Source organism: Equus quagga, chromosome 3 (assembly GCF_021613505.1).
Source record: "Equus quagga isolate Etosha38 chromosome 3, UCLA_HA_Equagga_1.0, whole genome shotgun sequence".
Classification (NCBI taxonomy): Eukaryota; Metazoa; Chordata; class Mammalia; order Perissodactyla; family Equidae; genus Equus; species Equus quagga.
In genome coordinates this window covers 68479500-68623678 of record NC_060269.1, presented here as the reverse complement: position 1 = coordinate 68623678, position 144179 = coordinate 68479500, and the positions used below count along the sequence as shown (strand labels likewise).

General features: G+C 45.5%; 2 protein-coding genes across 15 annotated transcripts; one reads left to right on the top strand and one right to left on the bottom strand.

The window, feature by feature from the left end:
• Positions 1 to 25454: 25454 nt before the first annotated feature.
• On the top strand, positions 25455 to 55224 carry RHOBTB2 (Rho related BTB domain containing 2). 13 transcript variants are annotated; one of them, XM_046657617.1, is made up of 12 exons: positions 29249 to 32261; positions 35545 to 35639; positions 38937 to 39203; positions 40464 to 40665; positions 41358 to 41461; positions 41952 to 42137; positions 42795 to 43816; positions 44117 to 44235; positions 46401 to 46551; positions 50093 to 50181; positions 50947 to 51052; positions 52281 to 55224. In XM_046657617.1, the coding sequence occupies exons 3-12, from the start codon at positions 39193 to 39195 to the stop codon at positions 52496 to 52498; spliced, it is 2208 nt and encodes a 735-aa protein (XP_046513573.1). In that variant the 5' UTR covers positions 29249 to 32261; positions 35545 to 35639; positions 38937 to 39192; the 3' UTR covers positions 52499 to 55224. The 13 variants fall into 13 exon arrangements, with proteins under 13 accessions (XP_046513580.1, XP_046513567.1, XP_046513575.1 ...); XM_046657614.1 differs by having other exon boundaries at positions 32208 to 32261; positions 35118 to 35639; XM_046657616.1 differs by lacking the exon at positions 29249 to 32261 and adding an exon at positions 32274 to 35303.
• A 6888-nt stretch (positions 55225 to 62112) lies between these two features.
• LOC124237505 (tumor necrosis factor receptor superfamily member 10A-like) lies at positions 62113 to 112385 on the bottom strand. Of its 2 annotated transcripts, XM_046657212.1 has the most exons (10): positions 112129 to 112385; positions 99864 to 99951; positions 71981 to 72094; positions 71092 to 71203; positions 70002 to 70075; positions 69813 to 69920; positions 69207 to 69238; positions 68601 to 68783; positions 66026 to 66101; positions 62113 to 64628 (listed from the first exon to the last, which is right to left on the bottom strand). In XM_046657212.1, the coding sequence occupies exons 1-10, from the start codon at positions 112303 to 112305 to the stop codon at positions 64315 to 64317; spliced, it is 1278 nt and encodes a 425-aa protein (XP_046513168.1). In that variant the 5' UTR covers positions 112306 to 112385; the 3' UTR covers positions 62113 to 64314. The 2 variants fall into 2 exon arrangements, with proteins under 2 accessions (XP_046513168.1, XP_046513166.1); XM_046657210.1 differs by having other exon boundaries at positions 69813 to 70075.
• Positions 112386 to 144179: the final 31794 nt, after the last annotated feature.

Below are 144179 nucleotides of genomic sequence, written 5' to 3'. Positions count from 1 at the left end.
TTGGGCCACCATGCCCATTCTGATGACAGTGATAGCTTCCGTTGAGTGAGCATGGACCAGGCCCTGAGCAGTGGGTGAGCATGTAACCAGCACCATCTCACTTAATCCTCCCCATAGCCCTGTGACCGGGCATTATTATCTCTATTTTTTGGTCACAGCTTGGTGTCACACAGTTAGGAAACAGAAGAACCAGATCCCAGCCCAGATCTGCCTGAATCCAAAGCCCGTGTTCTCGTTTCCCTCACTAGGATATCCTGGACCCCTTACATTTCCCAGCTTCAGTCCGAAGCCCTGTTGACATGAATGTCCCTTTGTTGCAACAAGCTCTCTCTCTCATTCACAGTTCACTCAAACTGCAATGGTCACAGGACATTTTGGATCCTTCCTCTTTGACACTTTCTCCATGTCTTATCCTCTTCATTAATTTATGCAGTTGACAGACATTACTGGGGTCCTCACCAGGCCACTTACTGCATACCTCTGAGGATGCATCAACCCGTGCCACTATATCAATGTGCAATTAGAAAAAAAAAGGGGTCTAAACTGGGTCTGGAGACAACTTTAGTTGGTCCTTTCCGGGAAAGGTGACTAGAGTAGCTGCCAATTTGCTTTAAACATCCAGTGGGTCCAGCTGTGTGCAAAGAAGTATTCCAAGCCCTGGGGATTTCCTCTAGGATAAGACACAATGTTTGCCTCCACACTGAAAAGGGAAAGACAAGCATTTACTGAACCAATGGTGAACCCAGGCAGCCAGTGATAAGAGGTATAATAACACAGACCAAATGCTAGGGGCACTGGAAGGAAATGAGACCAGAATTGAGGAAGACTTCACAGCGGAGAGGGATTTGCAGAGTCTCAGAGGCTGCTTACCCTGACCTCATCCTTTTTCCCTTGGGGGGGACTAGACCTCAGGCATCCAATCTTTCCAGCCTGCCTGAGCCCCGAGCTCTACACCTGATTGTTTCCCTGCGGAATCTCCTTAGATCAGCTGCCCCCACACCTCACACCAGCCCCTGGCTCAGTGCTCCAGGTGGAGCCTCCAGAGTGCCTCTCCAACAAGTCCCTGCCAGATCAATCCCTGATCAATCCCCCCTGGGTGGCGTCTGGCTTGAGGGTTGCATGCTGTAGCGCTGCTGGTGGGGGAGTGAAGGCAGCCAAGTCACTAAGGCTGAAACTGCCGACAGCAGGTGCGCACAGGGAGCGCCAGAGGCCTGGTCCGCATTTCAAAGTGTTCGTGGATGTCAGCCAAGGAATAAAGAGCAGGTGGGATGAGGCCAGGTTCTTGCTCTTCACCTGGAAAGTCGTTTGAGACAAAAGAGGAAAAATGAAGGTGGGCCTCCTGGGCCTTCTTACCTTCCTTTTCTCCTGAGTCTAGACTAGGATGCCTACCTGGGGAGGGGGCTTTGTAAGGAAAGTACTGGCTAAGATCAAAGTGGCTCCTTTTGAGAACTCAGGTGGACTGTCTTATTTCATGTGTGACGTCATTATGTCCAAAGCAGCCCCAGGTGTGTGCAGGTGGAAGGGTTGGGGGAAGCCTCAACCTCCATGGCTCTGGAGGGGGGACGGACCAAGCCACCCAGTGGCAGGATTCTGCCCAGCGTAAGCCCGGCTCCCAGTCGGGGGATGACTGGGCCCCTGCTGGGCACCTGGGGAACTGCAGGGACCCATCAGCAAAATGTTCAAGCACAGGTCCTGCGGGCCTTGCTGGGGCCATTGCAGAAGGGTCAAGGGTGGATTTGGAGCGGTGGTCTTCAACCTGTGCTCTTTGGAGGTGCTTGAGGAACTTTCGGGGGTGGGGGGTAGGGAAGCTCCAACCACAAGTATTGATCTGTTTTCTAGATTAGGGCTTTGCTTAGGAGAATTATATATATATATTTTTGGGGGTGGGGGGTGGGGAATGATTCTGCCAGTAAATATGCAAGAACTCACTGGATTAATTGATATTAACTTACTTCTAATGAGCCTTTGCCATCTGCTCGTCTACATTCCCTACATGTATCATCCCTTTTTATCCTCACAGATACTTCATGAGGTTTGGAGTGATATCCCCATTTTTCAGACAAGGAAACTGAGGCACAGAGAGTATGAGACCTTGCCCAAGGCACTCAGCTAGTAAATGGTGGGCTGGACTTGGGGCCAGCCGTGCGGACTCTAGGTGTCTGCTCTTTCTCTCCACGTGCTCCTGAGCCATCCTCTCCACCTCTGAGCCATGGGATTTGGTGTTTCTGCATGTTTATCAGATGACCCTAGGCGGCATTGTGAATATGGCTGAGTTTGACTTCATTGCCTAGCCTCCCTCTGCCAAGCCCTGTGTCCCACTTTCAAGGTCCCCTCCGGGTCAGGGACCTCCCTTGTTGATCCTGTGGGAGAGGAGGAAAGGGACCTTCCTGAAAGGCCGGCCTGGGCCCAGCCCGCTTGCACATGTAGCCTGGATATTTTTGGATATGGGTGAGAGGGAAAGGCTTCTGAAATGAGTGGCTTTAGGGGGATGTCCTCGTTGGCCAAGGAAGGGGCACTCTCACATGGGGGCCCAACGCTGATGGCCCCTTCTCAGGACAGAGCACCACTGTGGGGAGCCCATTCTCACGCTTGAGAAATAACATTCCCCAACAATCAGGCTCCCCCTCTTCCCTGCCTCTGGGGCTCCTCTGGCTTACTCCCCTCTCCGTTCCGGGGACTCTGCTCTCCCCTGCCTTGGGAATGCCCGCCACCCTCCTTTCCCCTGCTTCCAAATCTGACCTGTCTTTATTGCTCACCTCATGCCTATTTCCTTCTTCAAGCTTTCCTCAAGCGGTCCTCAGGGCCCACAACACTTATGCTGATACGTTATTATTTGACTTTCCACCTACGTAAGTCTTGCCTTCTCAAGCAGGCTGCATATTTCTTGATAGCAGCTACCACGTCTTGCTATTGGCAGGAGTCCTTGGGAAAACCTCCTTTTGAGGGGCTTGGGCTCCCCAGGAAATGCCTCTTGGTAATGAGGCTGTCTTCCTTTGGTCACAAGATTATCTACTAAATTAGTGGAGCCTACAGGCCTTGCATTATAAATAGGTGACATCATGGCTTCCCCCAGGGGGCCCCTGAAGGAAGTTCTTCTCTGCAGGACAGCTAGTTGCCACACCCACTGGAGCCCTCACAGATGACTGCGTTGAGAGCACGGGGTGGCCTGGAAGGATGCCAGCCTCTCCACCAGCAGTGACATTGTGCCCTTCCCTGCAATGTGAAGAACTAGAGCTCCTCGCTGTCCTCCGGGATAAGACAGGAGGCAGCATTACAACTTGCCTTTTGACCTGTGCCTATCTGGTGAACACATCGTGTCTCTCATATCACATCATTGCATGATGTCCTATCGTATCCTATCTCCCTGTGGAGAGCCCATGGCATTAGTTCCACCATTGGAGTTAGGAGATTAGTTTCAACCAGACCAAAGAGACTTTTACTTCTTCACTTATTGCATTTCAGCACGGAGCGCTCACTTCGTAGGCCCTCAGTAAATATTTGTTGAGGAATGAATGGACAGACGGGAGCTTCTGGAAAGCTCATGTCTTTTGCTCTGTTGAGTCAGGCCACTTCACTCCAGCTGCTGCTCAGTGTGGTTATACCATCATCGCAATGTTGGAATGTACTGACGATACATACCAGAATTTGTATTCTGTTTGGTTTTTTCCCTGGCCAGCCAGAGCACTGCTATCTGCATAAGCGTGCAGGACTGTGCTCCTGAAAAAGGGGCACACTTTGTGCATTGGATCCAATTGTACCTGCTGACGTAGAAGGGCTTATCTAAGTGCATGCTACCTAATAATTGTTTCCCTTTGGGTTGGTCCTTGATATGTGACTGCTAAAGGATAATCTTCAAAAAAGGTAAAATCAGCACTCTCATGCAGACATAAAGTGAGCACGTTAAAATTTTTACTTAACTCGTTATTAATGAGGGATCTGGTAAGATCTTAGAACCAGTTCAAAGGGCAATCTAAAGAACAGACACATTGATAGATCAGGAGTATTTTTGAGTTAATTTTATGCTTACAGAGAAGTTACAAAAATAGTACAGAGAATATCCTGTACACCCTGCACCCAGCTTCACCTTAAAGTTAACTAACGTCTTGCACGACCATAGGACAATTATCAAAACTAGGAAATTAGCCTTGGTACGATACTATTAATTAAACTACAGAATTTACTGGGATTTCCTGAGTTTTCCACTAAGCCCTTTTTCTGATCCAGGATCCAGTCCAGGATCCCACATCGTGTTTAGTTGTCGTGCCTCCTTAGTTAGTGCCAGTCTGTTCCAGCTCCTCAGTGCTATAGACTGAATGTTTGTCTCCCTTCCCAAAGTCATATGTTGAAACCTAACCCTAACGTATTTGGAGGTGGGACCTGTGGGAGGCGATTAGGTCGTAAGGGCAAAGCCCTCGTGAATGGGATTAATGCCTTTATAAAAAGACCCCGGAGAGCTCCCTTACCCACTTCAACCATGTGAGGACACAGCAAGAAGGAGCGAATTATGAAGCAGGAAGCCGCTCTCACCAGACACCCAATCTGCCAGCACCCTGATCTTGGACCTCCAGCCTCCAGAGCTGTGAGAAATAAACGTCTGCTGATTGTGAGCCACCCAGTCTGAGGGCTTCTGTTATAGCAGCCTGAACAGACGAAGACACTCGGTTTTTCCTTCTCTTCCATGACTTTGACATTTTTGAAACATACGAGTCAGACACTTTGGAGAGTGCTTTCTCATGAGTGGACTGAGGTCGTGCGTTATTGGGAAGGGTACCGCAGGGTGACCCACCCTTCACAGTGCGTCAGATCAGGGGCTGTATGATGTTGACCTATTACTGGTGATATTGACCTTGATCGCTTGGTTAAGGTGCTGTCTGCCAGGATTCTCTACTGTAAACTCACTACTTTTCTTTTTGCAATTACTAAATATTTAGGAGGAAATACTTCGAGACTATGCAAATATCCTGTTTCTGCTTAAGTTTTGCTGTGGGTTGTTTTTAAACTCATCCTTGCATTAGGCTTTATAAGTCTGATTACTTCTGACAGTCAGCGCCAGCCCTGCTGGGCTGCTCCGCTGAGAAAGTGCACTTGCTGCTCTTTCCTTTTGTCCACTGCCCGCAGGCACAAAGAAGTCATGCTGTTCCCTGCAGGGGTGTTGTGTGGGTGTCCACCCCTCGCCAAAGACATGAGGATGCTCCAAAGGCCTAGGAAAAAGGCAGCTGGAAATATAATATAGGAAATGTGATAGGGATGTGGAAAGAACTTTAAATACGAAGATAAGCTAAAGAAGTTAGTCTTTGCAACCTGGATAAGTGAAGGCTGGGAGGAGGAGGGTATGAGAAGGTAAACACGAGCTTGTTTAGTGTTTCCTTAAAATGCTGGCAAACTGAGACACCGTGTGGAGTAAGGAGAGCTTGAAGCTCAAAGGAGCTCATTTCAAAAGTTAAAGCAAGGAAGCTTGACTCTATACCATGGATTTTGTTACTCAAGAGGATACAAACCTGAAATATATAAGTGCTCTGAGGCTATGGATACACTTCTGGATGGGCCCCAGAGTAGGGGAGGCCAACATCACACAAACCTGGTGGCTCCAACAGCTAGTGGGGCATAGTAAACATGTGTGGCTTGGATGGCCCCAGGGTCCAAGCCAGAGCAGCAGTCCCCAGGCTTCCATACAAAGATGATTGGGACCCTGCTAGGCTTCCAGGTTTGTGAATCCATTGTCACCCCCCAGAACCGCTTAGGGGAGGCATCAGGGCCACCAACACGTGCTTCCTTGATCTCTGCCCTGTTTGTATCCTGCCGTAGCAAATTCTCCCTTCATCCCCCACCCCAGGCACAATCTCATCCAACCACATCTTGGGACCATTTTTCATCTTTGTAGAGCAGAATTAAATTAAGGATTCTCCTAGCAAGAAAACAATTCAATCTCAGGATCAGATTCAATCCAGAATTCTGGCCCATGTTGTTAGCTACTGCTGTCCCTGAACTCTTCAGGTCTTAGGTACTTGTCTGCACTGACCACCAAGAGCTCTTGGTCCATCTCAGCTCTGCTTTGACCCGTGGTTCCCTCACACCTGGAAAGCAACGTCAGGTCCTGGTCCCCTGACTTTTGGCCTGTTTGTGACCATGGACACCAAGACTCAATGGTCTTTGTTTTTGTCCTCCTTCACGGGGTTTTGTGAGACATCATTGAGGTGATTTTTACAAAGTGCTAAAAGGTGGGGTGGGGGAAAGGGGGTAGACAGTAGGAACTCCCCCAGTTTCACACGTGCCTTTGGAAGTTGTCTGAAGAGTTCAGCTTTAAGTGTGTTTCTTCAGCCTTCCCAACAAATTGGTAAGTTAGCTACTGCGCTCACGGGATTTCCTTTCTGCTTACCCGAGTTAGAAGGACTTTATTTTCTGCAGCTGAACCTGACAGATGCAGGTCCAAGAGAGAAATGACCAATAGTGTAAAGAAAGGGATATAATCATAGACAAAAAGGTATTTTTAAAATTACGAGTAACATGTATAACACTGTGGTAATCAATTTGAAAACAGTGATAAAACTGATAGCTTTTCAGAACATATAAAGTATTCGACTTTACAAAAAATAAAAAACACAAACAGAAAAATAACAATGAAAACATTGAAAATGTTATCAAGGAATTACCTTCTGGACATGTACTAGACCCTGGTAATTTTATAAGAAAATGATTTCTAAAGTAGCAGGATATTTTATTTAACATTAACTGATGCATTTTTTAATTAAATGTAACTCCTGGTGTCTCCTACTTGCCCACTGGCTCAGTGTCCATCCTTCACTCCAAGGCATTCACCGCTTTATGACCAGAGCAGAGAGAGTGGAGCAAGAAAGTCATTGCTCAGCTTTGAGTTGCAAAGCAGGTTTTACCTTATTGGAGACACAGAACCTGACTGACTTGATTTTCAAGAGCCAAATTTTTGAAAAATAAGATATGTTTATTTTATTTTGTATTAAAAAAAAACTTTGACTTTACGAATCAATGGCCATAGATGAAACCAAGGAGGACATAGAGTTTGTGATCACAAAAGGACAGTTTTCTCACCCCAAAATGAATGAGAGCAACTAACTGGCAGGAAGAAAGGAGATTTGAAGGTGATACTGATAGACATCCAACGAGAAGTCTCTGAAGAGGGCTCAGCACCTACTCTCTTCTGGTTGAAACCGAAGGGCAGGGTGAGAGAAACCTTGGGTGGTTTCAAAGGAGTCCCAGAGCAGAGACCCATAGGCTGGCTTTCTATGGCCCTGCAAGCCTTGGAGGACATGAAACAAGGGTGGTAAAATCAAAATGGTTGAGTAGATCTTCTAGGTGAATAGCAGCCTTACTTGCTCCCTACATCCTGGGCAGCTGAGGGAAAGCAGCCAAGCCCTAGGGGCCCTTAGTATTGAGTAGTGAGTAGGCAGATAGACAATCTTGGGGAGTCCTGTCATCAGAACAAGGATGTGCAGTGTTCATGGGCTCACTGCCAACCTGATGCTAGAACTGGGCTGGGAGTGTCTGCAGCAAATGCCATCACATGGCAACAGGAACGAAAGACAGGAGGTGGCACCAGCACCAAGTAACTCACCTCATGCTAGAAAGATGAGTAAGCCTCCTAGAATTCGGATCACCATGGGGAAGAGAGAGGAAGGAGGGAAGAATATTGAACTGATTTCAGCTTATACTCTGAATTGATGTGTTTCGATACAAAAGTGGCTAAAATTTATGAGTAAGTTTTCTCTCAGCAGCAGAAATGGGCTGTCTTGAACTAAGTGTCTGTTACGGAGAAATGAAGACAGTTACATATCTGTATCTCTGAACCCGTGTGAAATTCATACCTGCTACAAAAACATAATGGGTGCAGATATTGCTCATGTTGTAAAAAAGTTAACCATTAGAGAAATATATAGGAAGTTTCACAGTACATTTTACAAAGCTAGCACAAGTGTGATAGCAAAACCTAAGAAACTCCAAAAGAGAGTAATTACCAACATTTCTTATGAATAAGAAAGCAAAAATCCTAAATATCTAGCAAGTCAAATCTAGCAATGTGACAAAAGAATGGTTGACTGTAAAAAGTTGGCTTTCTCCCAGGAATGTAGGGATGATTAAATATTAATAAATCTATTAATGTAATTATCCCTTTAAAATGATTATCTCGATTCCAAAAAAAACCATTTGATAATTTCCAATGTCCATTCTTAATATTAAAAACATATTTTTATGGAAGGATATACCTTGTTCATGGATAGGGAGATTTAATATTGCCAAGATGTCAACGGTGCCCAAAGTAGTCTACAGATTCAATGCAATCCCTATCAAAATCCCAATGATGTTTTTTGCAAAAACAGAAGAATCTGTCCTAAAATTCACATAGAATCTCAAGGTACCCTGAATAGCCAAAACAATCTTGAAAAAGAAGAACAAAGTTGGAGTACTCATGCTTCCCGATTTCAAAAGTTACTATACAGCTGCAGTAATCAAAACAGTATGGTACTGGTATAAAGACAGATACATAGACCAATAGAATAGAAGAGACCCCAGGAATAAACCCTTGCATGGATGGTCAAATGATTTTCAACAAGGGTACTCAGACCATTGAGTAGGGAAAGAGCCATCTTTTCAACAAATGGTGCTGAGAGAACTGGATATCCACAGGCAAAAGAATAAAGTTGGACGTTTATCTAACACCATATACAAAAAGCAACTAAAAATGGATCAAAGACCTAAATGTAAGAGCTAAAACTATAAAACTCTTAGAATAAAACATAGGGACAATTCTTCATGATAATGGATTTGGCAATGATTTCTTAGATATGACACCAAAGACACAGGCAACTATTGAAAACATAGACAAATTGGACTTCCTGAAAATGAAAAACTTTTGTACATCAAAGGACACTATCAACAGAATAAAAAGATAACTCACAGAGTGGGAGGAAATATTTGCAAATCACATATCTGATAAGGGATAATATCCAGAAAATACAAAGTACTCCTAAAACTCAACAGCAGCAAAAATCAAACAACCCAAATCAAAAATGAGCAAAGAACTTGAATAAGCATTTCTCCAAAGAAGAGATATAAATGACCAATAAACACATGAAAAGATGCTCAACGTCACTAATTCAGTAGAGAAATGCAAATCGAAACTACAGTAAGATACCACCTCACACCCATTAGGACGGCTACTGTCAAAAACAAAAACAAAAACAAAAACCCAGCAAATAAGAAGTGTTAGTGAGGATGTGGAGAAATGGGAACCCTAGTGCACTGCTAGTGGGAATGTAAAATATGCACCCCTGATGGAAAACAGTATGGGGGTTCCTAAAAAAATTAAAAATAGAATTACCATAAGATCCAATAATTCCACTTCTGGATATATACTCAAAAGAATAGAAAGCAGGACCTTAAAGAGATGTTCATAGCAGCATTATTCACAACAGCCAAAAGGTAGAAGCAACCCAAATGTTCATCAAGAGATGAATGGATGGAGAAAATGCGATATACATTATAATATATTATATGATAGAATATTATTCAGCCTTAAAAAGGAAGGAAATTCTGACACATGCTACAGCATGGATGCACTTTGAAAACATGGCTAAGTGAAACTTAGTGAACTTTGACCCAGACTAAGTGAAATAAACCAACTGCAAAAGAGAAAATACTGTATGATTCCACCCATACGAAGTACTTAGAGTAACTAGTCAAATTCATTGAGACAGAGAGTAGAATGGTGTTTGCCAAGGGCTGAGGGGAAGGGAGATTGGGGAGTTAGTGTTTAATAGATAGAGAGTTTCAGTTTGGCAAGATGAAAAATGTTCTGGAGATCAATGGTTGCACAACAATGTGAATGTACTTAATGCCACAAACCGTACATTTAAAAATGGTTAAAATGGTAAATTTTATAATGTATGTATTTTACCACAATTTAAATAAATACATATAAAAAAATTAAAACTCAACAAAAAACCACATCTAAGTCAACTTAAAATAGGAAGCATGGGGCTGGCCCCGTGGCCAAGTGGTTAAGTTGGTGCGCTCCACTTCAGTGGCCCAGGGTTTCACTGGTTTGGATCCTGGGCACGGACATGGCATCGCTTGTCAGGCCACACTGAGGCAGCGTCCCACATGCCACAACTAGAAGGACCCACAACTAAAATATACAACTATGTACTGGGGGGCTTTGGGGAGAAAAAGCAGGAAAAAAAAAAAAAAAAGAAGATTGGCAACAGTTGTTAGCTGAGGTGCCAATCTTTTAAAAAAAAATAGGAAGCTTTTTCTAAATGAATTAAATAAGATCTACATTAAGTCATAGACACATATGGAGAAAATTATAAAAATATAATATTAAAGAAGTCTTGACTTAAAAAAACTGAGTCAATGGAGAAATATCTATATATCTAGTTGGGATAATTTAAAAATTTTAAAATATCAATCATCTTTAAATGAATCTATAGGTATAAAGTAATTCCAATACAAATTTTTGAGATAAAACATTATGGTCTGTCACAAGAAAACAGCTCAATGAAACAGAATTAAAAGTTCAGGAATAAATCCAAGTATGAGTGAATATTTAATATATGATAAAATTGGGATGTAAATTGGGGAAGTACAGAGGTTAGAACAATTGACTATTCACATAAAAATTAATTCTAGACAGTTCAAATAGTTAAAAGTAAAATAAAAAACTATTAAAGAATGAGAAAAATGATATAAAGTATTTACATAATACTGGGAGAGGGAAAGACCTTACTAAGATTAAAACAAAGAAAGAAACAAAAAACAAAATATTGATGTCTCCTAAGAGACAAAAATTAGAAATTTTTGAATGCCAAGACACAAGCATAAAATTATTAAATGCCAATAAACAGATAAAAGTCAAGAACAAACTAGGAAATAATATTTACAACAGATGACAAAAGACTAATATTCTTAATATACAAAGAGTTGTTATAAATCAATATAAAAAGAGTATCATTCCACTGAAAAATGAGTAAAGTTTATGAATAAATAATGCTAAAAAAAGAAGAAATAAAAAGATGGCTAAAACAATGTTCCAGCTCACTAACAATGAAAGAACACAAATTGAAACTAGGTACATTTTGATACATAATGCACATCAAAAGCCTTAAAAATGTTTATACAGTTTAACCCAGCAATTCTACTGGGAAGTTACCTTAAGGAAATGTCGGCATATTTTCAGTATTATTTAAAATAGTAGTAATTTTGAAACCGTATGTCTAACAAGAGGGAATTAAACTTGTTAAATTAACAAATTGTTAAATTAACTTGTTAAATTAAAGTAATTTAAAACTACTTTTTAAAATGATAGTATTTTATACAAGGGAAACTATTGCTAAAATGTAGAAAATACACCACTAAAAATTATGTAAAAAATACTAAGTGTCATAGAAAGATGTACACGATTGTAGCAGTCAGGGTCCCAAGAGGAACTTGATGGCACACTCAAGTTAGGATAAATTGAGGAGTGGTTAATAAAGGGATTACTTACAAAGGTAAGGGTGGTATGTTAGGGGAAACACAGGGATGGTGCAATAATCTGGGGCTAGGAATAGCAAACTGCCAGCTAAATGTAGACCTCAAGGGGTGCAAGGAGGGCAGGGCGGGGATGAGGGTGAGATGAGTGAGGTACCTAGGATGCAATATTTGAGGACACATTCACCCTCGGGTTGTGCAAACGAGAGTGAGTGCATCCTCACATTTTTGTACCCTAGGCACCTCCCTGGACCCATCCCAGTCTTAGCCCTGGGGGAGAAAGCTATTAAAGGAGCCTGAAAGGAGGAACTTGCAGAGAAGGCTGTCTAGAGAGGCGTAGTGACCTTTAATAGGGGACCAGAGGCAACCCAAGGGGACCCCACAGGCAGGATGCCTGAGATAAATATCCTGTCCTCAATCTCCTCCGTTCTCTTACCTCCTGCAGGGCTTCCTCTCACCAGACCCGTCTGGAAGCCAGAGGGCAAGGTTGCTCCACAGTCAGCCTCCAGGACAGACAGCAGCACAGAAAAAGACAGAGGGGATCCGAGGGGCACAGAGATACCCACAGAGCAACCCAGAGTTAAGCAAAACGAGCAGGGTCCACAGCATTCTCTCTGACCTCATGCCCACGTTCACCCGGACGTCATAGTGGCATACCTGGGGTGTGATAGTACATTATGGTTGATTTTTAAATAGTTTTTGCTTTTATGTATTTGTGAAATGTAATAGAATGAATGTCATTAAAAGAAAAGAAGAATTCCAAAAATCATATAGAGGTTATGGCCTTAAGAAGATGAAGTAAAAAGCCTGGGTGAAAAAAAGTCACGAGTGATGAGTGGTTATTCTGGGGGGCAAGAGTTGTAGTTTTGTTTTTCTGTTTGCGTCTTAATCTTTTTCTTTCTTTCAAAATATTCTAAAGTGAACATATGTTTTGCTCTCATAAATCCAGGGGATATTCAATAAGTAGATTGTACATAGTAGATATTCAATATGCAGATATTCAGTAAGTAGAGGGAGGAGAACAGATAGCATGAGATGGAGAGGAGAGAGAACAAACTAGAATCTCCCTGAATGGCCACACTGCCCTTCATGTGAGCTGACATTCCCAGCCCATCTATATTTCTCTGCAGATTCCATTCAAATATGTAAAATTATGTTATGATTTTTTCAAGCTCCTTTTGCTCTAAAATTCCTTTTAGAGAAGAAATACAATTCTTATCGGTACAGACCTCACAGCCTGCAGTAATAGTCATGAGATAAGGCAGGCAAACATATGGCTTCCCTAAGTACATACAGACATAGGGAGGAGCGGGGAGAGTCACTCCCGCAGGCGTGGGCGTCACCGCTGCCTTCTCAGGGGCTGCTCCAGCCTCCACCACATGCCGTCCTCCATGCCTCCTCGTCGAGGCCACCTCTTCACTCCCTGACGACTTTGAAACCCAGCTCACTATCTTCTCTACTTGGGTCTCCACATCCTCTAGGTGAATTCATCATTCACAAGTCTGAGCGATTCAACATGATGGCTTCTTGGTTCCTCAGCTATCTCACCCCCCAAGAGCCTTCCCTCCCTCCTGTCTTCACCACCTGCTCCCCAGGGCACAGCTTGAAGCTTGCCACCTCCCCAACTGCTCGCCTTCTACAGTCTGAAACCCACATCCCTTTCCAGCCTCCCCTTTCTAGCTGTCCCACTCATTCACTTCCTCCTGCTACAACTGCGTCTTGACCTCATGAAGCCTGGCAGTCTCATACACTGATTGTTTTCTCCTACAATCATGTCCTCCTTTCAACCCAGACTCCTCAATCTATGATTTCTACCACCAACTGAGCTCTCTTTTACCTTTGCCTGGATGTCTTACCACAGGGAGTGGCCGACAGAACTCCAGCCTCGAGAAATCCAACTTCTTGCCTTATCTGTCCTTAAACCAGGCTGCAAGGAGAAAGCACACGACTCCACAGATGATTGTTGCAAACTTGGGATGGTCTTTCCCTTCAGTTGGATCCTCAAGGTTGCACTATCTGATCTGCAACTTTCTAATCCCTTCCTCCTTTCCCATTCTTCACAGTAATAATTTCAAACCTTCCCTACCCTCAGCAAACCTCCCTACCTCTCTTTCAACTTTGCTATTTTACAGAAAAGATAAAAGCTAGGAGACAAGAACTACCTGAATTCCTCAACCTTCTCCCAGCACAATGGGAAAGGCATCTCTCCCTGGATCCGAGGCTCACCTCTCCTTCCGCACCCAGTCCTCTCCCTCTCACCCTCACTCAGTCCATGAGTTGTTTCCTTCCTTTCCTGTATCTTTAATCCCTCCCTTTCAACTTGGTTCTTCCTACCAGAACTTAAATATGCTTATGTCTCTTCCATCTTTAGAGGATTTCTCTGTAGTGGATGCCACGGTGCATAACCCGGAGGCCCCCTTCTGGACCGAGGCATCCATTCTCCCAGCTGCCAGGAGAGGTAGCTGCAGACAGCTCACAGCTCAATCCCCCTATGGGAATTGCCAAAGGGAGCTGCCTTGCCCATGGTGACACCCACTCTCAAAGGCAGGCCACATGCTATGACTGGTTGGCACTGGGGTATTTTAAGGGTACCCAGGATTTGTTTTAAGCAGGTGTGGTAAAGCACACAGACATGAAAATGACTGTCATGGAGGAAGAAGTCTATACTCACAGATCCCTAGAAACAGGAGGCATGGCAGGCCATGCAGGGCCACTGGGGAAGCACTAGGTGGGTCAGGGGGCAGAGACAGAAGGGAAAATGTGGGTGAGAACCTTTATTATGGTTTCTATGGGAAAGGACGGCAGTGTAAGCAGGTTTAGGATTGGCTGGTTTGAATAATTTCATAGGCTCTGGGCCACAGGGGCTGTTCCCAGTTGTCTGGGGCCTGCCCCAAGGGGATTAGGGCAGGGGGTTAGTGGCCCTGAGTATAAGAGTCAAAATAGGAGGCAGTCGGGGGCACGGCCTCTCGACTGGTTGCTCTGCAGATGGAAGTCATGCTCACAGGGGAGTCGCTTTCTATCTGTAGGAATTAGCTAGCCCTGGGAGGGGCAGTCTCTCTAGGACGAGCAGGGATCCATATGTCAAAACATCAGAAAATACAGACATTAAAAACCATGACTGATACGTGAGGTAACGGCCCAACCCCCTTTGCCTTGATGTGAAACAACTCTGAAGGCCACCCCAGCCCCACAGCTGCCAGGAGCTCTGCTGAGGCCTGTGTCCCTGCGTCACTGTCCAACTTCTCCCTCGGCGGGCTCGTGCTGCCCCCACCTCCCCCGGCAAACTTCCTGGTGCACACCTCCATCTCAGCCTGTTTCCCAGGGAGCTGACTGAAGACACTCTCTCACCCCCACGCCCCCACCAACTGTCACCCCAACTCTCTCCTTTCCTCCACACCGGACTTCCCGGAAGAGCAGCCTCTGCTTGCGGTCTCTACTTCCACAAACCCACTGGCCCTCCTTTGGCTCAGCCGTTCCCAGACTTTAGCGTGAGTCAGCACCACACGGAGGGCTTGGTAAAATGTAGGCTGCAGGACTCCACCTCCAGAGCTTCTGTCTGAGCTGAGGCCCAACAATCTGCTTCTCTAACATGCTCCTATGTCAGAGAGCCCCCTGCTTTAGCAGCCCCGCAGTTCTGTCAGGAGGAAGTCTACACTTCCTCACAGGCCCTTCCTGATGTGGTGTCCCTTTACCCCGTCAGCCTCATCCCTCATCATGCCTTTCTGAATCTGTCATCCAGCTGCTCTGTGACAGTTGTGGTTTGTGATGGAGACATGCTCTCCCTCCTGCCCCTGGGCCTTTGCACACATTTTGTTTGCTCTGTCAGTGCTTCCTCGACACCCCTCACTTCCTTCCCCTGTCTGGTTAGCCCCTTTTCAACTTCCTGTCTTTTCTCAAGTCACCTCTTCAGGGAAGTCTTGATCCTCCACCGCCCCCTTCATCGGCAGCCCTTACTAAATTATCACTGAGTGAATGGAAAAATGGATACTGGGGAGGCAACTCTCTTTGATCACAGAAACCCCTCCTGTCGGCTGAGGCAGAGATGGCAAAGGCAGAGGGAGAGGCCACTGTAGGGCGTGCTGGGCGCACGGCTCCCGGGGACAGTGGGGAAGAGGCTGCGTCTGCAGAGGAGGGGTGCACGGTGGATTTTCTCCTCTCCCTTGTGCTCCACCCTCAGCGGACAGACAGCAGAGGCAACCTCCTTGGCCGACAGTCTTGTCCTGCTCTCCTCAGCCCTGCAGCCCACCGCCTCTCCCTACCCTCCCACACCCCACCACCTGGGTGGGATGAAACCCACCCTGTGCACCAGCTCCCCCAGGGGAGTCTCCTCCCCACGCTGGGGCTTCCAGCCAGCTCCGGGGGGGCATGTGATCGCTTTGGTATGCATGACCAGCTCCCCGGAGTGATGCTGTGAGGGGTGACCTTGACGTCCAGAGCAGAACCAGCTTCACTCCAGTTTGCTGATGTGCCGCTGGGCTTGCAGGGAGGGGAGGCGGGGGCAGGGGCAGGCTTGCCTTTTCTCTGCAGTTATTTGGCCCCAATTTTCAAGCCCAGGTTATATAATACCTGAGGAGAACTACGCTCCCCGGCACCCACACCTTTTCCCTTTCTGTGGAGCATTTCACAGGCTCAGCTGCTTCCCAGAGAAGGTCTATTTTGGGAGCTGTTTTCATTTGACCTATATTAAGCACAGTCACAAGGCACAGGCAAGTTGTGGGGTGCAGGGTGGCCTGCTTGCTCTTTGCATTTTTTAGTGTCACGGGTGAGCAAGCCAGACAAACTGGTGCCACAGCTTGGGAGCTGCACCTCCGGTGCCCGTAGGCCTCGCCAGGCGACGGGCCACAGAGGCTCTAGGCCTCCAGAGTCTGCCCGGAGCAGCGCAGGCCCAGCCACCTTCCCCTTTCACACTTCTGATTTGCCCCCCGTGAGGCCCGGCTGAAAGACAAAGCCGTAGTCACTGCAGCACTGGCTAGCGAGAAATTTAGGTTCCCTGCAGGCCTGGAGTCCCCCAGGCCGGGCCAGCACGAGCCCAGCCTGTGAGCAGCTGTTAGCAGAGTGGTTACTGGCCAGGAGCCCCTTCACGGAATTCTTCCCGCGTTAATAATTAAATCCCACGACCAGCAGGGGGCGAGGAAGGGCTGCCGGGAGCCATCGGGCCCGGGTACTGAGCACAAACAGGTCGCCCCCCGCCCCCCTCCGCCGAGTGCCCACCACTTGGAGGGCCCGTGGATAAAACGGCAACAGAAACGACTGACCCACTAAGCACCCCATTTGCCCCTCGTCAATGGGGGTAGCTCCTGGATCACCATGTTCTCCCTTGAGTGTCTTCTTATTGTCTCCTTAGGAGCACAGGTCCCATTCCAGGGTCTAAACCTCTCCCCATGCCGCTGACCCCAAACCTACATCCCGGAGCCTCCTCTTTCCTGAGAGTCAAGCCCATGTCTCCAAACAGTGTCCCACTGACACACCACGCTTCAAAGCAGAGCGGCACGCCACCTTCCCACTCAAATCGCCCCTCCCCCAGGACGCTGCGCTCTGCTGGCCATCCACGTGCCCCACACTCTTTCACCTTAGAAGGCAGAATGGATACTGACGGGGACTTCTCTAGCCGGCTGGGGAGATGCTGACGAGTTGTCCCCTCAGAACTGCCGGAAAAGAGTCCTGGCTTTGTACTGTGGAGGAGACAGAGGGGTTTCTGCTCCCATCCCTTGTAATCCCAGGGCTCCCCTCAAGATGCTGAGTTTGTCGTGCACACCAAAGTAATCACATGGCTCCCCCCAGAGCCGGCCAGAGTGCCTGGGGTTGTGGGGAGGTGACTCTGCTGCGAGAGTTGGTCCTGGCCTTGGTGAGGAGGGGAGGGGTGGAGAGAGCAGATGGCTGCGGCAGCTGAGTAGAGCTGGACAAGGGTGTGTGAGCCACATGCAGAAGTGAGAGGAAATTTAAAAATTTAAAAACTTGAGTTTGGCCTTGAGGAGTGGAAAACCAAGGATAGAGGAGAGAATGGGGAGTGCATTCTAGGCAGGAACAGAGCCCTGAGAAGGAGCAGAGGTGGGTAAGGCAAAGCGGGTCCATCACACTGTCCATGGGTCCTCTCCCAGTCCAGCAGAGGGTGGGTCAGGAGAACAGGAGGAACCGGCTGGAGGAGGCTTGGATGCCACGCACCCTTCCAGCTGAGGGGCTCCTGTCCTCTTCTCTTCCCATCCCTCCCAGCATGGCAAGGCCTACACCCCTCCCCCCCACCCCTGCAAAGGACTCCTGAGTAGTGGAAGCTGTAAGATGCTTTCTGCAGGCTGAGGCTGAGACAGCCAGGGCTGGAGGCGGCCTGGTGGGCGTCCCAGTCTGTGAACAACTGTCTCCCAGGACGCCGGGCAGGAAATGTCTGTGTGAAGCCTGCCGTCCGTCTGCAGGGGCAGGAATGCTGGGGAGGTGGGGAAGCCAGGACAAAAGGAGCAAAGGGAAGGACCACAGAAGCAGAGCCAAATAGAGGCAGTGAGGGATTTGGGAAGAAAAATCCACCTTGCTTCATCAAGGAGTAAAGAAAAGGCAATATCATTTTCTGCCCAATGAAATACCAAAAGGAAAAATAATGGAAAAACAGAGACAGCAATCCCAACAGAGGGGATATTGTCATTTTCAGTTGGAGTAAATGTCAGAAGCGTTGTTTATGTTGATATGGCATAATCAGGAGAACGCTTTTTTTTAAAAATGATAATATGCATATCAAGATGCAAGCTCCCACTATTTGACTCAATTTTCCCCCTTACTGCTAATTTAGAAATGTTCTAATGAAGAACAAAATGCTCCTTGTCCACTGACCACCTGCTACACAAAGGCAGGAAAATGACTTTCACCCCAGAATTCCAGCGCTTTCACTTTGCTAGAACATGGTGGGTGTTCAGTCAACCTTTGTTGAAAGAATAAATTTGCAAAGAAAGAAGTGCCTTGACAATTGCAGGCTAACTCTGGAGAGGTGGTTGATTCCATCAGGGGACACCCATTGACAGTAATACTAGGCAACTGTTAGAGAAGTGTGAATAAGAAAATAGCTACAACAGATATTTAGGGACAATTTGGGAAATAGGGTAGTAGATGATATTGGAGAATTTTTGTTAATTTACTCGTGTGATGATGGTTTTGTGGTTATGTAGGAGAATGTTCTTTGAGCAAATGCCATGTTAAAGTATTTAGAAGTAAAATGTCATGATGTCTACAATTTATTTTGAAAAGCTTTGGCCAAAAAAAAAAAGCGTATAGGAAAAATGTTAACAATTGTTAAGTTTAGGTAATGGGAAGATATGTGTTTATTGCACTATTTTCTTTTCAATTTTTTTGTATGTTTGCAAATATCTACAATAAAAAGTTAAAAAATATAGTGTATACCATACATGAGGCTAGAAAAAAGAAAACTGTAATGTCTTCTAAGATTGATAAATTAAAAAAGCAAAAAATGTATAAAGAGTGTATAACATGGAAATAGAAGAGCTGAAAATAATTGCCACTCTGATGTTGAAACCATGCAAGGTACCTTTTACTTAACTTCTTGTTGTGTTTTCTTATCTTTGAAAAGCACATTTAAAAGCTATCTACAATAAGTAATTCACTGCTTACCTTCCTATATGCTTTACATATTGTCAGGACATATGCGTATATATGTATGCATATCTTTATTAGAGTCTTTTATGCACCAATTGGTTAACACATCTAGTTGGAACTTGTGTTTCAACTTGAGTTACATTACAGCGTCTTTTATCACTGACCTCTGGCATGCAATATAACAATCCAAATACTGTTTGTACATTAAGCAAAACATCCACTCAAATTTATTGCTTTAGTGACGTTTTACAATTGAAAGAAAAGACCTGGCAAAATATTTCCTTCCTTTTTTCTTCCTTCCTTCCTTTGAAATTAATTGATTTGTTTTATTTTGGTAAATAATTACCTTTTGTGCTTCTCATCCCGCCTCCCCCATTCCCCATCAAAAGGTATTACATACTAATTTTTAAAATCTGGAAAATATTAAAATATACAAAAAGAAAATTTTAAGACCCTTAATTTCAACAGTTAGAAATAGCCAGTTTACATTTTGTGATTTTTTTCCATCTTTTTTCTCATGTGTGAATTTTTCATTATAAATTGAGATCATACAGATGAACAGCCATGTATGCTGAGTGGTATGTGTGTGTGCCATACACACTCCATCTTATGGACATACCAGTGCTTATTTAAAACTGCCCCTGTTGTAGGGCACTCAGTGCTGTAGACTGAATGTTTGTCTTCCCTCAAAGTTCCAAGGTTGAACCCTAACCCCCAGTGTGATGGCATCAGGAGGTGGGGCCTTTGGGAGGTGATTAGGTCGTGAGCAGGAGCCCTCATGATAGGATTAGTGCCCTTACAAAGAGACCCTGGAGAGCTCCCTGCTCCCTTTCACCAGGTGAGGACACAGCGAGAAGATGCTGTCTATAAACCAGGAAGTGGGCTCTCACCAGATGCTGAATATACTGGCACCTGGATCTCGTACTTCCCAGCCTCTGGTACTGTGACAAATATTTTTCTGTCACTTACAGGCCATCCAGTTTACAGTATTCTGTTATAGCAGCCCAAATGGACTATGACACTTAATTTAATATTTTTTCTTCATTTTCCCCCCTCTATCACTAGTGTTATAAAAATCTTATACATAACTCTTTTCCTCACTTCTGATTATTTCCTTAGATTTTGTCCTTAGGATTTTCTTGGATCAAAGTATATGTATTCTTTTGAGCCTTTTAATATATATGTAGGAGAGGGGAAAAAAACTTTTTCTCTACTCTCTTAGGTTTACTGACTGGGGCCTGTGAATTAAACTGACAAAAGATGGATCAACAGAGGAAAAAGTTTATTCAGATACACATGACAGACAACAAATGAAGTAGCTAGATCATTAAATGGTTAAAGTTAAAGGCTTATATACTTAGTAGGAAAAAGGCAGGGAGGAGAAAAAGGCTTCTATGGGAAGGATAAATAGGTTTCTTTAGGAAAGACGAATAGATTTTCAGAACAAAGGAGAGATAAGAAAGTGTGTGATGATGTTTGTGTATACAGGTATGAGTGATTTCCGGCTCCTTCAGGGCCCTGCAAATCCCCCAGAGAAGGGATCTGAGGTAGGTTTTATTTGATCTATTCTGGGAATGGATCCTCCCTGAAGAAAGGGTTTATGGTAGACTTATTTCCCAGAAATTGTTGCTTTCGGTCAGATGAGAGAAGCTCTGAAAAGGCTTCTTTCTGCATCTGTTGAATCTCAAACGTCTTCAGCTTAAAATAATCTTTATCCCAACTCTGGGCTTCTGAGTGGGCCCTCACATATTTTGTCTGATAATTTTCCAGAAATGTTTTACTAATTTATACCTCCACCAAGCAGAGGGGGTTGTGTATTCTCATTTTGAAAATTCCTTACTGATTTGATCGATTAAAAATTGATCTAATTTTTACTTTGTAAAAATAACTAAGTGAACAACTAGAAGGACCCACAACTAGAATATACATCTATGTACTGGGGGATTTGGGGAGAAAAAGCAGGGGAAAAAAAAGATTGGCAACATTGTTAGCTCAGGTGCCAATCTTTTAGAAAAAAACCAAACGAAGTGAGATTGAGCCTTTTAAAAAAAATTGTTTACATATTTATTTCCTTTTTTAGTGAATTATATTTTCATGTTCTTTGCCTATTTTTATTTGCTAAAAAAATTTACTAGTAAATTAAAATCCTTCAGATTTTAAGTGCTAAATTGTTACATTAGAATATTTATGAGGACAAACTGAAAAAATTGTGACAAGAGAAGTAAGAGTTCATTTAATTGTCAAATTCCTTAATAATTCTGAAAGCACAGAAGGGTCAGTTTATTGAAGGAGGACGATTTTGATTGTTACTCTCAGTGAAAATGTGAACCAATATCCAATACCAAGTTTTCTTAAAAAACAAACTCTGTGGATATTTAAAATTAGAGCTCTAAATCCCAAGGACGCTAATCTTCTAACAGCCTTGTGCGACGTCCCAAATACTTTAGAAATCCCAAATTACAACTTTGTGCTTCAACTTGATTACACTAAGTGCACCTCACCCCACAGCTATGACCCCAAACCAATATTTTCTAATTTGCTACATCTCCTATATTTAACTTTCCTCTTCAGCCACAGCCAATTAAAAGAAAACACTAAATTGCTCTGCAGGACGCCACTCCCTCTTTCATGTGTGACACGTCATCTGAGATTAAAGCAAAAGAACTTGTTTACACCTTTTCCAATGTTAAATCACCTACAGATTTTCCTCTGAGACTTACAAATGTGTTTTCCAGAATTCTACAGCAGTATATATAAAAGGTTGGCTTGTCAGATTAAATTTTTCCCTTCCAGTCTCATTTCCTACTGTAAAAGTCACTTGTCAGGGCCTGGCCCAGTGCCTGCCGTGACTAGTTCAATAACCGTTTGTTGACTGTAGTTGATTTAACCACCGGTGCAAGTGAAATGGCTCTTTAACTCTGGTTGTGTTGACAATTCTTTGTAAACTCATGCTGAATTTTATTGCTGACCAAAAGCAAGAGAGCTGTGGGCTAGTCTGGCGGAGTGATCTGAGCTCACCCCGTGCCCGCCCCACCCACACCTCACTCTTCCTGCTTCCCTGGAGGCTTGAGATGTTCTCCCCACTAGGGTAGGCCCTCGAGATTGTTCCAAGCATGCCGGTTTGAGAGCAGAGTCTTTGCCCACAGACTCATTTGAATAAGCTGCGCGCCCCTGCCAGTTCACCATTGCAGCTGCTGCAGGCCCCTCCCCGGGTTTGGGGGTGGGCAGAGGGAGGGGACAGAAGGTAGAGACCGTCCCAGCTCCTTCCTCCACTTACCTGCCCCTGAAATGGCTCCCTCTGCTCTCCAGGGGTTGCAGAATGAGCAGGAGGCCCGCTCTGGCCAGCATGCTCTCACAAGAATCTGCCAGCTTCTCCCGAGGAGTTCAGGGCCTGAGCTTGGCCCCGAGTCCAGTCAGCTGAGCTCCAGCTGGGCTGCCAAGGCACCTTGCTGCTCAGACCAGGCAGCCCGACATCTGGACCAGTACCCTCATGCGCAGCTGGCCCCTTGGCCCACTCCCCAACCCCAGGCCTCCCCACTGGGATCTCAAAGGCTCCAGTCTATAAATGGTGTTGTCTGTCGCTGCAGAGGCTAACCCCGGGCCCTGCCCAGGCATTTCTGCAGCTGAACTAGAAGAGAGTAGCCACCTGTTCTTCTCTGGCTCTATCCTCTGACCAGTCCACCTAAACCTACCTGCAGGAAAACGCAGAGGCTACTGGTTTGGGGCCATCATCCCTGTTTCTATCCTGCAGGCCAAGGGAGGCCCTGGGCACGATGGCAATGCCTGTTTTGGAACTTCTGCCCCAGTCTCCTGGTCTTTCCATCTATTAGTGGGGGGCTCTGCTCCACTGTCTCCTTCCCTTCCCTTCCCTTTCCTAACTGAAAAAGTTAGAAATATTTTTTCTATATTAAAAGATACAAATTTTAAAATATATATTAATATATAAAATATTTTTTCATTAACTGAAAAATGTTAGTTCCAGAATATATATATAACTTGCACAAATCACTGATGATAAGAAAATGACTGTGTCCAAAAAATGGGCAGAGGACATGAACGGGTACCTCACAGAGGAAGAAACACAAAGGCACCGAAACATGTGAAGACTCCCACTCAGCCTTGTTAGAGACCAGAGAAACAGAGCATTACCACCCAGGTACCATTGCACACCTAACAGAGAGGCTGGAGCGTAAGTCTGAAACACCCAGTGGAGGTGAGAATGTGCACCAGCTGGAACTTGTCTACACTGCCGGCTTCAGAGCCACGTGGGAAGACACTGAGGTGCGATGTTGTCCAGTTGAGCATGCACATGCCCTGCAAGTCAGCAATGCCAGTTCCACGCATTTACCCATGAGAAATACTTGAGCATGTGCACTTGAAGGCAAGCTCAAGAATATTCCAAGAAGCAGCTTTCATAAGAGCAAAGAGCTGGACAGCAGAATACTATGCTTTAGCCCTAAATACCCGGCAGTGAAGACAGAGGAACCATGGCTCCCCACGTCGGTGTGGCTGTACCTCAGCAACATGAAGCTGAGAAAGGCAGGTCCAACAAGACGACGTGCATGAAGTATCACACCATTTCTCAAAGTGTAGAAACAAGCAAGCCCAAACAGTGTATTACTTAGGGAAGCCCACCCAAAATGATATAAAATACCTTCAGTCATGCAGGAAATGACAAACACAAAGGGCAGCGTAGGGGTCCCTCTGTGGAGAGGTCAGGGGGGAGAGGGAGTCCCACAAGAGGGGCTTCAAGTGTGCCATGTGTTGGCCGTGTTCTACTTTGTAAGTTGAGTAAGGGGTTCACAGCTGTTTGGATTCTTATTGTTTTATCAGTTGGGTGCATGTAATATTTTAATGTACCGTATAGTGCCTCATGTGAAGATAGTGGGGACTGTAGAAGGAGGTGTTCGGCCACCCGGAACCTGTCAGTGGAACTCCTTTAATTTGCACTCGGACAATCTGACTCGGGATTCCAAATTATTAAACCTACCTGGTCAGGATGTATAGTGGTCTTATTAAAGGTGATTTTAAGTTGAAAACAATCCCTGAGGATAATAATTGGTGTGGGTATCACGGCTCAGGCTCACTGCTTTATCCCCGCCTGTTACTCCCCCACATCTTAGAGGAGAAGGGGAGCTGAGTGCTGGACACGCAGACCGGGGAGCAGGGCATTGCCAGGCCTCTGGGCGACCTCTTCACTGACCCACTGTCCTGGCCTGGCTGATGGTTCCTCTCACGGAAGTCACTCTTTGGGGCTCCACGACACGCTGCAGGCTGTTTCCCGAATCCACTGAGGATGTCCCCTGGCCCTGACCCGTTCGTGCACTTCCAGGGGTCAGCCTGTCAGAATGGCACAGAGCCCTTTACTTCCCGGGAGAGGAGCTGGAAGGGGCAGGTGAGACTGTGAGTCCTTGAGTGCTGGGCAGCTGAGGGAGATCAGACATCACGGGCAGTCTGGGGGCAGGGAATGGGGAAGCAAATCACCTTCTGGAGGAGTGAAGGCAAGGGGGACACAGAGAACCAGGGGGCCACTGAGAGCTATGGAGGCACGCATCAGAGACCCACAAGAGCTGAGTGGGAAGCTTTCCTTTTTCACGGAGGAGGCCCCCGATGGGGAGAAGTCGGGGCGATGGCAGACCTGAATGAGTCCAGGTCTTCAATTCCCAGCCCAGTGCACGGTCATGACAACCCGCCCTTTCCTTCTCCGCAATCCCACCCAGAGCCAGCCCCTCACATAATATCCAAAGTGGGGAGATAACAGGGTTCCTGTCATTGGGAGGGATACGTAAGCCCCATCAACTGAGGAAGGGGCTGTCATTCTTAGCATTCAAATTGGGGGCTATCAAAACTTTAAGACTCACAAAAGGGAAGACTGAGGTCAGAAATTCATTCCAAGAAGCACAGTGGCCAGTCTAGGTTTCAAACTCAGTCACTGAATCTTCTCGAGTTTCCTGGCTGGCCAGCCAGGTATGTCTGACCACCGCAAGCCATCACTTTCCCTGTTTATTGTCTCCCTGTGTGCAGGTGAGCGGAAGCAGGAAGAAAGCCTTCCTGTCTAGCAGCTGCACACCCAGCCTCACTTCTCCAGCCTGGCTTCCCTCTCCACAACTCCATACAGCCTCCAGCTCAGGGCGCCCAAATCAACCACCTGTGGGGGTAAAGCAACAGTGCTGTTCCCTGGCTCCCGGCCGGGCTCCCAGGATGTGCGTCAGAAAAAGCCAATGAGTGAAATTCCAAAGCAATGTGAGTCACCGAGGAGGAGGAGAGGCCAGGACAGAAGTCGGAATGAGAGCCTGAGGACAAACCAAAGGCAGGGCCCCAGGGCCAGGGTCTGGGCCGAGATACCAAGAATGCTCACCTGTTCAAAGATGGGAATGGGACCTCCTGCCCGGGTGGCTTATCTCTGGGCTCTGCGCAGCCCTAGATGGGGAGGGAACTAACCAGGAGCCCAGCCCTCTGGCCCCACCCCTGGATATGGTAACCATGTCCCTCACCTGGCTCCCCATAGGCTGGGCTTGGGCTCTCAGCCCTTAAAGTCCATGTATTGTTTCCTCACACATTCCCTCCCACTGACCTGGCCCAGGACACTACTCTCGGACAGGGAATGGTGACAGGCCAGCTGGGCCCCAGAGGAGAGGCAGCAGGTAAGTCTACGACTCACACCCCACCAGTCCGAGACCACCCCTGGGCTCTTTCTCTGAGCCTAGGTGCTCCCCTGTCTTCACCTGGTCCCTCCCAGCACTCAGGAGGATGTGCGGGTCTCAGAATGCAGTCTCCTCGGAAGGTGGGAGATGTGAAGGCAGCACCAGGGGTGGGTGGGGTAAGGAATCACGTGTCTTACCCATCCAGGTATAGTAGCCCCTCAACTGTGGCCCAGCAACCCGAGGCAGCCAGTCTCAGGGCAGGCAGTGGGGGGTTCCACCTGCAATGGGAGAACCCGGAGGGAGTGTCTAAGGGGCCACGAGTCAGCGGCAGGCCTGGGTTCCCCTCTCCTTGTGAACCTGGCCAGGAGGGAAGGGGAGGCAGTGGAGCAAGCGGCTGACCAGGCATGTCTCTCTAACAGCCCGGTTCATCCCTGTCAATCAAAGGCACCCCTGGCCAGGACGGAGCCAGGGCAGCCTGTGACTCTGTGGCTGCCTAGGCCCTCTCGCCTGCTCTGTCTTCTGTCCCTCCCCAACCTGCAGGGCCACTGCCAATTCCAGCGATGCCTCCACGAGGCCAGTTATCCTGTGCTTGGCCTCTCCTGCCTGCTCACCCTGGCCTCTGTGCAGCCCCTGAACAGCTCCTCTCACTCTTGGAGCTCCCCAACCCCTCAGGCAGTAGGATGCATTTCTCCAAACAGGAACTGAGCAGCATCCTTAGCCCTAATTCTCACCCTCTCAACTTGGTGCCTCTTTCTAGTCCCACCTGGCCAAGGACTCTCAGGCTTGCACTGGGAATTCCTTCCAGGGCAGCAGAGACCCTGGGCCAGCCTGCGGTCACTTCCTGCAGAGGAGTAGCTGAGCGAAGGAGCTCCTTTGTTCTAGGCAGGGACCAGGCTGAGGCTAAGGCTTCTTGGGACCTGAGGGTGTCCCTTCTAGGCTGCGGCCACTCAGACAAGGGGCCAAGGCTGAGAGGTGGGTGGCTGTGGGCATTAGCAAAGGTGGAGATGGGTACAGCCCACAAGTGTCAGCCTATCTAAGAGGGGCTGTGTGAAGTGACCATTTAAGGATCTAGCTGACCATGTTCACAGTTAACCTTTGCCCAGGGCTCTAAGCTACATTAATTTTACGTCTTCTACCTGTCTCCCCATCTCTAGGGCATATTTCCTCATCCCCAGCTGTTGAGACCTGTCAGATCCTCCGTTGACATATATATATATATATATATATATATATGCCCCATCAGTTGAGTCAAAATCCTGTGCCTTGAGGCATGAAAACATTTCCACATTCTTGGCTCCCTGTGGGGCAAGGATTGCTGGGCTGGGTGTGGGCTGGGAGAGGGGTTTGAGGCAAGTCTTAGCTAGTCCGTTCCTGCTTCTCTGCTTTCTGTCTCCCTACGGCCACGGAGCTCCTGTTGACTCTCTCCGATGGCAGAAAACAACATTGTATGATAACATCACACAGTCAGAAATTCAAAAGTGGGGGAGGTCATCCAATGGAACCGCGTGGTTTCACGAATGAGGAAATAGAAGCCGAGAGATAAAGTCCGGTGCAGCGGCCACAGCACTGGGCCTGACATGGCCACACACTCCCTGTGTGACTGTGCATGGCCATTTTCCACTCTGACCCTCAGATTTCTCACCTGTAAGATAAAGAGGGTTATTTTTGTATGAATTAAGAACAACATGTTAATGCTCTAAAGTCAGGGCGTGAGGTTGTAAGGGACTCAGGGGCTGTGTGGTCTCCCCTGAGATGTTCTGAGCCAGCTGCTGGGTTAGAATCCTTGCTCTGTCCCTCCCGCTTTGCGACCCTGGCAAGCCACAGCACTTCTTGAAGCTTCCATTTCCTCATCCATCAAATGAGGATAATTGTAGTGTTTCCTCAGAGGATTGTTTTGAAGTTTAAGTGTAGTAGTACATGTAGCCCAATACTGGGCATGTAGTAAACTCTTGATAAATTATTGCTATTATTAAAATTAAGGCTCCCTGATGACAGGGATGGAGTCGTTATCATTTTATGATCCTCACAAGCTCTGGCACAGTGTCCGGCACTAGTAGGAGCCTCAGATGCGTGTGATAAGTGAAAGAAAGGATAAATGAGCGAATGAGCAAACAAGTCTCACTTTTCTCCAGATGCAGGATGAGTGATGTGACTTGGGTTGCATGGGCAGGTCATGTGCCTTCAGTCTGGAGGGCTGTTGGTGGCCCACACCACCTCTGCCCACAAAATGGCCACTGCGTGGGCCCTGGGGAGGCAGTGTGCGCTCAGGACTCTGACCTAAACCTCCCAGCACCGTGGCTCCCAGTCCTCTGTTCTGCATGGGTAAAATGGTGGTTGGAAGGGACATAAGCCGAGGTCTGCTGGAGCCAGTCTGCTGCCCCAAGGTCTCCCTGCTGGGGTGTGAAGATGGCAGGACGTAAGTCCCCTCTTTACACTGCCTCTGGCTTGAGGAGATTCCTCTCAGAGAGCAAAAGAAAAACAAGGTGGCAGGGGTGGGAGGGGTGGACTTTCGAGCATGTGGTGAGGCCCAGACTACGAGGCTAAGTTGAGGCATACCTTCCAGTGGCCTTAGAGGGCCCTGAACTGTGTTTCCAAGGGCGCAGCGGCAGCACCCTGCTGCCCCTGCCACCCGGCTGGCTGAGGTCCTGCCCCACAGGCTGTCGAGTGGGCTGACCTGTGAAGCTTTCCCCTCGGTGTCCCGGTGTCAGCTGCCCTGTGGTCTGGCCTGCCTCCCTTCTCCTCATCTCACCTCCAGCCTTGCCCCAGAGCCCAGTGAGCGGGTAATGACCACATCCTGCAGAGCGATGCTTTGGCTGAGACAGGGCGCATTGGAATCTCCACGAAGCTGGGTCCCCTTCTCAGACATTTAAAAACCATGCCCCTGGGAAGGGCTGCAATTTCCCTGGGGTAACTGGCTGCTAAGTGGCTGGTCAGAGCCTGAGAGAGGGCTGTTGGGTCCAGAGAAGGCCAGAGAAATACAGCTGCCCGGTTGGTCGCTCAGAACAGGGATGGCCCTGTTTTCTGGAGCTCAGGCACTGGAGGGCTAGGCACGGATGAAGCAAGCTGGTAGCCAGATCACTGGCCCGGGAGCCGAGATCTTGACGCTGTCTGGAGTAGCCAGGAGGGGTGAGTTGAGGGTCAGGGTGGGGAGAAGGCCTGGCATCGGCCACAATTGGGGCAGAGCTGAACTGTCACTACCCCAGGACACTTCTGGCCAGCACTCCCTGGCTCCCTGGCTGCCTGCCTTGAGGACCATCCATGGCCAGGAGGGTCCCTCGTGTCCTGGCTGTTTGCCAATCCGCTCAGTTAACACACTGTCCTATCTTTGACCAAACTGGAGCCACGTGTGTATATGTTTATGGAAATCTCTGCGCAGGAGGTGGGGGAAGGGAGAGGAGAGAATAGGGAGACAAAGGAAAGAGAGAAGGGGAAGAAAGGAAGCGGGCTTGTTGAGGTGATGGAGGGGGTCCTTGTCCCATCCAGACTTTGTGGGGAACATGGAGTCAGGGGAGCTGGGGAACTCTCTTCCTCTGGTTATAAAAGAAAAGGGCCAGAGACTCTTCAGATATCATCCAGGTCAACCTGATTTCACCGGGGACCCCGAGGGGCGGGAACGCGGACTCTACTCCAGGACCTTCGCACCACTCTCTCTCTCTGTTGTTGGAGTCCAAGGACCAAGAGGAGGGCTTGGCGCTGGGGCGAAGGGTGCAGGGTGGCTCTGCAGTGGCTGTTCTGGAGCCCTGCAAGAGGAGCCCAGGGCGCAGGTGAGGACCAGGTCCCTTCCTGGATTGCCCCTGACAATCCTTTACCCTGGGTCACAAGCAGCTACAGCCCCAAACTCATATCTGGTTACAGACATGCAGCAGTGCGCAAGGCGGATCCAGGTTCAGGCTGGGCTGACCTCGACGAGAACACTGAACCTCCAAGTGTTCACTCAACAAGCCCTGCCTGCCGGTGGGGCAGCCTCAGCCAAACCAGCCTCACTGCAGGGCCACTACTCTCTTAGAATGCCCCGTTCCTGCCGCGCACTCCTTTATCTGGAGCAGTGAACAGTAATGCACACTCACAGAGGACCACTTCTGAGGTCAACAAAACCCTTCTGGTCCCTAACATCAACTATTGTCCCTGTGAGCTCTAGCAGAAACTAACTACCAAGGGAGAAAAATGGGTCAGAAGAGAGGAGACTGGACACACACCTCCCCTGCCCTCTCTCCCAGCCTCCTCCCTGCCCTCCTAGAACACCGCAGCCACATGAGGACCTGTGGGGAACAATTGGGGCTTTTTATAATCTTGATTTGTTAACAGTTCAGGCTATTTTTTTTTCCATGCTGCAAGAGATGCCAATGCCTCATGAAAAAGTTGTGGAAAAAAACATGTCTATTTTGGGGTGATCAGCCTCCTCAGAGCTTCTCGCTTGCGGCTTTGCAGAACTGCAGGAACAGGCCTGCCCTCTCTCAGGAGCTCCACAGCTTGTTTGAAGGACAGGATCTTGGGCCTGGACACATTGGCTGAGGGATGCATTTTTGACCCCTTCTTGTCACTTTTCTGCCTATAAAACAGGGCAGAAGTAACACCATCTAGCTGCTTTCTGCTGCAGGCCTGCCTGATGGTAGCTTCTGGTGCACTGTCCTGAGAAGTCAGCGTCCCAGGAGACTCAGGGTGTATCGTGCATTTCCCCCATGGCATCAGTGGTGGTGGTACTTTAAAGACCTAGGCCAAGAAATGCTCAAGTTTCTCTGCTGGACAAGGAGCTGCTTCAAAGCTGCAGCATATGTTTCATGGAGGCCTCAGTCAGCTGTGGCTTCCTGGGAGGAAGGCCAGGACAGAGGGGCTGGGGCGAGTGGGCCGAGGGGCTGGCATGCTTGGATCTCTGACAGCTGGGGCTGGCTGTAGCCTGCTTAGACCAGACCGGCAGTGGGCTCTTCAGTTCTGCTCTGAGCAGCCCGGCCAGCCCCACGGTGCTGAGGCTGTAGGAAGGCTGCGGGGGCTGGCCGGACTTTGAGGATCCCCAGCAGAATTCTCACTCAGGTTCCTTTCACTGCCTCACCTGGTTTCTTCATTCCCTCAGGAGACCCACCCGGCACCAGGGCCAAGGGGGGCAGGGGACTTTTTGAGCCTGGTGTGTTAGGCTGTCAGAATTCCAGCTCCCTAGCCTTGCCCCATGCCCTCTGGGCTGTCTGCTCGCCATAGGTGGCCCAGGTGGCATAGGCACAAATGGGAGTAGGGTCCCCCTTTACACAGGGGCACAAACCACAGGTCTGTGATAGGGAGAAGCAGAAGTGGAGGAAGAGTTAGAAGGATCACACAGTCTCTGATCTCACTCCTGGAAGGGGCCGTGAGAAGATCATCTAGTCACCCCCTGTCTTCAGGCAAGTAATATTGTTATCGCCAATGGCAGACCAGAGAGATTAAGCTCCTTGCCCAAAGTCACACAGCCAGTTCTTGGTGGAGGGGAGGCCAGCAAGGTCGGCACCAACTAGTGCAATGGCTGTTTCTTTTCACTCTGGGCTCTTAGGGCCACGGTTGCCCATATCCCTGCCCACACCTGGCTCAGGGGCCTCTTCTTCCCTTGGCTTCCTTCTGCCTTGTCACAATCTGCCCCTGGGGGGTCGTCACAAAGATGCTCTTCCATTCCCCTTTAATGACACAGTGCCAACTGCTTCCAAAGGTGCCCAGCTGGCCTCTCCAATCCCTTCCTTGATCATTCCCAATCTCTCCAGAAATTCTAGAGTTTTCTTTGGCTGAACTGGTCCCAAGATTGTGACAGACCATTGACGGAAGCTAAAGGTGGGGACAATTGCAGAATTAGACTCTCTTACCATGTGCCTAATCCCTCCCTCCTGCCCCCAAATGCCTCCTTCTTCCATTCTCAGCCTTGGTGGCCACGAGCTGGTATTTTGCTGAGTCCCAGTTTGGGTCAGGAGCTGCTCCAGTGAAAAGGATGACCGATAAAATACAGGCTTTCCATGCTAGGAACCCATTTCAGACGTCAGTGCTGGAATGCATCTTGGAAGTCACCTGACCCAACCCTTGAAGATGAGAAGGCTGGGTCCCAGGGAGGAGAAGGAATTGTCCACGGTCACACAGCTGCATGAGGATGGAATCCAGGCCTCCTGATGGACAACAGACCGCTCTTTCCAAATTACCAAACCAGTTCAGAAAGTGCAGATGCCTATAGCATGGGATGAACCCTGACCCTGGTTCTTGCCTCCTGGGTAGCCCCTTGACCCCCTGGGGTGACCTCTGTCTTGGTCCCCAGGCTGGGTGTCTCAGCCTACTGGCCTGGACACTAGGAGCCATGCTCTTGCCCTGAGTAGGACTCTCCGTTTGGGCTGACCGACCTGGTGGTGCCTCTCTGGGTCCGGGTAACTCACACTGTGCTCATTCCTTCCCCCGCTGTCTTTCCCTGCTCTGCCTCATTCACTTCCATCCAGCTCAACCAGGAGCCCCAAGGGAGCACAGAGCAATGGCAGTCGGAAGGAAAGGCCGGTACGACCTGTGGAAGACCTCTCTGGACAGCACGTGAGTAGCCACTGGGTGGTGTCAACTCCCTCCCACCTCCAGTTCTCCTCCCCAAACATTCATTTATCCATCAAGCATTTACTGAGTGCCTGTTGAGCGCTTGTTGCCAGACCAGCACAAAGGATACTCTTTTGAATAAGCACAGTCCCTTCCCTAAAAAGTTCTCAATATGGAGAGGGAGAGAGACACCCAGTGATAGAGCAGTGTGGTTGGTATTATTAGGGAAGAGCAGAGGCAGGGCAGAGAACCCAGATTTTGTAGGGGGTATTCATGGAAGGCTTCCTGGAGGAAATGACATGTAGGGTGAAACTTGAAGGATGAGTAAGCACTATCCAGGTGAAGTGGGTGGTAAAAGGAGCAGTGTTCAGGTTGAGAGAACTGCTTTAGTAAGGCCCGGAAGGGTCCTGCCTCCTTGTGGAGACCTGGAGGTGCCCCCTGAGCCCTGGGCAAGGAGGTTGAGAGACTTCAGGCTTACCAGATTCACCTCCTCCACCCTGCTGGGGCTCTGCATCTTGAGATGCCTCTGCCTTTGCTCTTGGCTGCTTCTGAACTTTGCCCCAAGTGCAGGCTGGCAATGCCGTGTGTCCCAGACTCTGCACGCTGCAGGGGAGAGGGGCAGAGCTCACGTTACAAGCCCTGTTGGGTAGGCTTTGCAGAGGCTCGGGTGTTCCAGGACAGGGGTGGAGAGAAGAGAGGTTCGTAGCCTGCAAATAGTCAAAGGGCTGGAGCTGCCTGTGAAGCAGATGGACCGTGCAGGTTGGAGGAGGGCTCAGTGAGAGGGGTCTGCACAGCTGGCCGGCACTGGGGAGGGGCCACGTGGAGAGGAGGGTTTGGAGTTCTGGCTGAGAGCCTGCTGCACGGGCGCCTTCCTGAGGACCAGGAAGGAGAGCTCTCTCGCCAGACTAGGTCCCCTGCTCAGGGACTTCAGGAAAAAGGCGGCACACGATGCCCTTGAGGAGGGTGGCCATGGGGATAGATGGAAGGAGTGCCTTTGGGGACAGGTTCAAGAGGTTTATGTCACTGGGAAGGAGGAGTCACAAGAAGGCTTTGGTAAGGGAAGAAATGTTGGGGGAAGCAGGAGACCACAGTGGAACCGGGAATACCTCAGGCTGCAGCCAGGCATTGCCCTCCCGGGGCGAGTAAGCCAGGCTGTGGCAGGGCATTGCCCAGGCCCATCTGCGGAAGGGCAGTGAGAAGCCCAGCTGGCCAGTGATGTGGGGGAATCAGCAGCCGGTTCTGAGCTGCTCCAAAGAACCACACCAGTGGTTCCACGCTGAGGGAACTGGGCAGATGGGGTTGGGGTGTGGGTGTGTGTGCGCGTGCATGTATAATAGAAGAAAGAAGGAGGCAGAGAGAGAAAGAGGCTAGGAGTCTTTCTGGAAAAACTTCCCACCAGGCCTGACTTGAGAAGTAATCTGAAGCAAGGAAACTAGATTCCCCAGGCTTGGGGTGGGAGGGGTGCAAGGTGAGGGAGAGTGGGGAGCTGCCTGTGCTGAGATGCTGCTGATGGCTAGAGCTGGGGACTGGGACAGAGCCCACCCAGACTGGGCTGCTGACATCTCTTTGGTTGCTGGCGAGGAACCTGGCCTCAGGGGATGGCCCTGTTTTCTGGAGCTCAGGCACTGGAGGGCTAGGCACGGATGAAGCAAGCTGGTAGCCAGATCACTGGCCCAGGAGCCGAGATCTTGAGGCTGTCTGGAGTAGCCAGGAGGGGTGAGTTGAGGGTCAGGGTGGGGAGAAGGCCTGGCATCGGCCACAACTGGGGCAGAGATGGAGGGCAGAGCTTGGTGGTGATCTGTGTTTCGTGTCGAGAATCTTCAGTTGTACTGGGAGGAAAGAGCTGGATCCCAGTCACTGAGCTGGGAGTGAGAAACACCAGGGCCTTGTAGACTGGCTTGAGGGAGAGGTCTGCACAGGCTCCCAGACAGCCCAGGGCTGGGCAGTGAGGGATGCAGGCTGACTCTTTCTCCAAGCAGGGAAAGGACCTGGGCCCCAAAGCTGCAGGCCTGGTAGCCTCACAACTCTGGGTGGAGCTCAGTTCTGTTTTCCTGCTCTATGCTGCCCTGGAGCTGTGCCTGCTGCCAGGACCTGTGAAGGTTGGCGCTCTGGAGCTGGGTGTGGGGAACAGGGTGCTGGTGGGAGAGACCCTGTCCCCTGGTGGCCCTGGTGGCCCCTGTGCAGAGAGCTCATACTGGGCTTTCCTTTGATGCAGTGAGCTCTGGCACACAGAGGATGGGGTGAGGCTCTTCAATGCCAAAAAATGTGGGAAGAACACACCTGTACACGGTTTAGTTTCTTTGCTAAGCATGTATTCAAACCAATACCTTGTTTTACGGACAGAGGGGCCTCCCCAGAAGTGTGAAGTAAGTAGGACCCTCAGTCATCCCTAACCTCTTCTCCAGCTCTAGGCAGATTCAGAAGGAGGCGCTTACTGAACGTGGACCAGGCCAGAACCCGTGTTTATCACAAACACCTTGATGGGCAACTTCCAACTACACACAATCACACATGGGAAGCATGCTTCAGACCACACAAAATTCACTTTTTATTGGCCTTTTTTTGGCAATGGATTTCTCTTTCTAATCATATTTTGCATAAACTAGTGTTAAAGTGGATTTGCATCCTCAGAGCACAAGCTGGAGGTGTGATGGAGAGTGCTAGGTGGAAGGCATGTCAGTCTGGGCTTTAAACACTGTCTAGAAGTAACAGACAAGACGGATAAAACCAGACTGAGCTGACTATTGTAATTACTAGCAGTCAAGATCATCAAAGTCTAACCAGCCTTGAACATGGAAACTTCCTTTGAGGACCACTCATATTACAGATGTCATACCTTACAACTTCCCTATTTTACAGAGGAGTAAACTGAGGCAGAGAGCCCCAAGGTGCCTTAGGTACCGTCTCCTGGGCTAGTGTCTTCACAGCATTTCTCTCAGAGGTCAGAAGATATCGGTGAACTCAAAGTGGCAATAAGATGGGGGTGGGATGGAAGCGCAGACTGCCGGAGAAGAGTGGCAGAGAGAAGGCCTGGATGGTTAACAGGTACAGTGGTACAGGGACCCATTGTGAAACTCATTCAGGGCCAAGGCAGTTGGAGGCATAGGCTGTAGCCACAGGGGGTGGTGATGGTGGGAGGAAGGCCCTCAAGTGCCAGGATAACTCCTGAGCCGGCAGAGGGCTTGTATGGAAACGGTGTCTTCCTCTCCTTCTGGGCAGGTGGTGGAGGCCTGGGTTTAAGGGGCATGGAAAAAATGTTCCCTCCCCTAACTCGCATTCCTTCCAGGGCTGACCCAGGATACCTCTCAGAGTTCTTTCTCAGCCTCCCGGAGGAAAGGGGAAAACCTCGTGGGAGTCCAGTGAGGTTTCGCGCCTCCCCAGGTAGAGCGCCGCCGCCAGGTTCTGGGGGTGAGCCGAGACCCTCCCCGCTGCGTCTGCCGGGAGGGGCAGGGGAGGGGGAGGGAGGGAGCGAGCGGCGCCGGGGGCGGGGCCGGGGCGGGCCGCCGGGGCGCCCAATCCCCTTCTTTCCCCGCCCCTTCTCCGTCCCCCGACCCCTTTCCACCAACCGAGCGCCGCGGTGGGCGGTGCCTGTCGCAGCAGCCGGCCTGGACGCGATCTTGCCCCCCTTCCTTTTTTTCCTCTGTTTTTCCGTTTTTTTCCCTTTCTTTTTTTTGTGAATGAAAAAAGGAGGTCGCGAGCGGTCTCCTGGACTGCAGCGCGAGGCGTCTTGGCGGCCGCGCCTTCGAGCGGCCCGGCGCGGAGCAGCGTCGGCCTCGCCCCTCTCCTCCGCTCCCGGGCGCCGCCTCCCGCCGCGAGCCGGAGGACCGGCGGCGGGGGCGCGGCCCGGCCGCCCGAGGTCGGAGCGGCGGCGCGCAGCCGCCTCCATGACGCTGGGCGCCTGGGGCGCGCGGCGATGCTGATCCGGAAGAGGCAGAGGCTGCAGAGCCGCGCGCGGCCGCTCCCGGCCCGCCGTCCGGCCGGGGCTGCTTTGTCAGAGTTTCTGAGCTGACGCGACCCGGGTCCGGAGCGTGTAGCGGCAGCGGCGGCAGCGGCGGGGCGGCGCCGGCATCGTCCTAACTTGCACGCACGGAGTGACCCTAGACATTTCACTAAAATGAGCGTGCTTAGCAGGAAGAGATGTGTTCCTTACACTAGAAATTACCCCGTCACATGTAGAGGTGTAAGTAAATGATTAATTTCTATTATGGCCGGGTTGCAAACAGCCTCTGGAAACGCGCCGCTTCTCCTGCGCTCTCCGGGCCCTGTCTTCGCCCCTCCTGACATCCCCTCGGCTCTCGCTCGTCCCTTGGCTGTAGCTTAGGCTGCTGGGCTCTCGGGGGCGGGGGACTAACCTTTTCCGGGTTTTTCTAGGGAAAGGAAGATGACTTGATGGCCTTGGCGTCTCGCAGCCTTTCCCCTTCCCCGTTTTTTAATTTTAATTTTTGTCTTGTGTGTGTGCAGAGCAGCGTGTCGGGAAAAAAGGTCCAGAGTGGTGGAAATGTTTCTCTTAAAACCCAGTGGAATCTGGGTGCTTTGCTCGTCGTTTCGGAGATCTTTCTTTCAATCCAACTCCACTGCAGTCTGTACATCTGAGTTCTGGCAAACTACTGGGAGAAGAAATCCTTAGCGTTGTTTGTCGATGTTTCCGCATTTTAGGTTTGAGAAGGCTTATTCGGTATTCAGGCTTCTAGTTTTTGTTAATATGACCGTTCAAGATCCCCTTGGGCCTTGCTGTTCATTGGCTCTGCAGGGGAATTCATCTCCCTGCCTTTCACCATATTACAATGTCAGCCACCCCTTGGGAGCCTCCTTTAAAGCCGAGGCCACCCTCTCTTCTCTTCTCTTCCCGATTCTCCCTTCTCTTCCCAACCCAGCCTCCTTGATTTTTGCCTTCATTTTCAGGATATTCCTCCCTTTTGCATTTTGTAAGATGCAGGATGTGGGATATTGGTTGCTAGGAGACAAGCCAGGCTCCCGGGGAGATTCTGTCGTTTCCTTGACAACCAGACTAGGGCAGCTACAGATGAACAAGCCTCCTATCAGCTGTGGGAGGGAAGGGGGGGTTTTTCTGGGCTCTGCAAAGAGTGTGTGTAGGGTTGTGGGAGGTGGGAGTGGGAGCCCAGGAGGGTTGTAGCTAATCTGAGTACACCTTGCATTTTGGCCTGGCCTGAGCGCACAGCTGGGAGAGCAGTGAGCAGGATGCTGTTTTTGGAGAGGGGCACAGGGACCATGGGATGGGGTGGGGAGGGAGCTCCAGGCAACTCTGGGATCATTGAGGGCGTGCAGTGATTTGGGGTTGTGATATCCAGGGCAGGGTGGCAAGGAAGCCATAGTTTATGGAGGTTAGTCAGGAGGCTCAGAAGGAATGGAGATGAGGTAATTGTGCGGAAAAGTCTAGAGTCATTGAAGGAGAATGCCAGAGGGAGAGGGTAGGTTAAGAATCTCATTGGGTGGGTCGTATACATTAGCAATCATACAATAAAGTAACAATATTCTAGAGCAAAAATGACATTAGTTGGCATTGGCATGCTATCTTTTGTACAGGATCCTCAATTAAGACAGGCCTGATTGAACTAGGAGTTCTGCTGGCTTAACTGAGCCAGTCTGTATCTTAAGAAAGAGAGAACTTACACATGGAGATATGTAATCTAGCATTATATAATAATACCACATTACATAAGAAGACAGATACCTCCTTTCAGCCCAGGCTCTCTTGCCACAAATTCACCAAGCTTTAGGATACCTTCTTCCAAAGCTCTCATACCCATTTTCCAGAAGGGCAGACTGATGCCTAGAGAAGTGAAGTGATTTGCCCTTTCCTAAATATGACAATGAAGTTTGCCAGTTAGGCAGTTGGGACAGGGGTGGAGTGGGTGGGAATGATGAAAATAGGGAGGAAGTCGAAGTACAAGCAGAGGAGGCAAGCAGGGGCAGCTGGGGAATGGATGGGGAGGGGCGCTCAGCCTGGCAGCAGCCAGCAGGTCTGCTGTCTAAACTCTCATCAGTGCTTGGCGCTGTCCTACTTGTTGGTTGGCCATCCCCTACTTAACCCTAGAGGTACGTAAGGTGTGCGTGAGTGTTTTAGTCATAAACTCGCTGATCTTGGACCGGCACTGCTCTGCTGGTGTTCTGGCAGCCTCCTTGCCATCAAGATACTCCTGGATTTAAGAACTGATGCCCCTCCTTTGTGCCTCCTCATCCCCCTTCTGCCTATACAGCTACATGCTTCTAGAATCTAAATTTGAGAAAGAAGTTCTATTGGCTGGTGCGTTTTTCTTTCTCCTACAGCTGTACGTATTTGTATTTGGCGTCCTATCTGTTTTGTTCTTCAATCGATAAAACAGAAACCACAACCCAGATGATTCCTCCCAGTGCCAACCCATCCTCTCAGCTGCCTGACTTGAGACTAGGGACTGTCCAAGTAGGGATCCCAGTTGGTCCTCAGCTCAGGAGAGAGAGCAGGGAGGAGGCAAGATGGTGGTTAGAAAAACCGTTGCTGGCTGGGGAGGACGAGGAGGGGTGGAGGAGGGAGAAGGAATGGTGCGGACTGTTGCCCTGGAGACGGGGATGGGGACCTGCCTGGAGACCCCTTGTGGTTTAGAGTCCTGATCCTGTAAACTTCCAAGAAGAAGGAGGCTCTTGGCTCATTGAAAAGTCCTTGCTGTACTTTTTGCTTAGGTTGCCGAGACGTATCCACTCGCGCAAATCCCAGTTGCCACTGTTACTTGGATATTTCAGCTCTGCATTCCTGCATGCTGGCATCCAGTCACAGCCCGGCAGGAATGGAGCAGCTCTCTTGCTGCTGGTGGCCTGGCTCTTGGGCTGGATGGCTCAGCAGTGAGGGCGTCTGGGCAGCCTCCAGGACTCCTCTGAGCGCAGCCTTCCTTGGCCTAGGAAGGATTCTTCCAGGTTGCTCCAGCCCCCAGCTGACTTCATGCACACTGGGTATGTGAGCAAGGGCAGGCCAAAGACCCTGGCAAAACCCAGCTCCCCAATAGTGCTTGCCCTACACTTACTCACCCCCCCACCCCCAACCCTTCCAGGAGGGTGGATGCCAGCTGGGAGGCTGCCAGCGAAAGTCCCCTCAAGCCTCCTGGTGACAGCTTTTTGAACACTGATGTGACATTTTGACTGCAGAAGGGCCTTCTGTTTGTTAATTTGAGCCATCCTTCTCTGTGGGTGGACAAACCACTCCCTCTCTGCCCAACACAGAAGGAAACTGAGGCAAGCATTTACCCAGAAATCCAGGCCTGTTTTTGACCCTCTGCTTGCCCCAGAAACCCTATTACCTGGGCAGTCAATTTAGCAAGCATCCTTCCAGGAGTGTCAGGTGTCTTGGGCTTCCAGCTTGAGAACTCTCCTCCCTAGGAATGGGAAGTGCAGAAGGTCCCATCCTGACTGGATGCAGGATGCTTGGAGGGCAGGCTTGGGTAGGCGATGGGAGGGCCCACTGGCCATGGAGTGTATTATCCCAGGCCCGTAGTTACCCCCACTTCCATCTTAGAGCTGGACCTGCAGCTGAGTGAACCACACAGGTCACATGAGAGGGGAGGCCCGTGGGCCGCTCAGGTGCACCCAGAGGCCTCCCCAGATCAGAGAGACTGGGAGGAGAAAGTTTGGTATCTCCGTAAAGGGGAGTCGGAGCTAGGGCTTGGAAATCCACAAGCAGAGAGGGAGAGAGGCAAAGGTGGAGGCCAGGAATGCTGCACCCAGCTCTAAGTCCATTAAACTTTAAAGTGGCTCTGCCCTCAGGCATGCTGGGAAGGGTGGGGACCTGGTCCCGACTCTGCTTCTCTCAGCTGTTTGTTGTTCTGCTGCCACAGCCCTGCTGGTGGGAGGAGGAGAGCGGAGGAGAAGTGAGCTTCCCAGGCAGATTCTTCTCTTTCTGGGAGAGTGGGGACAGGCCCTGGGCAGGCTCCGCCTTGGGACCTCTCACAGCCCTCCCCCGTTTGGAAGCCCAGTTGGAGGATGGTGGCAACAGGAGGGGCACGAGCGGCTCATCCCGTGGGACTGCCCCTCTCAGCCTGAATGGGCTCCCGCCTCCTCGGCCCCTGCAGAGCTGTTGCCCAGAAAGCTACTCCCTTCTCCTCCTCTCCGCTCCACGGCTTGAAGAGGGGGCAGCCCTGGCTGAGGAGAGCTGCTGGCCCTGGCCCTCAGGGAGCTGGTGTGCGAAACTGTCTTGACTGCTTCTCTCCTCTCCGTCAGGTCCCAATTAATGGATTCTGACATGGATTATGAAAGGCCAAACGTAGAGACCATCAAGTGCGTTGTGGTGGGGGACAACGCCGTGGGCAAGACCAGGCTCATCCGTGCCCGGGCCTGCAATGCGACCCTCACCCAGTACCAGCTGCTTGCCACCCACGTGCCCACAGTTTGGGCCATCGACCAGTATCGGGTGTGCCAGGAGGTAAGGTTGCAAGGCCTCCTGGCTGGGGGTCCACGCTGTGCATCTGGGCTTCTTCCCAAGCTGTAGCTCAGTGTCTCCAAGTAGGGCCTGTGCTGAGCTCACGGACCCTCCCCTGGTGTGGGATGGGGGCAGCTGAAGAGGAAGGAGCCCCTGGAGAGAGGTCAAAGAGGAGCCCACCGCGGGGGAGTGGTCTTTGCCCATTTGTGGTTTGCATGGCTGAGCTGGTACCTTGGACCCCAGCTTTGCCTGGGGCACGGCATCTTGTGCAGTTACAGCCCCCAGTAATGGGAAGAACTGAGGGGGCTCTTTGGAGAGAAGAGAGCTGAGAGGAGGAAAGAAGCTGCCAGCTAATACCGAAAGATCAGAGGCTCGTAAACATGCGATTTGCAGGGGAAGCTAGAACAAGGGCAGGCTCCCTAAGAGATCCCTTCCACGCCTGTAACAGTCTGCCCTCTTAGGGTCTCGTCTTCTGGCCAGCAGGGAGGCTGCCTTGTTATTGAGTCTGCAGAGATGGCACCTGGATAAAAGTGGTGTGCAGGGTAGAGAGGTCCTAGCCCTGTCCCTCTACCCCCTTGCTGCCTGGGAACTGGGGTGGGGGGGCGGTGAGCTGGCACCACCCTGAGCTGATATGCAGAGACCCTAACAACTGCTGCCTTGATTCCCATGCCTCCCTGCCTCCCTGCCCCACCCAGGTGCTGGAACGCTCCCGAGACGTGGTAGATGACGTCAGCGTCTCCCTTCGCCTCTGGGACACCTTTGGAGACCACCACAAAGACCGTCGCTTTGCTTATGGGAGGTAGGGAAGGCCTCTGGCTGCCTCAGGGAGCCAAGCAATGGAGCAGCTCAGAAATATAAACTGGGAGGAAATAGCAACAGCAGAGCCTCGCAGGGGCGGCGGCCAGGGCCGGGGAAGGAGCCTGTCTGGGGGCAAGAGGCCTGGGTAGAGTCCTAGCCCTGCCGCCTGCTAGCTCTGTGACTTTGAGCGATTAGGAGAACTGTTCTGAGATGGTTTTTCTGAGCCATGACATGGTAAAAATGGCAATTTCTAACTCACAGGGTAACTATGAGGTCAAAATGAGAGTCTTTGAAGCTCTAAAATGCTAAATTAGACATAAATTAGGGGTACTATTATTGTACGTTTTATGTAAGCTCAAGTGAGCAGGTCCATAGGACAGATGTGGGATTGTTTCTACGGGTAGGGGTGGGGAGGCATGTTCTCCCTCATTTCAGGGCCAGGTAACCTGCCGCTGCTTTCTCTGCCCATAACCTCACTCTCCCACCCCCAGATCCGATGTGGTGGTTCTTTGCTTCTCCATTGCCAACCCCAATTCCCTCCACCATGTCAAGACCATGTGGTACCCAGAAATCAAGCACTTCTGCCCCCGAGCACCTGTCATCTTGGTGGGCTGCCAGCTGGACCTGCGCTACGCGGACCTGGAGGCTGTCAATAGGGCCAGGCGACCCTTGGCTAGGTAGGGGATGCTGGTGCCTAGGGAGGGGAAGGAGGAAGACAGAGGGAGGGGTGCATCTCCATGGCTCCCTGTCAGCCCTGAGGGAATCCACTGAGCCTTACATCTCTCCCTCCATTTGAAGCAAGCTCATGTAGAGAGCCAACAGAAGTGCTCATTCTTTCATTCACTCGTCCATCCCATCCATTCATTCATTTATCTATTACACACTGTGTGGAAAATACTGGGCTAAGCATCATGAGGAGAGAAGGAGAACAGGAGGTAGTCTGCGTGAAAGGGCTTATAATATTGCTGAGAGATGAACTGAATACGTGAACATGTTAAAAACCAATGTGGAACATGGCGTGCTAATTGTTAGAGAGGTAGTTAGTGCTACCACTTCTTTGAGCTAGGGAGATCACCAGGGCCTGGCATAGATATGGAAGGCTCCTGGAAGAAGAGGGGATTGGAGGTGGGCCCTGAGGACTGGTAGGATTTGGCCAGGCAGAGGAGGAAAGGCAGAGATCAGTGGAAATGAGCAGAACAGGAGTGAGGCCAGGGCCACAGATGCTGAGCAGAGACCTTCCCACCAGGTGCAGAAAGACAGGCTCTGGAGAGCTGCTTTTCCCCACCCTTACAGTCCGCCATCAACATGAGTTTGGTTTCCCTTCAACCCACCAGGCCCATCAAGCCCAATGAGATCCTTCCTCCGGAAAAGGGTCGGGAGGTGGCCAAGGAGCTGGGCATCCCTTACTATGAGACCAGTGTGGTGGCCAAGTTCGGCATCAAGGACGTCTTTGACAACGCCATCCGGGCGGCGCTCATCTCCCGCCGGCACCTGCAGTTCTGGAAGTCCCACCTCCGCAATGTGCAGCGGCCTCTGCTGCAGGCGCCCTTCCTGCCTCCTAAGCCACCTCCTCCCATCATCGTGGTGCCCGACCCCCCCTCCAGCAGTGAGGAGTGCCCCGCCCACCTCCTGGAGGACCCGCTGTGCGCGGATGTCATCCTGGTGCTGCAGGAGCGGGTGCGCATCTTTGCCCACAAGATCTACCTCTCCACCTCCTCCTCCAAGTTCTACGACCTGTTCCTCATGGACCTGAGTGAGGGGGAGCTGGGGGGCCCCTCGGGGCCAGGGGGCCCCCGCCCAGAGGACCACCGGGGTCACCCTGATCAACACCACCACCATCACCACCACCACCACCATGGCCGGGACTTCCTGCTTCGGGCAGCCAGCTTTGATGTGTGTGAGAGCGTGGAGGAGGGTGGGGGATCTGGTCCTGCTGGGCTTCGGGCCTCAACCAGCGACGGGATCTTACGGGGCAATGGAACAGGGTACCTGCCGGGGAGGGGTCGAGTGCTGTCTTCCTGGAGCCGAGCTTTTGTGAGCATCCAGGAAGAGATGGCAGAAGATCCACTGACCTACAAATCCCGGCTGATGGTGGTGGTAAAAATGGACAACTCCATCCAGCCGGGGCCCTTCCGGGCCGTTCTCAAGTACCTGTACACAGGGGAGCTGGATGAGAAGGAGCGGGACCTCATGCACATTGCCCACATTGCTGAGCTGCTCGAGGTCTTTGATCTGCGCATGATGGTGGCCAACATTCTCAACAATGAGGCCTTTATGAACCAGGAGATCACCAAGGCCTTCCACGTCCGCCGGACGAACCGGGTTAAGGAGTGCTTGGCAAAAGGCACCTTCTCAGGTATGGAATGTGCTTAGGAACTCACGGCCAGGAGGCAGGGGAGTTCCCTCCAAGCAGCCCTCTGAGGAGTCCGGGTTGGTTTGATTAGCATTCTGAGTCATCTCAGCTGCTGTGTGTCCTGGAGATGTGGTAGTTGTGCTCCTGAAGCCTTGTGCCCCAAGCCTGCGAGCTGGTCGCACAGCGCTCCAAAGCTTGTGGCTCAGAAGGAGGCAGCTTGTCTGGGCACACTGTCGCCCCTTGGGGTTGGGTGTCTCACATTCTTTCACCACATCCTCATGTGGTGCCTCTTCTCCTGGACAGATGTGACCTTCATCCTGGATGATGGCACCATCAGTGCCCACAAGCCCCTGTTGATTTCCAGCTGTGACTGGATGGCTGCCATGTTTGGGGGACCGTTTGTGGAGAGTTCTACCAGGGAGGTAAGGCTCGGATGAGAATGGGTGGGAAGGGGAGAGAGACTCAGATCCTTTGCATCTGAGGCACTGTCATTTGGTGATACTTTTCTCAGCACTGACTGTGTGCTAACCGCTGAGTGACAGGCCCAAGAGAAGTTTGAGATGGTTCCCATAGCTAAGGATTTTACAGTATGTCAGGACAGGGAATTGTAGTAACATCTTAACTTTATAGTTTAGAAAGTGCTTTCAACCCATTATCTCATATCGTCTCACACATGCCTCTTATACATAGCATAGCGTTCCCACTTTATACACAAGGAAGCTGATGGCCTGAGAAGTTCAGTCACTTGGGTCAAGCTGTGTAAGTAGAAAGGAGAGGTTGGGACTTGAACTCAAGACTTCTGATTCCTTGGCTCTATACATTGTAGCTTGCTTTCTCTCTGACACATGTGAAACAACTAGAAAAAATTCAGTGTGTCCCAAACTGAATCCATCACTGTTTTAAAAAGTAGATTTTATTGTTATTGAGGTATGGTGAAGCCAACAGATGAGGAGAAAACAGCCATTGAAAAGGTAGATTGTTATACTCACAGATCTCAACAGGAGGGGCATGCACAGCACGGAGGGCTGCACCAGGGCTGGTCAGGAGGCAGGGGGAGGAAGGGGAGAATGTGGACAGGAGCCTCTGCTGTGCTTTCCACGGGAAGCAGGCAAGGCAGGGCAGGCAGGTTTAGGATTGGCTGGTTTCCATAACTTTAACGCGCTCTGGGGCATAGGGTCTGTCCCGAGTCGTTGGCTGCTTGGCCCTGGGGTGATGGGGGCAGGGGGATAGTGGCCTGGAGTGTGCCAGCTGATAAAGGAGGTGGTTGTGAGTGTGGGTTCTGGATTGGTTGGTTGGCATATGAAAGGTGTGCTCTCAGGAGAGTCCTTTTCTATCTCTAGGAATTGGCTACCCTGGGAGGGGCAGTCTCTCCAGAGTCAGCAAGGCCCCCTATTTCAGAGCATCAGAACACAGACAATAGAAGACAAGCTTCGTGTAATCGCCTTTCCCTCTCATCAGGGCCACTCTGATTCACTTGTTCTCTCACTGCTTCTGCTACTTTCCCAGGCGCTGGGACTGGAAAGGCAGAGTTGGAAGGGGCCTATCAACGTATCCCTTAGAAATAGTCTCTTAAGTCTGTTCTCTCCTTTGCATTCTTCCAGCCAAGCAAGGAGCCCAGGCCATGGGCCTTGCTGTCCTCCATCTTTGACTGACTGTAATATTGATTGTCTATCACTCAGCCTTGTAGTTAACAAGCTACTACTTTGTGCAGCTGCTGAAAGTTCGGAGTGCCCACACGCAGTTTTCCCAGCTGGTCTGTGATTTCTTTTGAAGGTGGGGACTAGGTCTTTTACTTCTACCAAGTAGCCCCCTCAGCGCTGGTCACTTAGTAAGTGCTCACCAAACACTCAGCGGAAACTTGGCTAAGGACAATGCAGCATAGTGTCCTTGACGCAGAATAGGAGTTTCCTAAGACTTCTGGGGAGGAAGTCCTTGTAGAAGGCTAAGTGGGGGGTTGAGGTTTGAGTCAGTCTCTGATCCTTGAAGCTGAGTGGGATTTGGATATGCAGAGTGTGAGACGAGGCGCTCTGCAAAGCCCCAGGGGCCTGCCCGCCCTCGGTTCTCCTCAGCACCATGGAAGCCAGCTTGAGAGCCCAGGCGATTCCCAGGGCAGCTGGGAGACTTGTGTCTGATGAGAGCAGTTTTGCTGCTGCGCTGCTCCGAAGACATCCCCGAGGCCCGAAGCAGCAGCTTCGAGCACCTGGCTTTGCTCCCTCCATATCCCAGTTGCACTGCTCCCTGCAGGGCCGGCAGGGCCCGGGGTGTAGGCTTAGGTGACTAGAAGGGCCCCTCAAGCATCCTCCAAGCCGGAATGGCTTCGGGAGGATGCCAGTGAGATCCAGGTCCTCTAAAAAGCTATCAGAGCGCTGCTCGCTGGGGCTGTCAGCAGACGGGCTCCGCACAGGTTGTTGCTCTGGGAAGCAGGCCTTTAGGGGGCTTCTGAGCAGGTGTAGGGGCAGCCTGGGGGTGGCTCCCTGTCTGAGGGAGACCAGCGATGTGGGCCAGGGCCTTTTCAGTTTCTCCGAACTGAGTGACTCTCCCTAAAGCTGGGCCTCACCGCAGCCTGCTCTGTTCCTTCCCACCGCAGGTTGTGTTTCCTTACACAAGCAAGAGCTGCATGAGGGCGGTGCTGGAGTACCTCTACACGGGCATGTTCACCTCCAGCCCCGACCTGGATGACATGAAGCTCATCATCCTGGCCAACCGCCTCTGCCTGCCGCACTTGGTTGCCCTCACCGGTAACTAACCAGAGCGCTCAGGGACCTCCTGGGAGAAGGCAGGGAAACCTCAGGAGTCATTATTTCTCCTCTCATCTGTCTCCTCCTAGGGGACAGGCTGCTAGCACCAAGGGAATGCGTTTACAAAAAGTGAACTATATCGGTGTGTATTGGGGTTTGGGTGGGGACATAGACGTAAAGAAGCGTGTGTGAGAGAGACGCTTGATGGGTCATGTTATAGGCTCTCTCCAGAGGTGATTTCAGCCCCACAAAGTGCTCTCCAATCGATGATAGCACGTGGTGTTCCTATTAGCTTGACCTCACTCAGGCCAGCTTAAGAAGTTGAGAGTGGAGCACACTTCCACCTTCCCACCCTTTGGCTCCTCCTCCTCCTCCTCCTCCCCCTCCCCCCCCCCCTTCCCCTCCTCCTCCTCCCCCTCCTCCTTTCCTTTTCTCTCTCCTTCTTCTTTTTCTTTTCCTCCTCCTTCTCTTCCACCTTCACTTACTCTTTCTTCTTCCAAAAACAGACAACAAACATTGACCTGCCACTCCTAATTCCTCTAAAAGATTGTCAGAGCTGGAGCTCAGCTTTTAGAATGAACCAACCCCAGAGGCCCTGGGGGTGGAGCAGGGACTGAGGCAATAGGGAGACCAAGTGAGGGGCTGGACAAGAGAAATGACTGTCCAGATGCAGGGAGTCTGGGGCCAGCGATGCAGGCAGACAGATGGCTCCTGTTGATGTTGGAATTGGCATTTGCTTTGTTGGTGTTAGCATTGGTACCTGTACTGGTATTGATATCAGGGTTAATATTCTTGGGCAGGTCAGGAGGCAGAGAGCAGGGCCTCAAGATGTTGAGTTGAAGTTCAGGGAAGGACCCTGGGTCAGAGCTGCTGGGCCCTGGGCAGATGGGCAAGATTAGGACTGAGATACAAAGGAAGCAGCAATGCCATGGTGAGAAATGAGTTATAAGGTGGGACTTGGTCATAGGAAGAAGGCAGAAATTGTTGATCAGAACTGGAGTACCAGGAGCTGAGCCTGGAGAGGGAGTCCAGGGGCCCCAGCTGGGGACATCAAGGGCTTTAGGGTAGGGGGAGCCAGAGAGAGGCTTCCAAAGATGACAGCTGAAACAGTGTGTCATCCACGGCTGTCCAGGGAGGGTGGTGTGGTTTTCCCAGGGCACATAAAACTGTGCAACTCTTGGACCAAGTAATTCAACTTTAGAAAGACTATCTCCAAAGAAATGACCCAAAGGAAAAAATTGTATATAGATGCTTCTCCAAGTTTGTTTCATCATGGCAGGCAATCAGAAACAAGTCATATATGCACGACTGGTTATGCACACATAGTAGCCACTAAAATTTCACAAGGTAGCCAATAAAAATGTTAAGCTGTCCTGCTGCATGGAAAAGCTTACAGAAGATGATTTTGAATGACTTTTCCTATGACATGGCCATACATGCTAGAAAACATACACAAATTTGTTGTGTACGTGCTTTGTCAAGGATCAGTGGAAAATGCCAAGCAGGGTCTAACTGGTGATGCTTTGTGTTCTGTGAGACGTGCTTCCTATGAAGCTATTAATTCCAACTTAAAACTTTTTCATTGTTTTATTTATTATTGTTAAATATAACACACGTACATGACACATAGGTTTAGCTTAATGAATTATTAGAAATCAAAATGACCTATATCAGGAGCTCCAACCTTGCCGGCCACGACAAAGCCCTGCACCTGTCCCTCCCAATCACAATCTTTCCTCCCCTAGAGTAACTGCCCTGCTTGTTGCTCTTTTTCAGGCACTTTTTCTGGCCTCATTTCCTTGTTCTTCTTCATAGTTTTATCACCCAAGTGTGCATCCTTAAGCACCATAGCATGGATTTATTTTTTATGTATCTTTTAAGTTTCTTATAATCTATAGGTACCTTGTCCATTGAAAAAAATTTTTTTCCTTGCAATTTATTCGTTGGGAAAGATCCACTAATGTCCAGAAAGTCTAGATTTTTGCTGCTCGCATTTCCAGAGTGGCTGTCTCTCCCGTGGCCTGGTGGTGGGCCCTGGCGGCCAGGCCAGAGTCACAGGCAGCGCTCTCTCGGGGAGACCGCTCCTCAGGTTGCGTCTCTCCCATCAAGAAGCATAGATTGTCTGCTTTTGTCTCTTTTTGTGATGTCAGCAGCCCTTGAGCATCGTTGCCTGAGCCATTACTTTATAAGGGGAGGTGGAGTGGCAATATTCCGATTCCGTCGTTCCCTCTGTGTTTATCTGTCGGAATGCTTCTAGAAAGAGGGAAGCTTCCCCTCACCTCCTGTTGGGTTACCCAGTGGTACAGTTCATTTAGGAAAGGCAGGTGTATGCTTCATTTTTTTCTTTCATTTACCAATTTTCAAGATAAATTTGCTTCCTGTCATCCTTTGAGGATGACCAATTAGTTTTAAAAATTTTTTGAAGTATTATCATGTGTTGGGTATTATTAAGTATTCTTCTGAACTGCTAGATTTGAGCATACTTGGTTGGTTTCAGTGAGCTGCAGTCATGCTGACTGAAGCTCAGACGCTGCTGCGCTGTCACCCGGGAGGCGTCTCTGCAGGTCGGCCCCACAGTTGTTGAGCTTCCTGCTCATCTGGAATGATGAGATGTTCCAGGTTCATCTTGTACATTTCCTGCCCCAGACCTGGAATCAGCTATTTCTCTAAGAAGGCCTGGTTTCTTAGAGTTGGAAATGGTATTTCAAGGCTACAGTGTGTGCCTTTGGGATGCTCATTGCTACTGGGATATTGTTTCCATGGACTGAGCTGGGAAATATATTTCTATTTTTAAAGATAAAATACCTTACGAGTTTATACTGATACAGTTAAAATTCAGGACTAAGAGTGTTCACTTCTTCAATATAAACATTTCAACATAAAATGCAAGGTTAGTATAAAGTTTGCTGCAAAATTTAAATTCATACAAACAACTAGGGTTTGTTTTGTTTTGTTTTTTGCTGAGGAAGATTAGCCCTGAGCTAACATCTGTACCCATCTTCCTCTATTTTATATGTGGGTCGCCACTGCAGCATGGCTGACAAATGGTCTAGGTCCACACCCAGGATCCGAACCTGTGAACCCAGCCTGCCAAAGCAGAGTGCGCTGAACTTAACCACTAGGCCATGGGGCTGGCCCCACAAATAACTAGGTTTAATCTGTAGATCTAATTTGTAGTTCTCAGTAAACTGTAGACTTCATACCCTCTCCCATTGGTATGCATGGCTCATTCCACTGGGGGCTTTCACCCTACAGATATCAGACTATTTGGTCCAATGTGTGTAGCTTGAAAAATCCTCTTGGATGATTCTAATATCCTCCTTCACTTCCCATCCCACCCCACTGGGAAAGTCTTGCTCTAATCCCAGTTTCCTCACTGGTGGGAGCAGACTTAAATTGCTTGTGGCCTTTCTTGGCCCATTGGGACTTGCCCTGGGTCCTGATCTTTCTTTGCCCTGCATCGGCCCCTGCCAGAGGGTGTATGTGAGTGCATGTCCACTCATGTGGTTCTTTAGCTGATTCCTGGCTGTGTGTGTCACAGAGCAGTACACAGTGACTGGGCTGATGGAAGCAACTCAGATGATGGTGGACATTGACGGGGATGTCCTTGTGTTCCTGGAGCTGGCTCAGGTATGACGGCAGGGGAAGGAATCTCTCTAACATTCCCAACTTTGGGTTCTGTCTGTGCATTGGCAGAGAATGGGCAGGGCCGGAGGTGGGGGGAGGAAGGGAACCTGTTTGGGCAGAGCCCATCCATCCTCCATGCCAGGGGACATACCCTGATGTGCCAAGAGGAGGGGCTGTGGTGGGGGAGGGGACTGAAACTTCAGGCACCAATCTGTTGCGGAGGGAGCCCCTGCCTCCAGGGTAGATGTGGTGGCTGCCTGCCTGAGGTCATCTAAGGGACACTGAGGACTCTCCATCTAAAATCAACTTTCACCTCCTGATTCTCAAATAAGCAAAATCTCCCAGCCTAGCCCCCTCAAGTGCCAGAAATTCTACCACTAAACATGAGTTTATGAAGTGAAAGCAGAGCAGATTTGAGGCTTGCTCACACACCTGGGCGAGTCAGCGCCCTAAGCCTGATTGTCAACACCTGAGTGCAGACTGCTTTGGCCCCTGACGGAGAGAAGGACTGAGGAGGGTGGACATGGCAGGAAGCCACCACTGGGGGCGAGGGGGTCTCTTTGGATCCCAGGGCAGGACAGAGGAGAGGTGGTGGTGGTGTCAAGGAGCATGTCAGATGCCGTCTCCTCAGTTTTGTGTGGGCTCACCTCTTGATGACTGCAGGGCCTTTGCCCACCTGCCCCAAAGCTTCAGGTCTGAGGTGACTGTAGGTGTCTATGCAGACCCGCCCCAGGGTCCCAGCACAGACGCTCTTCTGTCTGTCCCCAGTTCCACTGTGCGTACCAGTTGGCGGACTGGTGTCTCCACCACATCTGCACCAACTACAACAACGTATGCCGGAAGTTCCCCCGAGACATGAAGGCCATGTCCCCAGGTGAGCGTCCCCCGAGACATGAAGCCCATGTCCCCAGGTGAGCGTCCCCCGAGACATGAAGGCCATGTCCCCAGGTAAGCGTCCCCCGAGACACGAAGGCCATGTCCCCAGGTGTGCATTCCCATAGGACCTGTTCCTCCTCCCTCACGCTGCAGGGGCCTTAACTTGGGTCCAAATCGCCACTTGACCCCAGAGCACCTGGAGGCTGCCTGAGATCCTTGGGCTTAACTTGACCTTGTAGGTGGGGAGCAGCCTGCAGAGGTGCATGCAGCCAAGCGGAGGGGGCCCAGGAAAGCGCTGGCCCGGAGGGCAGGGCTGCTGGGGGCCTCAGGCAACTCACTACCTCCCTGGGCCTGTTTCTCACAGGTACAAAGAGCGTGCTGGGCTAGAGTTGGTATTTTTCAGATTTTTTGGACAGGACTCCACAATAAGAAATACATTTTATATTGTGAGCCAGTACAGATACTGAAAAATATATAAATTGTTTTTAATGCTGCTCATGAGCTGCTACATTGATTTCAAAGCCTAGGAAAGGGCACAAGACACGGCGTGGACAGCACAGGTCCACATCTCCTCAGAGGTCCCTGCGGCCTGTCTCTGCGCCCCTAATGACTCGGGCCCTGGGGCCAGGCAGGAACTGACTGCAAGGGCTCCAGGGGGAGGTGTCGCTGCCCCCCAGTTCCCGCTACTTGGTTCTGCAGGTCTTCACCGGGGGCTCCCCTCTGCCGGACCCTCCTCCCTGCCACCAAGTGTCGCTGCGCCCCACCAGGGCGCTCGCCCCGCTCTCTCCTTGTTACCCTTCTGGTGTTTTCCTTCTAAAGCAAAGCTCCAATCGCCTCACGCCTCTGATTTCCAACCCTCCGTGGCCCACACGCCTTCCAGCATAGGAGCAGAGCCCTCAGCTAGCATGCCCTCCTGTAGCCTGTGCCCGCTCCCCGGAGCAGGAGCCCTGCTCTCACCCGCGCCCCTCCCGCATCCTCCATCTCCGCCCGCGGGGGTCCTCCCTGTGCTAGAAGCTCGGCCCAGGCACCACTGCCTCCGGCGGCCAACGGCCCCTCCTTCGCCGGGCAGTTGACCTGTCGGGCGCTCTGCAGCTCGAGGCGGGGCATCTGAAGGCAGGGCCCGGGCCGCACTGAAGGCCCTGCAGGTCCCCGGACGCCCTCCGCGTCCCACTGCTCTCTGGCCCCTTCTGCCCTCCTTCTAACCAAGCCTGCTGCGTTCTCTCCAGAAAACCAGGAGTATTTTGAGAAGCACCGGTGGCCGCCCGTCTGGTACCTGAAGGAGGAAGATCACTACCAGAGGGCGCGGAAGGAGCGGGAGAAGGAGGACTATCTGCACCTGAAGCGGCAACCCAAGCGGCGGTGGCTGTTCTGGAACAGTCCTTCCTCGCCATCCTCATCGGCGGCCTCCTCGTCGTCCCCGTCTTCCTCCTCGGCCGTGGTCTGAGATGCTGCCACCCTCTTCTGACCCTGCTGCTGTCGTCCCCACTTGCCCTTGCCCCTCTGCTCTTCTGCATCGCCCCCTCCACCCTCCAGGGACAAGGGGACCCACATAACCGGGACCCTGAGGGCGGAGCTGTTCTCACCAGCCAACACAGCGCAGCAAGAGAGGACGGGCCTTGTGGATCAGGACAGGGACTCCCTGCACAGGTCCCCAACCCAAAGCAGGGCAGGTGACAGCAGCTGGGAGGTGGGGAGCAGGGAAAGAGCTGAGAGTTCTGGCATCTTGTCTCTGGGTTGGAGAACCCTAGAGTCGAAGGGAAAACTCTCCCAGCCATGAGGCTGAGTGTCTTGGTCTGTGGAGGCGGCCTCCTCCCACTGAGCCACGGTGTGCACGCAGGGAAGGTCCTGTCCCTATTGCCACTGATTTTCCACTGATGGACTTGATGGTTGCAAATGTTTTGTGGGCATTTCCATACGGAGTCTACTCAGATCCTCACTGGAGAAGTCAGGGTAGAAATTAAGCCTTCAGAGCCCAACTCAAGGCTTCCACATCCTGGGCTGTAGCTCCCAGATGCCACAAGTGGGAGGCTTGCACGCTGCCAGCCTCCCTCTCAGGGCTGTCGGCAGCCAGGCCTGGTACAGGGTGGCGGAGGTGGTTGGGAGCTCTGGCCTATCAGGAGTGCCTCCTGGTGCCATGAGGAAGTTCTCCCTCCTCCCTCCTTCACCGCTCAGATGTGGAGATGGGTACCAAAGGAGGCAGCCGGAACGGGGGAGAGAGAAGAGGGGGTGAGGGGGTCTGGGCACAGCAATCCCATGCTCCTCTGGGCTCTTCCCCTCGCCTCTGGTTAGCACGGCTTCTTATGGAGTGGGGTAAAACTAGCAAAAAATCCTAAACAACGACAAACAATCACCACCAATGAAAACACTCTAGCCTCTATTCCCTCGAAGAAAGGAAAACAGAAGACCCTGTATAGCTTACATCTTTATAAAGCTAAAGAGGAGACCCGTGTTGATGAGATAAAGGTTTAGGTTGTAGAATTGATTCCAGTGCCTGTCAGGAAAGAACCTGTCACCTGCTGTGGCTGAGATTGCCCTGGCCCTGCTGGCTGGCTCTGCGGGGCAGCACCCATCCCATGCCTTCAGCATGAAGGATTGAGGTTTCAGGGGGCAGGGAAGGGGTGGTCTCAGGGCTCCAACATGGCATTGGACCCTTGTTTTTGCCCATGATGAGAAACAGATTATCCTCTTCACCTTCAGAGGGTGACTCCACAGGATGTGAATGTGTTGGGGGTGGGGGGTTGGGGTAGGAGTCAAAGGTCAGGTAAAAGGGCACTGACTTGGAGACTAGGAGTCCCTGTAATGAAGGATCACAGGGCATGACTTTCCTTAGTGCTGGTTTAGGATAGGTAAAAGGGAAAGAGAAAAAGGGAGACTAAAGCAGGAGCAAAACCAAGATCAGCTTGTGGGGAAAAGCTGGGCCATGCCGACCCTTCCTGTTTTCTAGCCCTGCTCCATATTGCTCCCCCCACACCCTTCTTAGACCGGGAAGAGTCTCTCTGATAAGGGGTGGAGCCAGCGAGACAGCTCCTGGGCTCACCTCACCTCAGAAAGATGCTTTAAGAAGAGGGTCTGGCTTTAGGTCCCACGGCCCTGGGATGGGCTCCACCACCAAGAGTCTGGCTTTAGGTTTGGGATAGAGCAAACCCAGAAACAGAGGAAACCTGTGCAACATTTTTGTGGTGCCAAGACTTAGAGGTTTGACGTCACGTCTTTGTCAAGAGGAGGAGCAGGAGGTGGCAGGTCTAGAGTGACTATGACCACTGTTGTCCGAGCCCCAGACTTCTCCAAGGCTATGGCTGCCTCCCCTCCAAGTCCTCCTGCAGGGTGGCTGGCTGGGAAGCCAGACGTGTGCTGCCCTCTACTGACTGGTCAGCCTCCCTTTCACTGAGCCTGCAGGCTGTAGCTTCTGGGTGAAGCTGAGGAGCCAATGGGCAGGGGCAGGAGGCTGAGGACCCGAGGGGAGGACCCAAGGGGAAGACTGCTCTGGGAAGAGGGACAGGGGTGGGGCCACGGGGCCTCCCAGGGACTCTGGGTAAGAGGGAGAGCCGAGGCCTAAAGAGCAAAAGGAGGGGAAATGGGTCTCCAGGAGCTTGCAGGGCTGAGCCATCTGACCCACTGATGAGAATGCAGTGGGGAGAGAAAGTGAAGGTGGCCCAGGAGGTGCAGGAAGCCCACAGGAGAGGGGCCACAGAATGACCCCAGCAACTAGGGTGGACTCACCCCTCAGGGACCCACCACCCCCTTCCCAAATGCTGTGTCAGAGCCAGCCTGCACCACACTAGAGCCCAGCAGGCCCAGGTGCAACCCAGAGACACCACCTGGGGAGGCTGTGGGGGAGCCAGGCCAAGACTAGTGTCCCTCTCCCAGGGGGAAGGGCAGGGAGGTGAAGGAGGGGCAAGATGCTGAATTCCAGTTCCTCAGGAACCTGGCACTTGGAGATCCAGAGTCAGCAGGAAACCCACCCATGCAGGGCAAGCCTGGAGGCACAGAGGGGAGAAGGGAAGGAGCAAGTCCCACAGCAAGAATACACACCCTTGCACTTGTGTCACTCGGAGCTGCTTCAGAGGAGAATGGGGGGATGGGGGAGAAAAAACCCACACCTCTTTTTATATAAGGTTTCATATTTAATTTGGTCATGAGTTCATAAATACATGAGTATTTTGTACCTAACGGCCTTCCTCGTAGTCTTTGATATTTCCAACAAGCTCTTCAAAGGTGGGACCTTCCAGTGGAGAGAAGCATGAAAGGATCCCCAACCATTAATGCAATACTTATTAAATGCCTACCGTGTGCTATTTGGCTGGATAAAAGACAGTTTTCTTGAGAAAGAAGAACAAAGTTGGAGGCATCATGTTCCCTGATTTCAAATTATATTACAAAGCTATAGTAATGAAAACAGTATGGTATTAACATAAAAACAGACACATAGATCAATGGAATAGAATAGCCCAGAGATATACCCATGCATATATGATCAATTAATTTATGACAAAGGAACCAAGAATATACAATGGGGAAAGGACAGTCTCTTCAATAAATGGTCTTGGGAAAACTGGACCATCTTACACAATACACAGAAATTAGCTCAAAATGGATTAATGTAAGACCTGAAACCCTTGAACTCATAGGAGAAAACATAGGCAGTAAATTCCTTGATATATGTGTTGGCGATGATTTTTTGAATCCGACACCAAAAGCAAAAATAAGTGGTACTACGTTACACTAAAAAGCTTCTGCAAAGAAAAGGAAACCATCAACAAAATGAAAAGGCAACCTACTGAATGGGAGAAGCTATTTGCAAGTCATGTCTCACAAGGGGCTAATATCCAAAATATAGACGGCCCCTGACTTAGGATGGTTCAACTTAGAATTTTTCTACTTTATGACGGTGTGAAAGCGATACACATTCAGTACACACCGTACTTGGAAGTTTGAACTTCGCTCTTTGCCCGGGCTGGCGCTTTGGGGGACAGTCCTGTCTTGTGATGCTGGGCAGCGGCAGCTGCAGCTGCCAGTCAGCCCCGCAATCACGAGGGTGAACAACCGATACACTGACAGCCACCCTGTCCCCACACAGCCATCCTGCTCGTCACCCTCAGCGCAGAGTTCAGTACGTCACAGGAGACGTTCAGCACGGTCTCATAGACGAGGCTTTGTGTTAGAGGCCTCTGCCCAACTGTGGGCTGAGGTAAGAGTCCTGAGCACGTGTGAGGTAGGCTGGGCTACGCTGCGATGGTCGCTAGGTTAGGTCTATTACGTGCATTGTCGACTTAATGATATTTTCAACTTCCGATGGATTTATCAGGATGTAACCCCATTCTAAGTCGAGGAAGGTCTGTATGAAAAGAACTTACAGAACTCAATAGCAAAAAACCAAATAATCCAATTAAAAAATGGGCAGAAGACCTAAATAGACATTTTTCCAAAGAACGCAACAGCTACATGAAAAGATCCTCAATATCATTAATCATCAGGGAAATGTGAATCAAAACGCAATGAGATAGCACCTTATACCTGTTAGAATGGCTACTGTCAAAAACACCAGGTTTCGGTTCAAGATGGCAATGTAGGAGGATCCTAAACTCACCTCCTGCCACAGACACACTGAATTTATGGCTATATATGGAACAATTTCCTCTGAAAAAAACCTAAAAACTGGTGGAGTGACTCCTTCACATCGAGTAAACAAGAGAGAAACCGCATTGAAGCAGGTAGGAAAGGCTGAGACGCAATCCCACCCCTGGTGCAGTGACCCACAATGGCGAGGGAACTCAAAACCCTGAGTTTCTCCCTGAGGAGTGAAGTGTTAGTACTCCATATTGGGCACCTCAGCTTTTAAGACCAGCACCCGAGAGATGAGCCCTCAAAACATCTGGCTTTGAAGACCAATGGGACTCCTGCCCACGAGACCCACAGGATGGTGGCAAACTGAGAAACATCTCTTAAAAGGCCCATGTGCAGACTCACCCACCCCAAGGCACAGCACAGAAGCAGCCCTTTGAAGAGTGCCCAGGCTTTGTGTGAAAGACTCATTTCCTAAGTTTAAAGCATTGGTCTAATGGGCAAGAGATTCTCTCCAGGGATGGAGGCTAGGGGGGCACCATCTTCCTGCTCTCCAGTAGGCATCATCTTTTTCTCCCCTTTTTTTCTTTTTCTTCTATTTTTTCTTTTTCTCATCCTTTTTTTTCCTTTTTTGGTGAGTGCCATCTTCATGCTCTCCCTTTGCTGTGCTCCAGAATGCCAGTATCTTCCAGAGGGTAGCTTCTACACACATCTGGTGACCCAGTTTTTGTGGCTGCCACCCAGGGGATGCCCCTTGATTGCCTGGCCATGAAGGCCAGGGGGCTTGTGTTCTTGGGTCCCATGGGGCTGTAAAAATCAGAGAAACAGTTCTTGGCAGACTGTCACTCCCAGGGCACTGCACAGAGAGAAAACTGAGGCACAGCCCTAGTTTTTATCAGAAAGAGGCCTATCTGCTTGTCCAGGAGCTTTGGCCTGAGGAGCAGGCTGGTTTGGCACACTTACAGGGGCTTTGGAGGGGCTCTCCGAGAATGGAGGCCAGGGTCACCATCTTTGTGCTTTTCCCTTGCCTCACTAGAGCTCCCTAGTATCTCTCAGAATGAAGCTTGTACACTTGTCTGGAGCCCTGATTTTTGAGAATGCTGCCCAGGGGACATCTCCAGATCACCTGGCTCTGGGGTCAGCGGGGTTTACACTTGCAGTCCCACAGGACTGTATATATCTGTATCCTTTAAAAGCTGTTTCCTGAGGTTCTGTCTTCCAATCAGCCTGAATCTAGGTGCTTACTGTAATCCAGCTAGTGGGACACTGACTGGTCTTGGCACACCCTAATCTACTGGGAGCTGTTAAACATAAAATAGGCTGCTTGGACAAGCACAAAGATTTGAGAGATGACCAAGAGTCAGGGCAGGGTTGAACAATAATGTTCATCATCTACACAAGGCCAACTCTTCAAGACTGGGAGAAGTGGTTGTTTCATCTAACATGTAGAAACCAACAGAGAGTGAAGCAAAATGAAAAAACAAAGGAATATCTTCCAAATGAAAGAACAAAATAAAACCTCAGAAAAAACCTTAATGAAACAGAGATAAGCAATTTAACTGATAAAAAGTTCAAAGTAATGGTTATAAAGATGCTTACTGAACTCAGGAGAAGCATGAAGACAGTGAGAGCTTCAACAAATAGATAGAAAATATGACAAAGTTCCAAACAGAAGTCACAGAGCTGAAGAATACAGTAACTGAACTGAAAAATACACTAGAGGGGCTCAACATCAGGCTAGATGAAGCAGAAAAAAGGATCAGTGAACTCAAAGACAAGGCAGAGGACCTCACCCAATCAGAGCAGCAAAAAGAAAAAAGAATGAAAAATAGTGAAGATAGCTTAAGGGACTTATGGGACATCAATTGGGCCAACATTCACAGTATAGGAGTCCCAGAAGGAGAAGAGAGAAAGGGGCAGAAAACTTATTTGAAGAAGTAATGGCTGAAAACTTCCCTAACCTAGAGAAAGAAACAGACATCCAGATCCAGGAATCCCAGAGAGTTCCAAACAAGATGAATCCAATGAGACCCACATCAAGCCACATTATAATTAAAATGTTAAAAGTCAAAGACAAGGAGAGAATCTTAAAAGCAGCAAGAGTAAAAACGACTTGTTACCTACAAGGGAACCCCCATATGACTATTTTTCAGCAGAAACTTTGCAGGCCAGAAGGGAGTGGTATGATATATTCAAAGTGCTAAAAGAAAAAAATTCCAACCAAGGATACCCTACCTGGCAAAGTCATCATTCAGAATTGAAGGAGAGATAAAGAGCTTTCTAGACAAGCAAAAGCTAAAGGATTTCATCTCTAGTAAACCAGATAGTAATAATAAATAATTATTTAAAAACTATAAAAATAAAAATAACTGTAACTACAATAATTACTTAAGGGATACACACGATAAAAACATGTAAAATCTGACATCAAAAACATAAAATATGAGAGAGGAGAGTAAAAGTATAGAGCTTTAGAAAGCATTCAAACTTAAGTTATTATTAACTTAAAAAAGAATGTTATAAATATAACTTGTTATATGTAAGCCTCATGGTAACCACAAAGCAAAAACCTATAGTAGACACACAAAAGTTAATGAGAAAGGAATCTAAGCATACCATTAAAGAAAGTCATCAAACCACAAAGAAAGCAGGAGAAGAAGAAAGGAACAGAGGAACTACAAAACAGCCAGAAAACAATTTAAAAAATGGCAATAATTTCATACCTATCAATAATTACTTCAAATGTAAATGGACTAAATTCTCCAATGAAAAGACATACAATGACTGAATGGATAAAAAAACAGGAATCATCTATATGCTGCCTACAAGAGACTCACTTCAGATGTAACAACATATACAGACTAAAACTGAAGGCATGGAAAAAGATATCCCATGCAAATAGAAATCAAAAGAAAGCAAGGTAGCTGTACTTATATCAGACAAAATAGACTTTAAAACAAAGACTGTAATAAGAGACAAAGAAGGGCATTACATAATGATAAAGGAGTCAGTCCAACAAGAGGATATAACATTTGTAAATATTTATACACTTAACATAGGAGCACCTAGGGGCCAGCCTGGTGGTGAAGCAGTTAAGTGCGCACATTCTGCTTCGGTGGCCCGGGGTTTGCCACTTAGGATCCCAGGTGCGGACATGGCACCGCATGGCAAGCCATACTGTGGTAGCTGTTCCACATATAAAGTAGAAGAAGATGGGTATAGATGTTGGCTCAGGGCCAGTCTTCCTCAGAAAAAGGAGGAGGATTGGCAGATGTTAGCTCAGGGCTAATCTTCCTCGGGAAAAAGAAAATAGGAGCACCTAAATATATAAAGCAAATATTAACAGACCTAAAGGGAGAAATTAGACAGCAATACACTAATAGTAGGGGACTTTACTACCCCGTTTACATCAATGGGCAGATCATCTAGACAGAAAATCAATAAGGAAATGCTGGCTTTCAATGACACATTAGACCAGATGGACTTAACAGATATATACAGAAATTCCATCCAAAAGCAACAAAATACATATTCTTCTCACATGCACATGGAACGTTCTCCAGTATAGATCATATGTTAGGCAACAAAACAAGTCTTAACAAATTTAAGAAGACTGAAGTCATATCAAACATCTTTTCCAACCACAATGGTATGAAATTAGAAATAAATTACAAAAAGAAAATGGAAAATTTACAAATATGTGGAGACTAAACAACATGCTACTGAACAACCAATGGATCAATGAAGAAATAAAAAAATGAAATAAAAAATACACTGAGATAAATGAAAATGGAAATACAATATAGCAAAACTTATGGGATGCAGGAAAAGTAGTTCTAAGAGGGAAGTTCATAGCAATAAATGCCTACCTCAAGAAACAAGAAAAATCTCAAATAAAAAACCTAACTTTACACCTCAAGGAACTAGAAAAAGAAGAATAACTGAAGCCTGAAGTTATCAGAAAGCAGGAAATAATAAAGATCAACGCAGAAATAAATGAAATAGAGACTAAAAATATAATAAAAAAGATCAACAAAACCAATAGTTGGTTCTCTGAGAAGATAAGCAAAATTGAAAACCTTTAGTTAAACTCACCAAGAAAAAAAGAGGGCTCAAATAAGTAAAATCATAAATGAAAGAGGAGACGTTACAACTGATACCACAGAAATACAAAGGATCATAAGAGACTACCACGAACAATTATACACCAACAAATTGGACACCCCAGAAGAAATGGCTAAATTCCTAGAAACATACAACCTTCCAGAACTGAATCATGAAGGAATAGAAAATTTGAACAGACTGATTACTAATAAGGGATTGAATCAGTAATTTAAAAACTCACTACAAACAAAAGTCTAGGACCAGACAGCTTCACTAGTGAATTCTATCAAACATTCAAAGAAGAATTAATACCAACTCTTCTCAAACTCTTCCAAAAAACAGAAGAAGGAAGCTTCCAAAAACAAAAATTAACTCCAAAAGTCTTGAATGTAAGACCTGAAACCATGAAATTCCTAAAAGAAAACAGAGGTGGTAAGCTCCTTGACATTGCTCTTGGTGATGATTTTTTGGATTTGACACCAAAAGCAGAGGCAACAAAAGCAAAAATAAACAAGTGGGACTACATCAAAGTCAAAAGCTTCTGCACAACAAAGGGAACCATCAACAAAATGAAAAGACAACCTACTGAATGGAAGAAAATATTGGCAAATAATACAGCTGATAATAGGTTAATATATATATAATATATGTTATATATTATACATCCAAAATATATAAAGAACTCACCCTTAAATAAATAACTCACAAATAAATAAACTCATGCCTAAATGAAGAACTCATACAACTTAATAGCAAAAAAACCCAAAAAACCCAATCCAATTAAAAAATGGGCAGAGGATCTGAATAGACATTTTCCTAACGAAGGCATACAGATGGCCAACAGGTACACGAAGAGACCCTCAGCATCACTGATCCTCAGGGAAATGCAAATCAAAACCACAATGAGATATCACCTCACACCTGTTAGAATGGCTATTATCAAAAAGAAGATAACAAGCATTGGTGAGGATGTGGAGAAAAGGGAATCTTTGTGCACTATTGGTGGGAATGTAAGTTGGTGCAACCACTATGAACACAGTATGGAGATGCCTCAAAAAATTAAAAATAGAACTACCATATGATCCAGCAATTCTACTTCTGGGTATTTATCCAAAGAAAACGAAAACACTAACTCAAAAAGATATCGGCACTCCCATGTCCATGTTCATTGCAGCATTACTCGCAACAGCTGAGATATGGAAGCAACCTAAGTGTCTATCAACGGATGAATGGATATGGAAAATGCTGTGTACACACACTCGAATATTATTCAGCCACGAAAAAGAATGAAATCTTGCCATTTGCAACAACAAGGAAGGACCTTCAGGGTATTGTGCTAAGTGAAATGTGACAGAGAAAGAGAAATGCTGTGTGACCTCACTTATATGTGGAATCTAAAACAAACAAACTCAGCTCACAGATACAGAGAACAGACTGGTGGTTGCCAGAGGTAGGGGGTAGGGGTGGGAGAAATGGGTGAAGGGGGTCAAAGGCAAAAATAAAAATGAATAAATACTGTGCATTACTGAGCAGGAGCAGCAATAATAACAAGGAACACCGAGTGTGAAGGAATAGATCAAATATTCAAATAAAGAAACAAATTTTAACAGAAACTGGAATATATTTAAAATTAAACAACAGTAAGACATATAAAGGAAAAATAAATAAAACAAACAAAAAAATAACTTCATGCTCTCATGAGGCTTACCTTAAATGAACACAGGTGACAAGCACTGACATGGCTAACACTTTAGATGGGCACTCAAGTTCTCTGAGAAAGGGACCACTGAATCTCGACTGGCAAAAACTCAAGGCTCCACCCAAAGCTATAAGGCCAGAGTGGCCCGCACTGAGGGAACAGCTAAGGCAGGAAATACCTGTCTTTCGGGAAAGCAAGTGGGAGAGGGATGTAAGCCCTAAGGCCGTGGAGGCTGTGCCCCCACCCAGCTCCACTAGAACACCAGCACCCTGAGCGTGCCTAAAAGTTCAGGCAATTCCAGTTGCAGCCAGCCACGCTAGTCTTGGAACAAGACAACACACAAAACTTTGAGATGAAAAAGACCAAAAACCCTGAGAATTTCTACCTCCACAACTTTATCTTGTCATGACTGGAATACTACAGCGATAGTTATGGTGGAAGGAGGGCTCAAGTGGTTACAAAGTATTTTAAAAAGTAAGAGAAAGTGATACAAGAACAAAACTCCAAAATATCAGCCATTTTAGGCCCAATTCTCAGTGTCTAAGAATTAGTATTTACGTGTTAAGTCAGATGCTTATGGCAGCACTAAGCTCCTCAGATGGGGAACCTGTACCCTGAACAGGCAGTCTTGGGCCTCAGATTCACAGACCAAGAAGTGAGAGGAGATCCAGTGCTGAGTCAGCAGATATTTAGCACAACCCATGAGCACGCAGCAGACCCCAGGAGCAGACCCCATTCTCTCCCTTGAGCCCAGACAGGGCTGAGGGTGCACTAACGTGACCTGAAATGGTACCTGACATAGAACCTATTGCCCCCTCAGATCCAACCCATCTCCCAGCCTCCCCCCGGCACCTGGCACCCACAGACGAGGAGCAGGAGGCCATGCACGGCTGCCCAGTGCAGACACCCAGACACGGGGTGGCACGCGATACCACTTCTCCCCTCTTTGCTCGCTCGCAAACATGTGCCTGTAAATAACATAGATATTCACACACCTATGAAACTGCCAGGTTGAAAAGAGTGGGGTCTTTAGAAGTTGCCGGTCATCTAATCCTGGACAACAAGCTCAAAGTGTGTATGAGGGAGAACTGGAACCCACCAGTGCCCCCCACAGACATGGGGTTTTCAATCCTCCCCTTTGTATTTCTACTCATCTTATGGTCACCTGCTCCCATTCAGGTAACCCATGTAATCAACTTAGTAAGTACCGCTCTAAAAGGGTTTCCGTGCTCATATAAATATATACAAAAATATAAAAATACAAAAATGCCACATAAAATAGACATAAATAAATGCATACACATGAACACGACTGCATCTTACAACATAACAAATACAAGTAAAAAGCACAGTTCTCTTAGGATAAAAAGTGGCATTAACCGAAAAAGAATGATATCCTAAAACAACTGCTCTCAGTATGTATATGAACAGACAACTACACTCTGCATAGAATCTCATTAGACGTGGCATTTCCACAGGTTGCTTATTACACCAAACATTTCATAAAAATTATTCCACCTGGGGCCAGCCCTGTAGCATAGTGGTTAAGTTAGCGTGCTCCACTTCAGTGGTCCGGGGTTCATGAGTTTGGATCCCAGGTGCAGACCTACACACAGCCATCAAGCCATGCTGTGGTGGCATTCCACATACGAAATAGAGGAAGATTGGCACAGATGTTAGCTCAGGGCCTATCTTCCGCACCAAAAAATAAATAAGTAAAAAAATTCTTCCACCTACTTTGAAAAAGTGCTAGAACATTCCAAGAGCTCTATGCTTTCGGATGGTAGAGTTTCTTCAAGTATTGGTCAAGAACTAGGCATGTGTCCAATCGTGTCTTTTCCAGGAGAGAAGGTAAACTAGGGAACCTCTAGTTTCCTAAAGAGATTCTTTGATACTCAGGACACAGCAGAGCCTGCCCCATCTTCCTCATAGACATACTTTCCGGAGGCCAACAGGTGGTCCTGAATTGTCTCCTTCGCATATTTTTCCCCGAGTGTTTCCAAGGCATCCAGCAGGGTGTTGACAGAGGCACTCCGCCCTGTTTTCTTGAGCCAGATCGTCAGCATTGCATACAAGGCATCCTGATGGCTCGTGATTTCAGCTTCCGTCACATCGATCTCATTTTGTGTGAGACCCAACTGCCGCATCAAGCGTTTCCATGACTTAAAGGGCACAATTCTTGGAAAGTAATCAAAGAACAGCTGCAGGCCTAGGTGGGGAAAGCACAGGGACAGTCAGGTGAGCTGGGCCGCCTGCAGAAAGGGCAGAGGACCCTCAGTCAGGCCCAGACCTAATGGAACCTGGTGGAACCTTGTGCGCTCCCCCTGCTCTGAGCCTGCTGCTCTGCCTCCCTTACCTGCTTCCCATCAGCAAAGGATCAGGCCACGCTGCCTGGGCCCCACCTGGGCCCAAGTCACTGCGGGGAGTCAAGGTCAACAGAGAATCCTGCCCTAAGGGAGGCTGAGAGCCCACCTGGGAGGGGAGACGGATGTCATGGAGGGAGAAAGCAGTATGTGGCGTGAGACAGACCGGGTGCAACAGGTCCTCAGAGGAGGGAACCCGCTCAGGCTGTGCCCATCAAGCAAGGGACGTCCCAGGGCTGCCACACCTGCCCCTGTGGAGGCAGCAAGGTCTCTGGCTTTACACCCGGCCTGGGCTCCGTCACTGACACTGTGGCAGAGCGAGATGAGGACAGACAGACTCTGAGCCAGAATTTAACCTGTGAGATGGAGCAGACACCACTCATCTCGTGGGACCGTACTACAGTGCACACCACCACCCACAGGTATATAAGGCAAGCCAGGCTACTTGTTTAAATGTTGATAATAGCTGCATTGAAGAAAATAAAAAGAAACAGGTGATATTAATTTTAATAATACAGTCATGCGCTGCATAATGACTTTTCAGTCAGTGATGGACCACATATACGACAGTGGTACTACCATAACATTAGTACCATATAGCCTAGGTGTGTAGTAGGCTGTGCCATCCAGGTTTGTGTAAGTGTACTCTATGATGTTTGCACAATGGCAAAATCACCTATTTCTCACACAATGCATTTCTCAGAATGTATCCCAATCGTTAAGTGACGCATGACTGTATATGGTACTAACTCGATAGCTACAAAATATTATCATTTAACATGCAATCAATAAGCAAAAAATTACCAATGGGATATTTTATATTCCTATTTTGTGCTAAGATTTGAAATCTGGTTTGTAGTTTACAATTACAGCTCATCAAATTTGGCCTAGCCACAGGTCAGGTGCTCGGAGCCTCCCGAGGCCAGTGGGTGCCCTGCTGGTCAGCTTAGCCCCTTAGGAAGCCCTCAGTGTAGGGGAACCTGGCACTGAACAACAAAGGAGAACAGAGTATGGTGGAGGAGGGAGAGACAGGGAGGTGCTAGCAGATGTTGTTGGGGACAGAGGGGTGCAGTGAGGGGAGAAGAGGTGGGAGAGCCTCCTCTTAAGGGTCCCGATGGCCCAGTGACAATCAGCATAGGCCCCCTGTGTCCAGCATCCCCTGCTCTGTACTTCCCTAACAGCTAAGACACAGCAGGAAGGATACTGACCCTCTTCCCTCCACTGCCCCGAATAAAACACTCACTTTCAGTGGGGTCTGCACCGTTGGCTGGAACCAGCAGCCTCCTTCTCATCTGAGACCCTTCAGCTCCTGCAGGTCCCTGTGAAATACAGTGGAGACTGCCCTCGGGTCGAGACAAGAGTCCTAGATCTCAGACCTGAGCCTGACAACCAGCCAGCCGTGTGGCCTGGGGCAGCCACCTCGCCTCCCAGGTCTCCATGGAAATGGAGAGGAACCTCCCACTCCGTGCAGCTCTCAGGCTGCGTGTGCTTGTGTGCTCACGGAGGCCCACCCTACCTGCATAATGCCCACTTCTCAAGTGTCGTTCCAGCTCTGACAACTGTATACACCCAAGTAACCATCACCCAATCAAGACATGGAACATTCTCTCCACCCCACACAGTTCCCTTCTGCCCCGTGCAGTCCATCCCCACCCACCCCATCAAAAGAGTCAGCCCACCACAGGCTTTTATGTGACTCAAAGGAAGAAGATAGATGGGGGCACTTTGGAAAATCAAAAGTAAAGGTTTATTCCATTAATGCAAAGATAGTTTCAGCAATAACAGTGTACTATTTAAATAGTCTAAATAAGAGAATGAAAGCATTAGATAGTCTCCATGGAGTATGGAAAGGTATTTTGTAAAATTAAATATGAATTCTGATTTTTTAAAAACACCTCAAAATAGGATAAGATCCTATTTTGCATCCATAGTGCACTCATAATGATAAGATTTTCTATATGAAACCAAGAGTCAACATCATTCCTAAGGAAATATTGGAGGCCTTCCCAATGAAATCAAATCAAGACGAAAACACCTGCCTTCTCTCAGCATCTCTGAACATTTGTTCTCTAAGTCCTGGGCCATGCAGCAAGACGGGAAACACAAATGAGGCACGACCCGAGGAAGCGGGCAGAAACAGTCACTATTTTAGATGTGATTATATATTTTTAAAAAGCTCTATGGTGTAAACTGCAATATTTAAAAAAGAATGTATGTCTTGCTAAACAATAAATTAAAAAATAGAATTATAAGAGGATCCAACCGATAAGACAACAAAACACATAAGGTACAAAGAAACAGCTTTGACAGGAAACAGGAGTAATTTATCTGAAGAAAAACACAAATCTTAACTGAGTCATAATAAAACCCTTGACTTGAAATGCTATCTTCTTTGATAAGAAAAATATTTAATATTGACAAGATCTCAATTCTTCCTAGATTAATTTATGAATTTAAGATGATATAAAAAAATTCCAATGATTTTTTTGGGGTGGAGGAAATCTTATAAAATAATTCTAAATTTTATCTGGGTAAAAATAAATTTTGAAAAAGGAAAGAAGAGTTATTTGCTCTCCCAGATATTAAGACATATTAGAAAGTTTCATTTGGTGGGATATTGTACACAGATGGTATTTGCATAAAGATTTAAGCCAAGAACCACAAACAATTATGTCTCGTGGTTATGTGAAATGAAAAGAGCCAGGGGCTGAGAGCCAGGGGCAAGAGCAGGAGTCGGTCACTGCCCACTGAGAACCTTTCTGTACCACTGACAGTTTCTCACTGTGGATATGTATTAACCACATTGAAAAAAAGTGAAAAGTGATCAATCCGGATGAAGGGATTATTGGCCTTTTTTGTTTGTTTCCTTTTATACTTTCTCTTTATTTAAAAAGAATGTAATATAGATGCAGAAAAGGAACAGAAAGGAGCACTCTAATTACAAACAGGATCATTGTCAATGCAAACATTTCACAAGTGATAATGGAGGGACCAGAAGCAGAGAGATGTGTGAGCATCAGCCGCTAAACGGAGTTGGAGGAGGGAGGGGGTGAGTCAGAATTCAGGGGGCACCTCACGACATACCATATCACAAAATAAATCCCATTTAGATGATATTTCTATGTGATAAAAATCGTTATTAAAGAAAAAACCTCTGTAAGAAATGAGAGAATTTCATCCTATCTTATACTGGGGGAAATGACTTTTCAAGCTTATGAGGAATGAAAAATTAAACGTTTCTACAGATTTACTACTCAATGTCACATCGAAACTGATGAGCTGATATGAACCAAACTGGATATGTGTGTGTGTGTGTGCATGCATCCAGCAAAAACTACTTCTACACATTAACCTAGAAATCCTACTTCTTCTAAGAAGCCACAATACAAATATGATCAGATATCTGGACTAAGAATTTTTTTACATGTTCAATGTAATAATAATCTTGAAATAAACTTGAAATTCTTAGTGATATGAGGAGTGGCTTAAAATTAAGTAACACACAGTGGAGCACTATGTAGCTGTCATGATTCAACAATCATAGAAGCGCCTGCTCTATGGCTCTTATTCTAGACTCTGGGGATACAGTGAGAACTGGACAGATAGGAAGACCCACACAGGCCACAGGGCTGACACTCTACCATATCCGGGTGGCGGGCTCCTGCACACGCAGCCTCCTCCTCTTCTGGGCCCAGATCTCCCTCCATCACCACTTCCCATGGACAGGAGACCTGACCAGTGCCAGCCTTTCCCTGTTCCTACCACGGTCCTGGGCAAGCAGAAGGGCCAGGGCGCCACATGGCCCATCACCCACTCACCAGCAGACGCTCTGCTTCCCCTGGGGACTGTGCGCTGACACCTGTCGGCTCTGCCTGCTCCTCGCCTTCCAGTTCCTGCTCAGAAACCAGGGTGGACGATGACTCTCTGTTGTTCAGGGTCTCGTTGTAGGCGTTGTCCAGAGCCTCAGGTCTTCTTGGGGGACAGGAGCGCAGGAAAAAGACCTTGGGAAGGCAAAGAGCTGCCTCAGGGGTCCTCACCCACAGCCCCCTGCAGGGCCCCAGGGGACACGGCAGGCTCTCCCCCATCCCCTCCCACGCTGTCCCCCAGGCTGGCCCAGGCTCAGCACATCCAGGACTCGAGGGTCGGCACCCCTGCCTGACGCCCCCGATGCCCAGGGGCAGGGCCATGGGGTGAGGGCGTCTCACAAGCAGCAGGAAGGACAGGACTCGGCACTGCCAACAGGCCTGGGGGCTGCTCACAACGGGCCACTTGACCTCTTACGGTCAGCCCAGGCCCCCAGGCCACTTTAAGAGCCAGGGGCAGCAGTACAGGACAATGGGGACCACATCCACCCAGGGCTTGCTGTGGGCGGGAAGAGGTTCCAGAGGGCCTGATGCGGCCAGATCCTGGAGAAACCAGCTTACTCTGTTTATGCAGTTGGCGGCCACTTCACAACCTAGAAGAGAAGGGGCATCCGCCTTAGCCATGGAGAGGCCTCTTTGCAGCGCCTCCCTGTCCATGGACAGTGCAGGGGCAGGGTGTGGGCTGGGGGCTCAGACACCAAACAAGGAGCCCCGGGCCTGGTGACAGGAGGGGGCCATTCCAACCCCAGGCACCCTGGGGGACGGGGAAATAAAAATAAACACATATAGATCTCTGTTGGGTTCTGCTCTGACCAAAGCTGTGCAGACCCCTGACCCTCTCCTCTTGAGTCCAGGCACCCAGTCGAGGAGCGGACCGCCCCTCTGCCCTGGCCGGGGCCCGAAGGCATGAAGAACTGGCTCTGCCCCCCTGGACTTATCTAGGGACAGGAGGTGACCGTCAGCCCCAAGAAGAGGGCACTGATGTGATCTCGGCCCTCGTGAGGTGCAGGTGAGGTGGGAGATGGAGGGAGATGACAGGAACAAGATCAGAGCGAGACCAGAAAGACCAGGGGGTTCGGGAGTTGGAGGGGAGGGCCCTTCTGTCGGGAGAAACAAAGCGGGGAGTGAGGGAGGCAGAGAGCGTCAGCGCCTCCCCGCCCACCTCACCTTGAAGGATGCGCCTCCGGCAAAGATACACAGTCAGCCCCAGCAGCAGGACAGCCACAGCCACAGCCACAGCCCCGACTACAATCCCGATCACCGGCCATGGATTGCCTGAGGAGCGAGAGGGAGTAGTGGGTAGCCCCACGGTCACTGGCTCTCCAGGAACCGGGGCCTCCCCACTGGCCTGGGTACCTGATCCTTGGTGGACACACTTGAGGTCACTCCAGGGGGTACAGGGACTGGCCTCAACCATCCCATCAGGGCACCTGGGCACAGACACAGAAAGGACATGGAGGGGATCGGTGAGGGAGAGCTGGCAAGAGGAGGAGAAAGAGGGCACAACCTCCCGCCCAATGTCCCTAAGAGTGGAGGAAGAGCGGCCTTCTCCTGTCTGCAGGCCCTGGGCCCCTCACTCCCCTGCTGGGTGCCAGAGGATCTGAGCATGCGCACTTCAGCCCCTGGGGCCCCTGCTGAGTGTTCAGAGCTGCACCTGCAGGGGCTGCGCCTTCTCTGCAAGCTGAGCTTCCCTGGCTGCGGGTGGAGCCCTGCATGAGGGGGCATCTCACCCAGGTCAAGGGTCAGAAGCCCTTTAGGCGCCAGCTGAGCCTCATCCTCCATCAACCTTTAATACAAGGAACGTCTTGTCCTCCCCGTGCTGACTATTCCTACCAATCGTGGCCAACACCGGGGTCAGAGAACAGGAAATTACTGCTGGACCCTGAATCCCAGTAACGGGGAAACGCACGTCTCACTGGGGTGACAGGGGCCTGGGCCAGGCAGGCTGAGTTGGCTCAGGGCTTTGTGGGAACCGGGAAGGAGCCACAGGCTAGGTGTCATGGGGGCTCAGCTGTGGTCACATTCGTGTTCACGGGCCCCGCCTGCATAAAAATAATATTAAAAATCACACTTGACGACGCAATTGTTGTAAAGAAGAAGACAAGCCCAGCTGCACTCCACTCAGTTTTCCCTTGTGATTCAGAAGAAACTAAACCTTTTCTGGGGCCACTGAGAGCATCACGGGCCCTACATAGTGGCCCACTGTGCCCCGTGGAAAACTTTACCCGGCCGCAGGGCAAACACGTTGTGAGATCAGGGAAGGGGACACTGCAGGGGCCAGGGTGGGGGCACGCTGATGGATGACGAGCGCCGCTGCAGGCTCAGAAGACCCCACAGGCACAGGGAACCCTGGGGAGGCAGAGGGGCTGCATGGACGAGGACAGAGAGAGGGTGGGGGAACCTGTGTCTTCTGTGGGCTGGGAGCCTCGGCGGCTCCTCGTCTCACCTGCTGCGGCAGGTCTGGCAGACCTCGGGGAAATCTTCTCCGTGGAAAGTGCCACGTTTGCACCGACACTGTGTGTCCTCAGTTCTGGTGCAGTCAGCTATTCGTTCTTCATCTGATGACAAAGGACACGGTTTTGGGGATGTGTTTCCCTCATGTGTCCCTCAACACTTCTTCACCGCCCCACTCCCTCCCGCTCAGCTCCACTCGGTTCACTGCAGCTTTGAGGGTCAGTGGCTGCAGCACACATGTGGGGTACTTAAAGGACAGCCACCATCCACCTGTCACCAACACCCAGAGGTGTAAAAAAAAGGACACGATTCATTATTTAAAGCATCAGGATAGGGAGAAAAATTTTAGCTCACTGGGTCAGTAGGAAGGGCGGGGTATAACCTGAGGGACTGTGGATGGAGAGGAACCCTGGGTGACTCACCAAAACCTAGCCCTGCTGGAGAGGCAGACGGGCCTTAGGCTGTGAAGGCTGAGAGAGGCTGAGCACCTGCCATGGGCACCGACTGCAGGGCCAAGAGGAGCCTGGCCCAGGACCAGACCCACGCCACAGCTCAAATCTAGCCCTTCTCCTGGGCCAGGCTGTTTCTTGTGCTCTAACTACACAGCTCCCTCCATCAAGGGACACTTATTTTCCCACCACTTTCATCTGATGGTTTAAAAGATTTCCCTACCACGTGGCATGCACTGTAAAAATAATTTCTATTCTTATTTTATTGACCTAAGTCATAATCATGCAGCCTGCATGCATCATTAAGACCAAGATGGATTGGATTAAGATGAAGAGCAAGAAGGGTTGGAATCCAGGTGTCCTGACGCCATGTGGGCTGCAATGCCCACCTCATCACCCTTGCACTTGGCGTGGGGTCTCCATGTTCTGTACCTGATTTACATGTAGAGCACGGTAAGCAGGAAGAGAACAGATTCTTGTGACTGGTATAATCCACTCCATCTGTGCATGGTGTACAACTTCTACTGTCTTCTGAAACATGGTATCCTGGGAAGGGAGAGAAAATCTGGTAGGTGAATCCTTATAGGATTCCCAGGGGCTGGCAGTGGTGATTGGGGGACCCCTCTTTCGGCCATCAGTGGAATCCTAACAGGGAAATCCACTCTCTCGGGCTTTGGCCAGTTCATCAATTCTGCATCTACCATACACCCTTGACCAGCATTGTAACAGAAATATATTAAAAGCCAACATGAAATTCAAATACTACAGACGTCACCTTAAAAGAGCAGAAGGAAACAGGTCAAATTTATTTTAACCAATATATTCAAAATAATATCACTTAAACATGTAATAAATTTAAAACATTCAAATATTTTACACTATTTTTTCAGAGTATGTCTTAGAATCCACGGACTCTTTCTCCCTCACAGCACTCACAATTCAGAGTAGCCATATTTCAGGTGCTCAAAACTCTCACAGGCCTAGTGACTACTGTATTGGACAGTGCCACCCAGGTCCCTGGAAAGTCACAGAAGAAAGTCCTAATCTCTGTCCTCAGTGAGCTCCAAGTCAGTGGAAGACACAAACAACAATCAGGGACAAGCCTTCAGTTAAAGTTCCCGCCACCTGCCATGGCAGGAAAATGGGAGGAAAAATGGGTCCCCTATGTAAACAGTCAAAGAATGATCCAAAGAAAGGGGCTTGTGCCCTGTGTGCAGAGGAGTTCTCCAGCCACTGCACTGTGCTCAGTAAGCAGTCGCTCCCCGTTTCCCCCGCCCCGCCCCCGAGAACTACTCACCTATGTCCTGTAGCTCAGAACTAGCCTAGTCTCGACAACCCTACAAGGGAATCATGATTGTCTTTGGCGCATTTCACTGAGCATAATGTTTTTGAGGCTCAGGCGTGCTGCTGCATGTATCAGAATTTCAGTCATTGCAGGAGCTCTCCCTTCCCGGAGCCCATGTCCCGAGGCTAGACTGGCACCTCCAGGACTGCTCCTTCAGGTGACCTCGCTCTCCCCTGAAGGATCAACCTCTCCTTCTCTATATTCATTTTTTCTTTTATCGTAGTAAAATATACGTAACATAAAATTTGCCATTTTACCACTTTTAAGTGTACAATTCAGTGGTATTAACTATATTCTTTGTACAACCACCACCACTATCTATTTGCAAAGATTTTTTCACCCTAAACAGAAACTCTGTACTCATTAAGCAATCACTCCCCGTTTCCCCTTCCCCCTCAGCCCCTGGTAACCGCTCATGTGTTTTCTGTATCTCAGAATTAGTCTAGTCTAGATATCCCTATGAGGGAATCACGCAATGATTGTGTTTGGCTTATTGAGCACAATGTTTTTGAGGTTCATCCATGTTGGAGCATGTATCAGAATTTCAGTCCTTTTTAAAGGCTGAATAATGCCCCATTGCACGTACATAACACATTTTGTTTATCCATTCATCCATCGATGCACCTGTGGGTTGCTTCCACTTCTCAGCTATGGTGAATAGTTCCGTGAAATTGGGTGTGCAAATATCAGTTTGAGACCTTGCTTTCAATTCTTTTGGATATATACCCAGAAGTGGGATTGCTGGATCATACGGTATTTTAATTTTTTAATTTTTTGAGGAGCCTCAATACTGTTTTCCATAAGGGTCGTACTACTTTACAATCTCATCAACAGTGCACAAGGGTTCCAATTTCTCCAGATCCCCACCAACACTTGTTATTTTTTGTATTGTTGATAGTAGCCATCATAATGGGTGTGAGGTGATATCTCATTGTGGTTCTGATTTGCACATCTCTTATGATTAGTGATAGTGAGCATCTTTTCATATGCTTGTTGGTCATTTGCATATCTTCTGTGGAGAAAGGTCTATTCAAGTCCTTTGCCCACTTTTTAATTGGGTTGTTTGTCTTTTTGATATTGAGGGGTAGGACTGATTTATATATTCTGGATATTAAACCCTTATCAGTTATTTGACTCACAAGTATTTTCTCACACTCTGTGGGTTGCCTTTTCATTTAGTTGATTGAGTCCTTTGATGCACGGTTTTAAATTTTGATGTAGTTTGATTTATCCATTTTTTTCTTTTGTTGCTATGCTTCTCATGTCATATTAAAAAACCATTGCCAAATCCAAAGTCATCAAGAAATGTCCCTGGGTCTGGGCCGGTGGTGCAGCGGTTAAGTTCGCATGTTCTGCTTCGGTGGCCCGGGGTTTGCTGGTTCAGATCCCGGTGCAGACATGGCACCACTTGGCGCGGCATGCTGTGGTAGGCATCCCACATATAAAGTAGAGGAAGATGGGCACGGATTTTAGCTCAGGGCCAGTCTTCCTCAACGAAAAGAGGAGGATTGGCAGCAGTTAGCTCAGGGCTAATATTCCTCGGGGGGAAAACAAAAAAGAAATGTCCCTATGTTTTCTTCTAAGAGTTTTAAAGTTATATCTCTTTTATTTTGGTCTTTGATTCATTTTGAGTTAATTTTTTATGTGATGTAAGGTAAGGGCCCAACTTCATTCTTTGCATGTTGGATATCCAGTTTCTTCAGTGCTATTTGTTGAAGAGACTACTCCTTCCCCATTGAATGGTCTTGGCACCCACATCAAAAATCAGTTAACATAGACATGAGGGCTTATTTCTATCAATCCATAGGTCTGTATGTGTAATCCTTATGCCAGGATCACACTGTTTGGATTACTGTACTTTTGTCATAGCTTGGATATCAGGTGTGAGTCCTTCAACTTTGTTTTTCTTTTTCAACATTACTTTGGCTATTCTGGGTCCCTCTTAACTCCATATGAATTTGAAGATGGGTTCTTCTGTTTCTGAAGTTACACTGTTGGAATTTCGAGAGGGACTGCATTGAATCTGCATATTGTTTCAGTTAATACCGTCATCTTAACAACACTGTCTTCCAACCCATGAACATGGAAAGTCTTCCTGTTTATTTATGTCTCTTTGCACTTTTTTCAGCAATGTTTTGTAGTTTTCAATGTAAAAGTCTTGTGCCTCCTTGTTACATTTATTCTTAAATAGTTTATTCTTTTTGATGCCATTCCATATGGAATTGTTTTAATTTCCTTTTGGGATTGTTCATTGCTAGCATATAGAAATATAAGTGATTTTCATGTGTTGATGTTACTAGTTCTAGCAGGTTAGAATTCATTTGTTAGTTCTAATAGAGTTTTTTTGCACGTGGATCCTTTACATTTTTTACATATAAGATCACGTGATCCACAAGAAGTGATACTTCTACTTCTTCCTTTCCCATTTGGATTCCTTTTATTACTTTTTCTTGCCTAATTGCTCTGGCTAGAACTTCCAATACTATGTCAAATAGAAGTGGTGAAATTGGGCATCTGGTCTTGTTCCTGATCTTACAGGAAAAGCGTTCAGTCTTCACTACTGAGTATGTTGGCTACGGTTTTTCATAGACAATCTTTATCATGTTGAGAAAAGTTCCTTCTAGTCCTAGTTTATTGAGTATTTTTATCACGAAAGTGTATTGGATTTTGTCAGATGATTTTCCTGCATCAATCAAGATGATCATGTGGCTTTCCCCCTTCATTCGATTAATGTCATGTATTACATTGATTGATTTTCATATATTGACACACTGTTGCATTCCTGAGATAAATCCCCTAGGGTATGCTGCGTAGTCCTTTTAATATGCTGAATTCAGAGCTGGCCCCTTGGCCGAGTGTTAAGTTCATGTGCTCCACTTTGGTTCGGATCCTGGGCACGGACCCGCACATCACTCATCAAGCCATGCTGTGGCGGCATCCCTCATAGAAGAACTAGAAAGACTGACAACTAGGATATACGACTACGTACTGGGGCTTTGGGAGGAAAAAAAAGAGGAAGATTGGCAACAGATGTTAGCTCAGGGCCAATCGCTCCTCACCAAAACAAACAAACAAACAAACCAAGCTCAAGTTGAGTTGTAAAAGAAGAGTATTAAAAAAATATGCTTAATTAAGTTTGCTAGTATTTTTTTGATGATTTCTTTGCATTTATATTCATAAAGGTATACTGATCTGTGGTTTTCTTTTCTTCTGGCATCATTGTCTGGCTTTGGTGTCAGGGGAATGCTAGCCTCATAGAATGAGTTAGGTTCTGTTCCCTTCTCTTCAACATTTTTGGAAGAGTTTGAGAAGGACTGGTGTTAATTCATTCAAAAATATTTCATAGAAGTTCACAGTGGAGCCTTCTGGTCCTGGGCTTTTCTTTGCTGAGAGGTTTCTGATTGCTAATTAAAGCTCCTTACTTGCTATAGGTCTTCTTGAGACAGTTTTGGTAGTTTGTTTTTCTAGGAATTTGTCCATATCATCTAGGTCATCCAATTTGTTGATGTATAGTTGTTCAAAGGATTCTGTTACAACCTTAATATTTCTGTAAAGTCAGTAGTAATGTCCCCTCTTTCCTTTCTAATTTGAATATTCTTAGTCAATACAGCTAAAGTTTGTCAATGTTGTTGATCTTTTCAAAGAATCTTCTTTTGGTTTTGTGGATTTTTCTCTATTTTTCTATTCACCATTTCATTTATGTCTGCTCTAATCTTTATTTTTTTCATGCTTCAGTTGACTTTGTTCTGGTTTGTTCTTCTTTTTCTATTTCCTCAAACTGTTTTGTTACATTATTTATTTGAGGTCTTTTCTCTTGTTTTAATGGAGGCCTTTGCAGTTATAAATTTCCCTGAGTACTGCTTTCACTGCATCCCATATGGAGTTGTGTTCTTGTTTTCATTTGTCGGAAGCTATTTTCTAATTTCCCTGTGATTTCTCCTGGACCTACTGGTTGTTTAAGAGTGTTGCTTCATTTCCACACACTGTGAGTTTTCCAGTGTTCTTTCTGTCATTGATTTCAAACTACATTCCATTTTGGTCAATGAAGAAACTCTGTATGATTTCAGTCTTTGAAAAGTTACTGAGGTTTGTTTTGTGGCCTAATATATGGTCTATCCTGGAGAATGTTCCACGTCCACCTGGGAAAAGCATGTATTCTCTGATGTTGTTGGGTGGAACATTCTGTATGTGTCTTTTAAATCTAATGGATTTTTTTTGAGCGTTGCTCAAGCCCTCTAATTCCTTTTGATCTTCTCTCTGGATGTTCTAGGCATTTCTGAAAAGGGGTATTGTAGTCTCCAACTACTATTATTGAACTATTTCTCTCTTCAATTCTGTCCATTTTTGCTTCATATTTTGGGGGCTCTGTTGTTAATATGCTTGTAATTACTATATCATCTAGATGGTTCAAAACTTTTATCAGAATAATGTTCTTGTGTCTCTTTTAAAACTATTGTGATTTAAAATCCATTTGGTTTGTTCATAATGTAGCCACCTCGGATCTTTTTTGGTTACTACTTGCATACAATATCTTTTTCCATCCTTTTACTTTCAACCTCTTTGTGACTTTGTGTCACTAGAGGGGTTAAATGGTAAATTTGTGCATGCAGAATAAACAAAATCAGTGAACACGTAGATAAGTCTATGGAATCACCCAATCTGAGGGGCAGAAACAAACAAGTTTTCTAAATTTGATAACAGATTTGCCCGTGTATCCAAAAAGCTCAATGAACTCCAAGGAGGATAAATGTAAAGAGATCCACCCAGACACACAGTCAAATGGACAAAAAGCCACACACAGACAGAGAAGCTTGGGAGCAGCAGGTGACATACGACTCATCACCTGCAGAGGATCTCAGTGAGGCTATCAGCCAATTTCTCATTAGAAACCACAGAGGTAGGAGGCAGCGGATGACACATTTACAGCACCGAAAGAACATTATCTGTCAACCAAGAAGCTCTATATCCAGCAAAACTATCTTCAAGGATGAAGAAGAAATTAAGACATTCCCAGATAAATAAAAGCTAACAGAGTTGGTTACTAGTAGACATGCCCTATAAAAAAGTAAACAGGGTCCTTCAGTTTGAAATGAAATGACAGATAGTAGCTCAAAGTCACATGACAACACAGACACTGGATACAGAAATAAAATACTGCAAAAGGTAACTACACAGATAAATATAAATGCCAGTATGTCTTAGTCTATTCAGTGCATGGAGACAGACAGAGAGAGAGAGAAAACAAGCAAGCCGTTCTTATCAGGGCACCAACCCCATCATGAATGCCCTGCTTTCATGACATCATCTAACCCTAACCATCTCCCAAAGGCCCATCTCCAAATACCATACACTGGGGATTAGGGCTTCAACAGATGAATTTTGGGGGAACATAATTCAGACCATGGCACAGTTTTATAGTACTTTTGCTTTGTCATTCCTCTTTTTTTTCAGATATTATTTAATGGGCAAAGGCATAAAACAATAGTAATAGATCTGTCTCAATGATCACACAATGTACAAATATGTGACCTATGACAGCAACAATATAAAGGGAGAGAGATGGAGGTAAAGGAGGACAGTGTTTGGATACCATTAAAATTATGTTGGTATTATTCATTCAAACTAGGTTGCTCAAGTTTAAGATGGTATTCATAATGTCCAAGGTAACTGTGATGTATAATTTTATGTATCAACTTGGCTAGGCCATGGTACCCAGATATTTGGTCCAACATGGCTGGATGTTGCTGTGAAGATATTTTCTTAGATGTAATTAACATTTAAATTAGTAGACTTTGAGTCTAATTTGAGTAAATCAGTTTATACCAAATCGAGTGGGTGGGCCTTATCCAATCAGTTGAAGGTCTTAACAAAAAGGACTGAGTTTCCTGGAAGAAGAGGGAATTCTGCCAGTAGCCTGCCTTTGGACGCAAACCGCAACGTCAATTTTCCCCTGAGTCTCCAGCCTGGGTTTTGGACTTGCCAGCTTCTACAACCACAGGAGGAATTCTTGAAAACAAATCTCCATCTCTCTATTGGTTCTGTTTCTCTGGAGAATACTGACTAAAACAGATTTTGGTACTGAGAGTGATTCTAGAGAAACAGAAAGTTAAGGATGGGTTTTCTGGGGTTTCTGGGATTGGTTCTTTGATCTAATTAGGCTTAAAGGCACTGATGACTCATTTCCTGTAGTAAAGAGTGCACTGACGGTCCACGGCTTGATGTGGCAATAGAGATATGCAAAATACTCACCACTGTATACTCCTAATCCAATACGTATAAGGGACAAGGTTCCGGTCAACCATTTATATGATACCTTTGAATTTATTTTTAAATTGTGGCAAAAAATATATGACTTTCAATTTGCTATCTTCATTTTTAAGTGTATATTTCAATAATGTTAAGTGTATTCATATTGTGTACAACAGATCTCTAGAACTTTCCACCTTACAAAACTGAAACTCTATTTTCATTAAGACTAATTCCCCCTCCCAGCCCTTGGCAATCATCTTCCTATCTTCTGTTTCTATGATTTTCAGTACTTTAAATATTTATATGAGTGGGATCACACAGTATACATCCTTTCATGACTGGCTTATTTTGCTTAGCATAATGCCTTTGAGGTTCAACTATGTCATAGCATGTGACAAGATTTCCTTCTTTTTCAAGGCTTCATAATATTCCACTGTATCTATATAACACATTCGCTTTATCCATTCATCTGTTGATGGACAGCTGAGCTGCTCCCACCTCTTGCTATTGTGGATAAAGCCGCTGTGAACAGGAGTGAACAAATACCTGTTCGAGACCCTGCTTTCAATTCTGTGGGATATACACCCAGAGGTGGAATTGCTGGATCGTATAGTAATTCTGTTTTAATTTTTTTGAGTAACCTCCATACTGCTTTCCACAATGGCTGCATCATTCTACATTCCGACCAACAGTGCTCGAGGGTTCCAATCTTTCTGCATCCTCACCAACACTTGCTATTTCCTGTTCTTTTGGTAGTGGCCATCCTAATGAGTGTGCGTTGATATCTCATTGTGGTTTTGATTTGTGTTTCTCTTATGATTAGTGATGTTGAATATGTTTTCTTACGTTTGTCGGCCATTTGTATACCTTCTGTGGAGAACTGTCTATTCAAGTCCTTTGCCCACTTTTAATCAGGTTATCTTTGTTGTTGTTGTTGAGCTGTAGCACTTCCTTATATTCTCTGGATATTAACCCCTTATCAGATATATAACTTACAAATATTTTCCCTCATTCAGTAGGTTGCATTTTCACTCTGTTGATTGTTTCCTTTGATGCTCACTTTTAGAGTTTACCATTTGTCTGTTTTTGCTTTTGTTTCCTACTACCTTTGAACTTTTCTGTAAAACTAATGAACAAAGTGAGACTGGCTGCCTGCTCCTAATTTTGCTGGACAGAATGGGGACAGGAAACAATGAGCTCAGAGATCTGAATTCCCAGCTCAAGCACCGCATCAATGGCCCGAAAGCTTCTGTGTGCGCCCCAAAAGAGACTCCTTTCCTGCGCTGCAGAGCTGAGGTCGCTGGAAATCAACCCAGCACCCAGCGGCTGACCCACAATGCCAACTGTGCACCGTACTCCAGAAGAGCTGCTTGACTTTTTCAACTTAGAATCCGGGGATATTTGTGGGAGTGGTTACTAAGGTTATGGAATAATGGTAGAAGGAATATAAAGTTGGATCAGGCCAAATTTATTGACATGGGTCCACTATACAGAGATTCTGCATTAAAGCTGGAGTTTGGGGAGTTATAAAGGGCTCTAATTGATTGGCTGCTTGGCTGAAACATGAACTAAAAGGAGGCTCACAGTAAATGAATCTGAAATGCTGGACCTGCCTGGGGATACTGTGGACGAAGGGATTCAAAGGCTGAGAGAGACTGGAATTTCAGACTAGGTTTGACATTTAAGACCTGCTCACCCACTCTGGGCTGGCCCAGAGGCGGCACCTTTCACTGTGATTCTGGGAAATAACTTTGCGTGGGGAAATAAACTTATGAAGGACCCCCACAATCCTTGAAGAGCTCTGTGATTACTCGTCTCGGCAGGCCAGAAAGCACCATGGGAACTGCTGCCACTGAATTGGGAAAACTAAATGTGATGGGGGTAATTAGGTCCCAGGTGGCAGGAACCAAGTGGCGGAACTCAATCAACAAAGGCAAGGTGGGCATGGTCACTGAAGGGACGGCAGACTCAAAGCAGGAATCCGAATGGTCTGATTCACAGAGACCTAGGGCACTGGTGAGCTGATCTTGGTGTTCCTGAAACTGAAATAGATGGAAAGTCTACACATTTGTACTCGATACACACAAGTAGAAAAGTTCTAGGGCAAGTGAACAAAAGTCCAACTTGAATCATAAAAACAGAGTCATGGCCCCTCAACCAATTCCTAAACTTTAGCAAGTTTACAGACCGAGACCCCCTGAATGCAGGGCGATCTGAGTACTCTCTGAGGAAAAACCCTAGGACGCTGCCAAAAGCATACACTGGTGATCATTCTCCCAGCCTTCCCCAAACAGACTTTTACCAGAGTGACTGCACACTGAGGAAGAGGAAACAGTCAGACCTTTCAGACACTGCTGGGCCCTGGCTCTGAACTGACTGCTTCCGGGAGATCCAAAGCAGCCCTGTGATCGATGGGTCAGAACAGGGGCTTATGAAGGTCAGATGAATGACACAGTTTTAGCTCAGGTCCATCTCATGGGGGTCCAGGGGATCCCCAAACACATCATGTCATGATTTCCCCGGTCCTGAATGCATAATTGGAAGACACATACTCAGCAACTGGCAGTTGCCCCACATTAGTTCTCTAAGATATAGAATGAGGGCTATTAGGTGGGAAAGACCAGGTGGAAGCTACTAGAACTGCCTCTACCTAGGAAAACAGTAAAGCAAAAGCAATACTGCTTTCTTGGAGGGAGCGCAGAGATTAGTGCCACCATCAAGGACTTGAAGGATGCAGGGGTGGGATTCCCACCACATACCCATTCAACTCGCCTGTCTGGCCTGTGCAGGAGACGGACGGGATCTTGGAGAATGCCAGCGGATTATCAGAAGCTTAACCATTGCAGCTGCAGTGTGGTTTCATTGCTTGAGCAAATTAGCACATCCTCTAGCACCTGGCATGCAGCTATCAAGCTCCACATCGGTTGGTAAACGCCACTAGCCGGCAAGGCCAGCCATACACCTTCACTGTCCTACATCAGGGGTACGTCAACTCTCCAGCCCCAGGTCATAATTTAGTTCACAGGGATCTTGATTGCCCTTCCCTTCTACAAGGTATCACACGGGTTCATGACATTGATGACATTATGCTCATTGGACCTAACAAGCAAGAAATAGTAAGTACTGTAGACTTATTCGTGAGATATTTGCATGTCAGAGGGTGGGAAATAAATCTGACAAAAATGCAGAGAACTTCTACCTCACTGACATGTCTAGGGGCCCAGTGTTTGTGGGGCATGTTGAGATATCCTTTCTAAGATAAAGGATAAGTTGTTGCATCTGGCTCCTCCGACAACCATGGAAGAGCCGCAATGCCCAGTGTGCCTCTTTGGGTCTTAGAGGCAACAGATTCCCCATTTTGATGTGTTATTCTGGCCCATTTACTGAATGATCCATAAAGCTGCTAGTTTTGAGTGATGCCTAGAACAAGACTAAGCAGTGGGTTCATGCTGCTCTGCCATTTGGGACATGTGACCCGGCAGATCCAGTGGTGCCTGAAGTGCCAGCGGCAGATGGGGTGCTGTTTGGAGCCATTGGCAGGCCCCTATAGGTGAAGCTCAGTGCAGGTTCTCAGGATTTTGGAGCAAAACTCTGCCGTCCTCTGTGGCTAACTACTCTCCTTTTGAGAAACAGCTTTTGGCCTGCAACTGGGTCTGAGTAGATACTGAATGGTTACCCACACGCCACCAAGTTACCAGGTGACCTCAGCTGTGCATCACATACTGAGTGTTATCTGACTCACCACGCCATAAAGTTGGGCATGCAAAGTAGCACCCCATTATTAAACGGAAATGGTATATATGAGATTGGGCTGGAGCAGGCCCTGGAGGCACAAACAAGTTACATGAAGAAGTGGCCCAAATGCCCATTGTCCCCACCCCTGGTACATTACCTTCTCTCTTCCAGCTTGTTCCTACAGCCTCATGGGTATTTCCCTAATCAGTTGGCAGGGAAAGAGGAAACCAGGGCCTGGATTACAGGTGATTCTGCAGGATACAAGGCACCACCCAGAAGTGGAGAGCTTCAGCGTGACAGCCCCTTTCTGGGACATCGTTGGACAGCAGTGAAGGGGAATCTTGCCAGGGACAGAACTTCTGGTTATGCATTTTGCTTGGAAGAGGAAATGGCAGACGTGTGACTATATACGGACTCAAGGGCTGTGGCCAATGGTTTGGCTGAAGGGTCAGGGACTTGAAAGGACGGTGATTGGAAAAGTGGTGACAAGAAAGTCTGGGGAAGAGGTCTGTGGATAGACCTCTCTGCAACAGGCAAATAATGTGAAGACATTTGTGTCCCATGTCAATGCTCACCCAAGAGTGACCTCAGTGAGGAGGATTTTAATAGTCAAGAGGAGAGGATGACCTGTTCTGTGGATACCAGCCAGCCCCTTTCCCCAGCCACCCCTGTCATTGCCCAATAGGCTCATGAACAAAGTGGCACAGGTGGCAAGGATGGAAGTTATGCATGGGCCGAGCAACATCACTTCCACATGCAAAGGCTGACCTGGCTATGTCCACTGCTGAGTGCTCAGTCTGCCAGCATCAGAGACAAACTCTGAGCCCCTGATATGGCATCATTCCCCAGTGTGATGTCAGCCACCTGGTGGCAGGCTGATGACACTGGATCACTTCCATCACAGAAGGGGCAACATTTTGTTCTTACTGCGATAGACACTCTGGATATGGATTTACCCTCCCTGCATGCAATGCTTCTGCCAAAACTACCATGCATGGCTTCCAGAATGCCTTATCCACTGCTGTGGTGTGCCACACGCCGTCGCTCTGATCAAGGAGCTCACTTGGCAGTAAATGAAGTGCAGCAATGGGCCCATGCTCAAAAAATCCCCTGGTCTACCATGTTCTCCACCATCCTGAATCAGCTGGCTTGACAGAACGGTGGAATGGCCTCCTGAAGACTCAGTTACAATGCCAGCCAGGTGGCAACATCTTGTAGGACTGGGCCAAGGTTCTCCAGGAGACTATATATGCTCTGAATCAGCATCCAATATATGGTATTGTTTCATTAATAGTCAGGATTGATGGGTCCAGAAACCAAAGGAGAGGGAGAGGCACCACTCACTATTACCCCTAACTATCTGCTAGTAAAAGTTTTGCTTCTTGTCCCACAACATTATGCTCTGCTGGCCTAGAGGTCTTAGTTCCAGAGGGAGGAACACCTCCACCAGAAGACACAACAATGATTCCACTTAACCGCAAGTTAAGATTGCCGCCCATCTCTCGTCAAGATGGCGGCATAAGCAGACTCTGAACTCATCTCCTCCCACGAACACAACCAGGTTACAACAATTTTTGGAAGAATTACCCTGGAGAGAAAACTGAAAACTGGATAAAAAGAACCCCCACAACAAGGGACAGTCCTGACAAAGGCAGAAGAGGCAGTAATTACTGCTGGAGAGGAAAAATGCCACCTTTGGGAGCAGCGGAGCTTCTCAGCTGGCCAGGCAGGAGCCACCCTACGGTATGCAGCCCTCCCTGGAGGACTGAGGTCCTGAGCAGGGGCCGATACTGCTAGAAGCATCCTTCAGACTCGGCCCAACTGAGACGGGGGGGGGGTCTTACTGTCAGGCTTTGCTGGCTATTAACTGCAGAGAGGACACCCCAGACAAGCTATTGGCTGAAAGCCAAAAAGACCTGGGTCTTAAAGGGCCCATGCACAAACTCACTCATTGCAGCAACCTAAAACCACCAGAGAGAAGGCTGACAGTCCTTTGGTGAAATGAGACTCACCTGGTGGGCCCTGGAGGCAACTTGGTGAGAAGAGGGACGGCTCCGGAGACTGAGACATTGGTGGGGGCCATTGTTCTGACCTGGTCCAGGTGTGCTGACACAGACCCCGGTGGGCAATATTGAGGTTTCTCCCTGGGCCCGTTAGCCCAGGGGTCTGCCATGCCCACTAGAGCACAGATTTAATCCAGTTCAGCCAGGGCAGGCAACCCACCCTAGGGACTGGCCCCACCTAAAGCAAGCCCTCAGGCTACTTTTCAGGCTGCATTGACTGGCTGCCTTGATCCTCTACAGGCAGGCAAGGGTGTCTGCCTCTGTGAGGCAGGGCCTGTGTGAGGACCAGGTGAACTGTGGGGGGCATCGGTGAAGGGGTGGGGGCCTCTGCAGTGCAGCAGCAGGGTGCACTCCAGGGGGTTGAGAAGTGTGCACGGACCAGGACTGTGTTGATAGTGTGTGTGGTCCTGTGGGGGATGAGGCTTATCAGCTGCAGAAGACCTGTGCTTCACAAACAGCCATAAAAAGGATCAGCCCCACCTTCCAAAGCCTGAAACAATTGAGTGCTCCCATGCCTAGGGCCAGCCCCACTCCTAAGAAAACTGACAACAGCCTTGTAGGCCTGAGGCCTATCACAACCGTAAGCCCCTGAGCCTAGAAACCAGCTACACTGGGTACCAACCCAATTAAGAGGACAACTGCAATAAGAGTGTGCTGATAGACTTTGTAGCCACCAGTGCTGAGACTCCCCAAACTGGACTTACAAACAGCTGGCCAGGGAAGGAAAGACTAGACTCCCTGGGTACCTGCAGTGCAAGCAACCCTGCCACAGCAAAAGGACACAAGTAACCCACAAAGGGGTCACTCCTGGATCTTCTGGACTGGTGACAAGAGGGAAGCACATTGCTGGGTCTCATAAGGCATCTCATACATAAGGCCACTTCTCCAAGATCAGGAGACATAGCGGACTCAACTAATACACAGAAATAAGCACAGAGAAAGAGCCATAATGAGGAAACAAAGGAATACTTTCCAAGCAAGGGAACAGGACAAAACCCCAGAAAAAGGACTAAATGAAACAGAAACAAGCGACCTACTCAACAAAGAGCTCAAACAAAATATCATGAAGATGCTCACAGATATTGGGAGAAGAATGGATGAACACAGTGGGCACATCAGCAAAGAACTGGAAGATATAAAAAAAAAACCAATCAGAAATGAACAATACAATACCGGAAATGAGAAATTCATTAGAGGGACTCAATAGCAGAGTAGAGGATGCACAAGAACGGATCAGCGAGCTAGATGAAAGACTAGAGGAATCACCCAAGGAGAACAGAAAAAAGAAAAAAGAATTAGACAGAATGAGAACAGTCTAAGGGAACTCTGGGACAATATCAAGCATGCTAACATTCGGATTATAGGTGTCCCAGAAGGAGAGGAGAGAGACAAAGGGGAAGAAAATTTATTTGTAGAAATAAAAGAAAATTTTCCTAATCTGAAGAAGGAAACAGACATCCAAGTTCAGGAAGCACAGAGAGCTCCAAACAAGATTAAGCCCAAAGAGGCCCAGACCAAGACATATCGTAATTAAAATGTCCAAAGTTAAAGATAAAGAGAGAATCCTAAAAGCAGCAAGAGAAAGGCCACAAGTGACATATAAAGGGAAGTCCATCAGGCTATCAGCGGACTTCTCAGCCGAGACCCTACAGGTGAGAAGAGAATGGCATGACGTATTTAAAGTGCTAAAAGGAAAAAACCTACAGCCAAGAATACTCTATTCATCAAGGCTGTCATTCAGATTGGAAGGAGAGATAAAGAGCTTCCCAGACAAGCAAAAATTAAAGGAGTGTATCACCAAGAAACCAGTTCTACAAGAAATGCTGAAGGGACTTATTTAAGTGGGAATGCAATGGCCACAAATAGAGATAAAAAAAAATTACTATCAAAAAAACAAAACAACAATAACAAAAAAAAACAGGCAATAAAATCACTTGTAAGGTAAAAATATAGTAAAGGTAGCAGATTAACTACCTGTGAAGATAATATGAAGGTTAAAAGACAAATGTACTAAAATCACCTATTTCAATAAGAGGTTAATGGATAGACACACACTAAACAAGAGACTATATATGATTTGAAAAACATAAAATGTGGGAGGAGGGGAGTGAAAAAGTAGAGCTTTTAGAAAGAGGTCAAGCTAAAGAGTCTATCAACTCGATATAGACTGTTATATACATGGAATATTAAATAAGATCCTCATGGTAATCACAAATCAGAAACCTATAACAAGCAAGAAAAAAGTAAGACAAAAAAAATCAAACATATTACTAAAGATAGCCATCAAACCACAAAGGAAGAGAGCAAGAGAAAAAGAAAGGAACTGAGAAGAACTACTAAAATACCCAGAAAAAAAAGTAACAAAATGGCAATAAATACATATTTATCAATAGCTACTCTAAATGTCAATGGACTAAATGCTCTAATCAAATGCCACAGGCTGGCCAACTGAATAAAAAAAAAAAGACCCATGTATATGCTGCATACAAGAGACACACTTCAGACCTAAAGACACTCACAAACTGAAAGTGAAAGGATGGAAAAAGATAATCCATGCAAATGGCAAAGAAAAGAAAGTGAGGGTAGCAATACTTATATCAGACAAAATAGACTTTAAAACAAAAACTGTAAGGAGACAAAGACGGGCACTACATAATGATAAAGGGTACAATCCAACAAGAGGATATAACACTTGTAAATGTCTATGCGCCCAACATAGGAGCACCTAAATATATAAAGCAATTATTAACAGACATAAAAGGAGAAATAGACAGTAACACAATAATAATAGGGGACTTTAACACTCCACTTACACCAATGGATAGATCAACCAAACAGAAGATCAATAAGGAAACACTGGCCTTAAATGACACATTAGACCAGATGCACTTAGTAGATATATACAGAACATTCCATCCAACAACCACAGAATACACATTCTTTTCAAATGAACATGGAACATTCTCCAGGACTGATCACATATTAGGCCACAAAACAAGTCTCAATAAATCTAAGAAGAATGAAATAATACCATGCGTCTTTTCTGATCACAAAGGTATGAAACTAGAAATCAACTACAGGAAGAAAACCAGAAAAGCCACAAAAATGTGGAGATTAAACAAAATGCTACTGAAGAACGATTGGGTCAACAAAGAAATCAAAGGAGAAATCAAAAGATTCCTGGAGACAAATGAAAATGAAAATACAACATGCCAAAATCTGTGGGATACAGCAAAAGTGGTTCTAAGAGGGAAGTTTATAGCAATTCAGGCCTACCTCAACAAAGAAGAAAAATCCCAAATAGACCATCTAAAAGTGCATCTAAAGGTACTAGGAAAAGAACAACAAACAAAGCCCAAAATCAGCAGAAGGAAGGAAATAATAAAAATCAGAGCAGAAATAAATGAAATAGAGACTAAAAAAACAATAGAAAAAGTAAATGAAACCAAGAGCTGATTCTTTGAAAAGATAAACAAAATTGACAAACTCTTAGCTAGACTCACCGAGAAAAAAAGAGAGAAGCCTCAAACATAAAATCAGAAATGAAAGAGGAGAGATTATAATGGACACCTCAGAAATACAAAAGATAATAAGAGAATACTATGAAAAGCTATACACCAACAAATTGGGTAATCTAGAAGAAACGGATAAATCCTTAGAAACATACGACCTTTCAAAACTGGACTAAGGAGAAGCAGAGAATTTGAATAGACCAATCACCAGTAAGGAGACTGAAAGAGCAATCAAAAACCTCCCAAAAAATAAAATCCAGGACCAGATGGCTTCCTTGGTGAATTGTACCAAACATTTAAAGAAGACTTGATACCTAGCCTTCCCAAACTCTTCCAAAAAATTGAAGAGGAGGGGAAGCTTCCTAACTCATTCTACGAAGCCAACATTATCCTGATACCAAAACCAGACAAGGACAACACAACAAAAGAAAATTACAGGCCAATATCACTGATGAACATCAATGCAAAAATCCTCAACAAAATACTAGCAAATCAAATATAACAATATATTAAAAAGATCATACATCATGATCAAGTGGGTTTCATTCCAGGGATGTAGGGATGGGTCAACATCCACAAATCTATCAACATGATACACCACATTTACAAAATGAAGAATAAAAATCACATGATCATCTCAATAGATGCAGGGAAAGCATTTGACAAGATACAGCATCCATTTATAATAAAAACTCTAAATAAAATGGGAATAGAAGGAAAATACTCCAACATAATAAAGGCCGTATATGACAAACCCACAGCCAATATCATTCTCAATGGAGAAAAACTGAAAGCCATCCCTTTAAGAACAGGAACCAAACAAGGATGCCCACTGTCACCACTCTTTTTTAACATAGTATTGGAAGTCCTAGCCAGAGCAATCAGGCAAGAAAAAGAAATAAAAGGGATCCATATTGGAAAAGAAGTGAAACTGCCACTCTTTGCGGACGACATGATTTTATATGTAGAAAACCCTAAAGAATCCACCAAAAAACTTTTAGAAACAATAAAAGAATACAGTCAAGTCACGGGATACAAAATCAACATACAAAAATCGGTTGCGTTTCTATACACTAACAACGAAGTAGCAGAAAGAGAAATTAAGAATACAATCCCAGGTGGGTGGAGCAAAATGGCGGAGTGAGCTGACCCGGGATTCTCTCCCCTCCAAAATACAACAAAAGATTGGAAGAACTGAATTTCAGAGAATAAACATAATGCCAGCTCGTTAGAGACCTACAATACCAAGAAGGCGGAGATCATAACCTTGCTTACACCTTCGGAGGTGCCGGAACGGTAGGAGAGAACATCGCTCCCTCCCCTAGAGTCTGCGATCACTGCGGCGCGGGTCGGGAAGGAGCGGGGGAGGGGCCGCGCGACCGGGGATCATCCAGGACTCCTGCCGCTGATTCAGTGGAGACCCGCTGACGGGGGAAAGCTTCCGTCTGCGGGGACCCTATAAATCAAGGGCCTTGGGAGACCAGAGAACAGAACTGATCTGAATCCAGATCGGTGCGTGTGAGTAACAGCCCCCTCTCCCCCCCGCCCCCGCAAAGTGCACTGGGTGCCGCCATCTTGCCCGAAGTCGGAGAGCTCAGAACATGCGGCTCTTGACCACCATCTAGTGGCGACAGGCTGTAACTGCAACCAAATTCTACCACCATGCGAAAAAACTGCTCCTCTAACATCCAGCTATTTATAAAAGCCCCAGGCCAGAAGGAAAACAATAAAAACATAGAATTAAGTCCTGAGGACTTGGAATTAGGTAAACTAAGTGATAATGAATTCAGAGCAGCTATAATCAAAAAACTCAATGAGGTAGAGAGAAAGATAGAGAAACAAGCCGAGTTCTGGAGTTACTTCACAAAAGAGATTGAAATCATAAAGAAGAATCAAACAGAATTACTTGAGATGAAAAACACAATGGACCAGATAAAACAGAATATGGATTCCCTGAATGCCCGTGTAGACAACATAGAGGAGAAAATTAGCATAATTGAGGACAGACAGGCTGAATGGCGCCAGACAGAGGAAGAAAGAGAACTAAGAATTAAAAAAAATGAGGAAAATCTCCGAGAGATAATGGATTCAATGAGGAGTAAGAACATAAGGATCATAGGAATTCCCAAGAATATGGAAAAGGAAAATGGAGCAGAAAGTGTGCTTAACGAAATTATTGAAGAGAACTTCCCAAATCTAGGGATCAACGGAGAAATGTGTGTAGAGGAGGGTTTCAGATCTCCTAGATTTGTCAATGTAAAAAGACCCACCGCACGGCACATAATAGTAAAGGTGGCAAATAGGAATGATAAGGAGAGAATACTCAGGGAAGTAAGGAAAAAAAAGAGAATAACCTATAAAGGAGCCCCTATCAGACTGTCAGCGGATTTCTCTACAGAAACCCTACAAGCTAGGAGAGAATGGAGTGATATATTCAAAGCTTTAAAGGATAAAAACCTTCAGCCAAGAATACTCTATCCAGCAAGAATTTCCTTCAGATATGAGGGAGAAATTAAATCTTTTCCAGACAAACAAAAGCTAAGGGAATTTGTAACTAAAAGCCCTCCATTACAAGAAATCCTCAAGAAGGCTCTCATACTTGAAAAAAGAAAAAAGGGAGAAAGGGGACACAATCCACAGACTAGGGAGACCGATGGATAGAACCAGAACAGGATAGCAAATATTCAACTATAGCATTAGGGTAAAGGTAAGGAAACTACCAAAACAAGGATGATCTTAGCACTCTAACTACAAATTAATAAGACGAGTTGGAATAAAAAAGGAAAATAATTATTTAGGAGGGGAAGAGCAAAGGGTCTAAATCAGTATTGGTCAAGTAGGTAAGAAACCACCAGAGAATAGACTATATTATACACGAGATTCTAAATACAAACTTCAAGGTAGACACTAAAACAAAGTACAGAACAGAGTCACAAATCATAGATAAGGAAAAATCTAAGAAACCCAGCATAAGAAATTGCAGTATTAAATGGGTAGTCTAAAGCACACAGGAAAAGAAACACAGGAAAACAAGATAATGAGCGACAAATTGACAGCATTAAGTCCACATGCATCAATAATCACTCTCAATGTGAACGGATTGAACTCTCCAATAAAAAGACACAGAGTGGCAAAATGGATTAAAGAACACGATCCAACAATTTGTTGCCTCCGGGAAACACACCTCAGCCCCAAGGACAAACACAGACTCAGAGTGAAGGGGTGGAGGACAATACTTCAAGCAAATAGCAAGGAAAAAAAGGCAGGTGTTGCAATTCTCATATCAGACCAAGTGGATTTCAAAATAAGACAGGTAAAGAGAGACACAGAGGGACAATATATAATGATCAAAGGGACACTTCATCAAGAAGAAATAACGCTTATAAATATCTATGCACCCAACAGAGGAGCACCAAGATTCATAAAGCAACTATTAACAGACCTAAAGGAAGATGTTAAAAACAACACAATAATAGTAGGGGACCTCAACACCCCACTCACATCAATGGACAGATCATCCAGACAGAAAATCAACAAGGAAATAGTGCAGCTGAATGAAAAACTAAAACAATTGGACTTAATAGACATATATAGATCACTCCACCCTGAAAGAGCTGAATACACATTCTTCTCAAGTGCACATGGAACATTCTCTAGGATAGACCATATGTTGGGAAACAAGGCAAGCCTCTACAAATTTTAAAAAATTGGAATAATAACAAGCATCTTCTCAGATCATAGTGCTATAAGGCTAGAAATTAATTACAAGAAAAAAGCTGAGAAAGGCACAAAGATGTGGAGACTAAACAACACACTACTGAACAAGCAATGGATCATTGAAGAAATTAAAGAAGAAATAAAAAAATACCTGGAAACAAATGAAAATGATAGCATGCCATACCAACTCATATGGGATACAGCAAAAGCTGTATTAAGAGGAAAATTCATCGCAATACAGGCACATGTTAACAAACAAGAAAAATCCCAAATAAGCAACCTTAAAGCACACCTAACTGAACTAGAGAAAAAAGAACAAATGAAGCCCAAAGTCAGCAGAAGGAGAGAAATAATAAAAATCAGAGCAGAAATAAATACTATTGAAATGAAAAAGGCAGTAGAAAGGATCAATGAGACAAAGAGCTGGTTTTTTGAGAAGATAAATAAAATTGACAAACCACTAGCCAGACTTACAAAGAAAAAAAGGGAGAAAGCTCAAACAAACAAAATCAGAAATGAGCGAGGAGAAATAACAACAGACTCTGCAGAAATACAACAGATTATAAGAGAATGCTACAAAAAACTATATGCCAACAGAATGGATAACCTAGAGGAAATGGATAAATTCTTGGACTCCTACAATCTCCCAAAGCTCACTCAAGAAGAGGCAGACAATTTGAACAGACCAATCACAAGGAAAGAGATTGAAACAGCAATCAAAAACATCCCAAAGAATAAAACCCCAGGACCAGATGGCTTTCCTGGGGAATTCTACCAAACTTTCAGAGAGGATTTAATACCTATCCTTTTCAAGCTATTCCAAAAAATTAGGGAAGATGGAACACTTTCTAACACATTCTATGAGGCCAACATCACACTGATACCAAAGCCTGACAAGGACACCACGAAAAAAGAGAACTACAGGCCAATATCACTGATGAACATAGATGCAAAAATTCTAAACAAAATTTTGGCAACCAGAATTCAGCAATTCATCAAAAGAATCATACATCAGGATCAGGTGGGATTCATACCAGGGACACAGGGATGGGTCAACATCCGCAAATCAATCAACGTGATACACCACGTCAACAAACTGAGGGATAAAAACCACATGATCATCTCACTAGATGCAGAGAAGGCATTTGACAAGATCCAACAGCCATTTATGATAAAAACTCTGAACAAAATGGGCATAGAAGGAAACTACCTCAACATAATAAAGGCCATATATGACAAACCCATAGCCAACATCATACTCAATGGGCAAAAACTGCACGCCATCCCCCTGAAAACAGGAACGAGACAAGGATGCCCTCTATCACCACTCTTATTTAACATAGTACTGGAGGTCCTGGCCAGAGCAATCAGGCAAGAAAAAGGAATAAAAGGAATCCAAATAGGGAGGGAATAAGTGAAACTCTCACTGTTTGCAGATGACATGATGTTATATATAGAAACCCCCAAAGAATCCATTGGAAAACTGTTAGAAGTAATCAACAACTACAGCAAAGTTGCAGGGCATAAAATCAATTTGCATAAATCCGTAGCATTTCTATACTCCAGTAATGAACCAACAGAAAAAGAACTCAAGAATACAATACCATTCACAATCGCAACAAAAAGAATAAAATACCTTGGGGTAAATTTAACTAAGGAAGTGAAGGACCTATATAATGAAAATTACAAGGCCTTTCTGAGAGAATTGGATGACGACATAAGGAGATGGAAAGACATTCCATGTACACGGATTGGAAGAATAAACATAGTTAAAATGTCTATTCTACCTAAAGCAATCTACAGATTCAACGCCATCCCAATCAGAATCCCAATGACATTCTTTACAGAATTAGAACAAAGAATCCTAAAATTCATATGGGGCAACAAAGGACCCCGAATTTCTAAAGCAATCCTGAGAAAAAAGAACAAAACGGGAGGCATCACAATCCCTGACTTCAAAACATACTACAAAGCTACAGTAATCAAAACAGCATGGTACTGGTACAAAAACAGGTGCACAGATCAATGGAACAGAATTGAAAGCCCAGAAATAAAACCACACATATATGGACAGCTTATCTTCGACAAAGGAGCTGAGGGCATACAATGGAGAAAAGAAAGTCTTTTCAACAAATGGTGCTGGGAAAACTGGAAAGCCACATGTAAAAGAATGAAAATTGACCATTCTTTTTCACCATTCACCAAAATAAACTCAAAACGGATTAAAGACCTAAAGGTGAGACCTGAAACAATAAGGCTTCTGGAAGAAAACGTAGGCAGTACACTCTTTGACATCAGTATTAAAAGGATCTTTTCAGACACCATGCCTTCTCAGAGAAGGGAAACAATAGAAAGAATAAACAAATGGGACTTCATCAGAGATTAAAGAGCTTCTTCAAGGCAAATGAAAACAGGAATGAAACAAAAAAACAACCCACTAACTGGGAAAAAATATTTGCAAGTCATATATCTGACAAAGGCTTAATATCCTGAATATATAAAGAACTCTCGCAACTCAACCACAAAACATCAAACAACCCAATCAAAAAATGGGCTGGAGACATGAACAGACATTTCTCCAAAGAAGATATACTGATGGCCAATAGGCACATGAAAAGATGCTCATCATCGCTGATCATCAGGGAAATGCAAATCAAAACTACACTAAGATATCACCTTACACCCGTTAGAATGACAAAAATATCTAAAACTAATAGCAACAAATGTTGGAGAGGTTGCGGAGAAAAAGGAACCCTCATACACTGCTGGTGGGAATGCAAACTGGTGCAGCCACTATGGAAAACAGTATGGAGATTCCTCAAAAAACTAAAAATAGAACTACCATACGATCCAGTCATCCCACTACTGGGTATTTATCCAAAGAGCCTGAAGTCAGCAATCCCAAAAGTCCTGTGCACCCCAATGTTTATTGCAGCACTGTTTACAATAGCCAAGACGTGGAAGCAACCTAAGTGTCCAGCAACAGACGAATGGATAAAGAAGATGTGGTACATATATACAATGGAATACTACTCAGCTGCAAAACAGAACAAAATCATTCCATTTGCAATAACATGGATGGACCTTGAGAGAATTATGTTAAGTGAAATAAGCCAGCGAGAGAAAGATAATCTGTGTATGACTCCACTCACATGAGGAATTTAAAACTATGGACCAAGAACAGTTTAGTGGATACCAGGGGAAAGGTGGGGTGGGGGGTGGGCACAAAGGGTGAAGTGGTGCACCTACAACATGACTGACAAACATTAATGTACAATTGAAATTTCACAAGATTGTAACCTATAACTCAATAAAAAAAATTTTTAAAAAAAACAAAAACAAAACAAACAAAAAACAACAACAACAACAACAACAAAGAATACAATCCCATTTACAACTGCAACAAAAAGAATAAAATATCTAGGAATAAATTTAACCAAAGAGGTGAAAGATCTGTACACCAAAAACTATAAAATGTTGTTGCAAGAAATCGAAGAAGACACAAAGAAATGGAAGGATATTCCGTGCTCTTGGATTGGAAGAATTAACATTGTTAAAATGTCCATACTTCCTAAAGCAATCTATAGATTCCATGCAATCCCTATCAAAGTTCCAACCACATTTTTCACAGAAAGACAGCAACGAATCCTAAAATTTATATGGAACAACAAAAGACCCCGAATAGCCAAAGGATTCCTGAGAAAAAAGATCAAAGCTGGAGGTATCACACTCCCTGACTTCAAAATGTCCTACAAAGCCATAGTAACCAAAACAGCACGGTGCTGGCACAAAAACAGACACACAGATCAATGGAACAGAATTAAGAGCCCAGAAATAAACCCACACACTTATCGACAGCTAATATTCGACAAGGGAGCCAAGAGCAGAGCATACCATGGAGAAAGGAGAGTCTCTTCAATAAATGGTGTTGGGAAAACTGGACAGCCACATGCAAAAGAATGAAAGTAGACCATTCCCTTATACCATGCACAAAAACCAACTCAAAATGGATTAAAGACTTGAATGTAAGACCCAAAACCATGAAACTTCTAGAAGAAAACATAGACAGCATGCTCTTTGACATTGGTCTTAGCAGCATATTTTCAAGTCCCATGTCTGACCAGGCAAGGGAAACAAAAGAAAAAAAGGAACAAATCAGACTACATCAAACTAAAAAGCTTCTGCACAGCAAAGGAAACCATCAACAAAACGAAAAGACAACCTAACAATTGGGAGAAGATATTTGCAAACCACATATCAGATAAGGGGTTAATATCCAAAATATACAAAGAACTCACACAGCTCAACAACAAAAAAGCCAACAACCCAATTAAAAAATGGACAAAAGATCTGAACAGAGATTTCTCCAAAGAAGATATCCACATGGCCAACAGGCATATGAAAAGATGCTCAACATCATTAGCTATCAGGGAAATGCAAATCAAAACTACAATGAGGTATCACCTCACTCCGATCAGAACAGCTATAATTAACAAGACAGGAAACAACGAATGTTGGAGAGGATGTGGAGAGATGGGAACCCTTGTACACTGCTGGTGGGAGTGCAAACTCGTGCAGCCACTATGGAAAGCAGTATGGAGATTCCTCAGAAAATTAAGAATAGATCTACCATATGATCCAGCTATCCCACTGCTGGGTATTTATCCAAAGAACTTGAAAATGCAAAGGCATAAAGATACTTGCACCCCTATGTTCATTGCAGCATTATACACAATAGCCAAGACTTGGAAGCAACCTAGGTGCCCATCAAAGGACGAATGGATAAAGAAGACGTGGTATTTATACACAATGGAATACTACTCAGCCATAAGAAAGGATGAAATCCGGGCATTTGTAACACCATGGATGGACCTTGAGGGTATTATGCTGAGTGAAATAAGTCAGAGGGAGAAAGTCAAATACCATATGATCTCACTCATAAGTAGAAGATAAAAACAATGAGAAACAAACACATAGCAACGCAGAATGGATTGGTGGTTACCATGGGGGATGGGGGGGGAGGGCAAAAGGGGTGATTAGGCTCACATGTGAGGGGATGGACTATAATTAGTTTTTGGTGGTGAACATGATGTAATCTACACAGAATTCGAAATATATTATGATGTACATCCGAAAGCTATATAATGTTATAATCCAATTTTACTACAATTAAAAATAAATTAAATTAAAAAAAAAAGACTGCCACCCAGCCACTTTGAGCTCCTCATGCCTCTGAGTTAACAAGCAAAGAAGAAGTTACTGTGCTGACTGGGGCGAGTGACCCTGCTTACCAAGGAGAAGCTGGAGGAGTACTACACAGTGGAGGTAAGGAAGATCATGTCTGGAATACAGGAGATCCCTCAGGGTGTTTCTTGTATTGCTGTGCCTGTGATTAAAGTCAATGGAAATCGATAACAACTCAATTCAGGCAGGCCTCCTAATGACTCAGACCCTTCAAGAATGAAGGTTTGGGTCACCCTATCACACATAGAGTCATGATTAGCTGAGGTGCTTGCTGAGGGCAGGGGAAATGGAATGGGTAGTGGAGGAAGGGAGTTATAAATACCAGCTATGACTGTGTGGCCAGTTACAGAAACAAGGACTGTGACTGTTATGAACATTTCATCTTTACTATGTTTGGCATATTTTTTGTATGCCTACATGTTAAGCAAATATCTTTGTTTTCTTCCCTCTCTTATCCTATTATCATATAACACAAGACGTATTGACTTTGTATCACAGTATTTAAGTATTGTTAACTTACATCACAGTATTTAAGTTAGCGGACATCAAGGCCAAGAGTAAACATCACCCAAGGACACTGGGTCCTCTTCTGGGGAAAGGGTTAGTGTGTTCTCAGATGTGTGCAGCAGTTTATCACATTAGACAGAACGATGAGCTTCTTACTGTCTTTATTTGGAGATCAAGTATGGTCGAAAAGATTTGAAAATCTAAAATTCTGTACTTGTCAGGGTTCTTGAGAAAGAGAACCAGTAGAGAGAGAGAAAGAGTGTATATAGAAAGAGATTTTTATTTTAACGAATTGGTTCACACAATTGTGGAGGTGAGCAAATTCAAACTCTGTGGAGTCAGCCAGGAGGGAAGAGTTGCAGGCTGAGTCTGAAGGCAGTCAGCTGGCAGAACTCCCTTTTCCTCCAGGGAAGTCAGTCTTTTTCTATGCAGACCTTCAGATGATGAGATGGGGCCCATTCACATTAAGGAGGCTAATAAGCTTCACTCAAAGTCTACTGATTTAAATGTTAATCTCACCCAAAAAAAATACTTTCACAGAAACATACAGAAAACTGACCAACTATCTGGGTACCACGACCTAACCAAGCTGACAGGTGAAATCAACCATCACAAGTCCACGCCTTGTCAGCTTGGCGCCCATACACATCGCCGTAAGTTCTATGTTAATGGGCACACTATGTACAAAGTTGTGATCTACAACAATACGGAGTAGCAGAGATGGAGATGCATAGGGGAACAGTGTTGGGATTCCACTGAAATTAGGTCAGGATTATAAAAACTAGGTTTCTATCAGCTTAAGATGCTAACTGGAATCTCCAAAGTAACCACTAAGCGAAGTAAAAAATACACAGAAAAGGAAAGAAGAAAGGAATCCAAATGGTATTGCAGAAAGTTAACTAAACAGAAAAAAAGGCAGTAATGGAGGAATTGAGGAGCAAAACACATAGACAGAAAGAAAGCAAGTACCTAAAGGTCAGAAGGAAGTCTCACCTTATCAGTAATCCTGTTAACTATAAATAGCTTAAACTCTCCAGTTAAAAGGCAGACATTGCAGAACAGGGAGAAATGACAAAAAAACATAATCCTTCTATACGCTGTCAATGAGCCTCCAGATTTATTTTTATCAATATTGAAAGACATTCTAAAAAATCTACTTACACAAACCTTACTTAATAATGAATTATCATGATGGTAGTTGATATCAATGATAACAATGTGATTATGTAACAATGGTGCTGGGGCAACTAAGAAGACTACTGGAAAATAAAGTGTCTTTCTTACTCTCTTCATACAAGAAAATACCATCTGAGCGAATCAGTGACTTAATTATAAAATAGGAAACCGAGGGGTGTACTTCAGTCATGCCTGAAAGGCCCTCCACCTGGCCCATTCTCGCCCCCTTTCAGTCCAAGAGTGTGCGCTTGAAACGCAAATCCGATCCCAGCAGTCCTCTGCCTGTAACGTTTCCAAGATGTCCCTCGCTCACAAAATGAATCCTGTGCTCCCTGTGTGGTCTGCCCCAGCTGTCCCTCTCACCTCTTCACCCTCCACTCACCCCAGCTGCCCCCTAGCTTCGCTCAAACAAGCCCCGCCCAGGGGCGACAGTTTCCTATTGGTCTCCTGGGGGTCCTCTCAGGAGCACCTACCTGGCTCTCTGCTCTGGGAGGCCTCACCAGCCCCGCCTCTGTCCCACCCATCACTCAGTTATCCTCACGGTTCCTAGCACGCCTCTCTGACTGTCACGTTCGTCCTCTGGGGACCATCCCAGAAGGTGGGCTCCAAGGGCAGGGGCCTCTTGCCCTCCACTGGCACGGTGCCTGGCACACAGAGGACATCCAGTAAACCCCTGGGGAATGAAGACCCAGGAAGTGCAGGAATAGAAGACTGAAGGGCATGGAGGCAGGCTGGGTAAAGCGTTAGAGATCAGTCTTGGAAAGTACCTGCTGGACACTTGGTGGACATCTGTGGGGCCGCTAACTGCTGGTGAACTCTCTCCTGCCGGATGATCACGGCTGAGGCAGCTGGGCCCTGTGGGGACAAAGCAGAGACGGGCATGAGCGGCTTCCAGACCCTCACCCTCCCAGGATCTGTTTCACATTCTCTTCACTCCACCTCCCATACTAAACAGAACTTCCACCTTTCTTCCAGCTCTAAACTCCCAAATATTCTTTTGTACCTATGTTTGTCCTTTCATGATTCGGGACTAGCCAAGTAACATACACTTGAAAAACTCTTCTTTATCCTTTTCTCATTATAAAAGAAAACATGTTTATTCCAGAAAATATGAGCAAGTTAAGTTTTTATAAGAATACAAAAACCACATGTGGTTTCTCAAAAACCACATGTGTATTCTCAACTAGAAATAGCATCCACTAATATTTTGTCTTACTTAGTTCCACTATATCACCATATGTGTAAGGACTCACTCTCCCTCTCCCGCTTACACACACACACATAAAATTTACAAATGAGAGTCATACAATATGCAAGCTTTGAAAAAAATCAGGATGCAGAATCAAACATTAAATAATGAATTTCTGGTTTAAAAAGGTACCGCAGACATCTACACCAATGGAACAGAAGAGACGGCCCAGAAATAAACTGTTGCATATACGTTCAAATGATTTTTGACAAAGGGTACCAAAACCACTTCCCCAGTGGGAAAGGAAAATCTTTTCAACAAACAATCCTGGGAAAACTGAATATCTATATGCAAAAAAAAATAAATAAACTTGGACCCTTATTTCATATAATATACAAAAGCTAACCTTAAATGTGTCAAAGATCTAAACATAAGAATGAAAACTATAAAACTCTTAGAAGAGAACATAGGGGTAGTTCTTCACGACTGTGGGTTTGACAAGGATTTTTTGGATATGACACCAAAAGCACAGGTAACATAAGAAAAAAATAGACAAATTGGGCTATATCAAAATTTTAAAACTCCTATACATCAAAGAAAAGAATCAACAGAGTGAAAGGGCAACCCACAGAATGGGAAAAATATTTGCAAATCATATACCTGATCAGGGGTTAATATCCAGAATATATAAAGAACTCCTGTGCACAAGAATAAGCAACCTGATTTAAAAATGGGCAAAATGGGGGGCCAGCTCCGTGGCCGAGGGGTAAGTTCGCGCACTCTGCTGCAGCGGCCCAGGGTTCGGATCCTGGGCACGGACATGGCACCACTCATCAGGCCATGTTGAGGCGGCATCCCACATGCCACAACTAGAAGAACCCACAACTAAAATATACAACCATGCAGTACTGGGGGGATTTGGGGAGAAAAGAAAAAATAAAAAAGATTGGCAACAGTTGTTAGCTCAGGTGCCAATCTTTAAAAAAAAGAAAAATGGGTAAAAGATTTGACTAGACATTTTTCCAAAGAAGATATACAAATGACCAATGAGCACATGCAAAGATGCTCAACATCCCTAATCATTAGGGAAATGCAAATCAAAACCACAATGAGATACCACTGCACACCCATTAGGATGGCCACTATTTAAAAAAAAAGGCAAGGAAGAAACTGAGAAAATACAAGTGTTGGCAAAGACGTGGATAAATTGGAAAACTTGTGCACCATTGGTGGGAATGTAAAATGATGCAGCCCCTATGGAAAAAGTTTCCACAAAATTTGAGGGTTTCTCAAAAAATTAAAAATAGAATTACTATATGATTTAGCAATTCCATCTCTGGGTACATATCCAAAAGAATTAAAAGCAGGGTCTCAAAGGGAGATACGCAAATGCACATTCATGCAGCATTATTCACAATAGTCAAAAGGTGGAAGCAACTCAAATGTCCATCGATAGGTGAATGGTGAACAAAATATGGTATTTATACAACAGAATACCATTCAGCCTCAAAAAAGGACGGAAATTCTCACCATGTCACAACATAGATGAACTTTCAAGACATTATGCACAGTGAAGTCAGTCAGTCATAAAAAGACAAACACATAGGATTCCACTTATATGAAGTACGTAGAGTAGTCAAATTCATAGAAATAGGAAGTAGAATGTTCCTTGCCAGGGACTGGGGGGAGACAGAAATAAAGTGTTATTGTTTGATGAGTAAAGGTTTCAGTTTGAAAAGAAAAAGAAAGTTCTGTGGGTGGATGGTGGTGGTGGTTGCACAGCAATGTGAATGTACTTAACGCCACTGAACGCCATACCTAAAGACTTAAATGGCAAATTTCATGTCATGCACATTTTACTACAAATTTAAAATTTTTTAAAAAGTGTTTACTGTAATCCCTACAGCAATTGCATATAAATATTGTATATATTATAGATAAAAAGCCAATACACAATTAAAATGAAGTTCTAAAATATACTCAATTAACATTGAGTTAAGAAGGAACAGAGAAGAAATGGAGTGCACAAACAAAAGAAATCATAAAATTGCAGAACCATTTCAACCATAAATTACATTACCTGTAAATCCATGAAACACTTCAACTCAATGGTAGAAACGGTTAGAATGGATGAAAAGACAAAACTCAACTGCATAGTATTAAAAATGCAATTTAAAAGCAAGACACAGATACACTGCAAGCAAAGGGATGGAAAAAGATATACCACGCAGACAGTTAGAAAACTCTGTGACCATCTTCCTATCAGACAAAGGTAATTTAAGACAAATGATAACACCACAGATAAAGAGGGGCCTTTTGTAGTGTTAAAAGGGTTAATTCACCAGAGTCATGATAATCATAAATGTGTATGTGCCCAACAACAAAGCTTCAAAACACATGAAGCAAAAATTGAAAGACCTAAAAGGAAATTATAAGACCCTTCCCTCAGCAACTGATAGAACAATTAGACAAAAACATCAGTAAAGTCATCAAAGATTTGAGCACTGTCAACCACCTCGACTTAATGGACATTCACAGAGCAGACATGCAACGTCTACTGAAGACTCATTCTCTTCTGTGAACACGTACGTTCACCAAGATAGACCACATTCCGGGCTGTAAAACAAGTTCAAATACATTTAAAAGGAGTGAAATCATATCACGTATGTTCTCTGATCTCAATAATAATAAACTGGAAATCAATAATGACACCCAGAAAGACTTCCAATGCAATTAAAACCACATCAAAATACCACCTCACACTCATTAGGATGGTTACTATCAAAAAAGAAAGAAAAAAAGGAGAGAAAGAAAAGTGTTGGTGAGGATGTGGAGAAATTAGAAGCCTTGTGCACTGCTGATGGCAATGTAAAACGATGCAGCTGCTATGGAAAACACTCTGGTGATTTCTCAAAAAATTAAAAATAGGATTACCATATGATTCAGCAATTCCACTTCTGGGTATATAAACAAAAGAAGTGAAAGCATGCACTCAAAGATATTTGTACACCCATGTTCACAGCAGCATTATTCACAACAGGCAAAGGTGGAAGTGACTGAAGTGTCTTCTGATGAATGAATGGATAAACAAAATGTAGTATATCCATACAATGGAATATTATTCACCTTAAAAAAGAAGGAAATTTTGACACATGCTACAAGATGGATGAGCCTGGAGGACATTATGCTAAGTGAAATATGCCAATCAAAAAAGACAAATACTATAGGACCTGGAGTAGTCAAATTCAAAGAGAGGGAAAGTAGAATGTAGGTTGCTAGGCTGTGGGTGGAGGGGAGAAGCGGAAGTTGTTTAATGGGTATAGAGTTTCAGTTTTGCAAAATGAAAATAGTTCTGGAAATGTGCTGCACAACAAAGTGAATGTAGTCAGCACTACTGAAGTGTACAGCGAAAAATGGTTGATGGTAAATTTTATTTAATGTATATTTAAAATTTAAAAATTAAAAGAAATTAAAAAAAATTTTTTAATCTAAATTTGAATTAAAAAAACTTTTTAAAGGTACCTGACAAGCTGTCCCTAATAGAACCTGTCAGTGTCCCACCAAATACCAAAGTCACAGAAAGGGGACAATACAGTGATTTGTGTCATGATCTCTGAGCTACAATTAACCAACAAGAATGGGAGAAACGTGAATGGGGTCTGAGCATTAGGTAATCGTAATGTACTGATGTTAATGTTTTGATCTGAAGGTTGTATTGCGGTTAAGAGGGAGAATGTTCTCGTTTGTAGGGAGTACACACTAAAGTGTTCAGGAACGACGTTCATGTTAGCATCTAGTTTTCAAATCGTTCAGAAAAAAGTTTTTGCAACTTTTCTGTAATTTTGAGAGTACTTTAAAATAAAGTTAAATTCAGAAAGTAAGACAGAAAAAAACATGTTTTTGAGCTCAGTTCAACCGACTGTGTCCACACAAGGTAAAATGCAGCCGTCTTCCAACGGCTGGTCAAGCACCTGGTGACAGCTCAGCTCATGTGTCCCCAAAGCCCTCCCTTTCCCGGGCTGGGCCTCCTGAGTCCAAGCAACGTCAAGGCGCCTTTCACAAGGCTCTTCCCTTCTGTGTTTACTGGCTCTCTCACTGATTCTTTCCCTGAACATTTTATTACAAAAATTTTTACACACTCAGTAGAATTTACAGACATGCACAATGAACACTCACAAACAGTGAAATGCATATTTCTTAAGTGTGCCATTCAACGAGTTTACCAACTCACACGCGTGTGTAACCCAAATCCTTTATCTAGATCACAGAACACAGCATCGCCACAGGACACTCCCTCATGTGCTTCCTTCCAATTCATCTTTGGTAATCTGAATCCGCAACTCCATCTCAAAAGGCGGTTATTTCTCCATGGAATGAGTCTTCAGTAGATGTTGCATGTCTGCATGTCTGCTCTACGAATGTCAATTAAGCCAAGGCGGTTGACAGCGTTCAGCTCTCTCATGACTTTACTGAGCTGTATTCATCTAATTGTTCTGGCAGTTGCTGAGAAAGTTGTGCTGTGGTCTCCATTTAGTCCTGTAGAGTTTTGCTGCATGTATTTTGAAGTTCTATTATTAGGCACATACAGATTGATGATTATTACACCCTACTGGTGAATTAACCCTTTAACACTTCAAAAGGTCTCTCCTTATCTCTGGCAATATTCTTCGTCCTAAATCAACTTCATCTGCTGTGAAGATAGCCACAGAGTTTCCTTAGGCTTACTCTTTGGATGTTATATCTTTTCCCCATCCCTTTACTTGTGTCTTGCTTTTAAACTGCATCTCTTATTGACAGTATATAGTTGAGTCTTGCTTTTTCATTCATTCTAACCATTTCTACTTTTGAATTATTCTGATGTGGAGTTAATATAATTACTGATAAGGCTGAAATAGATCGACAGTGTTACCATTTGTTTTCTGTTTGTCCAGTCTATTGTTTTCCCTGTTGCTCCTTCTCTGCAGAGTTTAATATTAACGAAATATTTTTTAGAATTCCATTTTAGTTGTGTGTCGGCTTTTTGTCTACACACGCTTACTTATTTCTTTAGCAGTTCCTACAGGGATTACATTACATACTTATAACTGTCTACAGTTTATTTAAGTTTTTACAGATAGATTTATAGACTAAAACAAACTGCACACATTAAGGAATAAAATTTGATGTATGAATTCATCTGTGAAAATTTCACCACAGTCAAGGTAATAACCAGGTCACCATCCCAATAGTTCCCTTTTGCCCCTTGGCAATCCTTCCTCCTGCCCTAACCCTTCTGGCCCCAGGCAACTACTCACCTGCTTTCTGACACTAGAGATTAGTTTGCATTTTCTAGAATTTCATATAAATGGAATCAGACAGTATGTACTCTTTTCTGTCTGGCTTCTTCACTCAAGATAATTATCTGGAAGTTCATCCATGTCCTCATGTGCATTAATACCCCATTTCCTTCCAATACTGAGTTGTCTTGCTGAATTAATAGTGTAATATTAATATAGAATGTTGGAGACTTGCAACATTATAAGTCCATTCCTCACTGGCCTAATTCTTATTGTTATAGTTGTCCTAGGAATTATGTGGATATACTTTATAAACCCTAGAAACAGTGTTATAATTTCGATAGTGTATAATTTCAGAAAACTAAGGGGAAATAACAATTCTTTACATTCGGCCACATTTTTGTATTTCTGATGATTCTTCTTCTTCCTGAAGATCCATGTCTCCATTTGATTTCATCTGTCTTCCTCCTGAGATCTCCATTTAGCATTTTGTGTGGTACAGGTCTGCTGGCTATAAAGTATCAACACTATTTCCAATATGACATTCTTATTCCTAATTCTAAAACCCTTTTCTCCCCATTTAGTCTTTGATTTTGTTAATGACCTGTGCCAGCTCTCAGGTTAGGAAACTAGAATCCACCTTGAATACTCTTCCCTCCCCTTACCAACCCATCGCATCACCTGCCCCTGCCCCGTGTTATCATGATCACCTGCCTCATACCCACATCTGCTGCCACTTTGCTCTTTCAGGCTGACAGAACCTAACCACTCAACCTAACCACTAGGACACGTGTCAAATGCTCAGGCCATGTCTGAGTCGTGGAAATTAATAAAAGGAACCGTTAACTAAATTAGAGTCGGGAAGGCCTGTAGGGGGAGCTCTCACGCCCTATCATACCTTGTCAATGACTCCAAACAGGAAGAGACTTGAAGTAAAACCACCACATTGTTACTGAAGGAAGATCTCTCTCCAAACCTGGCAACAGCGCAGCCAATGAGAAGTGCCGCAGCCGGGCCAACCAGAAATGCTGCGGCCCAGCCGAGAAGCTCTTCACACCCTGAACTGCGACTTTCCCTCAATGGACTTGGGTTTAGAACAACCCCTACCTATTCTCCCTTTTTCCATGAAAGCAAGCTCCTCTCCTTTGTTTTCTGAATTTGCCTATGGTTCGCCATAGCAGGCACATTCTCAATGCAATTCTTTTGGCTAGTCCTGAATAAACTCCTTTTGAGGGTCAAATAATAGGCAATTGACTTTTAAGTCGCCAGAGTTCACACTTTTAAACCACTATGCCCTGGGCAAACACCCATAAAAGTGCCGATTTGATCAGGTCCACCCAGTGAAAACCTGACCCCAGGCTCCAGGAGCCTATGGACCTGGGGAATTCCTCTGCATTACTTTTAGCTACCTCTCTGCTCACCTGCCTGTCATATTTCCCACCACTCACATTAAATACACTCTAGAAAGGATGAGGAAATCCTATCAGCTTTAGTCCAGGCATCTTAGAACCCAAGTCACCCTCTCACTCAGGGAAGGCATGGCTGGAGCCTGGGGAGCAACCCTGTGCAAGGGCCTGAGGAGCATCAGGGACAAAACGAGCCCCTTCCTTTCCTTAAGGCAGCTCCCGGTCACAGGGAGCCAAGGCAGAGACACAGGTAACCCCAAGGTCAACAAAGGTGGAAAGAGCTGGAGGGGCTGCTCAGGCAGAGGTGACAAATGCCATGGGTGGCAGGGACACTGGTGGACATAGAGGGAAGTGTCTGCATGGACAGGATTGCAGAGAAGAAAGGAGTCAAAGGAACAGGGTGGCGGGAGAGGACAAAACCAAGTCGGGTGGGGGAGACGCTTTCTAGGGCGTGGTCACCTCTGCTTGAGGGACCAAGGGCGCAGCTAGGGATGCGAGGCTGTGTCAGTCCACGGGGGGGGGTGTGTGTATGTCTGTGTGTGCATGTGTGAGAGAGAGAGAGAGAGTGAGTCAGAGAGGGACTAGAGAGAGTGCAGGGCTTGAGCAGCATGGTCAAAGGAGAGAGGGAAACTGCAAGCCAGGATGCGGTGTGTTCTCCCTCCATCAATGAGTCACTAGTTGGGGGCGCTCCTTCCCTTGCTCCTCCCCACAAATGACGCAAGAGTTAGAGTCCATAGCCAAGTTTGATCCTCAAACTCAGGACTGTTTCCTCATCAAAAATTAACTCAAGCAATTTCCCCTGTCTTCCCTAGGTTAACACACCCCGAAAGCTGGCCTGTTTACCTTACACTATCAGATCTGTCCTCAGCGTCTTCCTAGGCCTGAGATCTGCTTCTGAGGTTTATGGGTTGTTATTTTTTAACTGCAGTAAGAAATTAAATTGAAAGTCAAGTCACCTGGCTTCTAGTCAGGGCCAGGCACTAAACAGTGGCATGATCCTGGGACAGTCACTTTCCTTCCTCTCTAAACCTCATGCTACCATTTTTGAAATGACAGGCCACACTAAATGACCTCTCAGGGCCCGTCCAGCAGTGACCCTGGGCCGGTCGACTCCAGGCCTCACAGACGAGCACCAAATGCTCACCTGGGTCAGCGGTGGACCCAGTGACCCAACCCTTGGTGTCACTGCCCCTGGGGCTGCTCACCCACCTGCCCGCCCCTCCACCAAAGAGCTGGGTGACCGCCAGCAAGTCGCCGAATTAACCTGTGTCTCACACTGCTCATCAGAGAACAAAGATAATCACAGCTCCTACATAGTGGGGTTGTGAGAATGAAATGAGTTAATAAGTCTATAAAGTACGGGGACAGAGCTGGGCAAATGGTAAGTGTTGTATTTAAGCACAAGCTGTGTTAGTATAATCATTACCCTCAATGCCGATTTAATCAACACCAATCCTCCAACCAGCGATACCACAACCCGAGGCCTCGCCTCTGTCAGAGCAAATTTGTGGAGGAGGCACTTCACAGGCCCTCTGGAAGGCAGGGCGAGGTCTCACGCCTCCCTCAGGCTACCTTCTTTATTATTTAGGTCCCTCGTCCCATCTCCTCCACCACACTGCAGCTCCCAGGCGCAGGATGAACACGGTCATTTGTTCCCTCCCCGAGGGCCCCTAGGTTCCCAATCCTTGGGGGGTGAATAACAGCGTCCTCCCCTAGGACACAAAGGAGGTGAGTCCAGAGACTGACAGCCTCAGCGTCCTGCCCAAGGAGAGTTTCCAGGCTGCAGCCCAGGGAGGGGAGCAACAGGAGCCCCGGGGCCTCTGTTGAGGAGATCCAGATAGGAGCTCCCAGAGGCCAAAGGCGGGGCAGAGAGCTGGAGAAGGAGAAGCTGCTCAGAGAGGGCCCTGGAGACGCGCAGAGGGGCCCATCCAGCATCTGGGTGAGTGCTGATCTGTGCACGCAGGAGAGGGACCTGCCCGGCTGAGAAGAGGCCCCGAAATCAGCAGGCTGGACAAGGACCGGGGTTCACCGGGGCTGGGAACTGTCCACGTGCCCATCCACCAGAGGGGACAGACCGCGTAAGAGAGGTGCTGTCTGGTTATCAGAAGTTTACCGTTAACTAACCCTTAAGAGGCAACTAAACTCCAATGACCTAATAGTGAAATTCCAGTTTAATGCTGAGATTGGCCCTATATCTTGCTTTTAAAAGTGGTCATTCCTGTTTCGCCGTCTTCCTCTCAGCTCCTCTCTACAGACTTGAGTCCCAGCCCGGACAAGTTTCCTCTTTGAGCTGCAGTCTCTCATCTGTAAACTGTAATTACCTCCACTCCCCCAAAGGACCGAGGTGGTCGTCTGAAGCGTTGGCACCCTGGGGTGTTAGGGTCAAGGCGAGCCTCCCTCCCTTCCCCACTTGTCATGCACACATGAACAGGAATGGCAGGAAGTACTGTTCCCAGGCCAAAACGTAGCTGCTATTATAAAGGAGCTCAGGCCAAAATGCCAGAGACCATCCTACTGAATCTCGTTTCCTCCACGTTAAAGACACGTGAAAACCATGCCCAGCTCCCGGGCTTCTCGGGGAAACTACACAGGATAACGGATGCTCAGGGCAGGTCCGAAGCTGCCCAACAGCAGCACATGCTCAGTGCCTGTCACTGCCCCGCTCCCCGACCCCACCCTGGAAGGCGGAGCCCCCTTCTCTTCCATCCCTGGCTAAGGGAAAGTGGCCCAAGAACAGGGACGGAGGCCTTCTGAGCAGGGCCTGGGGCCACCAGCCACTGCAGCCACACAGATTGATAGGCTTCCCGCTCGCCCCTCAAAGTGCACCTGTGCAAGGCCCTCAGCAGAGGGACAACAGAATCATCTGGACACACCAGGCCTGTGGCCCTGCAATGCCGTCACTGTCATCCCTTGATGTTTGGGTTCCTCTGCATTCCTCCATGACCCCCTCCCGCCCCCCCCCCCCCCCCCCCCCGTGTCCTTCAGAAGCTCCTGCCTCCACCTCAGGGAGCTGACAGCAAGGTGCCAATCAAGCAGGTGGCAGCCACTGCTGGGCTGCACACCATGTGCCCTGTGACCCTCCCAGCACCACAGTGACCGACCCCACCCTGAGGATGTGATTTGTCCTCCCACAGGCGCCCGCACGGCTCTCAGTGGTTTACAAAGGGCCTTGCAGACTTTCATCTCCTCCCCATTTCACACTTGGGGAAGCAGGGGCCACACCAGGGTCCCAAAGCTGGAAAGGAGCAGAGCAGGCCCGCTGTCTCCAGCTCCAACATCAGGACTCACAAGCCTGAGTGAGCTTCCGAGCCGCTGAGCCTCACAGTTCCTACTCTGATAGGAGTAGGTGGAAGCCTGCGCGGAAGACCTGGAACGGAAATGCGGCCGTGCCAGCACTGCAGACAAGGACCGGGGCCAGGAAGGAGCTCAGCACTGGGCCCCGTGACGTCCCCCTTCAACAGCCTGAGGACACGGGCCCCATTACGTTACAGGCAGGGCTGGGGCAGCAACTGGCCCCAGGTGACACAGTTCAAGGGCAGAACTGGGATTCCAGTCCCCCTGCCACCCTCCCCTGCTGCCTAATCTGGGTCTCCTGGTCATCCGCCCCCAATCTCGGAAAGCTCATGGAGCCTTGAAATCTCTCAGAGCACCGAGGAATCAAAACCACGACTCTGTGGCCCACCGCTTTCTACCTCTTGACGAGCAAAGAATTACAGCCGAGTGCAGCAAGGGTGTAAGGAGCCAGGAGCACTTGTGGACTCGGTGGGAGTGTAAATGGTGCAGCCTGCTTTCGGAGGACAGTTGGTCAATATCTGAACAAAAGCATAAAAGAATCTAACCGACTGACACAGCAATTCCACTTCTAAGGGGCCACCCAACAGTGCACATGGATATATGGCACACACAAGGGTGTGCACCACAGTGCTGCTGGAATTAGCCAAGACAAACGGGATATAATCTAAAAAGATATTCACAGGAGACAAGAGAAATAAACTAGCTCACCTAATGTCTGCTTTATCCATACAATATTAATTCTGTTGCTAAAAGAATAAGATAAATATGCATGTACTGACATAAAACATATAATGGAATTTGTTATTAGCTCCGGATTTAACAAAAGGGATCATGACTGTAAATGCATAAAAAAAGGGCAAGAGTTGAGACGGGTTGAGAAGAGGAGTTTGGGATGTCAGAGGCTTAGGTCTCATGTTGCCCAGAGCATGAAATTCAGATTTTTGACCTCCTCCACACAGGTATCCCTACATTCACCCAGAGACACCCGGCCTGACTAAAGAAGCCGTTCATGACGCAGCGTTAAACATAACTTTGTTAAAAATAAATTCCGTAATTTGTGATTATAAATATGATTGCTTCTCTGAATTTTAAATTTGTTAAATGAAAATATTTAAAATTTCATGATATCGGTAATGTCGATTTGGCATTTAATTTTTCTTTTTAAACATATAAGGAACCTGAGAAGCGTGACGACCCAGAGTTTCATCAGCCGTGCCCGGAATACACGCGGCCTCCCGCGCGCCCGTTCGGGATGCGCACTGCTAGTTCGCGTTTGGGAAGCTACACACCCCTTCTTCCTCGCGGAGTGAGGGCGGCTCCTATCGAGCCTTTTCTGCGCCGCTTTTCCGTGTGCCGGAAAGTGACTAGAAGAAAGCCGGGAAAGCGCGCCCCGCGGACATCCGGGCTCAGAACTGAAACGTGGGGCAGGCAGCAGAGTGAGACTTCGCGGGCTACTGTTTAACCGACTTGAGATAACTACGTTTTAGAATTTAAATCTGAGTGAAAAAAGTAAAAAGAAAGAAAGAAAAGAAAGCCAATATCTCTATCGCTCCCTGCGCTTGCTCGGGAGTTTCCAACTTGACCCTGGTCCTTCCACTATTCTGGAATTCACCCCTGGGACCGCCCGCCGTGGCCAGCCCGGCCAAGGACCCGCAGGCGGAGCGCGGGCTCTTCGCCCTCTCGGTCCAGGTCGGCGCCGCAGGGCCGGGGACCCCGCTCTTCTCCGGACTCTGCCCACTGTTCGATCTGCCTGGACATGTCCCGGCCGCTGGTGACCCGGCCAGGCACCTGGCCGCGTCCCCTCCCCCTGCTCCCTTCCGGCCACCAGGCGAGCCTTCCCGAGCCAGGAACCCCGGCGGCGACTCACCAGCAGCAGGGTACCCAAGACGAAGATAAGGGTCCTGGGGCCCGGCGCCGGCCTGGGACCTGGCGCGCACCCTGCCGGGGCGCCCGAGGCGGCCAGGGCGCTGGGTCCCCGCTGCCCCGCAGGGTTAGGGAGCGCTCCGAGTTCCGGGCGCCGCTGGGTGACACCCGGCAGAGTCATCAGGAATTAATCCGTGTGTTCCCGGAGCGCTGTAGGACGCGGCGCGTTCAGCAGCTCCGCTGGGGAACCGTGGAGGCGGCTTTGGTACCTTTGCCTTTTACCAGTGGGAGGGGCGAATCGGAGCCAGTAAGCAAGCCCGCCCGCAGGTTGGCAAGACTCGTGACTACAGTGACGTGACTGCAGTGGCATGTAGTTACGTCCAAGCTCTGGTTCCTCGATGGAGGGCGGAGCCACATCGAAAGAGTTTAAAACTAGGGAGTTTGTTAGACATTTCTAACACCTTATTGTTGATTACGTTATGACAGAGTGAAGTCTTGGCTTCCTGGTCTGACATTTAAGACCCTGCTATTGGCTGACCTGTACCAGCCTTTCCATCCATTTCTTTCACTCTCCTTGTACATGAAGACCTCCTCCCTGACCTCCAGTCACCCTGGTAGCTATTGTTTGTCATTCTAAGGAAATCGCTTTTTATCATATTCCTTGTGTCCCAGGCCTCACTCTTTTTTTTTTCTTTTTGACACTTATCTTTCCGAAGAAAAAGCCCGAGGCTCACAATGCACTGGCAAGCAATTGTCAGACTGTTGACAATAAGGAAAAGAAACAGGATGAGTGTCTAAAGGCAGCGATCCATCCAAGCTTAAAGTACTAAAAGGAAGGAGCTGACCGCAAAAGAGTCATTGCACACATTGTCTTGTCCTCAGTGGCATTTGATACGTGGTAAGTCAAAGCAGCAGCAGCCACGTCCAAACTACCTTGAAGGTCAGGTTGGGTCTCTGCTACATTTTAGCAATTCTAAACATGAGGTAATAGGAATATTTGCCTTGCCTTTAAAAAAAACTATTTATTTTTATTGAGATATAATTTACATGTAACATTATATTTGTTTCAGGTGTATCACGTGATTCAATATTGTATATATTGCAAAATGATCACCACAATAAGTCTATTTAATATCTATCACCACACATAGTTAACAAATTGCTTTTTTCTTGTGATGAGAATTTTTAAGATCTACTCTTTCAGCAACTTTCAAATACCCCATACAGTAACTATAGTCACCATGTTGTACATGACATCCCCAGGGCTTATTTCGTTTATAACTGAAAGTTTATACCTTGCCCTTGAAGGGAGTGTCCTGTTTTATGTTCTCCACCATCCTTATTGCAATTACCTTCGGGTTTCATTCTTTATTCCATCTCATCCAAAAGATTTCTTCTTTCTTGGAAATATACTAGCTGTTCTCTACTGCTCACTTGACACAGCATGTCTTCCCTTCTATTTTCTTTTCTTTTTTTGCATACTGTATATGTTGTGACAACAATTCTGTTAACATAATTTTCGTATCCCCTTCTTTTTTTTTTACTTCAAATATCTCTTTGTTTTCCACATTGTGTCTTACATCCATGGGCTAACACAAAGAATTTGCTCAATAATTGTAGATCTTGATCTTAGGGAGACATAAGCTTGTCCCAATACCTTTTTTTTCCTTACTGGGACTATGTGAGCTTTCCAAATGACTGTCATTTCTAATTATTGAGGTCCTTGATGAAGATGGCCAGAGTGGGGGGTGGTGCAAAGGGGAGGCAGGGACAAGGACAAGCCAGAAGAGCCAACTTCCTACTTGTGTCTTCCTTTGGTTCCTCTTTTAGGCTATTTATATTTGAATATTAGCCTTGCAGAAAGTGAGGGTCGATAGAAACCATCACTTATTGTCAAAGTTCCCTAACTTTTCTCCTGTTTGAGAAAAGTCTCTGATCATTTTATGACTAATCTCTGAGCTACTTCCTACCTGGCAACCTGGCGGCCCAAAGGAGGGCTAGAGAGGACTACCCAGAGCCTTTCCCTCTGGCCACAGCTGACTGGTATTGGGCAGAAATCCCTTTCACCCTCCCTCTTGCACAAGAAAATGATGATAATTGGTGCTGCCACAGATAGGAATTGAGGCTTCTTGAAAATCCAGAGTTGGCTTTGTTATTGTCACCTTCCTGATCAGTGACCTTACATGGTGGGCCACAGCCTGAGGACCCGCTGTCAGGGCATCTAGATGGAGCAGGACAGCTCTGTCCTCACAGTCAAAAGGAGTTCTCAGTGTTCACAGTGACAGTGGGTAGTGTCCAGGACCCTCGGTGGCACTGTTTGTGTTTCTCAAGCATGTTCAAAATGTCAACGCCTCAATCTATGAAGCAAACAGTACCTGCCGTAGACGTAGGGATCCAGTTTTATTGGATTCCTGGTATTCACCTGACACTGATTTAGCTACTTTACATTCATTGTCTTATTCAGTTCTCAGAACAGTTCTTTGAGGAGGTATTAGCAGCCCATTATTGCAGGTGAGGAAAGCTGAGGCCCTGACAGGTGATGCAGCTCGCTCAGGTGAGGTCCCTGCATTTAAATAATGGAACTGCAGTTTAAACCTCTCTTGTCTGACTCCAAATCCTGCCTTTCCTCTCCACTGTGGTGATTTGCTGAGGTTTACCCAGAGGACGTGGACCAGGCTGCATACATTTACAGAAGATACTGTACCCTCTGTGTGGGAGGTACCCAATCTTGTTTCATTGCCTTATTCACCAAGAGAACCTTGCCCACTGCCTGGCTCAAAGCAGATGCTTGTAAACGTTGGCTGCACAAGTGAATGAATAAAAGAAGGACCACATGACGCCCATTGCTCAGAACAGACAAGAGAGTAGAAGGTCATCCCTTTTGTGTATTCTCTACTTCTTGGGCAGTCCTACCAGGGTCTCTCTCCCACAAGGTTTCTGCCTGCTGTGGTTCTAGGAGGATTACAAACATCATCCTAAATTGAGATTAATGAAAGCAAAGGCCATTTGTGCAATCATAACAATGAGGAGCAGTTTCATTACTGTCAAACAGGTAGGAAGAATCGAGATCTTTTCAATATTTTTCTTTCAAAAAAGATACTTCAATTCAAGTATTTTATTATAATTCAATTGACATTTGTGATTTTCTTCAGATAAACTATTCTTATTTCTTATCAAGGCTATTTCTTTGTATTTTATAACCCTTATGAATTTGATTCTCTTGTAAATATATTTTTAACTGGTTCTTTCTACTAAGCGTTTTGAATATTCATCCAGATATACGTTTACTTTATTTACTGTAGTTTAGACCTAACGGTTTTTAAAGTATGCAATCACGTCTAAAATAGTGATTACTTTCTCTACTCCCTTCCAAGAGTCTTGCCTTTTATTTTTGGTTCTTGTTGTATAGGCTAGAACTTTGAGTACAAGGTTCAATGGTGGTTAGAGAAGGTAGGCATTTTGGTCTTGATTTGGTTTTATTGGGAAGGCCTAAAGGCCTTTCACCATTAGTAATGACATTTGCTCTTGTTTCCCTATAGAAATTCTTCTTATTATATATCCTCCTATTCTGATCTGTTTTAAGAACGAGAATAGGTGTTTAATTTTGCCAAAACCTTTTCAGCCTCCATTAAGACAATAATGCTTTTTTATTTAGACTGTTGATATAGTACATTATTATTAATCAGAACACAGTCTCATTCTTGGAATAAGCCCTTACTTTAGATTTTCCAAAGTACTCTTATATATATTCTTCCATTGAGTTTCATAAAAGTCTGTGAGGAAGTAACTGTCTCTTGTGGGGGTGGCAGAGAATTGACTGGAAGGGTAGAAGGGGACTTTCTGGGGTGTTAGAAATTTTCTGTCTTGATTGAGTAATAGTTGCATGCAAGTACACAGTTGTCAAAGTTGAAATGGAATGCTCAAGAAGTGAGCAGATTACTGCACATAATTTATGCCTCAATGAGCAAATAGGTACACAGAGACCATGAGCTACACAGAGTGGGAGGTTTTTCTCCATGTTCATAGAGACTCAAGAGGGGAAGTGGCATGGCCCCGTTCACACAGCTAGCTGGTTGTCAGGATCAGCACTGGAATCCAGAACTCCTGAGTCAGACCGAGGACCTTCTCTACTGTATTTTACAGGAACAGGCAAAAGATGAGATGAATGAATGAATTACAATTAATGTCATTGGTTTCTTTTTAACTTTTAAAAAGATACAGCCTTTAGAAAATATAAACTTATATTCCTGACTTGCCTTGTATTTCTATGAATGGTGGTGTGCTGTGCATTCCACGCACATCTCATTTAATCCCCAGTACAGTCCCAAGACTTGTATGATTTGCTCTGTTGTACAGGTTAAATTCTTGCTCAGAGTCTGTTTGCTCTCTAGCTCTGCCATGTTATTGGAGGGAAGGCTGAGCTGAGTATAACGCCAGGAATCTTCCTGCCCTCAAGCCCTTGCCCCTTCCATAGATACACATATGGCAGCCCTGGTGCTTTACGCCATCATAAGTGCAGCCCGAGCAGATTCCCTCCTCTGAGGTCCTTTTCCACCCAGTCTGTCCAACCCTCTGGCTAGTACCACTTACTGCTTTCTCTCTTTGTAACATCCATCTCCCCTCCCCAGGAGGGCTCTCAGCCCTCCCTTAGGGCAGGATTCTCTGTTGACCTTGACTCCCCGCAGTGCCTTGGGCCCAAGTGAGGCCCAGGCAGTGTGGCCTGATTCTCAGCTGATGGGAAGCTGGGAAGGGAGGCAGAGCAGCAGGCTCACCAGTATAGGGAGCTCATCAGGTTCTACATTTGGGTTCTAGGCCTGATTTAGGGCCCTGTACTCTTTCTGAAGGGTGTCCCAACTCACATGACTATCTGTGTATCTTTCCCACCGTCCAGCCCTGATGCTGTTCTTTGCTTACTTTCCAAGCCTTGAGCCCTTTAATTCCTGGAACCCACCCATGTGGCTGAGGGGCCTTGCTAGCAATGAGATCCATGTGGCTGGAGCACGAGCCATGGGCCCACAGGATGCCTTGTATGAAATGCTCCTAAGTGGCTCAGCAAAGCACTCTGCTAGATGCCATGGAAATGTTAGAGGAAAGAAACGTAAAGAAGACAATTCAGGACCACCTGTTGCCTCTGTAAAGTTCATCTATCAATAAAGGGGGGCCTTCTCTGCTGTATTGAGGGACTGAAAAAAATCTCTTTAGGAAACCAGAAGTTCCCTCATAGGTGTTAATATATAATACTTATTGATTTATGATTACTATTAAATAAACACTAGAAAAGAAATATTGCCTACATGAGGCCCATGTATTAAGTTACCTCTTTTGTCCTTAAACTGGGCAGTTTACTTGGGTCTCTGTGTGTTTCTTTATCTGTTAAAAGTCTTTTTGGGGATGAGTGCAATTAGGGCAGGACGGAAGGGTGAACGAGACTTCAGGTAATCAAGAGGTTTTATTTCGTATGCTACTTCTGATGAATGTGAGTAGTTGTGCAGGGTACCATGCTCAGATCAAGGCCCCATGTTAGTTACATATTGCTGCATAAAAAAGTCCTCTGGAATGGTAACATCAGCACAATTGTAGACCAAGATGCTCCAGGTCCTCATTCTCCCACAGAAACACCCGGTAAATAACAACATGCTGACCAAAGTAGTTATGTGGGGATTCGAGAAGTCAGCTAATGATGTGTAGCAACCAAGCAAGTGCCCAACCAAGTGAAAGTCAGACACAAAGCTGTAGGGAATTTCATGGCATTTTTCTTGTCCATATCCCATCCCTTCAGTAGGAAATCTCCCAATTCCTGGTTCCTCCCTCAGGCTGGAAGGAAATGTGTGGAACTTGTTTGCAAAGTTGTAGCTTGTCTGAGGGCTGCCTGAAGGACTCGTGTCTGTCTCACCTGCTTTGGAGGGCCGAAGGTAATGGTAGCAAAGTTTGCATGTCGTATTGGAGGCTGCTGAAAGCAATGGTGGGCACTACAGGGCAAGAACACTGCAGGGAAGCTAAGATCGGCAGTGCCTGGGGGTAAGAGATTTTGGGAGTGAATATAATAGACCAAATACAGCCCAGAGAAGAAGCAGGAATGAGACTCTTAGGGAACTTATGACATTTAAAAGAAGGTGTGTATAGCAGGGTTTTGGGAGAAAAGCATACATACAGTCCCAGGGGAGATGTATTCCCAGAAAAGGCCTGAGAAGACCTTTAGCCCTTATAGCTGGACTGATTAGACTTGCATGGAGCCAGTCTGCAAAGGCTGGGAGAGGTAGTTGTTTGGCCAAATACTCAATTTTTAACAAAAGATCACAAGGCTTACAAAGAAACAGGGAAACATAGTTTTTTTTTCAAAGGAATGAAATAAATCTCCAGAAACTGACCATAAAGAAACAAAAGCTTTGGACTTAGTTGATAAAGACTTTAAAACAACTGTCTTAAGTATGCTCAGTAAGCCAAAGAAGAACACAGACAGACAACTGTACCAATTCAGTAAAAATGTACATAACTGAAATGAGAATATTAACAAAGACATGGACTTTATAAAAAAAAATTCTGGAGCTGAAAAACAACATAAAAGACTTGAAAGCATCAATGGAGAGATTCAACAGTAGACTTGAGGAGGCAGAAAAAAGACTCAGTGTGCTAAAAAATAGGTCATTTGTAAATATCAAATGGATAAAAAAAGATAAAAGTTATTATCACATATGTAGTTCCTCAGTAAGACTGTTAGTGGTTTTCTCAGCAGAAGCCTTGGAGATCAGAAGGCAATGGGATAATATTTTTTAAGTGCAGAAAGAAAAACTGTCAACCAAGAATTCTATATCCAGCAAAACTATCCTTCAAAAAATGAGGGAGACAGGAGTGACATCAGTAGCATGGCAGAATGAATTGTTCCCTTTGCCTCTCCCCTCTAAGTTATAACCAAGTGGACATCCACTGACCAACAGAGGGTTCCCTACACAGCACAACAGGAGGCCTAAGAGAGCCTTGCATCCGTACATCTGAAGGTGGGTGGACTGGATTCCTGGAGGCAGTGGAACTGGGGAAGCAGCCCCCCACCCCTGGCAGCAGCAATTCAGGGCATGGATCCTCACATTGGCCCACATGCCTGTGAGAAAACAGGTGCAGCTTGCTCCTTGCCTGTCTCCCAGTGGACCCAGCCTGCAAGCCTATGAGCTGTTGTGACAGGGGCTGAGAAGGTGAGTATGGCTTGCTCCCTGCCCACCTCCCAGCAGGTCTAGGGTGTGCACTCTGTCTCCTTCCCCTGGCAGTGGCCAGGTCTTTCCAAAAGTGAAGATAGTATACAAAACTTGGATGTTCCCAGCTAGGGAAGGACACCTTGACCTGAGTTTTCAAAACACATCAGCAAGTGCCAAAGACCAGAGGCTGCACAGAAAGCAGCAACAAAAACTTCTGCCTGCTTAGCCCCTGCTCTCCCCTCATGGAGGCAGGTGGAACCTGTGACCAGAGGCTTCAGGAACCACAGCAGAACCAGTGAACCAGCCCCTAGTAGCATCATCCCTGACACCAGCTCCACTAGCAAAAGGCGCTGCATACAACTCCCTTGGTCCCCAGACTCCCAGCAGCGACAGTGACACCCATGAACCCAGCACCCCAGCAGTGGTACAACCAGTGCCCCCAGACAACTCAGGAGCAGCAGCACAGGTGGTGCATGGGGCAGCAGCATCTGAGCCTGTGGAGAGCCCACAGAGAACCAGTGGAGGAACATGAGACCCAGGCAATGCTGGAAGCAGTAGAAGTGCTTAAAGCCTGGTGACTCCAGTGGCGACACCTGAAACTGAAGTTACATCATACGCAGCAAGACACCAGTGACCCCAGAGTCAAAAGTGGCACAAGGAGGACACTGAAAATGCTTCTGGCAGGGGCAGTGGAGGGTGGAAAATGCAGACTCTCAAACACAACCAGGAGCAGCTCAGAACCAAAGTAACCAAAGCCCTACCCAAATAAGAAATGTGATTGCTACCACAGAGTCACTGGCAGAGGAGGAACTCATCAAACTCCATAAAGAACTACTGTAACACAGCAGAACAGAAGGAGAATGACAGCTCTCCAGAAACCAAACTTGAAGTCACAGAAGATTACAATCTAACTGACAGAGAATTCAAAATAGCTGTCATAAAGAAACTCAGTGAGTTACAAGAAAACTCAGAAAGACAGTGCAGTGAGCTCAGAACTAAAATTAATGAACAGAAGGAGTCCTTCACCAAAGAGATTGAAATTCTAAAAAAAAAGACAAACAGAAATTCTGCAGATGAAGAACACAATTAATGAGATGAAAAGTAATGTAGAAAGCATGAAAGATAGAGCAGACCATATGGAAGAGAGAACTAGTGATATTGAAGATAGAAACCTGGAAATGATTGAGGTGGAGGGGGAGGGAGAACTAAGATTTTTTAAAAGTGAAGAAATTCTTCAAGAAATATCTGACTCAATTAGGAAAAGTAACATGAGGATTACAGATATTCCACAAGGAGAAGTGAGGGAGAAAGGAGCAGAGAGCTTATTCAAAACAATAACAGCTGAGAACTTCCCAAATGTGGGTAAGGAACTGGACAAGCAAGTACATGAAGCTAATAGAATTCCCAGTTACTTCAAAACAAAAAGACCTTCACTAAGGCATATAATATTAAAACTCTTAAAAGTTGATGACAAAGAAAAAATATTAAGGGCAGAAATATAGAAGAAAATAACACACAAAGGAACCCCCATCAGACTTTCAGTGGATTTCTCAGCAGAAACCCTACAGGCTAGGAGAGAGTGGAATGATATATTCAAAATGCTGAAAGACAAGAGCTATCAGCCAAGAATACTCTATCCAGTGAAATTATCATTCAGATATTATGGAGAAATAAAAGCTTTCCCAGACAAACAAAAGCTGAGGGAGATCATTGCCTCTCAACTTGCCTTATGAGAAATGTTGAAAGGAGCCCTCCTACCTGAAATAAAAAAAGAAAATATTTACAAAACCTTGAGCGAGGAGATAAATAGACAGAATCAGAAAAGTGCAGATCTACATCAGAAGAGTTTAGTAAAGAATTATAACATAAAGGATAAAGAGAAAGAAAGTATCAAAAATAACTATAACCATGACGTCACCAAGATGGCGGAGTGAGTAGTCTTCTTTATCTCTCCCCCTTCGAATCTACAACTAATTGGACATTCATCGGTTAACAAAGGATATCCATATAGCATCTCAGGATGCCTGAGAGACCTGTGCTGCTATACATTGGAAGGCAGACGGACTTCCCTGGGAGGAGGTGGAGATAGGTGAAAACTCTCTGAGCCCCGACCCCTGGACAGCGTAGTACCTGCAAGAGGCTTTCTTCCAGCGGACTCCCCCATAGCATCTCCATGCACCAAGGGTGGGAGTGTGCGCACACAGGCAGAACGATGGTGGAAACAGGTGACTATAGCCCTACCTAAGCCCCCCATGATTACACCTAAGCCCAGGGGGAAACTCCAGGGTCCTGCACCAGTGGTAGGGAAAGCCTCCACTCGCCATTAGCAGAGAGGTCCTGCCCAGCCTTCAGAACTCCAGGTGGCTCCCAAAGAGGAGGATCCCGGGCAGGGCAGCAGCCCGCCAGCTGCCACCGGACTCACAGACTCCAGCTGTCTCCCAGACAAGGAAAGGGCCTCCCGGAGATCCTGTGGGAGTGGTCTGGGGCTGGGTGGAGTTCCAGTGGCCCAGCTCTGCGGCCCAGGGGGAAACTCTAGGGTCCCGCACCAGTGGCAGGGAGAGCCTCTACTCGCCATTAGAGGAGAGGCCCCACCCAGCATTCAGAACACCAGGAGGCTCCCAAAGAGGAGGATCCTGGTCAGGGCAGCAGCCTGCCAGCCACCGCCGGACTCATGGACTCCAGCTGTGTCCCAGAGGGGGAAAGGGGCACCTAGAGATCCTGTGGGAGTGGTTGGAGGCTGGGTGGAGCTCCAGCAGCCTGGCTCTGTGGCCCAGGGGGAAACTCTATGGTCTCACAGCAGCCTCAGTGAAAGCCTCTGCATAGCACTAGTGGAGAGGCCCCAACTGGCAATCACAAGGCTGGAAGGCCCTGGGGCAAAAGTAGCACAGCTAGGTGAGCTAACCACAGACTGCAGAAGATACCCATAGCTCTGCTGTGACCTACTGTGGACAAGTGAGATTTTGTGGGCTCTGACAGTGACAGTGCTGTGAATATAGGTGATCCTGATCCCGGCCGCTGGAAAAGCCCATAACACTGCTGCAGACCCCAAGGAGGGAGCATGTCTAAGTGATCTGCAATGGTAGGCACCAGCAGCCTGAAACCCCCTTGCGATTGCCCCCACAGCTGACGAGGGACCCCATAGGACCACTGTGACTATGAGGAGGGGCCCAGGTCCAGTCAGCAACAGCTGGCAGGGTTCCTGGTCAGTGCAGTCTAAACAGCTGCTCCCCCCAACACACCAGTAGAAAAAAGTGGAAGAAGTAACTAAACTCTGTCTCTATGCGGAGGCACAAATCCACGCCATCAAGCAGTATGAAAAAATATATTAAATCTCCAGAACAGAAGGAAAATGACAAGTACCCAGAAAACAATCCCAAAGACAATGAAATCTATAACCTAAATGATGATGAATTCAAAACAGCCATTATTAAAAAACTCAACGAGTTAAAAGAGAATACAGATAAACAACTCAACGAGTTCAGGAGCTATGTCACAAAAGAGCTTGATACTGTAAAGAAGAACCAATCAGAAATACTGGAGATGAAGATCACAATGGAGGAGATTAAGAAAAATCTGGACTCTCTGAACAGTAGGGTCGATAATATGGAGGACAGAATTAGCAATTTGGAGGATAGGAATATAGAAATGCTGCAGACAGAGGAGGAGAGAGAACTAAGACTAAAAAGAAATGAAGAAACTCTCTGAGAATTATCTGACTCAATTAGGAGATGCAACATAGGATTATAGGTATACCAGAGGGAGAAGAGAAGGAGAAGGGGGCAGAAAGCCTGTTCAAAGAAATAATGGCTGAGAATTTTCCAAACCTGAGGAGAGAGATGGAACTTCATGTGACAGAAGCCAATAGATCTCCAAACTTTATCAATGTAAAAAGACCAACCCCAAGGCATATAGTAGTGAAGCTAGCAAAAGTCAACAACAAAGAGAAAATAATAAGGGCAGCCAGGCAGAAGAAAATAACCTACAAAGGAACCCCCATAAAGCTATCAGCAGATTTCTCAGCAGATACCTTACAGGCCAGAAGAGAGTGGAATGATATATTCAAAACTCTGAAGGACAAAAACCTGCAGCCAAGAATACTCTACCCAGTAAAAATATCCTTCAAATACGATGGAGAAATAAAAACTGTCCCAGATAAACAAAAGTTAAGGGAGTTCATTGCCACAAGACCTCCTCTTCAAGAAATGCTCAGGAAGACCCTCATACCTGAAAAATCAAAAAAAGGAAAGGGGTTACAAAACCCAGAGCAAAGGAGATAAGTAGAAGGACAATAACAGAAAGTAGCAGATCTCCATCAGAACAGGGTAGCAAAAGTTAAATAAAACATTAAAGATAAAAGGAAGGGAAACACCAAGAATAAATATAATCCTGTCATTTTAACCAGAAACTCACAACACAAGAAGGAAGAGGAAAAAAAAATATCTGACAATAACAACCTAGAAGGGGAAGAAAAAAGGGATGGAACGTTTCAATTTAAGGAAATAAGAGGCTATCAAAAAATGGACTATCTCATCTATGAGATGTTTTATACAAACCACCTGGTAACCAGTAAACAAATAACAAGAATAAAGACACAAATTACAAATAAGAAGAAAGCCAATACAGAAATTTACCTACCTGAATTAGTAATCCAAAAATCATGGGACAAGAAACAAAGGAAATGCAAGAGAACTGGGAAACAAGTGATAAAATGGCAGTGGTAGGCCCCCACATTTCAATAATCACTCTAAATGTAAATGGATTGAACTCTCCAATCAAAAGACACAGAGTGGCAGGATGGATCAAAGAACAAGACCCAACAATATGCTGCCTCCAGGAAACACACCTCAGCCCCAAAGACAAAAACAGACTCAGAGTGAAGGGATGGAAGACAATACTCCAAGCTAATAATGAACAAAAGAAAGCAGGTGTCACCATACTTATATCAGACAAAGTAGACTTCAAAGCAAAATAGATAAAGAAAGACAAAGAGGGGCAGTTTATAATGATAAAAGGGACACTCCACCAAGATGACATAACACTTATAAATATATACACACCCAACACAGGAGCACCAAAATTTGTAAAGCAACTCTTAACAAAACTAAAAGTTGACATGAACAACAATACAATAATAGTAGGGACCTCAACACCCCATTAACACCAATGGATAGGTCATCCAGACAGAAAATCAACAAGGAAATTATAGAATTAAATGAAAAATTAGACCAGATGGACTTAATAGATATATATAGAACACTTCATCCAAAAACAGCAGGTTTACACATTCTTCTCAAGTGCACATGGAACATTCTCAAGGATAGACCATATCTTGGGAAACAAAGCAAGCATCGATAAATTCAAGAGGGTTGAAATAATATCGAGCATTTTTTCTGATCATAATGCTATGAAACTAGAAATCAACTACAAGAATAAAGCTGGGAAAGGGGCAAAAATGTGGAGACTAAACAACATGCTACTGAACAAACAATGGATTATTGAAGAAATTAAAGAAGAAATCAAATATTATCTGGAGACAAATGAAAATGAAAACACGCCATACCAACTCATTTGGGATGCAGCAAAAGCAGTCCTAAGAAGGAAATTCATTGCAATACAGGCTCACCTCAATAAAGAAGAAAAATCCCACATAAGCAACCTCAAACAACACCTCATAGAATTAGAAAAAGAAGAACAAATAAAGCCCAAAGCCAGTAGAAGGAGGGAAATAATAAAAATTAGAGCAGAAATAAACAGTATTGAAACAAAAAAGACAGTAGAAAGGATCAATGAAACAAAGAGTTGGTTCTTTGAAAAAATTAACAAAATCGACAAACCCTTAGCCAGACTCACTAAGAAAAAAAGAGAGAAGTCTCAAATAAATAAAATTAGAAATGAAAGAGGAGAAATCGCAACAGATACCAAAGAAATACAAGGGATCATAAGAGAATACTACGAAAAACTATATGCCAACAAATTGAACAACCTAGAAGAAATGGATAAATTCCTAGACTCTTACAACCTCCCCAAACTGAATCAGGAAGAAATAGAGAATCTGAATAGACCAATCACAAGTAAAGAAATAGAAACAGTAATCAAAAACCTCCCCAAAAATAAGAGTCCAGGACCAGACGGCTTCTCTGGAGAATTCTACCAAACATTTAAATAAGATTTAGTACCTACCTTCTCAAACTATTCCAGAAAATTGAGGAAGATGGAGCACTCCCTAACACATTCTATGAAGCCAATATCACCCTGATCCCCAAACCTGACAAGGACAACACAAAGAAGGAAAACTACAAGCCAATATCACTGATGAACATAGATGCAAAAATCCTCAACAAAATTCTGGCAAACCGAATACAGCAATACATCAAAAAGATTATACACCATGATCAAGTGGGATTTATACCGGGGACACAGGGATGGTTCAACATCCACAAGTCAATCAATGTGATACACTACATTAACAAAATGAGAAACAAAAACCACATGATCATCTCAATAGATGCAGAGAAAGCATTCAACAAGATCCAACATCCATTTATGATAAAAACCCTCAATAAAATGGGTATAGAAGGAAAGTACCTCAACATAATAAAGACCATATATGACAAACCCACAGCCAAGATCATACTCAACAGACAAAAACTGAAAGCCACCCCTCTGAGAACAGGAACAAGACAAGGGTGACCACTTTCACCACTCTTATTCAACATAGTACTGGAGGTGTTGGCCAGAGCAATTCAGCAGGAAAAAGAAATAAAAGGAATCCAAATAGGCAATGAAGAAGTAAAACTCTCGCTGTTTGCAGACAACATGATCTTATATATAGAAAACCCCAAAGAATCCATAGCAAAACTATTAGAAACAATCAACAGCTACAGCAAAGTTGCAGGGTATAAAATCAACATACATAAATCAGTGGTATTTCTATACGCTAACAATGAACTAACAGAAAAAGAACTCAAGAACTCAATCCCATTCACAATCGCAACAAAAAGAATAAAATAGCTTGGGATAAATTTAACCAAGGAAGTGAAAGATCTATACAATGAAAACTACAAGACTTTCTTGAAAGAAATTGATGACGACATAAAGAGATGGAAAGACATTCCATGCAGATGGATTAGAAGAATAAACATAGTTAAAATGTCCATACTACCTAAAGCAATCTACAGATTCAACACTATCCCAATCAGAATCCCAATGACATTCTTTACAGAAATTGAACAAAGAATCCTAAAATGCATATAGGGCAACAAAAGACCCCGAATTGCTAAAGCAATCCTGAGAAAGAAGAACACAGCTGGAGGCATCACAATCCCTGACTTCAAAACATACTACAAAGCTGCAGTAATCAAAACAGCATGGTACTGGTACAAAAACAGGTGCACAGATCAATGGAACAGAATTGAAAGCCCAGAAATAAAACCACACATATATGGACAGCTAATCTTCGACAAAGGAGCAGAGGGCCTGAAATGGAGAAAAGAAAGTCTCTTCAACAAATGGTGCTGGGAAAACTGGACAGCCACATGTAAAAGAATGAAAATTGACCATTCTTTTTCACCATTCACCAAAATAAACTCAAAATGGATCAAAGACCTAAAGATTAGGCCTGAAACAATAAGTCTTCTAGAAGAGACTATAGGCAGTACACGCTTTGACATCAGTTTCAAAAGAATCTTTTGGGACACCATAACTCCTCAGACGAGGGAAACAATAGAAAGAATAAACAAATGGGACTTCATCAGACTAAAGAGCTTCTTCAAGGCAAGGCAAAACAGGATTGAAACAAAAAAACAGCCCACTAATTGGGAAAAAATATTTACAAGTTATATATCCAACAAAAGGTTAATCTCCATAATATATAAAGAATTCACACAACTCAACAACAAAAAAATCAAACAACCCGATCAAAAAATGGGCAGGGGACATGAACAGACTTTTCTCCAAAGAAGATATAAGGATGGCCAATAGACACATGAAAAGATGTTCATCATCACTAATCATCAAGGAAATGCAAATCAAAACTACACTAAGATATCACCTTACACCTGTTAGAATGACAAAAATATCCAAAACCAAGAGTGACAAATTTTGGAGAGGTTGTGGAGAAAAAGGAACCCTCATACACTGTTGGTGGGAATGCAAACGGGTGCAGCCACTATGGAAAACAGTATGGAGATTTCTCAAAAAGTTAAAAATAGAAATACCTTATGACCCAGCCATCCCACTACTGGGTATCTATCCTAAGAACCTGAAATCAGCAATTCCGAGAGTCCCATGCACCCCCATGTTCATCGCAGCATTATTTACAATAGCCAAGACGTGGAACGAACCTAAGTGCCCAGCAACTGATGATTGGATAAAGAAGATATGGTATATATATACAATGGAATACTACTCAGCCATAAAAATGGACAAAATCGTCCCATTCACAACAACTTGGATGGACCTTGAGGGTATTATGTTAAGTGAAATAAGCCAGACAGAGAAAAACGAACTCTGTATGACTCCACTCATAGGTGGAAGTTAACATATAGACAAAGAGAACTAATCAGTGGTTACCAAGGGAAAGGGGGGTGGGGGGAGGGCACAAAGGGTGAAGTGGTGTTCCCACAACATGACTAACAATAATGTACAATTGAAATTTCACAAGGTTGTAAACTATCATAATCTTAATAAAAAAATAACTATAACCACTTCAATTTGGTCACAAGCTCACAACACAAAATAGAATAACTTGTGACCAAAAAAACATAGAAAGACAATAGGAAAGGGATGGAACCTGCTTAGGCTAATAAAGATAAGAGGCTGTCAGAAAAGGACTGTCTCATCTGTGGGATCTTTTATACAAACCACAAAACAAAAAATCAGAGCAGAGTCACAAATCATAAAGAAAGAGAAAATAGAGGAAAACATCACAGAAAACCACCAAACTGAAATGCCAGACAGAAGCACAAGGAAAAAGAAACAATGGAAATATAGAACAACTGGAAAACAAAAGATAAGATGGCGATATTAAGCCCTCATATATTAATAATCACTCTAAATGTGAATGGATTGATTTCACCAGTCAAAAGACATAGATTTGCTAGATGGATTAAAAAACAAGACACAACAATATATTGCCTCCAGGAAACCATTTCACCTCTAAAGACAAACATAGGCTCGAGTGAAGGGATGGAAGATGATACTTCAAGAAAATGGCAAGCAAAAGAAAGTGGGTGTTGTCATACTTAGATAGACAAAACAGACTTCAAGATAAAAAAGATAACAAGAGACAAAGACGGGCATTATATAACAATAAAAGGGACATTCCACCAAGGAGACACACACTTATTAATATATGCGCATCTAATACAGGAGCACCAAAGTATAAAAAAGAACTGTTAACAGATCTAGAGGGAGAGATCCCAAAACTTATGGGATGCAGCAAAAACAGTACTAAGAGGGAAGTTTATAGCAATACAGACCTAACTCAACAAACAAGAAAAATCTCAGAATAAACACTCTTACACTATGCCTAAAACAACTAGAAAAACAAGAACAAGCAAAGTTCAAAGTCAGTATAAGGAAGGAAATAATTAAAATCAAAGCAGACATAAATGAAATAAAGATTTTAAAAAACAGTAGAAAGGACCGATGAAATTAAGAGCTGGTTCTTTGAGAAGATAAAACGTTGACAAACCTTTAGCCAGACTCACTAAGAAAAAAAGAGAGAAGATTCAAATAAATAAAATCAGAAATGAAAGAGAACAACAGGCATCATAGAAATACAAAGGATCAGGGGCTGGCCCCGTGGCCGAGTGGTTAAGTCTGTGCGCTCTGCTGCAGGCGGCCCAGTGTTTCGTTGGTTCGAATCCTGGGCGCGGACATGGCACTGCTCATCAAACCACGCTGAGGCAGCGTCCCACATGCTACAACTAGAAGGACCCACAACAAAGAATATATAACTATGTACTGGGGGGCTTTGGGGAGAAAAAGGAAAGAATAAAATCTTTAAAAAAAAAAAAAAAAGAAAGAAATACAAAGGATTATAAGACAATACTAGGAAAAGCTATATGCCAACAAATTGGATAAGCTAGAGGAAGTGGATAAATTCTTAGAATCGTAACTGAATCAAGAAGAAATAGAGAATCTGAATAGACCAATCACAAGTAAAGAGACTGAAACAGTAGTCCAAAACTTCCCAAAAAACAAAAGTCTAGGACCAAATGTCTTCTCTTGTGAATTCTACCAAACATTCAAAGAAGAGTTAATACTTATCCTTCTCAAACTATTACAAAAAATTCAAGAGGACAAGACACTTCCTGACTCATTCTACAAGGCTAACATTACCCTGATACCCAAACCAGGCAAGGACAACACTAAAAAGGAAAATTACAGGCCAATATCCCGGATGAACATGGACGTAAAATCCTCAACAAAACATTAGCAAATCGAATACAACAATACATTAAAAGGATCATACACTATGACCAAGTCAGATTTATTCCAGTGATGCAGGGATGGTTCAACATCTGCAAATCAATCAAAGTGATACACCACATTAACAAAACGAATACTAAAAATCACATGATCATCTCAATAGATGCAGAGAAAGCATTTGACAAGATACAACATGCATTTATAATAAAAACTCTCAATAAGATGGGTATAAAAGAAAAGTACCTCCATATAATAAAGGCCACATATGACAAACCACAGCCAACATCATGTTCAACCATGAAAAACTGAAAGCTATTCCTCTGAGAAGAGGAGCAAGAGATGGATGCCCACCCTCACCACTCTTATTCAACATAGTACTGGAAGTTTTAGCCAGAGCAATTAGGCAACAAAAAGAAGTAAAAGGGATCCAAATTGGAAAGGAAGGAGTAATACTTCCTTTTTTGTAAACAATGTGATTATATATATAGAAAATCCTAAAGAATCCACCAAAAAAGTTAGAAATAATCAATGAATACAGTAAGGTTTCAGGGTACGACATCAACATACAAAAATCAGTAGCATTGCAATACACTAACAACAAACTAGCAGAAAGGGAAATCAAGAATATAATCCCTGGGGCTGGTCCTGTGGCCGGGTGGTTAAGTTCTCGCACTCCAACGCAGGTGGCCCAATGTTTCGTCAGTTCGGATCCCGGGCGCGGACATGGCACTGTTCATCAAACCACGTTGAGGCAGCATCCCACATGCCACAACTAGAAGGACCCACACCTAAAAATACACAACTATGTCCCCGGGGGCTTTGGAGAGAAAAAGGAAGAAGAAAATCTTTTTATTTTATTTTAAAAAAATACAATCCCATTTACAATTGCAACAAAAAGAATAAAATATCTAGGAATAAATTTAACCAAGGAGGTGGAAGACCTATACACTGAAAACTGTAAGACATTATTGAAAGAAGTCAAAGAAGACATCAAGAGATGAAAGGGTATTCCATGCTCATGGATTGGAAGAATAAACACAGTTAAAATGTCCATATTATGTAAAGCAATCTACAGCTTCAGTGCAATCCCAGTCAGAATCCCAATGACATTCTTCATGGAAACAGAACAAAGAAAGCCAAAATTTGTATGGAATAACAAAAGATCCCCAATAGCCAAAGCAACCCTGAGAAAAGAGAGCAAAGCTAGAGGTATCACACTCCCTGAATTCAAAATATACTACAAAGCTATAGTAATCAAAACAGCGTGGTACTGGCACAAAAACAGACACACAGATCAATGGAACAGAACTGAAAGCCCAGATATAAACCCACACATCTGTGGACAGCTGATCAATGACAAAGGAGCCAAGAACATACGATGGAGAAAGGAAAGTCTCTTCAATAAATGTTGCTGGGAAAACTGGACAGCCACGTGCAAAAGAATGAAAGTAGACCATTATCTTACACCATACACAAAAATTAACTCAAAATGGATTAAAGACTTGAATGTAAGACCTGAAACCATAAAACTCTTAGAAGAAAATACAGGCAATAAACTCTTTGACATTAGTCTTAGCAGTATCTTTAAAATACCGTGTCTACCTAGGCAGGGGAAACAAAAGAAAAAATAAACAAATGGGATGACATCAGACTAAAAAGCTTCTGCGTGGCAAAGGAAACCATGAACAAAATGAAAAGACAATCCACCAACTGGGAGAAAATATTTGCAAATCATATATCTAACAAGGGGTTAATTTCTAAAATATGTAAAGAGCTCATATAACTCAACAACAATAAAAATGAACATCCTGATCAAAGAAAGGGCAGAGGATATGAATGGACATTTTTCTGAAGAGGATATACAGATGGCGAACAGGCACATGAAAAGATGTTCAACATCACTAATTATTAGGAAAATGGAAATCAAAACTACAATGAGATATCACTTCACACTCATCAGAATGGCTATAATTAACAAGACAAGAAATAACAAGTGTTGGAGAGGATGTGGAGAAACGGGAACCCTCATACACTGCTGGTGAGAATGCAAACTGGTGCAGCCACTATGGAAAACCGTATTTCTTAGAAAATTAACAATAGTAATAGAATATGATCCAGCTATTCCACTACTGGATATTTAGCTAAAGAGCATGAAATCAATAATTTGAAAAGATATATGTACTCCTATGTTCCTTGCAGCATTATTCACAATAGCTAAGATGTGGCAACAACCCAAGTGCCCATCAATGGATGAGTGGATAAAGAAGATGTGGTATATATACACAATGGAATACTATTAAGCCATAAAAAAGACAAAATTGTGCCATTTGCAATAACATGGATGGACTTTGAGGGTATTATACTGAGTGAAATAAATCAGACAGAGAAAGACAAATACCATATGATTTCACTCATATGTCTAAGATAAACAAACACATAGATAAGGAAAATAGATTAGTGGTTACCAGAGAAGGGAGTGCGGGGAGGGCAAAAGGGGTAAAGGGGCACATATGTATGGTGATGGATAAAAACTGGACTGTTGGTGGTGAACACAATGCAGTCTATACAGAAACTGAAATACAGTGATGTACACTTGAAATTTACACAATGTTGTAAGTCAATATGACCTCAATAAAATAATTGTAAAAATAAGTAAAAATTAAAAAAATAAATGAGGGAGAAATTAAGACATACACAGATAACAAAAGCTGAGGGAGTTCATTACCACTGGTCCTAACCTACAAGAAATGCCAAAGAGATTCCTTCAAGTTGAAAGGAAAGGAAGCGAGACAGTAATTTGAACTCACACAAAAATATAAAATTCTTTGGTACGATAAATATACAGACAAACATGAAACCAGTATACTATTGTAATTTTCATTTGTATCTCCACTTTTTATTCTTTTGCTTTAAATGACAAAAGCATAAAAATAATTATAAGTCTATGTTAATGGATACACAATATATAAAGATGTCATTTGTAACATCAATAACATGAAGCTGTAAAGGGGTAGAATTTTTATATGTGATTGAACTTTTTCTTTTTTGCAGGGCAAGATTCTCCCTGAGCTAACATGTGTTGCTAACCTTCCTTTTTTCCTCCCCAAAGCCCCAGTGCGTGGTTGTGTATCCTACTTGCAAGTTGTAAGCTGTTCTGGTTCTTCCGTGTGAGCTACCATCACAGCATGGCAACTGACAGACGGGTGGTGTGGTTCTCAACCCGGAAGTGAACCCGGACTGCTGAAGGGGTAACTTCTGAATTTTAACCACTAGGCCATCCGGGCTGGCTCAATGGTTGAACTTTTTATTAATTTAAAATAGATTGTTATAACTTTAGGATGTTATATGTAATCTTCACGGTAACCACAAAGAAAATAGCTATGGAATATATTCAAAAAGAAAAGAGAAAGGAATTCTGAACTGTCTTTTCTCACAACACTTCTGACACAAAACATGTTTTTTTTTTTTTTTCTCTACACCAGTCAGTTCTGATGCAAGATGCATGTCCTATAATTCAGTTCAATTCTGGCACTATTTACCTGAAGTTAGCATCAGACCACAAGTCAAGGTCTCGGTTCTGAAACAGACTGTCCCCACTTCAGACACCAGTCGCAAGTCCAGGGCCTCACATACTTCTGATCAACCAGCTATAAATTGAGAGTTCCCGCGACTCCCACCTCAGGCTTGATAATTTGCTAGAGCACCTCATAGAACTCAGGGAAACTGTTTACTTATTGCTGCCAGTGCGTGATAAAGGACATGCTCAGAAACATCCAAATAGAAGAGACACACAGAGCAGCGAGTGGGGGGGAGGGACCGGGCTTCCATGCCCTCTCCAGGCACGCTACCCTCCCATCACTTCAATGAGTTCACCAACCCAGAAGCTCTCTGAACCCCATCATTTAGGGGTTTGGGGGAGGTTCCATTACATAGGCATGATTAATTAAGTCATTGGCCATTGGTGGTTGAACTCAATCTCCAGCCCTTTCCCTCCCTGAAGGTCCCTGTGTGGGCTGAAAGTTCCAACCTTCTAACCATGCAATGGGCTAAATGTGTGTGTCCCCCTAAAATCCATATATTGACATTTTAACCCCGAAGGTGATAATTTTAGGAGGTGGGGCCTTTGGGACGTGGTTAGGTCGTGAGGGTACAGCCCTGCTGAATGGGATTAGTGCCTGTATAATAGAGGCCCCAGAGAGCTCCCTTGCCCCTGCTACCACATGAGGACACAGTGAGAAGGTGCTGTTACAGAGGAAGCAAGCTCTTGTCAGATTCCACATCTGTCAGTGCCGTGATCTAGACTTCCCAGCCTCCAGAACTGTGAGAAATAAATGTTTGCTGTTCACAAGCCATTCAGTTTCAGTTTCTAATATTTTTGTTGCAGCAGTATGAGTAGAATAAAACAAATTACGTGGTTCGTTCCTCTGGTAGCCAGCCACCATCCTGGAGCTATTAGGGACCCACCCAGAATCATCTCATTAGCATAAATCAAGTATGCTTGAAAGGGACTAATGGATAACAAAATATGCTCCTATCACTCGTATCACTGAGAGAATTACAAGAATTTTAGGAGTTCTGTGCCAGGAACTGAAGTTGAAGACAAAATATATATTTCTTATTATATCATGATATGACAGGAATCAAAACATTTCACTAGAAAAAATCAACCAAACACAAAGGAAGCAGTAATAGAGGAAATGATAGACAAAAAAGCTATGAGGCATACAGAAAAATAGCAAAAGGGCAACAGTAAGTCCCCCCTAGGCATAATTACTTTACATGTAAATGGATTAAGCTCCCCAATAAAAGATATAGATTGGCAGAATAGATTAAAAAAAACAGGATCCAACTGTATGCTATCTACAATGACTCATTTTAGATCTAAGGACACTGTATCAGTCAGAGTTCTTCAGAGAAGCAGAAACAGTAAGATATATACTGAGAGCGAAATAGTGAGAGAGAGAGAGAGAAAGAGAGAGAGAAAGAGGTATAAGAAATTGGTCAGACAGTTATGGAGGCTGATAAGTTCCAAGATCTGCAGCCAGCAAGCTGGAGACTCAGGAGAGGCAGTGGTGTAGTTTGAGTCCAAGACCAAAGGCCTGGGAACTGGGAGGGCTGATGGCGTAGTTCTAGTCTGAGGGCTGGCAGGCTTGAGGCACAATAAGGGCTGATGTTTCAGTTCAAGTCTGAAGGCAGGAAAAAACTGGTGTTCCTGCTCAAAGGCCCTCAGACAGGAGGAGTTGAAGGTCAGCCTTTTTGTTCCATTCAGGCCTTCAGCTGATTGGATGGGATTCACCCACATCAGGGAGGACACTGTGCTTTACTCAGTCTGCCAATTCAAATGCCATTGTCACCTGGAAGCACCCTCACAGACACACCAAAATAATGTTTGACCAAATGTCTGGGCACTCTGATACCCAGTCAAATTGACATATAAAATTAACCATCACAAACACATGTAAGTTAAAAAAAAAAAAAAACAATTCAAGCAAATAGTAATTGAAAGAGATTAGAGTTGGCTCTACTAATATCAGACAAAATAGATTAAGTAAAAAACTGTTACAAGGGGCAAAGTAGGACTTTATATAATGATGAAAGAATCAATTCACCATGGATATATAACAATTATAAACACAGGTGCACTAAACATCAGGGCTCCTAAAGATATGAAGTAAACGTGCACAGAATTGAAGGAAGAAAGAGACAGATCTACAATATCACCAGGACACTTCAATATCCCACTTTCAATAATGGATACAACAATCAGATGAAAGATCCATAAGGAAATGGAAGACTGGAACCAAACTGCAGAGCGATTGGACATAACAGATGTATATCGTACACTCCAGCAAGCAATAGCAGAATACTCATTTCTCTCAAGTGTGCATGGAATAGTCTCCAGGATAGACCATATATTAGGCCACAAAAAAGTCTCATAAATTTAAAAAGATTGAAATCAGGCAGAAGATTGAAATTATGCAAAGTGTATTTCCCAATCACAGTGGAATGAAATTAGAAGTCAATAGCAGAAGTAAAACTGAAAAATCCAGAAGTGTGTGGAAATAAACAACTCTTAACCAACGGTTCAAAAAAGAAATCACATTGGAAATAAGAAAATATCTTAAGACAGTGGAAAATGCAAACACAGCTCCTCAGTTCCTGTGGAACGTGGTGAAGGCAGTGGGAGAAGGGAAATTCACAGCTTTGAATGCTTGCATTAAAAAGGAAGAAAGATCTCAAGTCAACCGCTTAAATTTATACCTAAAGGAACTATAAAAAGAATAACAAACTAAACTCAGATCTATCAATAGAAGGAAATAATAGAGATTAGAACAGAGATGAACAAGTGAGGGAATAGAAAAATAGAGAGAAAATTAACAAAACTGAGCGTTCATTCCTCAAAAAGATCAACAAAACTGGCAAACCTTTACGTAGATTAAATTAAAACAAAAAGGCTCAAATAAAATCAGAAATGAAAGAGGGGTCATTATAAACAATCTTATAGAAATAAAAGACTACAAGAGAGTACTATGAAAAATTGTATACCAACAAATTAGATAACCCAGATGAAATGGAAAAAAATTATAGAAACACACAACCTTCCAAGACTGAATCATAAAGAATAGAAAACCCGAATACACCTATAACTTTTAAGGAGATTGAATCAGCGATCAAAAATGTCTCAACAAAGGAAAGCCCTGGACCAGATGGATCAATGGTGAATTCTACCATGCATTTAAAGAATTAACACCAATCCTCCTCAAACTCTGAAAAAGAATTGAAGAGAGAACACTTCCAAGCTCATTCTATGTAACCAGAATTACCGTCATACCAAAGACAACATGAGAAAGTAAATCTACAGACCAATATCTCTCATGAATATCGATGCAAAAATCCTTAACAAAATACTGGATAACAGAATTCAACAGCATATTAAAAGGAAGCACCACGACCAAGTGAGATTTATTCCTGGAATGCAAGAATGATTCAAAATATGAACATCGATTGATGCAATACTCCACGTTAACAGGATGAAGGAAAATAACCCACATGACCATCTCAATTGATGCAGAAAAAGGATTTGACAAAATTCAACACCTTTTCACAAGAACAGTACTCAAAAACTAGGAATAGAGGGAAACTATCTCTACCTAAGAAAGGCCACATATGAACGGCCCACTGCTAACATCATAGGAAACAGTGAAAGAAAGCTTTTCCTCAAAGATCAGGAATAAGACAAGGATGCCCACTTTAGCTATTTCTATTCAACATAGAACTGGAAGTCGTAGCCAGACCAATTAGGCAAGAAAAAGAAATGAAAGGCATTCAAATTGGAAAGGAAGGAGTAAAATTATCTCCATTCTCAGATGACATTGTCATATATATACGAAACTCTAATGATCACACATATACCTATTAGAGCTAATAAATGAATTAAGTAAAGTTGCCGTACACAAAATCAAGACACAAAAATCAGCTGCATTCCTACATACTAACAATGAACAATCTGAAAATAAAATTAAGAAAATTCCGTTTACAATAGCATAAAAAAGAATAAAATTCTTATGAATATACTTCACTACAGAGGCGAAAGACTTGTACACTGAAAACTGTAAAACTTGGCTGAAAGAAATTAAAGACACTAATAAATGGAGAGACATCCTGTGTTCGACTTAATAGATTTATTATTGTATTGTTAGACTTAATATTGCTAAGATGTCAATAACACCCAAAGTGATCTGCAGACTCAGTGCAGTCTCAATGGTGGTTTTTGCAGAAATAGAAAAATTCACACTGAGCAGCTCGCAGTTCATGAGTTACAGCTCAAGTGTTCCTAGCTGGCACCATTCCCCCAAGTTCCTGACCACCGGATTCTGCTCTGGAAAGTTGTGAGTGTCTGCATTTCCCTGTAGGCCTCTCAGATTTGCAGGCAGCGATTTCCTCTCCAAGCTCACTTCTCTTACGGATCTACAAGAGTTGTTTTAATTTGTTCAGCTTCTTCATTGTTTTTAGGACCGAGTGGTGACGTCCAAGCTTCCCCCATACCAGGAAAGTAACCGGAAGCCTATTTAAAACCTTTTAACAAAGAAAACTCCAGGCCCAGGTGGCTTACTGGTGAATTCCACAAATATTTATCAAAGAGATAACATCAATATTACATGTGTTCTTTCAGAAAATATAGGAGGAGAGAACACTTCTTAACTGTTTTATGAGGCCAGCATAAACCTGATTTAAAGAAAAACCTGACAAAGACGTCATACACACACAAAGAAAAAAAAACTGGTCGATATCCCTCCTAAATATCAATGCAAAAATCTTTAGTAAAACAATACCTAATTGAATTGAAAAAATTTGAAGAAATCAATATATAATGACAAAGTGAGAAGAATTTCAGGAATACACACTAGATTATATCTGAAATTAATCCATGTTTTTCAGTACATTAACAATGTAAAGGAAAAAAAATATGAACATCTTAATAGATGTAGAAAAGACATTTGACAACATTTAACACCCTTTCATGATCAAAGCTCCCGTTGTATTGGGCACAGACAGGAATTTCCATCATCTGCTAAAGGGTATATATAAAAAAAGCTCCAACTAACATCACTGAAAATGGTAAAATACTGAATGTTTTCCCATGAATTCTGGGAAGAATTCCAAGTGTGCTAGCTCATCACATCTATTCACCATCGTCCTAAAGGTCCTAGCCAGTGCAGTAGACAGGGAAGAGACACAAGGATTGGAAAGAAAGAGATAAACTGTTTTCATTTGGAGAGAACAGCTACTAGACCCAGTCAGTGAATCCAAGAGATCACAGGATACACTGTCAACGTACAAGCATCAATCACGGTTTTCCACTGCTGTTCTTAGTGGCATGGAGTTGATTCTGACTCCTAGTAACCGGTGCACAGCAGAGTGGAACCCTGAGCAGGGCTTTTGCACCATCTACTTACCTCTGGCACTCTGTCAGATAATGCTCCACTGTTCACTGCTGTTCACAGGATCTTCATGGCCAGTTTTTTCAAAAGTGGGTGGTCAGGTCCTTCTTCCTAGTCCGTCTTAGTCTGGAAGCTCCACTGAAAGGTGTCCACCGTAGGTGACAGTCAGAGAGGCGTGCTAGGAACCGTGAGGATAACTGAGTGATGGGTGGGACAGAGGCGGGGCTGGTGAGGCCTCCCAGTGTTTGAATTCCCAGTGACACAGCTGCCGTAGTATGACAACCAACAGACAGGTGGTGTGGTTCCCTGACTGGGAAACAAACCTTAGCGGGGTGGTCAGAGCACCAAATCTTAGCCACTAGACCACCAGGCCTGGCCAGTTCTATATATAGCAGAAAACTGTTGGGAAGGCCAATTTTAAGATTCTGTTTAAAAGAACATCAAAAACCATAACACATAAAGTGTAGAAGTTTGATTTAAAATAGTGTCAAAAGCAAAATTGTAATCATGCAGACCTTTAGAGAGAAAACTACAAAGCATTGCGGAAAGAAGTTAATGAAGACCTAAATTAGTAGAAATTCATCGATTGGAAAACTCCATATTGTCAATTTTACCCAAATTGATGTGTAAATTCAATGCATCCTATAAATTCCCAACCCTCCCAGGTTTTTCTGTAGAAATTGGCAAGCTGATTCTAAAATTAATATGAAAACACAAGGTTCTAGAATACCCACAACAACACTAAAAGAAAGAACACAATTAGATGACTCACCCCATCTGACTTCAGGACATAGTGTAAAGCAACATTAATTAGAACAGTGTGGTACTGTCAGAATTTTGGAGAATTAAATCAATGGAACAGAATAGACAGCTGCAAAATGGACCCAGACCTGTATGTTTTCCTGATGTTTAGCCAAGGTGTCAAAACAATTCAATGGGGAAAGAAAATTATTTTCAGTGAAAGATGATGGAACAATGGATATATCAATTTGGGAGAAAAGGAATATCATCTCCTCCATCAGACTATACTCAAAAATTGATTTGAGATGGGTCATTACCTACCTACAAAACCCAAACCAGAATGAAGATTCTTGAGGAAAGCTTAGGAGACAATATTTGCAACTTGAGATTAGGCCAAGTATTTGTATTCTTCTTCTTCTTCTTCTTCTTCTTCTTCTTTTTTTTTTTGCTGAGGAAGATTCACCCTGAAGTAACATCGATGCCAATCTTCCTCTATTTTGTATGTGGGCTGCCGCCTCACATGCAGTAAAAGTGACAGAGGGAGAGAGGGAGAGAGAGAGAGACAGAGAATATTTATACATATGTTCAAAGAATTGAACCAAGACAAAATATTAATAGGTACTATGTCTAGTTGAGGGGATCATGTGCAGTTTCTGCACTCATAAAAACTTTCCTTGCCCAATTTTCTGATAAACATGTTTTATTTTACAATAATAGAAAAAAATACTGAGGAGATTTTCAGGTGTATGTTACTTGGTTAGTCCCAAAGGGCAAGGGACAAACACAAAAACAGAACAATGAGTTTAGAGCAGGAAGAAAGGTCCCACTTCTATTTGCTTTTGGTGGCTGGGGTGAAGGAAATATGAGAGGGATCCTGGGAGGATGAGAGTCCAGAAACCACTCATGCCCGTCCCTGCTTTGTCCCCACAGGGCCCAGCTGCCTCAGCCGTGATGATCCAGCAGGAGAGAGTTCACCAACAGTTAGCGGCCCCACAGATGTCCACCAAGTGTCCAGCAGGTACTTTCCAAGACTGATCTCTAACGCTTTACCCAGCCTGCCTCCATGCCCTTCAGTCTTCTATTCCTGCACTTCCTGGGTCTTCATTCCCCAGGGGTTTACTGGATGTCCTCTGTGTGCCAGGCACCGTGCCAGTGGAGGGCAAGAGGCCCCTGCCCTTGGAGCCCGCCTTCTGGGATGGTCCCCAGAGGACGAACGTGACAGTCAGAGAGGCGTGCTAGGAACCGTGAGGATAACTGAGTGATGGGTGGGACAGAGGCGGGGCTGGTGAGGCCTCCCAGGGATGTGACTTTCCTGCAGAGAGCCAGATGGGTGCTCCTGAGAGGCCCCCAGGACACCAAGAGGAAACTGTCGCCCCTGGGCGGGGCTTGTTTGAGCAAAGCTAGGGGGCAGCTGGGGTGAGCGGAGGGTGAAGAGGTGAGAGGGACAGCTGGGGCAGACCACACAGGGAGCACGGGATTCATTTTGTGAGCGAGGGACATCTTGGAAACGTTACAGGCAGAGGACTGCTGGGATCGGATTTGTGTTTCAAGCACACACCCTTGAACTGAAAGGGGACGAGACTAGGACAGGTGGAGGGCCTTCCAGGCATGACTGAAGCACACCCCTCGGTTTTCTCCTGGTGTGGTGTGTGTGTTCCATGTGGCCCTGTGAGCACGGGGAAAGGCGCAGGAGCCACGCGTGGCAGGTGGTTGGCTGGGGGTTTGCCTCTTGCATGTCTGCTTCTTTGTCTACTTGGGTGAGTTGGGAACTGATCTCCTGCACAGGGGCGTCCAGAGCTGGCAAGAGTAGCACTCAGGGTGCTTAAGATCCCTTTAAGAGTTTGCATTTCCTTTCTGTTACTGAGTGCATCATAGGAAAGTCTTCTGTGCCCTTCCGTTAGGGCGAGCCCACATTCCACAGCGGGCTCCTCAAGGTGTCAGGATGTGGAGAGGGAGGAGCCAGGCCAGACAAGCACACGAAGGAACTGTCAAAGCAGGAGAGCTTCAGGCACTGTTGCTGTGGTCCATGGGTAAAGATGGGGGGGCTTGAGCAGGATAGTGAGCTGTAGGCTGTAGAGCTGTAGGCAGAACAGGAAAGACTTGGGACACGGTCAGCGTGAGTGATTAGCACTTGCTGATGGATTATGTTATGGGGAGTGAGGACAAGAGAGGCACCACTCTGAACTGCTGGGGTGAATTGAGCCTCTGAGGACATGGTCTCTGCAGGGCTAGTGGTACACATCTGGGGACATCAGCACATAGGTGGTACTTGACCCTGAGTCCTGAGTGGGTCCCCAAGGGGGAGACAGCAGATACTGAAGAGGAGAGAGAGGGCACAATTGATCCCAGAGGACTGGGACATGCAGAGGTCAGCTGGGGATATGGGTCAGCAAAGGAGCTGGGAAGGAATGGCCAGGAGACAGAAGGGAGAACACAGGTCCTGGAAGTGGAGAGAGTCCCATCCAAAGGTTACGGCCACTTAGCGAATGCCTGGGACCCGAGACAGGGAATCTCCCCCAAATTTGCATTTCTCATACTCTGAATGAGGATGAAGATCTATTCAAGAGTTACAGATCATTTGTGCTTTACTTTCTGTGAGCATCTCTTCAGTTTCTCTATTAAGGTATTGGTTTTTTATGATTGAATCATAAGAATTATCGATCAGGGAAATTATGCTTTTGTGTGATTTGTGTTGTAAGTATTTTCTTCTAGTTTTTTTTAATCTTTGTCATGATATCTGCCATGAAGATTTTTCTTCTTAACATTTTTATGTGCTAGTTGACTTTATCCAATTTTGATAGTTTCTTGTCGTACTGAAATTGTCCTTTTGCTGTACAAACATGTAAGAAGAATTTCTCATATTTATTTGCAGGGGTTTGTGGTTTCCTATTTTACAGTTAAGTCATTGGTCCGTCTCACTTTATTTTCTTAAAAGCAGAGAGTAAGGAGGATGCTCTTTTCTTTAAACTCATCATTGATGTTGGCGGGTTTTTTTGACATACAAAATGCTGTAGAGCATTAACATATACAACTTGAGTTTGGAATAAGTATGTGCCTGTGAAACCATCACCATAATCTATGCCATAAACCTGTCCATCATCTCTAAAAATTCCCTCCCATTTTAATTTATTATTATTAATTTATGATAAGAACACTTACCATAAGATCTACCTTCTTATCAAATTCTTAAGTTCACAGTATGGTATTGTTAGCTATAGGCACTCTGCTGTACGGTAGATCTCTAGGACTTATTCAACTCCTATAACTGAAACTGTGTACCCTTTGCTAACACCTCCCCAGCTCTCCTCCCGCCAGCTCCTGGAAATCACCATTGTGCCACCTGCTGCTATGAGTCTGGCTGTTTGGATTCTTCATATAAGTGGTATTATGTAGTGTCTGCTCTTCTGTGTCTGACATTTCACTTAGCACAATGTCCTCCAGATTCATTCATGTCACAAATGGCAGGATTTCCTTACTTTTTAAGGCTGAATGATATTCCACTGTATGTATACACCACATTTTCTTTATCCATTCATCAATCAGCAGGCGTTTAGGTGGGCTCCACATCTTGGCTATTGTGCATAATGCTGCAATGAACACGGGAGTGCAGACGTCATTTTAAGATCCTGATTTCAATTCTTTTTGATATATATCCAGAAGTGAGATTGCTGGATCATACAGTAGTTCTATTTTTAGTTCTTTAAGGAATCTCCATACTGTTTTCCATAGTGGCTGCACCAATTTACATTCCCACCAACAGTGCACAAGAATTCCCTTTGCTTCACATCCGCATTAGCATTTATTATCTTCTGTTTTTTTAATAACAGCCATTTAACAGGTGTGAGGTGTTATCTCCTTGTGGTTTTGGTTTGCATTTCCCTGGTGATTAGTGATGTTGAATATCTTTTCATATATCTGTTGGACATTTGTATGTGTTCTTTAGAGAATTGTCTATTCAGGTCCTTTGCCCATTTTTAAATCAGGTTATTTGTTTTTTAGCTATTGAGTTGTAGGAATTCCTTATATATTTTGAATATTAACCCTTTATCAGATAAATGGTTTGCAAATCTTTTCTCCCATTCTGTAGGTTGTTTTTTCATTTTCTTGATTGTTTCCTTTCCTGCAGAAGCTTTTTTAGTTTGACGTAATCTGATTTGTCTATTTTTGCTTTTGTTGCCTGTGCTTTTAGTGTCATATCCAAGAAATCATTGCCAAGGCCAATGTCCAGAATTTTTTCTCCTCTGTTTTCTTTTAGGAATGTTACAGTTTCAGGTCTTACATTTAAGTCTTTAACCCATTTTGGGTCGATTTTTGTGTACGATGTGAGATAATGGTCCATTTTCATTCTTTTGCGTATGGATATCCAACATTCCCAACATCATTTGTTGAAGAGACTATCCATTCCTCATTATGCCTTCTTGACATTCCTGTCAAAGATCAATTGACTGTATATGTTTGGGTTTCTTTTTGGGCTCTCTATTCTGTTCCATTTGTCTATGTGTCTGTTTTTACACCAGTACCATGCTGTTTTGATTACTATAGCTTTGTAATATATTTTAAGATCAGGAAATGTGAGGCTTCTAGTTTTGTTCTTCTTGCTCAAAATTGCGTTAGCTATTCAGAGTCTTATGTGGTTCCTTATGAATGATAGGAATTTTTTTTCTGTTTCTATAAAAAATACCATTGGAATTTTAATAGGGATTGTATTGAACCTGTGGATCACTTTGGATAGTAAGGACACGTTAATAACA

Excerpts from the sequence above, each read along its gene's own strand:
- RHOBTB2 (XM_046657611.1), top strand. The coding sequence starts at position 25,700 with ATGGTGACAGGCCAGCTGGGCCCCAGAGGAGAGGCAGCAG. Across the intron at positions 46,552-50,092 it reads GCACTTGGTTGCCCTCACCG|AGCAGTACACAGTGACTGGG; the intron begins GTAACTAACCAG and ends TGTGTGTCACAG. Across the intron at positions 51,053-52,280 it reads CATGAAGGCCATGTCCCCAG|AAAACCAGGAGTATTTTGAG; the intron begins GTGAGCGTCCCC and ends CGTTCTCTCCAG.
- LOC124237505 (XM_046657210.1), bottom strand. The coding sequence starts at position 112,305 with ATGACTCTGCCGGGTGTCACCCAGCGGCGCCCGGAACTCGGAGCGCTC. Across the intron at positions 70,076-71,091 it reads TGCCAGACCTGCCGCAGCAG|GTGCCCTGATGGGATGGTTG; the intron begins GTGAGACGAGGA and ends GTCTGTGCCCAG. Across the intron at positions 64,629-66,025 it reads CGGTGCAGACCCCACTGAAA|GCCTGCAGCTGTTCTTTGAT; the intron begins GTGAGTGTTTTA and ends TTCCCCACCTAG.